This window comes from Emys orbicularis, chromosome 9 (genome assembly GCF_028017835.1).
Source record: "Emys orbicularis isolate rEmyOrb1 chromosome 9, rEmyOrb1.hap1, whole genome shotgun sequence".
Classification (NCBI taxonomy): domain Eukaryota; kingdom Metazoa; phylum Chordata; order Testudines; family Emydidae; genus Emys; species Emys orbicularis.
Genome location: NC_088691.1, coordinates 81,366,645 through 81,499,492, shown reverse-complemented (window position 1 = coordinate 81,499,492; position 132,848 = coordinate 81,366,645). Strand labels below are relative to the sequence as shown.

The following is a 132,848-nucleotide window of genomic DNA, read 5'->3' as shown; positions in this document are numbered from 1 at the left end:
CAGTGCTCACTTTATATTATTTTTGATAAACAAAAGAAATAGTATTTTTCAATTCACCTCATACAAGTACTGTAGTGCAATCTCTATCGTGAAAGTGTAACTGCCAAATGTAGATTTTTTTCTGTTACATAACTGCACTCAAAAACAACACAATGTAAAACTTTAGAGTCTGCAAGTCCACTCAGTCCTACTTCTTGTTCAACCAATCGCTAAGACAAACAAGTTTGTTTACATTTAAGGGAGCTACTGCTGTCTGCTTCTTATTTACAATGTCACCTGAAAGTGAGAACAGGTGTTTGCATGGCACTTTTGTAGCCGACGTTGCAAGGTATTTACATGCCAGATATGCTAAACAGTCGTATGCCCCTTCCTGCTTCAGCCACCATTCTGGAGGATATGCTTCCATGCTGATGATGCTCGTTAAAAAAATAATACATTAATTAAGTTTGTGACTGAACTCCTTGGGGGAGAATTTTATGTTGCCTGTTCTGTTTTACCCGCATTCTGCCATATGTTATAGCAGTCTCGGATGATGACCCAGCACATGATCATTTTAAGAACACTTTCACAGCAGATTTGACAAAACGCAAAGAGGGTATCAAGTGAGATTTCTAAAAATAGCTACAGCACTCGACTCAAGGTTTAAGCATCTGAAGTGCCTTCCAAAATCTGAGAGGGATGAGGTGCGGGAGCATGCTTTCAGAAATCTTAAAAGAGCAACACTCCGACGCGGAAACTACAGAACCCGAACCACCAAAAAAGAAAATCAACTTTCTGCTGATGGCATCTGATGAAAATGAACATGTGTCGGTCCGCTCTGCTTTGGATCGTTATCGAGCAGAACCCATCATCAGCACAGACATACAGCCTCTGGAATGGCAGTTGAACCATGAAGGGGCATATGAATCTTTAGCGCATCTGGCATGTAAATATCTTGCAATGCTGGTTACAACAGTGCCATGCAAACGCCTGTTCTCACTTTCAGGTGACATTGTAAACAAAAAGCGGGCAGCATTTTTGGAAATGTAACCAAACTTGTTTGTCTGAGCGATTGGCTGAACAAGAAGTAGGACTGAGTGGACCTGTAGACTCTAAAATTTTACATTGTTTTATTTTTGAATGCAGTTATTTTTTTGCACATAAGTCTACATTTGTAAGTTCAACTTTCATGATAAAGAGATTGCACTACAGTACTTGTATTAGGTGAATTAAAATATACTATTTCTTTTGTTTTTTTAAAGTGCAAATATTTGTAATAAAAATAAATATAAAGAGAATACTGTACACTTGGTATTCTGTGTTGTAATTGAAATCAATATATTTGAAAATGTAGAAAACATCAAAATATTTAAATAAATGGTATTCTATTATTGTTTAACAGTGAGATTAATCATGATTAATTTTTTTAATTGCACAATCGTGATTAATATGTTTATATTTGCATGGCCGCCCACAGCTCCCACTGAAATTATGAAAGATAACTTGTTTACCTACGTTTTACTCAAAAATGCCTTCTACCTCTTATTCTATAGAAAATGTGCCCAGTCTGCTTGGGGAACTAGCAGATGTTTACAGCCTTTAAATACTTGTAGATGGTTATTATGTCACCCAGAGTTGTCATTTAGCCACAATATACATATGCAGTTCGTTTAGTTTCTTCTTCCTCTTCTAACTCAAACTTTCCAAGGACTAGAACTGTCCAAGGACCTTAGAAGTAGATCTGGATGTGAGTATCTTAAAGTGCTGCAGATCTTGTTTAAAGGCACAGTATTAACTATATGGAAAATATTTGAAGGAGTACTGCTAAATAGCTGTAGGTGAGCAATAGGAATGGGCTTCAGCATCTTGCCATGTTTCCCAATGGATGTAGCACATGATCTCACTTTGACCAGTGTGTATCACTGTTTGACTAACTGCCATCTTCTGGCTAAAAGGCACAGGCTTCACCTAACTCTGTCTGTTGTGGGAGGCTGCAGTCTGCGCATTGAAAAATGAAAGGCTATCTCATTACAGAGGCCAGGGGTGAAATTGTGTGCTGTGCTGTGCTTCTTGGCCTATGTCTACACTTAAGCACATCAGTATAGCCACTCTCTGCAGCAATGGGAGGGATTCTCCTGTCACTGTAGTTAATCCAAAGAGGCAGCAGCTAGGTTGCTGGAAGAATGTAGCACTGTCTACACTGAAGGTTAGGTCAAATTAACTACATTGCTCAGGAGTGTGGATTTTTCATATCCCCTAAGCAACCTAGCTAGGTTGACTTGGCCTTAGAAGCAAAGCACAGAATTCACAAGTGTAGGGGGACAGGTGCCTAAGGTGACTTAAATCTATCTTTGTATCCTTCCAATGTTGAGCTGCTCCTGCTCCTAGCCCTGGAGGTCAGTCTAAGGCCTGGTCTACACTGAGTGGGGGATCGACATAAGGTACGCAACTTCAGCTATGAGAATAGCATAGCTGAAGTCGACGTATCTTAGTTCATAGATTCTAGGACTGGAAGGGACCTCGAGTCCAGTCCCCTGCCCTCATGGCAGGACCAAATACTGTCTAGACCATCCCTGATAGACATTTATCTAACCTACTCTTAAATATCAGTTCGATTTACCACGCATCCTCACGGCACGGGGTCGATTGCTGCGGCTTCCCCATCGACTTTGCTTCCACCTCTCGCCGAGCTGGAGTTCAGCAGTCGACAGGAGAGCGATCGGGGATCGATTTATCACGTCTACACTACATGTGATAAGTCCATACCCGATAGATTGATCGCTACCCGCCGATCCGGTGGGTAGTGTAGACGTGCCCTAAGTTACAGCAGCCAGTCAAATAGCCTCCACAGTGCCATAGCCCTGCTCATTGCACAGCCTTGTAGCCCTTGCAGGAGGGTCGTCAGAGGACAGCCTTCTGGCTGTTGTTTGCAGTGCCGGCATCAGTGAAATCTTTTCTCAACTGGCTCCAGGTTTCATGCTGCTCCAGCCCTTTTACGCAGCATATAGGAGCTGGAGCAGGGGTGAAAAATCTCATCCCTCCTGAAGATCAAAATATAATGTCTCAATTGTAAATTTTTAATAATATGTTCAAATAATATTGCTGTTTCTCATGAGTGGGCTGTAAACGCTCGTATATGTGGCTCATTTCCATGTAGGTCTCCGTTCTATTTTCACAAACATAAAGCCTATTCATTCTTCATTAATAATGTCTGTCTAATTTAGCTCAATAGAAGCAAAGCAGGAGATTCGAAAAGCTAGACTCCTGGATAGACATGGTCGAATTCCCATCTTTAAAAAAAAAAAAAGAGCAACAAAAATGATTAGTGATCTGGGTAAATTTATTATGAGGAGTGACTGGAACGGCTAGAACTGTTTAGCTTAGCTAGAAGACACATAAAAAGGGATATGATAGAAGCAAATAATAAATGGCACTGAGTGTAAGTCCGGCACTCCTATTTATTCTCTCGTAAAACAAGACCAAGGCAACATTTTAATAAAATTGAGAGGCATCCGCTTTGTAAAATGAACTACAGGAAAATCACCCCACCTCACTCTCGCTTTCGCCCTCTCTCCTTTCTTTTTTTTTTGGGTCACAGCACATTCTGTAAATACCGAACTCATTGCCACAAGCTATAATTGGATTTAGTGGGATTCTAAAATGATGAGGCATTTCAATCGATAATTATAGCTACAATTATATAATACTGTAATATCCCCTAGGGTGATAAACCTTCAGCATGTGAAACAAACACTAATGGTCTGGGAATCAAGGAAAAAACTTCCCCTATGGGCCGATTCATCCATAAAGGACAGTTACCTATTCTGTAACGTGTTCTTCGAGATGTATTGCTCATGTCTATTTCACAGTAGGTGTGCGTGCTCGCCACATGCACCGGTGCTGGAAGTTTTTCCCCTAGCAGTACCTGTAGGGGGAGTGCCACTGCGACCCCCTGGAGTGGCACCTCTATAGCACGCTATAAGGGTAGCCACGTGCTCCCCCACCGTCAATTTCTTCTTGCCGGACCAACTCCGACAGAGGGGAAGGAGGGCGTGATGTGGAATAGACATGAGCAACACATCTCGAAGAACGCCAGTTACGGAACAAGTAAGTGTCCTTTCTTCTTTGAGTGCTTGCTCATGTGTATTTCACAGTAGGTGATTGCAAGCTATGTCTGATGGAGGTGGGTAGGAGTTCACAGATTCCCTGGCTGAAGCACAGCTCTACCGAAACCAGAGTCAGCCCTGGCGTGTGAGACAATCACGTAGTGCGAGGTGAACGTGTGCACTGAGGACCAGGTAGCGGTTCTACAGATGTCCTGGTAGGGACATGGGCCACAAAGGCAGCCGACGAGGCCTGAGCCCTAGTCAAGTGCGCCCTCACGATAGGTGGTGCGGGAACCCTTGCCAGGTCGTAGCATGTGTGGACGCACAATGTAATCCACCAGGAAAGTCTCTGGGTGGATATAGCGCTCGGCTGAAGCAACAAATAGTTGCAAAGACCTGCGGAACGGCTTAGTCCGATCCAGATAAAAAGCCAGTGCCCTGCGCACATCGAGCATATGGCGGTGGTGTTCCTCGCTAGACGCATGAGGTTTGGGTCAGAGGACAGGTAGGAAGATGTCCTGGCCCATGTGAAAGGTGGAGACCACCGTAGGGAGGAATGCAGGGTGTGGGCGGAGCTGTACCTTGTCCTTGTGGAAGACTGTGGGGGGGGGTTGCAGGTCAGGGCCCTGAGCACCAAAACCCGCCGGGCGATAGCCATGAGGAAGGCTACCTTCCATGAAAGGTGAGACCATGAGCATGTGGCTAGGGGCTCAAATGGGGGCTGTCAAGTGGAGGGTGTGCAGGTTGGGGTGGAGGAGGCAGCCCCGGTCCTGGGATAGTAGGTCTGGGTGGAGCGGCAACGGCCGCGGAGGGGCCACCAGCAAGCCCAGGAGGGTCCTGTACCAATGTTGCCGGGACCAAGCTGGGGCGATCAGGAGGACACGTGCCTTGTCCATTTTTACTTTCTCTAGGACTTTGCCGATGAGAGGGAACGGGGGAAAGGCGTAGAGGAGCTGGCCCAACCATGACATGAGGAAGGCATCTGAGATCGCGTTCTTCCCTGCCCCCCCGGAACAGAACTGGTGGCAACGCCAGTTCTGTTGGGTCGCAAATAGGTCTACTTGGGGAGTGCCCCACGCTCGGAAGAGCTGGTCAGGGTCCCTCCATATCCTCAGCTTGGAGATGGAGGCTCGAAGCTACTCGCTTCAGTAGCTCTTGGTAAGCCCTGAAGTCCTCCTTGTCATCCGGCGCTGGGGAGGAGGCCGGTATGGAGCTCTGCGCATCGGTCGGCGCCGCGGGATCTACCCCTTGGTCGGACTCCGCATGCGGTGTCAAGGATCCGTGACCCGCTGACCTATCCCGTGGAGGCCTGGATAGTGAGGCAGAGGGAGCCTCCGAAGCCCCTGCTACCGAACGAGTCCCTGGCTGGGCATGGGTGGGGGGCCAAGGGGGTCCACTGGCGCCATTGGCCCTGCCATTGACTATGCTGCGGCACCGGCGGCACCAGCTGGTCAGGTTGGCCGGGCTGAGACGTAGCGGGCCTCGTGTGGGTCGAGGTCGGGGTTACCAACGACCTATCGGTACCATGCGAACGGTACCATTGATGGTGCCGAGAATGATGTCTACCACGGGACCGGGACTCCGACGTCGAGGAACGGTGCCGTCTCGAGCTACTACTTCTCGAGACGCTACAACGCTGAGATCCGCGCTGGCGCAGAGATGGCGCTCCCCGCCGGGAGTCATGGGCGCGGTGCCTCGAGGAGAAAGAGCTGGAGCCCCCCATTTGCACCCCAAGAGACCTGGGGCCCCAGCCTGCTCTGTTCCCCTGGCTCCCAAGCTTGGGGGGAGGAGGGAGAAGAGAGGGGGGAACCGCTCCCCCAGCACTTGCCGGCGGTGCGGCTGAGAGCCAGGGGAGTGGACCAGGCTGGGGCCAGGTCGCTCCACTTACCATGCGGTGAGTGCAGGGTCAGGCCTGGCTACAGTCTTCAGGGGAGTGGGGGCGGGCCCCCCCCCGCAGCAGCTCCCCGCCCCCCCCCCTCCGCCCGGGAGCTGCCCCGCAGCAGCTCCCAGCTCTGCGGCAGCTCCATGCCCCCCCCACGGCTGCTCCCAGCCCTGCGGCAGCTCCCCGCCCCCCCCCTCCACCCGGGGAGCCCCCCCTGCGGCAGCTCCCCACCCCAACTCACCTCCGCTCCGCCTTCTCCCCTGAGCACACCGGCGCCGCTCCACTTCTCCTGCCTCCCAGGCTTGCTGCGCCAATCAGCTGTTTGGCGCGGCAAGCCTGGGAGGGGAGGAGAATTAGAGCGGGGGCGGCGTCCTCGGGGGAGAAGGCAGAGCGGAGGTGAGCTGGGCCGGGGAGTGGTTCCCCTGCACGCCCCCCCCCCCCCCGTTACTTGCTGTGGGCAGCCCTCCCCACGCCCCCCTGCCCCAGCTCACCTCCACTCCCCCGCCTCCCCTAAGCGCGCTTTTTGGCATCCCCAACCACTTGGCGCCCTAGGCAGCCGCCTAGTTCGCCTAGTGGTTGCACCGGCCCTGCCGATGTGGGTCTAGCCTCTCCCCCTGCTTTCTCTCGGTGCCGCTGAGGATGGAGACTTTCTCTGTTTCTTAGACGGAGAGCGGTGCCAGGCACGGGAAGGTGCCGGGGGATCACTGCGCACCGAAGACGAGGTGCCCGGTGCCAAATCCGCTTGGTGCACCGGGGTTGGGGCCAGTGCTAACTCCATGAGAAGGGCCCAAAGTCTAATGTCTCTTTTTTAGTTCTAGGTTTAAAGGACCTGCAGATCTTACAGTGGTCACTAACATGGGATTCACCCAAGCAGCGGAGACAGTCAGCGTGCGGGTCACTTCTGGGCATCGAACGCCTGCAAGAGTTGCACGATTTAAACCTGGGGCCCGGGGCATGCCCCGGCCCAAATGCTAACTAACTGAACTGAAACTTGTTGAACTAACAGGTACCACTAACAACGAACAAGTTCTGGTACGAGCTGCAGCGAAGCTGGAGCAGTCGTTGCGACGCACCCTCACTGGCGGCAAGAAGGAACTGAGGGTGGGGGGAGCACGCGGCTCCCCTTATAGCGTGCTATAGAGGCGCCACTCCAGGGGTTGGAGCGGCGCTCCCCCTACGGGTACTGCTAGGGGAAAAATTTCCGGCACGGGTGCACGTGGCGAGCACGCACACCTACTGTGGCATACACATGAGCAAGCACTCAAAGAAGAACTGTCTAGTGTAGGGTTTCTTCCTATGAAGCAGCTGCTACTGGCCCCTGTCAGAGACCTGGTACTGGACTAGATGGGCCACTGATTTCTTCTGCTATGGCAACAGTTATGTTTCTAAATGAACCCTCAAATTAGCTTGCATTAAGAGAATGTTTTTTCAAAAATCTGTTAATAGTATGCTAATGGCAGTGGATAGGGAATAAAAAGCGGCGATACTCAGGGTGTCAAGAAAGGAGTGAATGGAGGAAGTGTGTGTGTGGGGGGGGGGTCAATGAGACTGCGTATCAGGGCAGTGGGGTCACAGATGAGTATTTTGGCAGCAGGGGGGTTAAGTGAATGTCTGAAGGTAGTGGAGTCATGCAGGGGGTCAATGACATTGAATATCAAGGCAGTGGGGATAACACTGGAAAGTAAGCCTGGAGAGTAGTAGGGGGTAACCACTGCTAATTTTGGAAGTAGTCAGGGTCTTGGAGGGGTTCAGAAAAGATTATCTGCAGGTAGTGGGTCAATGAGGCGGATTATCCAGTTAGTGGAGTCACATGTGGGAGCTACACTGGGGGAAGTCAGGGTCATGCAGAAGTCGCTGATGATCAGTTTGGATGCAGGTGGGGTCACCGAGAGGTCAATAAGGGTGTATTTCTAGGTAGTGGGGTCATGCAGCCGTCAATGAGACTGAAGGGAAATAAATATATGCCATGCTTTTTAGGCACCAAGAACTCAGCTGAAGCATTAGCGGGCTTTGGTCAGTGTGTAGATGGAGTCAAGTCATCCTGAAGAAAGAGTATTTCTCCCATTCTCCTATCATTGGTGGGTGAGGATTGTCTCATGGTCACTGTAATTATTAGCTTTCTTGCTGTCCTCTTAAAGGTATTTGGCTTGGCTATCCATAACAATTTTGGCTTAGTTCCTCTTGAATTGGAGATTGATCATCACTGATGGCAAAGAGGCCAACAACTGTAGGAGGTCAAGGGTTGTAGTTTTGCTCAGGAAAGGCTAAGAAACAGATTAATTGGTCCCAATTTTTACTACCCTTTACTTTTTCCCTCCTGTTGCACTACCTTATTGTTCGGGGATTTGCCCTCCTTCTCTTACAGAGAGGTGGTACTCTGCTGTGAAGATTTGTTTACTGAAGTTGTCTATGGGGGAAGAAAGGCTGTTTTTAGGTGGCTGTAGGAAGGCCTGTAGGACATGACATTTGTTATGTAATTCCCAATTGTTGGTATTTAATATTGTGCACATCACCGCAGCATCCACAACAATGCTGAGGTCTGGTACTTCTTGTATCATTATCTCTAGCTCCCCTTGTTCGGCTTGTTGGTCACCATCTTGAGTCTTCCCAGAACTGGCGCCTTATTTCTTTGCAGCAGCACATTTGGTTGCTTCTTCTTTCTGGAATTCAAGCAAGTATCTATGTTTATTCCTCAGAAGGGGTATCTGCTTTTACAATCTGTGAACCTTCAGGACAATGACCAAAATCTCCAAGGCAACATCTAACTGGCGTAATTTGAAATTATTCTCCCCTGCTGAGAATATCTATTATGAGACCTACTTGGCCCTAGGTCAAGGTATAGGCAACAAAGGTAGAAGGTTATCTGCACATTTCTTGTTTTCTGGCAGTTATTGGATAGAGTCTTCGTTATATTTTCACCTGTGGCAAACGAGTATTGTGCACGTTCAGAAGATTGTGAAAATGTGAGGCCCTCATCCTACGATAGGATCCACATGAATACCATTTGAGGCCTAAATCTGTATCATGTGACTGGATAACTGATGACATCCTATCCCAACAAACTGCTGCAGGAATGCTCTCACTGCATTTACAAATGACAGCTATGGCAAGTCCCAATCTCTTGAAATAATTTTACAAAAGTTGAATGTATGCAATTGTGCCAATGCATGCATTAATTTATTCCCCAGTTCTACTTATTAGGGATCTTAGACACTGGTCTCCTGAATTTCCCATATCTCTGCTTCCATAAATTTTCATTTCACAGGGAAGTTTTAAATATCTATTTTTGGAAAATATTTAATCAGTTCTTTTAAGAAAATTATCTGTAAAATTTTACACAGCAAAAATAGATAACTTTTCTATTTAAGTGATATAGACTGTACTTAAGGGCTTTATTCTGCTCTTGCTTGCACACCAAAAAAAGTGGGTAAGGGAGAGAAATCAGGCCTTTCATTTATCATACAGTTGTGCATCTGGCATATTAGCACTGGGAGTAGGGTGACCAGATGCTAACTGTAAAATATCGGGACCGCCGCAAGGGGGGCGCCTTTTTAATTGTTACACTCACCCATCCGGGTCTTCGGCGGAGGGTCCTTCAGTCGCTGACAGTCTTCGGCGGCATTTCGGCAGAGGGTAATAAGTCTTTCCGCCAAAGACAGAAGCACCCACCACCGAAATGCCGCCGAAGACTGTCAGCGACTGAGGGACCCGCCGGATGGGTGAGTGTAATAAACAAACAAACAAATAAATAAATAAAAAACTGCCCGAAACAAAATATCAGGACAAATGGCGTCCTGACGGTACTTTGGTCGGGACGCAGGACAAACTGCTCAAAATCGGAACATCTGGTCACCCTAACTGGGAGAGAGAAGTATCAGGACTTCCATCAACATTCCAAGAAACTTTCTACTTCTATAACTCTCACAACCATTAAAAAAAAATCCCATGAGACATTTAAAAGTAATTAGCTTAGTTATCATGCTTTATAGCTTCAAAGCATTAGAAAAAACATGGAGGAGGGTCACCACGCCACAATTAACCTTCTATAGGCAGGTATGTGCAAGACTCATCAAATCTATAGATGTCCCAAGAGCCACAGGGAAATTCGATGGTTCTTGGGACATCCAAGCAGGCAAAGGTACCTCTGAACAGTACCCAGCCTCTTCCAATGCTATCCAGTGCAATCACCTGCAGACACAATGCTGTGGGTTTGTACGAGCATGATCCTACAGAGAGTAGTTATCCCCTGGCCCTCCCACCATGACATGCCTCTCCCTCAAGTTCAGGGAGTCCAAATCCCATGGATCTGGGGTGGAGGGAGAAGTATGCCATGGAGCTATTGCTCTCCCCTATTTATGGCTCCTAGACTTAGCAGCAAGGTGCATAAGGTCCAATTAAATTATGGCTTTGTCTTAAACAAGAAAGACAAAGGTTAAAAAGATCAGAACTAATTTCAGCAAAAAGCTTTTTTTAGTAAAGTTTTTAAAAAGCACTTTATTGATTGTTGTCCTATAAAGTCACTGATGTCTAATTCCTGCAGAATTGTATCTGATAAAAGGAGAAACTGAAACATTTATAAAAACATTTGGAAAAACTAGATGTGAAAAATATATACAATGTATTTAAAAACCTGAATAAAATTAATTTCTGGATTTATACATTCAGTTACTGTGTTAAACATCTGGCTGTATACAGTAGGTTTTTTTTAAATTATTTGTTAAAAAATTAGCAGTACTTTTACCTATGTTAAATAACACTTTGTTCAATTTACAAAATTACAATATGCTCATTACTGTTTCATCGGTCCACTTATAAATTAATACACAAGGGTTTATAACCACGTGTCAAACTTCCAAGGTTGGGCATCTTCAAATTACTTTATACAAAACTATTGCTTTTCTAATATATTTTTAAGTGTAGTTGTTACAGGGATACCTTAAGAACATTACATTCATTTACAAATCTTCAACATATTACAGTATATATTACAGCATGCAGCCCCTCCAAAAAATGGAGTGAAAATATTACAAGCAGAAAGCCTTTCTACTATAAGTTTTTACCTCATTTTTTGTGCTAACGTTTATTCAACCCTGCTGAGTGATCAGCTGTGTCTTAAAAGGATTAACATATTTATAATACATACAGTGTGCAAACCTCAACACCTAGTTACAGAAAAGATGTTTTGAAAATTATTTCCTGTTTACAAGTGCATTTTGGTCAGACAACATTAAATGGTTGTTTCTCCTATGAAATTCCGAGGCTAGGCTGAAGATGCAAAATTTGGCCAGTGATGCTTGGAGTACAATCATGACAGGTACTCTCTAAGGCAAAGGAGAACATGTGTTCAGCAACACCAATGTGAGCTTCTACTAGTCCCTCTCCCACCATCATGTGCACAACAGGTCAGGTCACAATTGGGAATGGGAAGGCAAAGTTGACAAAACATCATATTACTCTATACTCCCTGCAAATCCTCCCTCATTGCCAGGCCTTCTCATCTTCTCCAGTATGAACTGTATGACCAAGAGTTTAAGTCAATACTAGTGCTGCTCTCTTATACATTTTTCCCTTCCTGTATCTGTAGTAATTAACATGTAAAAAGGACTGAAGGTGAAGGTATCCTGGAGTTCTGGTTCATATACCTCTTTCCCGCTCCTTCCTCAACAAAAAACAGGAAATTAATTTTACCACCTCTGCTACAGAAGTGGAAAAATGTTAAAAAGCACTCCACTCTCCCTGCAAAACCTTGAACTGAAGCAACAACACATCTTGAGATCCTAGTTAAAAGATATAGGCAAAACTGGAATTGAAATGAAATGATTAATAGAATATTTCCCAGAGATCAACATCCTCATGTATTTTCAAAATAAACCAAGAATTCAGCATTATAATCCTTACCCTGTGGGAGTGGAGGTTAAGACACAAACTGGTAAAATTCAGATCTTAAGATACCCCTGCAAAAGTGTTCAAATGCAACTGTGTAACTGAGCATTTTTTTGTAGCCACAACTTACAGCATGAGTTTTAAAAATGTGTCTGTAAATGTATAAAAGTGCAAACTGCTCAAAAAGATACTGTAATGATACCATAATGGACAATAGTGGGAGCCAAATCCTACATCTCAGCTTGTGTTTAGCCTCCACAGACACCAAATGAGCATGTGCATGTGTGTGCTCCAGAGCACAGAAGATTAGTTTATTCTGTGCATAATAGGGCTCAGGGAAGGCAAGAGAAACGACACAAGAGAAGGTGTCGGAATCAGCTGGCGTGGGGCTCCAGTGGAATTGGATAAGCTTGGAGAGAATTATAACACTGTCAGTCAGGCAATCTGATTTTCTATCAGGGACACAGAGGAGCAGAGCAGAGCAGAGCACAGAGCTGCTTATACTTATGGAGAATATTTTTTACAAAGAACAAGCTGAAACAAGCTAAGGTATCTGACGGGCACGTACTCAGGGTGGCTAGCCCGTCCTGTTGCTCATGCTACCGGGGCTATGTTCTGATTTTACTGTTCTAACTCAATGGGAATAGCCTGAGTAAGTCTCCTTGAGCTGGGAATTACATCCCCAGCTAAAAGGGTAGACATACCGTAAGGCTGGTCTGTTCTGGGAATGGAGGCTGGAGCCTTGGAGACCAAGCTTACTTTCCCACACTACAAAAGTTCACTGCATACTTCTTGATTTGAAAACCCTTCCCGGCACTCTGAACACTGAAGCAACACTGGAAGGAAACAAAATCTGAGCTGCTTGAATAGATGAATCATCATCATCATCATCGAAAAAGACCAACAGAAAACCATTCTGGATTTCCCCTCTCAGTCCCTGGAGAACACATTAGCTTTGCTAGCTGGGACAGAGTTACTTTAATCACTGCTTTTCAAATGACAGCATTTAAAAAAAAAAATCATGTGTGTGAAATAAGAAGCCATCATTGGGGAGGAGAAAGCCCAAGGAGCTAAGGTTTTAAAGGATGAACACAAAAGGTAATCTAACGTTATGAAAACCCTTCACTAAAACAGACATATAGATAGATGTAGACAGAGAGCCACAAGGAGAAAGATGAGAAGACCCAACAGAAGGATGCTCTTATATTACAAAAGTAGAGAGCTGTGCACTCTTAACTTAGTGGCATATCTTTTTACTTGTTATATGTCTTCTCTGGAGCCTTATTGGGGAGGGAGCACCTTATACAGTGCGTGCTCACGGGTTCCATTTTAGGCCATATGAGGGGCTAGAGAGCTGCTATTTATCCCCACACATAGCACCATCTTGTGCTAGCAATACAGCACTGAAACTTTCCCTTGAGGAGTGGGAAATCCCTAAATATTAGTTTGTTGTTGCTGCTGCTTGCTTGCAGGGCAACATGTTTGTGGGTGGCTGGTGGCGGCCTCGCCAGAGGAAGCTAAGGTGTTTTTAAATGACTGAAAAAACAAACAAGAAAAAAAGAGTGTTTGTGTGGTTGGACGGGTGTGGGTGAGGAAACAGAACATAAAGGTAAAGGGAGTGGCGCAGCTAAAGACAAAGGGAGGTGAAGTCAAAGATATGTGGAGCTGCTCTCCAGAGCCTACCACTCAGTCCCAGTTAGGATTCAGTGCAGATAAGACCTTGACTCAGTTAGCTCTCTTACACTGTAAAACAAAGAAGAGGGGACTATCTAAAGATGGCACCTGCATTTTGTTATGGGAACTTTAGAAGTTAATTTACTTTTTAGGGGCTTTTAACTTAAAGTAGCCTGGATACACAGTGAGCTGCTGACTCCCCCCCCCCCCCCCCCGCCTTTCCTCCTATCACTGATTTTACAAATCTCTGATTCACAGCTCCCATGCTACAGCTATAGTGGGACAACAAGCACAAAATCAAGCCACCACTGAGGGCCCTTAGTGCAAATCCTGAAGCAAAGAAAAAATAGATTTCAGGGACTCTATACATTTGTTTCAAGTCCAAGCAAACGTCCCATCCGTTCCATGTTCTTGTCAATTGTGGCTTGACATGTGATTTCCTTGGCACACTCCATTGGAAACCAACCTCTCTCACCGTCCCGCAATCGTTCACCTTCATACCAACCTGCAAGGGAGAATGGGGAGTCAACAATAAATACATGTGTAAGTTACTGTGTGTGGCATGTTTATAGAGAGACTTCTATACACACAGTCTGTCATTGCATCTGTAATATGGCTATGTTTACAATGAGTAAAATATAAGGTAGAGACAGACCATGTTATTTGGAAACATTGTGCATGCAGATTAGGAATAATAAAAATAAAGCAGTAAAGATACAGTATATTTGAAAACCACACACCGTCTTTGGATCTCAGGAATATAAACTAACAAGTCAGCAGGAGGTTTTTCCTTTGTTTTTTACTCTTTGTAAGTGAGAGTAAACAACTGGGTTAGAGCTAAGGGTTGCCTTCTGCAAGGTGCTGAGCACTCTCAAGTCCCATTGAAGCTACTGTGAGTTGACTGTACTCAGCATCTTTGCAGGACATGCTCAGCATTGTTATTAACATTTTTATTGTGGTAGCAATAACAGGTTGGACCCCAACGTGACTGACATTTACATAACAAATGACAGTCCCTGCCTCACATGCTGCAAGACTACCCCTTAGACAGTAACAATGTTCTGAAGCACAGCACAAGCTGTAAATACCTTGAATGTGTGGAGTATTCAGACAAATCAACAAGTACATTGCTCACAAAGCAATGATGACTCTTGAAAGCCAGATTTTTAAAGAGGCCTTAACCTAGTTTCTTATTGATGGGCACATGGCTCCTGGGAAAAAAAAAATCATACCCACATTGCTGCACCTGCAATTAATTATCTATGCAAATCCTCTGAGTTGGATGGAAATTTACTTGAATGTGGCCACAATGCCTGCATAAAGAGTGGCTGTCCTTCAAGAACCTGGGCCTAATCCTATGGCTTTCTGTAGCGTTTCTTCTAGGCTGACAACCCCATTTCATTGTGGAGCTGATACTAGATTGAAACTTGAATTCTCTAGGACTCAGTTTCCCAGCTTGACTAATCTATCTTGGTGGTAGCTAACCGCAAAACTGTTTACTCACCATCATTCACTTTTTGATAAACCAGAACCACATCAGCAACCTGAAGGGATAGTTCATCTGACTGCTTTGCAGTGTAAGTTCTGACAATCTCTACCTGTGTCAATGCTAAGGAAGAAATAGGATATATTGAACCACATGATCTGTATAAGCAACTGAATACCTTTATATTTTAGCAACATACACAAAAGTCATTTTAACATCCCATTTTAGAATGTGCCAAAACAAAACAACCCAAGTAAGCTCAGTAATGGAGCACATTAAACATGCTGGCTTCCCCATGGGGAGCTACACACAAACATGAATTTGGGTCAGACATAAAATCAGCTTGCATTCTCAACCTAGTCACTAATAGGCTGATACAACTGGCCAAACCAGTTTTAATGAATGCAAGTAAAATAACTCCTTGTACCACAAAAACCCTGAAAAAACTTCCTCAGAAAAGCTCTTGATAAACAGCATCCACAGAAGGTCAACAACATCGCAAAGGAAATCTGGACAATTTGTTTTTTGGAAGGAAACATATTTATTCTTACAGTCTACATTTATTCAAGCTATCCACTGAGGGGCAGTATATTTCTGTTTTCACGTTCAGTCTCTGAAAAGTCTTCTTGTCTCTCACTTACTTGTCCTGTCTGCATTCCGTCTGTCACTGTTCTGTCCAAGTGCAGTAATCCAGCGAGCTCTTTCACTCCTGCAAACAATAGAGACAAATTCAGTTTCCAAGACACCTGGCCCTTAGAGTGCTAGAGATCACACCTTTTTCAGGACCCTAGATTTAAATCTTTCCTCTTTCTCCTGGGAAGAAACCATATTACTTTTTTTTTTTTTTTTTTTTTTTTTTTTTTTTTTAAGTCAAGAGCTTTCTTAAACATAGCAAGATATATTTTCCTGTAAACACTTCATGATTCAAGTAAAGTGAAACATATTAAGTGACCAACAATAATGGATTGCTTAGCAGAGGCGGTATTCTAATAAAGGAGGAACAGAATAGTATTCTATACATTTGGGAATGGTCTTAAGAAGGTTGCCTAAAAAGTGTGGTCTCTTGTGCATATTTTCATTGTTTTAATTAAGCATCATTAAAATAAGCTTTGTCCTAGTATCTGCAATGAATGGCCTTAATATTAATTACTAGTCTAACACAGACCACTGAAACTTAAATAAAAATAACATTTTAAATGTGTATTTATTAGCAGCCTTCTCTACGAAAAATATGCAGATTATCTGGCAGATTTAAAGGGCACAGCACACCATTCATATGTAATGTAAGCAGACAAAAATCTTCTGTTTCCCTGTAACTAATAATTGGCTGGATGTATATTTGGAAAGGAAAGCAAGTCCCTTACAAAAATCAAACTGTGCTCTGAAAGGGCCAAGTTCTGTCACTGATGTGTTCACTTGGGAAGTCAGAGATGTGTCACAAACATCCATGAGCAGAATTGTGCCGTAAAAGAATCATTTGAACTTAACCTTGGATAACTAGATAATAAGGTAAATAATTGATTTCAGCTAGAATATCTCAATATTTCTGACGAGACGGGCAGAGGAATAATTAGATTCTAAGTATCACACAGTTCTCCCAAAGGAACAAATTGCTGACAGAACAATTTTTGAGGGGATTGACAGGGGGTGGGATGGGGGTAAAAGAGAGATAATGGACAGGAGATGAAGGAAAATGGTAAGAGATTATGTAAATGATATCCAAATCAACAGCTGAGCCATAATAATTAAATCCAAATGGATTTGGGTTTTGACAAATTAAGATCTGAATTTGACGCATCATGCCTTGGTACAATACAAAGTGTGAGCGTTTCAGTTAAACTAATTCTTTTGTCTTGTTAAAGGGATTCTCACACACTCAGATGGTTTAGGCAGCAGGACAAATGCCACCCACCTGCCTCAATGGGTGGGGGAACTTGATGGGGCCAGTAGTGAAAGGGGAGTCCCAGCAGCTAGCAAGGGAGACCCATGTTGAGGAACACCAGGTAGCTCCTCCCGCCATGAGTCTCTGGCAGTCATTGGCCAGCTGGGGGGGGAAGGAGTCTCTGGCAGTCACTGGGCCAGCATTCCCTAGCTCCCAGGATGGGGGCCATGTGGAGCCTCTTTTGGCTCTGTTCCAGCAGGCCACCCTACCCATCTGTCAGAATCCAGCCTGACAGAAGCTGCAGGTCTAGCGGATCACCTGTTTGGGGCTCAGTAAGGAATTTTTTCTCCCATAGGCCAATTGGCAGAGGACCAGGAAGGTTTTTTAGCCTTATTCACAGCACCTCCTAGCCAGGAACATGCATGGAACCTAAGGGTATGTCTACACTACAGGATTAATTCGAATTTATATAATTCGAATTTAGGAAACCGATTTTGTAAATTCGAATGTATTCGGCCACACTAGGCACCATTAATTCGGTGGTGTGCGTCCAAGCTACCATAGTAGCATCGATTTCCAGAGCGTTGCATTGTGGGTAGCTTTTACATAGCTATCCCATAGTTCCCGCAGTCTCCACCCCCCTTGGAATTCTGGGTTGAGACCCCAGTGCATGATGGGGCAAAAAACATTGTCGCAGGTAGTTCTGGGTACAGCCTCCCCCTCCCTCCCTGAAAGCAACGGCAGACAACCATTTCGCGCCTTTTTTCCTGAGTGAACTCTGCAGACTCCATTCTGCATCAAGCATGGATCCCGTTGTGCTCCAGAACGCAGTCTTGAACATTATAAACACCTCGCGCTTTCTCGTGGAGTTTATGCTTACACAGGACCAGAAAAAAGAGGCGAGGAGGAGGAGAAGGCGGCGATTGCAGCGCAGCGACCAGCGTGATGAGGACATGGACACGGACACAGAATTCTCTGAGACCGCGGGCCCCGGTGCTTTGGAGATTATGATGTTAATGGGCCAGGTTATAGGCTTTGAACGCCGATTCTGGGCCCGGGAAACAAGCACAGACTGGTGGGACCGCATAGTGTTGCAGGTGTGGGACGATTCCCAGTGGCTGAGAAACTTTCGCATGCGTAAGGGCACTTTCATGGAACTTTGTGACTTGCTTTCCCCTGCCCTGAAGCGCCAGAATACCAAGATGAGAGCAGCCCTCACAGTTGAGAAGCGAGTGGCGATAGCCCTGTGGAAGCTTGCAACGCCAGACAGCTACCGGTCAGTCGGGAATCAATTTGGAGTGGGCAAATCTACTGTGGGGGCTGCTGTGATGCAAGTAGCCAAAGCAATCACGGAGGTGCTGCTACGAAAGGTAGTGACTCTGGGAAATGTGCAGGTCATAGTGGATGGCTTTGCTGCAATGGGATTCCCTAACTGTGGTGGGGCAATAGATGGAACCCATATTCCTATCTTGGCACCGGAGCACCAGGGTACCCAGTACATAAACCGCAAGGGGTACTTCTCAATGGTGCTGCAAGCACTTGTGGATCACAAGGGACGTTTCACCAACATCCATGTGGGCTGGCCGGGAAGGGTTCATGACGCTCGCGTCTTCAGGAACACCAATCTGTTTAAACGGCTGCAGCAAGGGACTTACTTTCCGGACCAGAAAATAACCGTGGGGGATGTTGAAATGCCAATTGTTATTCTTGGGGACCCAGCCTACCCCTTAATGCCATGGCTCATGAAGCCATACACAGGCAGCCTGGACAGGAGTCAGGAGTTGTTCAACTACAGGCTGAGCAAGTGCAGAATGGTGGTAGAATGTGCATTTGGCCGTTTAAAAGGTCGCTGGCGATCCTTATTGACTCGCTCAGACCTCAGCCAAACCAATATCCCCATTGTTATTACTGCTTGCTGTGTGCTTCACAATCTCTGTGAGAGCAAGGGGGAGACCTTTATGGCAGGGTGGGAGGCTGAGGCAAATCGCCTGGCTGCTGATTACTCGCAGCCAGACACCAGGGCGATTAGAAGAGCACACGATGAAGCGCTGCGCATTAGGGAAGCTTTGAAAACCAGTTTCATGACTGGCCAGGCTACAGTGTGAAATTTATGTTTGTTTATCCTTCCTGAAAACCCGCCCCCTTTATTGACTCATTCTCTGTAAGGAACCCACCCTCCCCCTTCCCCCAGCTTGCTTTCAAAGGAAATAAAGTCACCATTGTTTAAAAATCATTTATTCTTTATGAATTGATTAGAAAAAGAGGGAGAGAACCTGAGTGGGGTTTGGGAGGAGGATCAGCGGGAAGGAAAAGCCCAGTAAAAAAAGGTTAAGAAAATGGCAGCCTTTTGCTTGGGCTGTCCACTGGGGTGGAATGGGAGGGTGTACGGAGCCTCCCCCCCCCGTGTTCTTACACATCTGGGTGTGGTGGCTATGGAAAATGGTGAGGAGGTAGGGGGGTTATACAGGGGCTGTAGCGGCACAGAACCTGAGTGGGGTTTGGGAGGAGGATCTGCGGGAAGGAAAAGCCCAGTAAAAAAAGGTTAAAAAAATGGCAGCCTTTTGCTTGGGCTGTCCACTGGGGTGGAATGGGAGGGTGTACGGAGCCTCCCCCCCCGTGTTCTTACACGTCTGGGTGTGGAGGCTATGGAACATGGTGAGGAGGTAGGGGGGTTATACAGGGGCTGTAGCGGCACTCGGTTCTCCAGCAGCCGTTCCTGAAGCTCCACCAGACGCCGGAGCATGTCTGTTTGCTCACGCAGCAGCCCCAGCGTTGCTTCCCGACTCCTCTGATCTTCCTGCCGCCACCTCTCATCTCGAGCGTCTCTCCTCTCCTCACGTTGGTCCCTTCTGTCCTCACGTTGGTCCCTCATGTCCTCACGTTGGTCCCTCATGTCCTCACGTTGGTCCCTCCTGTCCTCACGGTCACTGGCTTCTTTCCTATACTTGCAAACCGTCTCCTTCCACTCATTCAGATGAGCTCTTTCATTCCTGGTGGATTGCATGATTTCGGAAAACATCTCTTCTCTCGTTTTTTTTTTACGACGCCTTATCTGGGATAGCCTTCGGGAAGGAGGAGGGAGGCTTGAAACATTTGCACCTGCTGGAGGGAGTGAAAAAAGGAGAGAATTTTTTTAAAAGATACATTTTTCAGAACAATGCTTATACTCTTTCACGGTGTATACTATTCACATTACATAGCACATGTGATTTCTGTGCAAGGTCGCATTTTGCCTCTTAATATTGAGTGCCTGTGGCTTTGCTGCTAGAGATCACAGACGCAGGTCGGGGCAACAGAATTCACCTTGCATGCTGCCATGGTAAGCCACTGTCTTTAGGCTTCTGCGCCCTGCTTTCCCACATACCAAGCAAAGCCCGTTGTGCTGCAGTTTTCCTGTTAGCTTGTTTTCTGCTGCTGAAGGTTAACACCCCCCCCCCCCCATCCAATTCTCTGGGATGAGTGCTTTATCCCTCCCCCCACCGCGTGGCTGGTATCAGGGAAGATCCCTGCAGGAACCAAACTAACACCCCCCCCCCCACCCGCCATGAATTCTCTGGGATGAGTGCTTTATCCCTCCCCCCACCGCGTGGCTGGTATCAGGGAAGATCCCTGCAGGAACCAAACTAACACCCCCCCCCCCCCCACCCGCCATGAATTCTCTGGGATGAGTGCTTTATCCCTCCCCCCACCGCCTGGCTGGTATCAGGGAAGATCCCTGCTAGCAAAACGCGAAAAGCTCTGGGCCAATCCTCCCCCCCCCCTTGCACTTGGCTAAATGCAGGGAAGGATTTCTTTTCAGCCACAGGCAAACAGCCCAGTAGGAACGGCCACCTCAGTCCCCTTAATTAAATTCCCTTATTTCAACCAGGTTACCCTAAGCGATATCACTCTCCTGAGGATTACACAGCAAGATAAAGAACGGATGTTGCTTGAATGCCAGCAAACACCGGGACCATATGCTGCCAGGCTCTGTCAGGCAATGATACCAGATTACTTGCTACTAGCATGGCGTGGTCAAGTGTCCTACCATGGAGGACGGAATAAGGCTGCACTGCCCAGAAACCTTGTGGCAAGGCTTTTGGAGTACCTCCAGGAGAGCTTCATGGAGATGTCCCTGGAGGATTTCCGCTCCATCCCCAGACATGTTAACAGACTTTTCCAGTAGCTGTACTGGCTGCGAATGCATCCCAAGTGCTCAGGGCAAATTAATCATTAAAAATGCTTGCTTTTAAACCATGTTTTATATTTTAAAAGGTAAACTCACCTGAGGTCCCTTCCATGGGGTCATGGTCTTGGGTGCTGGCTTGGGAGGCTTGGGAGGGTACTTCAGTCAGGGTGAGAAACAGTTCCTGGCTGTTGGGGAGAATGGAGAGCTGGGTGCTCTCTGCCAGCTCGTCCTCCTCCTCCTCCTCTTCCCCTTCCGCGGAATCATCAGGTGTCCCTGATGAGATTATCCCCAGCTCGGAATCCACAGTCAGAGGTGGGGTAGTGGTGGCGGCCCCCCCTAGAAATGCATTTAGCTCAGCGTAGAAGCGGCATGTCCGCGGCTCTGACCCGGAGCGACCGTTTGCCTCCTTTGCTTTTTGATAGGCTTGTCTGAGCTCCTTGACTTTCACGCGGCACTGATCTGTGTCCCTATTGTGGCCTCTCTCCATCATGCCCTTGGAAATTTTTTCATAAGTTTTGGCATTTCGTCTTTTCGAACGCAGTTCAGCTAGCACTGAATCCTCTCCCCATATAGAGATCAAATCCAGTACCTCCTGTACGGTCCATGCTGGTGCTCTTTTTCGATTATCAGCCTGCATGGTTACCTGTGCTGATGAGCTCTCTGTGGTCACCTGTGCTCTCCACGCTGTGCAAACAGGAAATGAAATTCAAATGTTCCCGGGGCTTTTCCTGTCCACCTGGCCAGTGCATGCGAGTTCAGATTGCTGGCCAGAGCGGTCACAATGGTGCACTGTGGGATAGCTCCTGGAGGCCAATAACATCGAATTGCGGCCACACTAACGCTAATTCGAATTGACAAATTCGATTTTGGCGCTACTCCGCTCGTCGGGGTGGAGTACAGAAATCGAATTAAAGGGCCCTTTAATTCGAATTAAATGGCTTCGTTGTGTGGACGGTTCCAGAGTTAATTCGAATTAAAGCCACTAAATCCGAATTAAAGGTGTAGTGTAGACCAGGCCCAACTGAGGTACTTGGGGGTTGAGTTGTTAATGTGTTGCAACTTGAAGCCAGTTACCAGTGTGGTTAAGAGAATAAAATGAACGGTTCGTAAAAGACATGGGATTTTGGTGATGGACCTTGGGCTCACAGGATAGGGGGAGACCTTGTGGCCCTTGCAGGCCAAGGTCCTCACCCTACAGCACCCTCTGTTCTCCTCATGTGGGTTGGGGAGGAGGAGATGCTAGGACTCAGAGAGAGCCGAGTCCAAGGGTGTATTCTGAGGAGAGCCTACCCCAAGTTACGGGTTATATGGTAAGGAGCCATGTAACTTCCACACTGGAACCAATTAAATGTCTGGTATAGGAGAGTATGGGTGATGGCAGGTAGCGCCCCTCTCCTGTGCTAAAGTTTAATAAAAGTTGCAGCCGGTTATTTCATTCCATGTATGTGTCTGTCCTCATTTTGTCATTGTGCCTGCATCAATGAATTTCAGTAAAAGGTTAGAGTGCTTTTAAAATCTGAAATCAAAATTACTTTTAAAAAAACAGTTACTGTACATGTAAAAGATCAAAAGCCTTTATATCCCAGGTTTCAGATGAACAATATATGTGCATGAAACTGGCAACATGCTCAGAGGTTTATCAACTAATACAATATTTCAGTGTATCAAAAACTGTTTTCACTGGAATAAGAAATCAAGAGAACTGAAAAACAGAAGTGTTAGGGCAGTTTGAAAAGGTCACCAGAAAAGAGAATGTCATCTTGAAATCTCCCCTCGCTCCCCTCCAGTCTTTTGAAATGCTGCTGATAAAAACATCATCTGCCATTTTGACCATGTTATCTCCCTCTTTGAAACCCTTTCCCTGGCATCCCCTGAACCTCCCATGTCAAATTCAGAGTAGAGATGGCAGTGAAACATAATCCTGGATGTGAACTTTGAGGTGTTTGGAACCTAAGCCTTACAATTGGTTTTCCTTTCTATTGTGAGTAAAAATCCTTTAAGCAAACTAAACTGTGGGGTTTAAAAATCCCAAATATGAACCAGAGCCCCAAGATTCAGTTCTGATTTGGGCTCCCATCTCCTTCAAAGCTCTGTACAACTTTGTCACTGCCTCCATTTTGGCTATCATGTGCTCAAGATCCCCATCTTGCTGCCTGTACTCCTCCCAAACTTCTCATTTGAGCTGCCCAATCTATCATGCCATATTCTAGGCTTGGCTCTTCCCTCCACATGTGCAAATTCCTCCTTAGAATACACTTGTCCCACAAGTCCTTTCCATTATACCCTCCTAACAGGATGCTGGCTTGACTCAAGTGGCGGTTATACAATAAAAGTCTAATGATATTGTGCTCTCTCTCTTATAACGCATTGGTTATATTGCCTTTGGGGCATAGTGTTGTTTAGGTTACCTTACTTGAAGAAAACTATGATTAAATTAAGGACACAACAGGGTAAGGCAACAAAGAGGATAAATGGAATAAGGAGTTGTACTTAGATTGACAAAATTAGGATTATTTAGTTTTGAGAGAGGATGCTTCAAAGGTGACATGATTTAGCTGAGGGTTACCTCCTGATTATTAATTAATCCTGATTATTGGTGGTTGCTGGGCACACCAGAACTAGGGGATAAAGGTTTAAGTTGAGAGAGGGAACATATGTTGAAATAATTTGAGGTATTAATTTACAGAGTGATAAATAGTTGGAATGGACTTCTAACTTAATATACATGACCAAAAATTAGATATTATATGAATAATATTTTAATACTGTACATTAAATTCAGCAAGTTAATGGGATATTAGTAGGGCTGGTTGAACATTTTCTGATGAAATATTGGATTTTTGCCTAAATATTTAGTGAAAAATGTCAGCTGAAAACTAAACAATTTCAGTTAGGAAATGCTTCCATGGTGCCTTGTAGGAATTATAGTTTCTGTATCTCATTCTCCTCTATGGGCTAGGTTCCATGGCCAAACGCCACCTCTCATGATGCACCATGGAAATGGAACTCCCATGAGGCACAACAATGGCTCGGCAAGAGGGGAGGTGGTACCTCAAGGGAGATGGAGACTGTTCCATACAGAATAGGAGTTTGAGGCACCTGAACTACAACTCCCATGTGGCACGGTGGCAGCATTTCAGATCCAAGTTTTTAGTTTTCAGATGAAAGTTTGGGGGCTTGATTTCCTCCCCCCCCAAAAGTAGAAATTTTCCATGGCCCCCTGCTCCCTGCCACCCCAGTTTTCCAACCAACTCTAGATAGTTATTTTGTGTTTAGAAAAATGCACTTGTTGGCTGGAAGGAAATTTTCATGGATCTTTCTTTCCCCACATAGGCTTCGGGCCATTTTGCATGGGAATATTTTTATTGTCCTCTGGACTATAGAAAGTAAAAACACAATTTTAACATTTTAAAAAGTTAATGCATCACAAATACTCCTCCCTTTCCCACTGAACATTTCCATACATGAGTGGCCCACAGCCTGCTTACATCCTCCATAGACAAGGTAATCATCAAGTGCTGATCACATAGTGATGACTAAAGCAAAAATGAGAGAAAGATCCACTAGCTTCAAGAAGATTAGCACTCTGTCTGTATCTATGAATACTGTATCTTTGTTTCATCGTTTGTAATTCTGTACTCTAGGCCTGGTTCCCCACTAACTTGCATAGTCATTTACAGCTGTGTAGAGGAGTGTAAAACTCTATCATTCTGATTTGGTAGCATTTTACACCCACTTTGCACAGGTGTGAACAACAATACAAGGTATAGGACATTGGAAAAAAATAAGTCTTCTCTATCTCAGGCTCTGTGTACACACAAAAGGTATGATTTAAAATCAGTTTAGTTAAATTGATGCAAAAAGCTTTGTGGACACTCTTACATCAACATAATTCTAGAGTATGTTGATACAACTTAAATTAATTAGAAGTAAGTTTATGTTAAACTGAAATACACCACTTTAAATTAATAAAAGTGTATTCAGTGTATTTTGAACTGGTTTAATTTAAATCTGGTTTTAAAAAATGAAAAACACTGTTTACAGATTCATATTTTCCATTTTTATAACTGTGTTGTAGACATTTTTAATAGGAAAACAATTATCTTCATGGCACCATCTATCATTCCTCTCAGGCAGGTCAGAGAAATAACAGACGGTAATTGACTGTGCTCTAATTTAAAGGTTAGCTTCTTTCTAATCTCTCAGTTCATTGCATTGTACACAGAAAGAACAAAACATGCAATGGTTGGTGCATATACCATCTAGACAAGAAAATATTTCTAAACTTATTCCAACTATAAAAACAAAGAGTAAATATGATTTTGAACAATGTGCAAAAGCTGAAATGCATTCAATTCTGGAACTTTCAAATAAGGTGTCAAGAGTCAGATTAGTCTTGTGTGGAAGCCAGTGTGGTGACCAGGTGAGATGCCAGTGCCACTAATGTTTTTTCTAATTCTAAGTGACAATTTAATTTAAATAATTGTAGTCTGTGGCAGGAGCTTTACAGTTATCCCAAGAAGAATGTGTAAGAGATTAACTTTAATAATGCACATTAAAAAGCACATTAAGATTTTTTGACAAATGGCTCTTTATAGATATTGTTTCCCTTTTTTGACCCAAGTGGCTAGTCACAGTTTGGGGCCCTCTGGATGTTCCAGTTGGGAGGAGAAATTGGTGATAGTCAGCTATGCCTTTGATGCAGTTTTGTTTATTTACAAAGAATGTGCAAAGCTCTGTCTCTCTGAACACAGAAGGAATCAAATAGCAGGAAACAGCTTCTTTCTCTCACAGCACCAAGCACACTCTTTTCAGCTTTCTTACAGGGCCCTGTTTTCAGGCGCTCTCTCTATATATTTCTGTCTCTTTTGCTTTCCTACACTCAGACCCTCACCCAAAATAATACTCAGCAAAAGCTCCTGGTTAGTTCACACACTATTTTTGTTTTAGGTGAAGGCTTATGCTTAGAGCTGTCTTAATTGAAAGGTAAGTTCACACCTACCAATCTCAATGGGGTTTTAACTCAACCCATAACAAGGTTTCATCCAGCTCATAACAGCAGCTGCCCCACCACCTCAGCTTCACCCACAGTCCCAATGTGGCCTAAAATGATGATACCCAACAACCAATCCCAAACAGAATGAAAAGGAGTAATTTAACATATTAAAAATGATACAAGGTTAACTATTTGCATATGTACAGAGTTTTTCTGTCAAGATGTTTTTACATTACTAATCCCCAAAAATGTTATGTGCACCCAAATTTCTCTCCCTAGATTTCTTTTAATAAGCAGCTGAAAAATGCCTATTGTTTCCAGGAAATTTGCTGGCTATGGCAGGCCCAGATCATTTTGTTAGAATGGGGAATCCACCTCTAACAACTTTCCCAGCTACATTCTCAGATTCAGGGGGCAGCCAAGCTCAAATTCTGTCCCCCTGATATCTTCTCAAGTGGTCCTTATGGATAATTTTGGGTTTAGTCCTGGGACCTAACTGTGTCCTAAACCCTCACAAGACATGGAGTATGCTGGCCCCAGGCCATTTGGTGCAGTTCTTCCAATGTAGCCAGTTTAACTCCCATAGTCCTACTGAACCTTTCCACCATCACATCAGATATGGGTGCGCTGCGCAGGTGCAAGTTTTGTGGATGCCTAGACTCTCACAAGCCTGCTGAAACACTTGGATTCAAAATTTCTCCCTTGATCTGTGTATAACTCACCTGGGATCCCAAATCTGGTGATGAATTCATTCACTAGGACCCCTGCTATTGTCACAGCCTCTTGATTTCTTATTGGATAAGCCTCGGGCTATTTTGTGAAGCAGCCATAGCTACCAGCAAGTATTGATTGCCGGCCTCTCTCTCAGACAAGGGCCCAAGAACAACAGTGGCAATGTGTTCTACTGATGCCCCCACAAAATATTGCTGTAAAGGGGCTCTCCCAGTTTTAGGGGACCCCTTTTTTTGCAATGCAAGCATCACATTTCTTGCACCAATTTCTACATCCTGCCCACATTTTACCCAATACCAATTCTCCCTTCCCTTGACTAAGGTTTTTTGCACCCTCAAAATATCCAGCAGTTTTAAGATCATGACAATCTCAGAACCTCCTTTTTCAAAGTGTCTGGTACAACTAGCTGGTACCCGTATCCCTCACCTGGTGATTTCTCCCATCTCCTATACCAGGAGTAGCCAAACCGTGGTTCGTGAGCCACATGTGGCTCTTTTAAAGTGCAGCTTGCAGAACCCCCAGCCTCCCCCAATTCTCCACCTACCAGACTGGGGGGGAGGAGCTCGGAACCTCTGCCTTGCAGTGAGGTGGTGGGGGAGGGGCTTCTGCCCAGCAGGGAGGGGGGGGTCTTGGGGATTCAGCAGGAACCGGGCTGAAGCCCTGAGCCCTGGCAGACCCTCCTGCAGGGCTGAAGTCCCAAGCAAAATGGCCAGACATAATCAAACTGTGGCTAAGAAATTAAGTGCATCCTCGAATTAACAACAATGCATTCCATTTAGAAATGCAGCGCTCTCTACACCTATAAGCATCTCTAACCCATTCAGTTTGGCCTGCTTAGTGCAGATATTTTCCTTCTTTGCTTTCTCCACTTTTAGCATCCAGTCTTAAAAGAGAGTGTAGACTGCTATCAAATTCCTGTCTGGATTCTTCCTCTCACCAAACTTCGTGGGATTGGTATTTTTGTTTTTTACTAGTTCCATATAACAAAAAGTAATTCTGTAATTGTCAAGAACACAAATTAGTAAAATAGTAAAGTTTTATCCCCCCCCCCAACAACTAAAAAAAGCACACATTTTTTGCCACGAAGCATGTCATTCCAGAACAAGTTTGACTCATCCTCTGATTACAGTAATGAGGTCTTTAAAGAATCATTAATGATCTATAGCTTCTTTCAGGGTTATTCTAAACTTTGAAAGCAAATCTAAAAGAGTAAAACTTTCCGAGCACAAATATGCCCAGAGCATTGTGTGGTTAATGTTTTAATGTGTTCCCTCCCATCTTTACTGTCCACTGAGACAGATAAAATCTTTCACTTTTGTGGAGGGCAGCTTGGATGCTAATGGCATCTCAGAGATGGCCTCTCACAGGGATTTGTACCAGAGAGAACAAGACACTACTTGTTGCTGTTGTCTAAAGCAGAACACTCCCTGAAACAGCTCCAATAGAACAAGGACCACCTCTATCACTGCTTCCCCATGGCTATGCAAAGTTCTTCCAACACAGCAACTACTGTTTAACAGAATGCTGTATCCTACTTCCGTATCTTCCAAGCGTTGTGGTAAATAATACTCTACAAATCAGTCACAAGAGAACAAGAATTACATCCTATCATTTTTTTGTTATTCCTAATCTGTTACATCTTAAATTAGGACTGTGATTTGCCACAGCTCCGGATTGTACTATAGTCTGTATCTAGACCTAATTTTATAAAATGCTAAGATGCTAAAATATTAACCAACAGTCAAGACTGATATTCTACTACACCAATGAGGGAAAAGGTTCAGAAGGAATTAAGGATGCAGAGGAATTGTTTATGTCACTGTGGTCAGTGTTATTTACAATTTCGGGACTCATTTTGAAAGGGGGCCTTTAATTGCAACCTTTATAAAACCAGAAATGTTTCCTGCTTTTCTGCTCATTTTTGGTTGCTTGATTACCCAACATGCATAGGCAAATATGAAATTTCACAAACAGGTGTGCCTGCAGTATTTATGAATGCAGTTAGGGAGAGTATGAAAATGTGGCCCTTGACATTTAATTTGCCTTTGAAAAATTATTTCCTTAGAGATTTTAAAACATGAATTGGTTATCTCAGAGACTGGAGCTATTAGTGCTCCAACCTATTTGGATGAATAGACATTCATGCTTTCAAATAAATGCATATTATTTACCCTTCCAGTATACTATATGCTCTTATTCTCTGGACATATGCTAGGAATTATAGCCACCACCACTTTATGCTATCCTTCATCAGAGAACGTAAAAGCACTTTACAAATATTAAGCTGCACAAGGCAGGAAATATCATACCAGTTCTTCAGATGGGTAAACTTAAGCAAGAAGATGTTAAGTCAGCAAGCCAGGAATAGAATCCAGGTCTCTGGAGTCCCAGTCCTCAGTGCCAACACTTAAACCAGTGTTGTCAAGTGGATGGGACTCAGAGTAGTCCACATTACCTCTCAGTTTGAAAAACAAACAAAAAGCAATAAAACTTAGTGTCTGGTCATGTGCTTTGGTCACTTCAGAAAGAGACCAGGTAGGTGAGCTAATTACCTCACCACCTTGTCTCTCTAATATCCTGTGACCGACACAGCTACAATTACAGTCACTTTCTGTAATGCAATACCCCAGCTCTTTTATTAGTTTCCTTTAGAATATCTAAAACAATTAGACCATGGTACTGACATAATACTTAAAATTTTTGGTAGCATTTTCGTGCATTTAAACTCAAAATTGTATTTAATGTGCTATGAAAATGGCCAAAATGACTTACATTTTTTGGGGGGGGGGACACCCTCCCAAATGGAGATTTAAGTTGCAGCTCTGACTGAATTGTTAAGGCCATCTTTCAAGGAACAAGAGACTTCACAAAAGAAGTCACTTCTTCCCACTATCAATACGTGCACAGGCGGGTGAAAGTGCAGTGACAGGAGTAGAGGCCTGGCTTGGTGGGATACACAGTGAACCCTACACTTCCTCCTCATTCTCAGACACTTTTAGACCTAATTTTTCTGACCTAAATCCCCTCCCTACAGTGCTTACTTGTTTTCTTCTTCTTTCATGATTGAAAGAGCTTTGGTTATCCAAATTATTACTGCATGAGCTGTGAAAAGCCATGAACTGGCCTTGTGTAGAAGTATTAGCATACAACCCTTTTTCTTTTTTAAATCTGCACAAAATCAAATTGTTAAAAATACCCAGTGCCACTAGGCTAATTCTTCAATTTAAAGAGACAGTGAAACAAATCAAGGTTTTATATTTTTGATTAGAACACTCAATCTACATTTTTGGCACAACTGGACATTGGAAAATGCCTATGTTCCTAGCATGCAATAAGCCATAAGCCATAAGTGGTAGAACGGAGTATGGGGCTATAGCCCTTCCCCGCAACATAAGACTTGTATATGTATTTCTCTCTGTCCTGTACTTTGGAGAAGACATGCTTTGGGAACATCCCTAATAATTGTGTTCTGCTGCCAATGTAAACAGTCAACTGTTTTAGTGCTCCAGATGTCTCCTTGCTTTGTCTACATGGTAGAGCCAGCCCTGCGGGATATAAACCTAATGGCTTAAAGGCAAATATCCTTGTAATTTTGATGCCTTTATAAGGTCTAAATCAAATAAAAATTATAACAAAGAACATAAATGGGGAAATATAGCAGGGATGGGAAGATTCAACAGTGCACACCACTTAGAAACACAGTACATAGAAACAAGTAAATAATCAGCATAGCAAAAGTTGATAATCATTTGCTCTGCCTCTTCTTAAAACACATTAGTCCTATCAATCTAATTAATCCTTTAAACGTAACAGTCAGTAGCTGCAAATTATAACTCACAACTACTTCTTTTAGTATCTGCAATACAGTTCCCAAATGTGACGATGCTGCCCGTGGGAGCCAGCTGAGGTCACTCAATTAGGGTGAACTGCAAACAAAACGGGGCAGACAAAACCCCAAACGCTGGTGGATATTCCAATACTTAGGCCTGGTCCACACTAACCCCCCACTTCGAACTAAGATACGCAACTTCAGCTACGTTAATAACGTAGCTGAAGTCAAAGTACCTTAGTTCGAACTTACCGCAGGTCCAGATGCGGCAGGCAGGCTCCCCCGTCGACTCCGCGTACTCCTCTCGCGGAGCAGGAGTACCGGCGTCGACGGCGAGCACTTCCGGGATCGATCCGGGATCGATTTATCGCGTCTAGACAAGACGCGATAAATCGATCCTAGAAGATCGATTGCTTACCGCCGGACCCGGAGGTAAGTATAGACGTACCCTTAGTTTACCAAGCCAGCACACAACAGCTTCTATAGTACCTCACTGGTTACTCAGAAGTCCAAACAACACAGTTCCCTTAAAGTACCCAGCCTCAGGCCTTCGTCCAGACACACACGTCAGATATGATGATGATTACTGAAAATCTTATCTCATCATATAAAAGAAAAGGTTCTTCCAATCCCAAAGGATCAGCCACACACCCAGGTCCAATTATAACTTAGATCTTACCCCAAATACACGCTTATAGCCAATTCTTATTAACTAAGCTAAAATTTATTTAAAAAAGAAAAAAGAAAGTGAGTGTTGGTTAAAAGATCAACATACATACAGACTTGAATTCAATTCTTGAGGTTCAGATACATAGCAGAGATGAGCTTGTAGTTGCCAAAAGTCCTTTTAGATATAGTTCATAGGTTATAGTCCAATGTCCATATTCAGGGTGACTCCAGTCAGTGACTGGGGATCTCAATTCTTATGGCTTAAGGTTTCCCCCTCTTGAAACCCAAAGCAGATCTGAGATGAAGGAGGATTGTGTCCCAGGGTTTTTATACATTTCCAGCAGCCTTTTGGCCTGAGAAAACAATAGGCTTAACTCTCCTTCTCCCAAACATCCTGGCAATTAGCACAGGGTAATTTATCCATTAAACAGTTCAGATACAGGAGACGTATAGACAATAATACTATCTCACTCAAGTGTCTTCCTAAATGTAATATTCCTTTTTTGATCTTTGAATCAAAGCTATAGTAATAGACAAGCCTTGTTTGCTTACATCACAAGACCTGAGCAAACATCTACCCTTCTACCTCTAACAATGCAGACTTGCATTTCAAAGCTCTATTCATTTACATATCTTCCTAACCAGTGTCTAAAGTTTGGCCATGGGTCAGGTCAGTCTGTGAGTTAATTAACTCTTTCTGGCCCTGTCATCTTTCAATGAGATATTATATTACACTCATAACGTCACACCAAATTAGACTGATTATATGGCTTTTTCCTCAAATTGTGTGAAGATAAACCAGTATGGGTGAATGGCAATTAATATGATTGTGTCCTTCCCTGCAACCTTCCCCCACAGATTTTTGCTTTGAATTTTCTCATTGATATAAGAAAGTATCCTAATAAAAAGACTGTCAATTTACTTCCTGATGTTGATTAAATCATTAACAACAGGCAGGAAAGGAGGCAGAAAAGTTAAAGAAAAAATGTGTTCATCAAATTGTCTCAAGGATTGGTTACTTGGATGGCTTATTACTGATTGCATTCACCATGCCTCCCTTTGTTGTTAGAGGAAACGTTCTATAAGGATTTTCAATTACTACTGGGGGAGGGGGGAAATCACCTTTTCTTCCTAGACAAATCACAAAATTAAATCTAAATAATTTACTGCATGTTGATCAAGCATGCTGATAATCCTTGAGACACACAAGGTGGATGAGGTAATATTTTTTATTGGACCAACTTCTGCTGGTGAAAAAGACAAGCCTTCGAGCTCAACAGAGCTCTTCTTCAGTGCTGTGTGTGGAGCTTGAAGACTTGTGTCGTTCACCAACAGAAGTTGATTCAATAAAAGATATTCCCTCACCTACCTGGTCTCTGTCATATCCTGGCAGGGCCGTCTTTAGGCCGATTCTCCCGATTCCCCGGAATTGGGCCCCGCGGGATAGAGGGCTCCGCATCTTAGGCTCACCCGACGGCAGTCCGCTCCGGCGGCATTTCGGCGGCAGGGGGTGTGTGTGTGTCCACTCCAGGGTCTTCAGCGGCATTTCAGCGGCTGGGTGTCCTTCAGTGCCGCGGAAGACACAGAGCGGACCCCTGGCCGCCGAAGTGCCGCCGAAGACCCGGACCGCGGAATCGGGCCCCGTAGGTCCTAAAGCCGGCCCTGTATCCTGGGACCAACATGGCCACAACACTGCAAACAACTAATAATTCTTAGCATTCAGCAGACTTATCCCAGTTGAAAAATAGCTCAGATTCACTTGTCTACTTTGAAGAATATATTGTGTTGCAATTTCTGTTGTCAACGTCAGCTGCAAGCATTCGTGTTTCATCTTGATGAATACACACAAAAGGGTTGTTCAGGTGGGTTTTTGGCTTGCATATTCCTCTTGGAGAGAGTAGACCTAGACTGCCTTTGACTTCAATGGGCTTTGGATCAGGCCTCTAATCCAGGCACATTTGTGCCCTGTACTGCAACCTGCAATATGTACAGCTAATAACTGGGAGGAATTGTTTTAATTGTAACTTTCCAAAATGCATGTAAAACTACATGAAGTGCTTTTACATTTACAATTTTAATCAATTTTGTTGTGTCATAACAAAAAATAAATAAAACATTCACAAGATAACAAAGCTTGATAGTCATTTTATATTTAAGTATCAACTTTAAACTATGAGCACCCCAAACTGGGTTGAAAACTTTACTAGATACATATACAAATGACTTTGCCTACCACTGTATTACAGTGACACAGGTGAAACAAAGCATTTGTGAAAGAGAGCAATCACTTAACAGCAATCATCAATAGTAGATAATGCCAAGGACAGGAAGTGAGAATAGAATATATTCCAATGAAAGGTGATTTTAAGTAGAAAAATTACTCAAGGTGGAATTTGACCAGGGTTAATACACTTACTGCTGCAAAAAGTGCTAGGATATTTTTAACGACCACAAGTGGCCAGGGCAGATACTGCAGACAGATAGATGGATATGACAACTGAGTATATATGAACTTTGAAATTTCTCTCCCCTGTGAACACAATCTGAACAAAAACAGAAAATCTGGATTTTCCCTATTGTATTGTATGTTGAAAAGCATCTGTTTACATTTCTTACTGAAGAAGTCACAAGTAATTAGCCAATAAATTAAGACAAATAAATATTTGCAGTTTGCAATGGATTGCTGGATGGATTCTGTAAGTACTCAAACATTATGGTTCAAATCCTCAGTTGTGTAAATCGGCATGGCTCTATAGGTTTCAATGGAGTTACATTGACTTACATAAGCTAAGGATCTGGCCCTCTGACTGGAAATTCCCTTGTGTCTGGGAAATACCAGATGAGTTTTCCATTTATAAATGCCCTACTCCAGTGTTTCTCAAGAGCTGGTCCCTGAGATCTCCCTGACACAGTTTAGGAAAGCAGCAAGCCTGTCCCTAGTATCAAAAAGGTTGAGAAACACTTCTAGTCAATCCCTCAGAGTCTCCTGGCAGGAAAAGCACAATACAAAGACCTGCATAAGCCCCCCCTCCCCCCCAGTGATTCTTCTCCAAATTAGAAGCAAGCACAGCTGCTGCCAAACTGTTCGATCATCTCAGGCAATGGTTTTAGGCCTTGAGGCACGATAACCAGTGTATTCCTGGAGTTACTGCACACCTCGGCTTCCCATCGCACTCCTTAAACCACCCAAGACAAACAGGCTATGTCTACACTGGGATTGGGAGCAAGCTTCCCAGCTAGGGTAGACAGACTCATGCTAGCTCCAGCCCCAACTGCAACATCCACATGGCTATTATTAGTGTGCTAACTTGAGCCTGCTAGCACGAGTCTGTCTACCTGGACTGGCTCACTCCCAGCTGCCGGCAAGACATACCTATATCGTACCTCACCCTTCACTCCACCACAAGACGTACTGCCTGGCATATTTTTTTGCTGCTTATAGAATACAGACTGCAAAGTCATATTTAACTATTCAGTGGGGGCTCTTGACATGGGTATAAAATTACTGACATCAAATCAGAATGCTCCATTTGTGACCAGGGTCTATTTCAGAACATACTAGTTTGATATGCAAATAAGTTTTGATTATGGCATTTTTTCCTTCTCTTCTAACTCTATTCCTGCTCTCTTACTGCATCAGAGTCTGAAGTAACTTCTGCTAGTAACGGTATTGAGTACCTGTCTTCATCACTAGAGCTATGCCATTGTTTCAGTGACTGGGGAGTTGATAATCTTCATGGCACAGCCATTCCGATTTCTTGGCACCAAGATCTCATACAAACACTGTGGTACCTCACAACAGATGCTCCAGTTTTTTCAGTACCCAGGATTCTACCTCATTCACTCCCTTGTCCCCCTAGCACACAAGACCAATGAAGGAGGAGTTAAGAGCAAGTAACCACTGCATCACTGATGGTGGTACATCCCTGCAGTGGCGGGTTAGCCACTGGGCCAACGGGGCCCATGCCAACTGGGGCACCCCCCTCCTGCCGGGGATCGGGATCGGAGCACGGGGGCTTGCCCTGCTCCACCTGGCACTCCTGCCAGGGCATGTGGTCAGGGAGCGGGGCTTGCCACCCAGCATTCCTGCCCCACGTCCCAATCCCATTTCCCCGGCAGGAGTGGGGGTGGGGAGGGGCCTCCACTTGCTCTGGCCCAAAGCCCCACAAACCCCTAATCCACCTCTGCATCCCTGACTCTTAGGACTGAATGTGTTTTCCCAGCACTAGGTAAAGTTTTAGTCTGGGCTGGAAATCAGCTACAAAAAATTACTATTATTTGTCATATATTTATTCTCTTAAAAACTATATCCATGAACTACAGGCTGTTAAAAAAGCTCTATTTATTCTGAGTTTATGGCTCGTGAACTAACACAGCTCCTTCCTGAAACACCTCCTCATGTGAGACATCAGAACACCTACATGAACTATTGGGGGGCTCAGGCTTGGCTTCAAGGACTTAGCACACCTCTAACATATTTCAGAATCAACACAACAAATACGATCACATGCATTATTAAGGCTGTTCACGAAACTGAAGTATAACTAGTGAATAAACATCCACAAAGAGGAGTTTGTTTACACAGACTCAGTGAAATGAGTATGCTGTATGGCTTAGTCATAAAATGCAGGGATATATAATTACTCAATCCTTTCATGACAGGACTATATAAGACAAATGCTGCCTACTTTGGATGTACGATTTTTAAAAGAGTCTTTCTCTATAAAAATGAGTTAATGATAGTAGATTAACCTATAGCAAACAGGAGTGGAATGACAATGCAAAAAATTTTTTCATATACATAGGTATGTTTTACAGAACATATAAGAAAATTGTTTTAAGTGGTGTGATTCACCCACATCTCACTATGAAAACTGACTCCTATCAGCTGGGTTTAGCACCTTGGACTGTGCCCCTGAAGTCCATAACGTAACTCACTCATCCACTGCGATAATTAAACACCACCATTACCACCTCGCCATTATATGGCGGTTTTCACCCACCTAAAAGTAGACACATCTCAAAGTGTCTTACCAAGGTGGGAAAGGGTTATCTGCACTTCACAGATGGTAAACTCTGACACAAAGGGGCAACTGACCCAAGATCACATTACAAAGTCAGAAGCAGAGCAAAAAACAAAACTCAGGTCTCGTGACTGCCAGTCTTGGGTTCTATCCTGTGGACCATGGTGCCTCCATGAATCTATGGCCACACTAAGGATTTTGGAGAAGGCCAGCAAGATGGTTCTTTGGGTCTCCTCTAACTCAAACGTAACAGTCTCATTTCTTATAGTAGGGGAATGATTTATGAGCAACCACTGCCCTTCTTTGCTGCAGGATAAATGGAGCCCAGCTCCATCTATATAGCTGCCAACACATAACCATTTTTCAAGGGATAAATCTGAAAATAAAACAGGGATTTGATGGCTGGTAGGCCCTGCCCCCATTAGCCAGAAGGCTGTGCATAAATTCTAGTGAATTCTGCTTTCATCTCCAACCCAATTTTTAATCCAGAATGGGCAGTAATATCCATATTAACATAAGTGCACAAAATATCCATCACATATCTTTCCCCAAAGCATGGAGATTGATGTCTGCCAATGAAGTATAATTTTATTTATGCTCCTTTATTGAATACACTAAATTCCCCATTTGTGTGTCATTTGACACTTATCTTCTTCTCCCTTTCACCTCACTCACTCCATCCATCTCCATATTTTATTTTTTCCTCTTTTTAATATCCCCTTTTCTCTAATTTAATTCTATTTCATATTCATCCACCTTCTGTTTTTAAACTGTCCAGGAAAACCTGAAGACCTGTGACAAAACATCATTCATGAACAACATTCAGATTGTGCCTAGATTTTACCTAAAGGCTTGTATACATTTAGTTCACAGCAGGCTGGGGTGCAACTCTACCCCATACTAGCTTGCCTCATACTAACTTTCTACGTGGAGCTTACTTTAATTTTCTCCCACTGCAAAGTGGGGTTGATCAAAGCACACTAACAAATTGTTAGTGCACATTTGTAGGGTCCACGTGGACAGTTAGTGCATGGCAGGCTAGTGCAGAGTAGATTCACACCTCAGCTTGTGGCAAAAAATGTTCATGTAGACAAGCCCTTAGATCAGTGGTTCTCAAACTTTTGTATTGGTGACCCCTTTCACACAGTAAGCCTCTCAGTGTGACCCCCCTTATAAATTAAAAACATTTGTTTATATTTAACACTTTTATAAATGCTGGAGGCAAAGCGGGGGCTTGGAGGTGGAGGCTGAGAGCTCGTGACCCCCACGTAATAACCTCACAACCCTCTGAGGGGTCACAACCCCCAGTTTGAGAGCCCCTGCTTTAGATAAATATTTCATCTAACAGCCAACATTTGTATCCTCAGAATGACTTTACTGCTAAGATATGTACGTCTTTTTTTATTTGCTAAATTCACTGACTGACAGAGGCCAACTCACCACAGTCTACATCAGCAACAGTGTGGTGGGTTTGAGGTATGCTAGTTTAAAATTAATTTCACTGTTAGATCCTGTTTTGTGGCCAGAGAGGTTTGGCAAAAATCACTTATAACTTTTGAACAATGAGTTTGACATAAAGTAACCTCCTATACTTAACTGCTGGGCTGTCATCACTAGAAGAATGCATGACCCATGGTTTAAAACATAGTGGTATTTTTTGTTTCAATATTTATTTGACTCTTTCATGCTTCTGAAAGAAGAGACAGTGAGGTGTTGCATTTATCCAGAGGAAGACATAGCGCTATTACCCCTCATTAGCGTTTTCCCTTAATGTTCAAACCTTAGCCCTCCCCTAAGAGCAGGAGTAACAAACCACTCTGTCCTCAATCGCTCTTGAGCAAGTCTCATCGATGTGCTCAGCTGGAGAAATGGCAACTGTTCAAAGACTGATAAGATCAGGTAAATCGGGATTGTGATATTGAGGAAGAGGCAGTAAAAATTAGTTTTAAGAGGCCAAACGCCCTGCATAAAATTGTTTGCATGTACAATGGCCACCATCACCTAGCCAGATTTAGTTAATATACATTTTGGCACCATTTAAAAGGACATAAGGCTGCAGTCAGTGGGAAATTATCTGGGTAAGGTTGATGTTGAAAGTTGCAGGACTGAAAATAAGGAAAATACTTCTCCCTTTGAACTCTCATGAAAACTTTTTGTAAGTGATATTTCACCTGAGCCTTCGATGACCATTCTGAAAGATTCTGCTTTGGTAAAGCAGCCAGATGCAGTGACTTATATACACAGAGCCTTACACACTCTACAATTCCTTGTTCACTGAATTTAACACCTGCAGAATTCCATGTTCTGGCCATGAAATCTATCCTTTGGATGCAGCCAGGCACCTGACATTTTGTTCTTTCTGCCCTGCTGGGATCTGTCTGCAGCTTCCTCTTTCTGTGCTGCTCTCACCACAAGGGGAAGTGCATAAGTTGCACATTCTCCTGCCCTGTGGCCCACAGAAGGAGACAGAAAGCAGGACAATTCTCCTGGCTTGTCAGAACTGCCCTTGCCTATTTTTAAAAGAGTGCGCTCTGGTGCAGGTGACAGTCTTGGGCTGAGCTGTGGGTGCTGAGCAGAGCTCACTCCCACCAGAAATGCGAAACATGTGACTGGGAGATCTGAACAGGGCTGCAGGGAGAGTGGAGACAGGGACCAGCTGTGAAGCATGCAAGGCTGATTAAGGCAATCTAGGGCCCTTGGCACACTATGATAAAGGGCCCCCCTGTGGCTTCACTCCCAAGACCCTGCTCCCTCATTTGAAGTGAAAATGGCAAGAAGCCTGCTCTCAGAGAGCTTTAACCAGCTTACACATGTGGATACTGTCTCCACAGGGACCCTAGGCATCTAGCCTTATTGGGAATAACTCTCCCTCTTTTACAGGGGTTCCATAGATGTTATTGCACTTCCAAAGAGGACTCAACAACGTATGATGGGGGGGGGGGGGGAAATCAACACATTAAGCTCAATTAACTTTCCTGTGGAACTGAAGAGTGCTTGCCATAGAATTTGGATCCAGTGCACCACAGAGTACATTGAGGCCCAGGGGATATACCCACAGCCAGATTTTCATATATAGTCTCCTGAGCTGCAAGTACAGAACAGCAGTTGCCTTCCTTCAGTGCAGTACCCAATAGTTGGCCAATTGAACCGAGTGTGTATAACAGCACACTGGGGTGTTGAGAGCTGGGACACTCTTCTGGATTAGAAAGATTTGGTGCAATTTAGAGGGAATTTGGCTATCAGAATGATCCACTGATATTGAGCAGAGAGTCAGCTGGGCTTAGAGTATATTGAAGGCTGCAGCTGGTTTGTGTGTAGACGCTGGGGAAAAAGTCTGTGGCGAAGAAGAAGGAAAGAGGGCAATGGAAAGGAGTGCGCATTGTCCAAAGAAAGGTCCTGCCATAAGTCAGTTCCCTCTTCCCAGTTACCAAACCCTTCAAACATATGCATACCAGAGGCATACAGCCCTAATGACACACCTTTCCAGCTGGTAAACCATACCACCGAAAGTAGTCATCCTATACTCTAGGTTTCAGAGTAGCAGCCACGTTAGTCTGTATCCGCAAAAAGAACAGGAGTACTTGTGGCACCTTAGAGACTAACAAATGTATTAGAGCATAAGCTTTCGTGGGCTACAGCCCACTTCTTCGGATGCATATAGAGTGAAACATATATTGAGGAGATATATATACACACATATAGAGAGCATGAACAGGTGGGAGTTGTCTTACCAACTCTGAGAGGCCAATTAAGTAAGAGAAAAAAACTTTTGAAGTGATAATCAAGATAGCTCAGTACAGACAGTTTGATAAGAAGTGTGAGAATACTTACAAGGGGAGATAGATTCAATGTTTGTAATGGCTCAGCCATTCCCAGTCCTTATTCAATCCTGAGTTGATTGTGTCTAGTTTGCATATCAAACTTTAACCTGTCTGGTCATTCAATGACAGACCTGCGGGTGGCTATCTTACAACAGAAAAACTTCAAAAACAGACTCCAACGAGAGACTGCTGAGCTGGAATTGATATGCAAACTAGACACAATCAACTCAGGATTGAATAAGGACTGGGAATGGCTGAGCCATTACAAACATTGAATCTATCTCCCCTTGTAAGTATTCTCACACTTCTTATCAAACTGTCTGTACTGAGCTACCTTGATTATCACTTCAAAAGTTTTTTTTCTCTTACTTAATTGGCCTCTCAGAGTTGGTAAGACAACTCCCACCTGTTCATGCTCTCTGTATGTGTGTATATATATCTCCTCAATATATGTTTCACTCTATATGCATCCGAAGAAGTGGGCTGTAGCCCACGAAAGCTTATGCTCTAATAAATTTGTTAGTCTCTAAGGTGCCACAAGTACTCCTATCCTATACTCTAGTCATAGATCTCCACAGAACCTAACAGCCTGCAATTAATTATGCTAGTGCAAAACTGCAGATAGCTACATATTACCATTATCTCAAGTATGGAGAAATTTGCAACAAAGTTCTCTTATGCTGGTGCAGAAATTGTCTCTAATGCACTCCACAGATTTTTGTAATGTACAGATGTCACGTAATATCCCAGGCTAACATTCGTATTGCTCTTTAAATATGGGCTCTATCTTGAGATGGGTTGACATTATATAATTAGTAAATTTGCACACACATTCAGAGCACAGGAGCATCTATATAATTTCTTTGTCTTGTTCTAGTTTTTAGTTTACCATGGCTCCAGTCAAGTTACTGATCTGACTAGTGAGACGTAATTATGTGAGCTTAATCAGTTCAAAGAACAGATATTCTGATTGGAAAAAGATAAAAAAAAAACTACCTGTACAGAACCTGGAGTGGAATTCATTTGATACATATGAGAGAAATATACAAATTTCCCCAGGAGGCAAATTCAAGTGTCACTATAACAGCTCCCTTAACTGTTATGGGTAGAATTTTGCGTATTCTTTGTTTCTATGCCATTTTACTCCAACCCATTATAAAATTATAATAAATAGTGAATCCAACACTTAAAAACCATAAGCAAATCACATACTGTACATACTTTTAAAATCTTATGAGTCAATAATATGCAGCTTACTTCTACTGTAAGATGAACAAGTTAAGTTATTATATTTGACCAGTACATTGTCTAGTAGAGTGGGTCTGGAATTGAAAATGCTGTTTCACTGAAACCAAAATTTTTGGTGGGAAAGGGTCAGTTTCATCAGAGTCAGAAAGCAACAGCTGCATCCTATAATAGTTGATAGCCCAGTGGTTAGGGCACTCAGCTAGGATGTGGGAAAAGCAGGTTCAAGTTCCTGCTCTGCCTGATTCAGAGTATTGGCTATTCTGGTGTGGGTCTCTTTCAGTCTCTGTTTTTTTTTTCCCCCACAAAAAAACCTCAATGTAGAATGGGAAATTTTTTGAAATCACAAAATTTGTCACAGGGTGGGAAAACAGCTTCTGGCCCAGCCCTATTGTCCAGTGCAGGAGGTGTAATGGCTTACAATGTCCTGAGATATCTGGGTTTGGCAGCAGTTCCATTTTGTTTTGTTACTTTGACCACTACAGTTGAGGCCTGTTATCAAGATGCTGTATGGGGACTCTGCTATGTTTTTTAGACTTGCTGAACAAACAACAGAGTAGAATGAAAGGACTCTATGCTTCAGCACCCTAGCTAAAAGAAAAATGCCTCAAATGGGAGGAGAGGGAAGGAGAGTTGGAGAAGTTTTTAGTTATCTACTTACTGAGTCTCAGTCCCCAGTAGCATCTCCACCTTCTCTCCTGCGTGGTTGCTAAGGACAGTTAATCTGAAGAGGTGACTTGTAGAGCTCTGCCGAGAGTACAGCATAGTGGAACTGTTCTTTACGGGTGAGGAATTCAACTCCTCACTGTCACATTGTTCAACCAACAGCTGGTCCCTCAAGGAATAATCTGTGACATTGTAGCTCTCCTCGCTGCAAAACAAGGGAAAAAATCCTAACACTTTTGCTCAGAGTAAACATGTCCAGAAGCAAATTCAGGAGTAGCACCCATTTCCCAGGCTTTTCCACGGCACATAATTATTCTGACACTTTCAGCCCTTCAGCAACATTTCCCCCCCAAAAAATTTACAAAGCATCTGCTTGTCAAAGCTGCAAAAGAAATTAAACTTTGCGCTTTAAGGCATTTCATTCAGTGAGCAGCACAGTTTACATGGCTTTGACACTCCGTGGGTGATGTAAGCTTAACTTACTCCATAGCAAATGGAGAATAATATCTTCTGGTTTATTTTCTGTAACTCCTAAGCAATACCTGACATCCAAAAGCAACTCTTTGTTTTAGAATATGCTTGACTAGAAGTTGCACACTTTGTTGCTTCTGTAGGCTGAGCACACTACACACACCAGGGGCTCTTTGCATACCCCCCTCCCCAAGCTCTCTGTATGCCACCCTACCATCTACTTCTATTTCAGGGACTCCTTGCAACCTCCACCCTCATGCCAAGGACCCTGTGCACCTCCCCTTCCCCCTCACCGGGGCTCTCTGTCCCCCCCCATCGCCCATACAATTGTCCCTGACGCTTCCCCCCATTGCAGATCTCTGGGTGCCCCTTCATAGCCCTCTTTCCCGCCACACCAGGGTCCCCCATTGTTCCACCACCAGGGGTTCTGTATGCCACCCCCAGTCCCCACTCAGTATGCACCCCAGGCAGCAGGGCTCTCCATTCTCTCCCACTGCCAGAGCTTTTGTTTCTGTGTTCACCCCCCATTTCTCCCATGGCTGCATCCTCCATTCTCCCCCAACCATGCCGGGGCTCTCTGAGATCCCCATTCCCTTCTTCCCCCATCGTTTTCTCTCTCCCCCCCTTTCTGGCTTAGAGAGAAGTCATTCAGTGTGTCAATTTTTTTTTAAGTGTATTAGGAGGCTGAGTAAAACTAAGCTGAGCTGGAGGGTGTTATGCTGGAAGATGTTAATTGTTGCCATCTTTGATCTACAGACAATTACAAAGGTGGCTGAAGCTCTGTGTGTGCTAACCAGATGCCCAGGGCACTATGTGCCCCTCATTATTCTCATTTGGGTTGTTTTTCTCTTCTTCTTCATATTTTCACTAAAATAGGGTTCTGCTCAATGATTCCTAGGACATTCCCTGAAATTTTGGACTTGATCAGATGCAGCATTCAAAAGTTATCACATTACAAAAACAAATAGAGAAATGCCACTGAACCCATTAAACAGAATATACTTTCCCCACTTCCAGTTTCCAGTTTCCAAAAGTACGAACTCCTACATTTATAATAGATTGTGCAATATAAATAAACCTGTATTTAAAAAGGAGATGGCGGAAATAATGCTGTCTTGTTAAGCTTCTTGTTAATCTGCATTGTGATACAGGAGGGCCTGGGAGCACTGTTAGAGGGGAAATATATAAGCCCAAGGCTAATTAAGGTGGGGTTCCCTGGAGACTAGGGAGAGTGGCTACAGGTTAATTGGAGCACCTGCAATCAATTAAGGCCCTGTCAGGAACCTAATAAAACCCCCTGCTTCAGGCAGAAGGAGAGAGGACTGGAGCTTGGAGATGTGTTGTGAGACCTGAAAGATCAGAGAACTGAAGGGATACCCTGCCCCAGCAGGGAAGGGAGACTCCCGCCCCCAGTGTTAAGGATCGAAAGTACCCACCCAAGGGGGAAGAGGGTAAGAACCACAGGGGTTGAGAGGGGCTGGGGCTCAGAGTGAGGAGCAAACCCAGACCCCTCCCCTACCACCTCCCTGGGCCACTAGCGGGGCCCTTGGTGCCCCAAGAGCAGGGGCAAGGGGTAGCATCCTAGCCCTGCCAAGAAAAGCGCAGGACCCACCATACTAACATTGGCCATCTTGTCACAGCATGTACAGGAGCTGGACCACAATCTATTTTTACAATGTTTCAAAACTTGCTATATGGCTATAACGCCATTATGGCTTCAAGCAAATGGTTTATGACTGCTGTCACCTATTCTTCTCACCTTGTACTGGCCTTGCTGAAATATAGTATAGTAACGTATATCTTTTAGACACATGATCTCTTTTTCCAATATGAGATAAATAAAAACATACTATTTATTCTAGTGAATACAAAAAACAAGACCAGTGTGTGTGCTCGATAACTGCACTAAAAGTATTCAAAGACACACTGACAAGAGGTAGAGCTCAAAAGCTCCACTTTACCTTACAATGCTTATTATGAGGTGGCTTTGGGGAAGAAGGTGGGCAAGGATGTGTCATCTGAATTCTATAAATATATGTATTTTAAGATACCACTTTTCTTGTTTGTTTGTTTTGGTTTTTTTTAAGTGATACTTAAACAATATAATGTGTGTACCTCCCTGCAGGCTCTGAAAAAAGCTGTTAACTGACAAACACTCTTTACACCGCTAAGCACATTCCTGACAAAAATAATCAGAGGATTCTGGGCAAAAGAACTAATAAGCTATGGCTGCCTACAAATAAATACACCACAGCTGTCTGCTAACCACACACATTGGGCAATAGACATTTGGAAATAGAAGAACTCAGGACCTCTTTTCAGTCAGGTAAGGATAGGTTGCACTAGTTCAGACAGTGGTGGTGGGGGGAGGTGTAGAGGGGAAAACACACATGAGAAGATGCGGTATTCCATATAGTAGTGGGTGGTGGAGCATGTGCGTGCGCGCACACACACGCAAGCTGTTCATTACAAACCAAGGAAGAAAATAAAATGAAGCACCGTTAGCATCTGAAGTACACTCTGAATGATATTCCAGGATTATATGGACATGCAATAGGACTTTATATAATTTCTGAATTACTTTTGTTTAGGGTTACTAAAATGGGAAAAAATGGATGCCATGAAGAAATACAATTTTAAAAAATCTGTTACCCAAGCACCAAGACTTTTAAAAACTTACACTCCTTCTCCCTAAACAACTTAGTCATTCATCTTCCTAAATCTGAACTACTCTAGCTAATCAAGAATCTCTCTTTGCCGTGTCTTCAGCTCTTGTGTAAGAGAATGCCAGGTCAGGTCATATTGTTACTTGATGTTTCTGTGCGCTGTCAGTAAACAGTTACTTCAACCCTTCCCGGGCTCCCATCCATTAACATTTATCTGACAACAGGTGCCTGAACTGTGGAGTCTCCAGCCATCTTCAGAAACATGCCTAAGCACTCCACACTGTGAATCCAAGTGGGTTTGTTTTAGCCAACTTACTCATTCATGTCCAATTAGTGTAAAGAAATGCTAGAAAAGCCTTTCAAGGAGAAGTTCATCTTAATTACACTTCCAGTTCTTTAAATTGTTTACCTGCGTTCAGCTACCAAAACATGATCCAAGGAGCATTTGAAAGAATTTGCACCACTTACTTTGGAAACGGAATTGCTCAGCTAGAAAAAACACAAATTGAAAGCCTTTTTGCCTTGCATTGGATAGCGTGTGGGTATTTCCCACAATTGTCTTACAAATGATTGTAAATTCACCAGCTGTTCATCAAGATGAGTTACTTTTAAAAGGCAGCTGATAATTACCTAGCGCTATCAGTTTCAGTAAGCCTACTCTGGATTGTAAACTGTGACAAGGCCCCCACTACTAAAACCAGGCCGGGTCATTTTTCAGATTTATTGTCCCCCAAGGGCTTGATGAAACAAAGAAATCTGGTAATCTTCTGTACAGCAGCACAGAAAAAAAATGATCCCATGGTCAATATATTTCTCAATTGTTTCTGATTGTGCAGTAAGAAATTCTCCTTTTAGTTCAAACCAGTAGTATTGATAGTTATACTCAGGGCTGACGGGGGGGGAAAAGCCGGTACAAATTACCGGGGCCCGGCTTCCCCCCCCCTCATCGCCTTACCGGGGCCCAGCTTCCCCGCACCTCTCGTCGGCCTTGTTTAGCCGGTCCGCCCGTGCTGGGGGGCCCGAAAAAAATTTTTCACCGGGGCCCGAACCCGATCTCGGCGGCCCTGGTTATACTAACTATGCTGGTATGGATTACTAATCCACGAATTAACCAGTCACCAATATGTGAACCAATTAGATACTAACCATCTAGCAATGAGATATGAATAGAAGACAATAATAATTCTAGGTTTCACAGTAACTGTTCTGTTTAATTTCAGAATGTTTGCTTTATTCAACTCTCCTTAAACAGATAATCCAACTGAACCATCACTCTTTCAGAGACTGTGTGTGTGTCTCTCTCTCTCTCTCTCTCTCCAGTAAATCAAAATCCACACTACAGCTTAGTCAAGTCATGACTTCACTTATGGCCTATAGGGTACAATATGAGTTGCACGGCTCCACTGAGGTACAGTCTATTTTGTAGATCTTTCCTTATTGTCTGCAGTAGAGAGATACCACTATCCACTTCTGTTAATAGCTGAAGTCTGTAAAACAAACTGACTCAGGATAATAGGTGGAAATATACACCACTCTCTGAACTCCAAACACTGATTTTATAACTTTGTGAGAGCAAATTTCTAAGAGATTTAGGGATTGAACAAAGGTCTGTTTGCATTATGTCCTGGTACCGCCGAATAGTGTGTTTTGCCCCTACTCATGTTGGCAGATATACATCAATTCACAAGCATGTGCACTGTCCAATAGAAGATGGCAGACCGAAGTCATTCATTGCCTGAAAATACTGAATACAAGCCCTGACAAAAGTCACATAACTATTTAGCACTAAAAAGATTAAGCAGCAACTCAATCAACATCCCATTTCGGATTATCTAATATCTATGTTCATCTTTTTGAGAAGACAGTAATGTTGATCTGCTTATTTCCAAGTAGTTCTGTCAAGCTTTCTTCTCTAAGCAGTAAATCACACAAAACAGACAAAGTACAGCCCCAAGCTATAAGATTTTACATTGCACACTATCAATCATTATTGTATAACCATGCAAGATAAAATCAGCACCCAGTCAAACCAGAACATATGGCATATGCTTCTTCACTACACAACTAGAGATTTCCCCCCCCCCTTTCTGATTATTAATTATTATTATTATTATTAAGTAACTTCTCTGCTCAGCAGCATAAAAATTGCAGAGAGGTAGTTTAAGATTCATTTCAACTTCTGGAAAGCCACTTGTAATATGTCATTGACTAACAGCTCTGCTTTCCTTCTTTCTGCTTTTTGAATTCAACCAAAACATCCAATTTAGACACTGGAAAGGTTCAGAAGGTGTCAAACTGCACAAAATCTCACTGCAAACTCAAAATGTTTAAAAATACTTATTCCCTGTCCAAACAAAGTCTCAGTGAATTAAGTGAGTGTTTTGTTGTAGGACTATGCCAATTATTTTAATATAATTAAATAAAAAAACTGATATCTTCTAGATAAGGTTCCTCTAAGCAGTGGCAGGACACCGTGCCCTAAATCATACATTACCACTGTACAAATCAAAGTAAGCAGTACTATATAATAGAGGTAGGCAAGCCAACAAAGGCATCAACCTGGTTCTGGCTTATCTCTGTGTCCATGGAATACTATAAGCCAAAGAAATGCCAACCCAGGGAGTATGTTCTTGCAAGGATAAGGGCCTTATATAGCACTCCATGTGTTTTCTTATGAATAATTGTTTTGGACAGATTCCATCACTTGGCATGGGCTTTAACTTGTAGAAATATGTGAGACTCGGAGCTGCAGCACCTTCATTTGTTGTAACTAGCCAGATCTATAATCTGAACCAGCAGTTCTCAAACTGTGGGTCGGGACCCCAAAGTAGGTCTCAACCCCATTTTAATGGGGTTGCCATGGCTGGTGTTAGACTTGCTGGGGCTTGGGGCTGAAGCCGTAGCCTGAGTCCCACTGCTCGGGGCCGAAGCCCAAGGGCTTCAAGCCCTGGGTGGAGGAAGGGCTCAGGCTTCGGCTTCAGCCCTGGGCAGTGGGGCTCAAGTTACAGGCCCCGCCGCCTGGGGTTGAAGCCCTTGGGCTTCAGCTTTGGACCCCCGTCCTGGGTCGTGTAGTAATTTTTGTTGTCAAAAGTGGTTCATGGTGCAATGAAGTTTGAGAATCCCTGATCTGAACCATCATTCTAATGTGCTACTCTCTTCCTTCTACTTTATTTTGAAAATATGAATATGGTAAGCATTTATGAATTAGAAATATAACAGTAATGGTGCAAGCAGATTTTGTTTGGTCTGTCTACTGTACAGGTAAAAATGTCACTAACGTATGTTATTTTACAGGACTGTAGGAAATCAAAGAGTTTTAATTTTTAATATTAAGTCTCATGGTATTAAGAACAGAGTATACAATCAATGAAGCATATGCCCTCATCTCAAAAGATTTATTTCCTCTCTTGCAAAAATATAGTTTCTTTTTGTGGGGAGGGAAGTTAAATTACTTTGAGATATTTACACTCTACTGGAGGGCTGGACCTCCCTATTTTAATAGTATTCTATATTTGTACACTATTATATAAAGTATAGCTGCTTAAACCAACATTTCCATTATATCTTACTGCTGGCTGTCTCTATAAGGAAATACAGAATTTAATATTTTCAATTCAAGCCAGATTCTTGATCTCGATAGTTTTACACTAGCATAAAGGAATTCCTTCTCACTTACACCAGTGTAAACCAGATCAGTCAGACCCCACATCTGTTTTGTCCGCAAGGAGTGAGAAACAGCTGCAATTGCTAGACAGAATGAAATTTCAGTTTTTGCACTAAAATTAACACGAGTCTTCAGTCCCCACACACCCACAAAGTTAATTTCCTGATGAAGCAGTGTGTATTGAAAAGAAAGACAGAGATAAGCACACCTGCATTCTATTGGGATTGTCATATTGGGCACTAAATAATTAATATGATTCCACCTCTTAACCCCCCCCCCCCCCTCATATTCATCACAAATCTCAAAATGCTGACACAGATTGACAAAATATGCAGATATGTAAAACTTCAAAAACTACACTATAGCAAGCAATTTTTATGATTTTTTTAAAAAACAAAGACCAATTTTCAGTTAGATTGTAATTTGCAAGTTAGTTTCCTAGGCACCAACTCAGCAACAATATAGGATTTCCCACAGCAAGCAAGCTCATATAAGATTGCAGAAGCATACTTTCATGGATATATGAGACAAAGAAGCCAGAACTATTGTGTTGCTAAACTGGACCTCCTTAAGATTTGAAGAACTCATTTTAATCCCCTAGATGGAATAATATTTTCCCCAATATTGGAAGATTTCAGTAAATGTAATTTTTTTTTAGTGACATGCAGTTGAAGAGTTACGAGCAGCTTCCACTTTTCAACAGGCAGGCAGTTAAATTATTAGTTTTTGCAAGACCCCATTATAATCCACCAAGAAGCCCCAAGCCCCCACCCCACCCCACCTCAGGCCCACCCCTTCTCTCAACCCACTTCTTCCCACCCATTTCTGCCCCCTCCCCAAAGTGTGCCCGCTCCTCCCCCTCTCCCAGCAGCGCCTCCAGCACACCATGGAACAGCTGATCACTGAGGATGGGAAGCACTGGGAGGGAAAGGGAGGAGTTGATTGGTGGAGCCGCCGGTGGACAGGAGGCGTTGGGGGTGGGGGGAAGGGAGCTGGCTGCTGGTGGGTGCTAAGCACCCACTAATTTTTTTTCTGTGGTGCCTAGGCAATAAATATGTCCCGAGACCTCCCAGAAGTCTCCAGTAAAATCATGGTGGGGGGGGAAAGACTTGACAATCCTGATAGTTCTAAGGTAAAAGTAGTTGTTGTTGTGGCATTGAGTGCACTGGATAAGGTACACTACATGTTGGGATAGGCATGTGTGGGATCCACGGATCTTGAAAGGTGTGTTGTGTGGGCTGTTGATCCTTGTTGCAGTGGAGATGTATCTGCAGGTTTTGCATCTGCTGTTCTGGCAGGGTCTGATGCTGCTTTGAGAGTTGGTGTGTCCTGGTCTGCAGGGAGCTTGCTTCTGATGATGAGCTTGGAGAGATTGTGGGGGGGAAGGGGTTATTTGAAGGTCAGAAGTGGGGGTTCAGGAAAGAACTTTCCTGAACTAAATGCCCCAACAACTATGGTGCTGACCAGAGCCGCCGCGACTCAGTGCTTTACATTCCGTGACCCAGTACTGGGTACCCACAGTTTGAAAACCACTGGAATAAAAGACATTACTTCATTCTCCTGGCCTCTCCGGTATCCTGAGACCAACACGGCTACAAATACACAAGTAAAAAAAGCTAGAAAATGTATAGTAAATAAACCCAAATTATTCCTTCAATCTTTCAAATGGGTCTTTTTAAACCAATAAAATGTAAGTACAAATGAATCCGTTATTTTAGCTTATTACCATTAAGAATACCTGCAAGTTCCACACTGAAATCTTTAGTATTTCATTACAAAAGTTGCTTCCTTTTGTTTATGTTGAGGTATCTACTTGCCTCTTTAATTAGGAAACTGAGATTTTTCCTTTTTTTGGCATCTGGTGCACAAACCCAGTTTTGCAAGCAGCTGTGAACAGGTAACATTCCAAAGTATTATTTAACCTTTGGGTGGTTTCCAATTTATGAAGTCCAGCTGCATTCCATTGCTAAGATCATCTCAGGAGTTGACAAGCCATGCAGCCATTAAACAGACATGATTTTAGTGGTATCTTTAGGGGATTACAGAAAGTGAGCTGAAAACATTTAATAACTCTATATCCTCACTAAAATAGAGGTCTCCTTGCAGTTTGAGAGAAACCTTTTTAATAATCTTCAATATTGCCGTTTGAGGGGTCTTTTTTGAATGGGTGAATAAAGAACGTCTGCTTCAACTATAGTTAAACATGGCATGAACTCACTACTTCCCGAGTAGAAAGGGAGGACTATAGCATGCCAGCTCAAATGCAGCCACTCCATATTGAAAGCTGGAATCCCTAACCAGACCTTCTTGACCCCTGGACTGTGTTCATAGGAGCTACCTGATCCAGGTAGATTCAAGAGGGAGCTCTGTTCTATCCTTAGCAGAATGCTGCTAGAGCGTACACTTCCAGGCTTCAGTGAGAAGTTATAGGGATGCTCCTGCAGACAGTTCATTTTCTGAGCTCTCTGACTGGTTGGGAAAATGTAGGTTATAGAAACACTGTGATAAATGGCAACATATGAATAGTTATCTAAACCTAGCAATTCCGTAACAGTGCCTCGGGTCAAGTTCAGAATGGATATGTTTTATACACACAATTGTAGCAAGGGGAGAGGGGATGGCCCTGAAGTTCAACCTGGGAGGAACACATAAAAGAAAGATTAATGTTACCTAGCAAAAATATATAGATTTCTATTGAGGTACCTTTATTTTAAAGCAGCACTGTCTATATCTCAGGTGTCACATGTAAACCTTTTTATAGGTAGATTTAGCCTGCTTGAGGTATTTATGTGAAACCACATAAAATATTTGGTTTCTGTAGAATTGAATCTTTAATTTAAAAAAAAAAAAAAAAACTGCTTGCTCTCACAGTTGTGAAGAAAACCTTCAAGATGTGACCCAAGTACAGCCAATAAAGTGCTGTCTACCTGATACAAAAAGCCTGAAATAATGACTCAAGAGACAAAGGGTGTGAATTCCTCTGCCCCCTAGGATGTTTAAATTTGAAGGGTCATTACTGGACTTTAATGTCAATGTGAACCATTTCATTAGCAATCATGTTAGTAGATGGAATGGGGATGAGTGTGAAGCACAGGGGACTAGAATTTGGTGTTGCTGCAGGAAGGAAAACGCAGAGGAAGAACAAGAAAAAAAACAGGAAAGAAGGATGGGAAAGGTAGAAAAAGTAAAAAATAGCGGTGGTAATTTTTCTCATTGAGTAATGATGAATACAACATATACTGAATACATACATAACAATAATAGCTGAATATTTAGCTGTTACCTAAGGGCCATGGTCTACCATTAAATCTTTGACAGCAATGGGAGAGCCACCATGCATGGTGGTTAGTGACCAGCACTAAAGTCCATCGACCATAAAAGTGGGATTTGAGTCTCTCCAAGAGTTGGACACCCTGGATACATAGTCTTCCATCACATGTTCAACAGACAGAAATCATAAATGTTGTATTAAGAAGGCCAGAAAAGTTTACGTAAAAAAATCCATGTGCAATTTTTACATTAAAAATGCAGATCTTGTCTACGTCCTGGAAGACTCCACAGAAGCTGGAGAATAAACTGAATCAGGAAATCACAAGAAGCTGAATACTAAACAACGGAGAAGGGATTTTTAGCCACTATTTAAAGCTCTGGGCCAGAAGGTAAAAAAAGATGCTGGATTCAGGATATACCGTATATACTCGATCATAAGCCGGTTAGTTTATAAGATGGATAAGTAAAAATGGAAATTTTTTATAACCCTATAATTCAGGGGTCAGCAAACTTTGGCTCCTGAGCCATCAGGATAAGCCGCTGGTGGGCCGAGATGGTTTGTTTACCTCGAGTGTCCGCAGGCACGGAGGTAAACCTATGTAAACAAAGTGTCCTGGCGTGCCAGCTGGGCGGGGACAGCAACTGATGGGGAGAAACTGGGAGTTAGGGGAGTAACCTCTGTGACCACCCCCATGACCCCACCCCTAGCCTGGGACCCCCACACTCTCCCCATCCCACCCCTTCCCACCTTATCTGGGGAGGGCCAGGGGAGGATGTCTCTGGCCTGGCTGGAGCTGCTCCGACAGGCTGGGCAGCATGGCTGCAGCCTGCTCCGGCAGGCCAGACCGGGCGGCGCGGCCGCAGCATGTTCCGGCGGGCCAGGTGGCATGGCCACAGCCTGCTCTGGAGGGCGGGGCTGAGCGGCACAGCTGCAGCCTGCCAGCCCCAGAGCTGCAGCTGCTTCGGAGGCTGGGGGGAGAGCAGCGTGGCCAGAAGCGGAGAGACTCTGGCCCTGCCTCTTCCCTTCTGGGTCTGCTGCCTCTCCTTGCTCCCTCTGTTGGGGGGAGGGGCTGTGTCCCACCTCTTCCCTCTCTCTAGCTGTTCATAAGCCGACCCCCTTCTCTGGTGCTTCCCTTTTTTACTAAAAAAATTTGGCTTATGAACGAGTCTATACAGTAAGTTGCCAACTGTCAATTCGCCCCAGGCAGGAGAGATGCGGAAGAGAAGGACTCAGTTGAGGTACAAACAGTGGAGCCCAGGCCTCACACACTTTTGGTTGAAGGAACAGTGAAGAGCGAAGCAGTGGAAGAGCCACTCAAGCAGGTTCCCTCACCGACCTTGTGGATTTATCATTAGAAATCCATTTGGTGTTAATGCTCTGTGGCCCAACGGAACCATGCTGCCAGCAGGCCAGCTGCACAAAAGCACAGCATCTCACTGGGTGTCTCCTGTGATCTGCTAGCTTCAAGGGCCAGAGCCCCAGGCTGTTCTGCAGCAGACACTGCAGTGCCCTAACCCCTCACAGAACAAGCATGCTGAAGCAACTCTGAGTTTCCTGCTTCTTTGTGATACACAGAAGAGTAAATGGGGCCCTAAGCGATCCCCAAAAGTGCATTTAATATACTTATGCATGATTGGGGTGCACAGCAGCATGATGTTTAAAGCATAAGCCTCTAAAATATTTCAGAGTTGCATGGGATTTGGCCATATGATGCCCATTAAAGCAAGGGGAATTGGGTTGCTAAATCCCATTCAGCTATTTGAGAACATAAAGGTAGGCTGCTAAGTCTTACCATTACAAATGCAGGATGAACTCAAACTAGGGGCTGTGGAGGGATCTGACTAGGGCCTGGTCCACACTAACCCCCCACTTCGAACTAAGGTACGCAAATTCAGCTACATTAATAACGTAGCTGAATTCGAAGTACCTTAGTCCGAACTTACCGCGGGTCCAGATGCGGCAGGCAGGCTCCCCCGTCGATGCCGCGTACTCCTCTCGCCGAGCTAGAGTACCGGCGTAGACGGCGAGCACTTCTGGGATCGATTTATCGCGTCTAGACAAGACGCGATAAATCGTTCCCAGAAGATCGATTGCCTGCCGCCGAACCAGGAAGTAAGTGTAGACCTACCCTAGGAAAGCACTGTAGGAATGAAAGCATAAAACCCTATGTGGAGCATGCCTAAGTGTTCAGTATCATGAGGTTTCTTGACTTTTATCTTATAGCTAAATCTCACTGAACAAATGCTTTTCTGGAGTGCTTGCTCACTGTAATACACAAAGGCAGTTCTTTTAATGATGCGTCTGGTATGTAAAACATTTGTAACTTGAAGTCTTTGTATCAAGATTTGAGGACTTCAGTAACTCAGCCAGAGGTTAGGAGTCTATTACAGGAGAGGGTGGGTAAGAGTCTGGGGCCTGCGATGTGCAGGTCAGACTAGATGATCACGATGGCCCCTTTTGGCCTTAAAGTTGGAGTCTAAATGTAAGTACTGCTCTACATGCAGAACATTGTTGGACCAACACTGCTTGTCAGTTATCTGTGGGACCACTTTGACATATACCATCAATCGTGGCCTTTAAAGAATTTGGACTTAATCACTCCTCATTGTGCTAACTGAGCTCTACAAATAGGGTTAACGACTTGGCCAGGGCAAGTGAAAATAAGCTTCAGGATACAGAGTGAAAACTCATTTTGCACAATTTCAAGCAGCTGAATGATTAGGACTTATAATACAGGGGTGCAGCAGAGTGATTTTAATGGCAGCCGTGAAAAATGCATGTGAAACCCAGATGTGCAAATATAAATACATAGTGTTTTAAACTTGAATATCACCTTCAAAATATCCATGGTTACATCTTAAACTAGAGGAACTGTACCAATGGTGTTAGTACAGTCATTAAATTATTTAATGTTCTAACATGTGTAGAAGCCAGTTCAAGTTTAACTTTGAAAAACTGCATGGAATGGATTTTTTTTGCACAGCTAAGGGACAATGGATCATATAAAATAAGGTAATTAGTAAGTTTGTCTGCATTTGTGCAGCACATATTTTGTGATCAGAATGACTGTGGTAGGATCACAGGAATCAATACTTTTCAACTTCATATGTTTACTTAGAAAGATCTTGGTACAGTGAATATATAAACTCCATCATTAAGATCAAGTTTTATTTACTGTAACTCATAGGGTCCACTGGGATATCATAGACTCCAACAGCTGGAAGATGTTATAAATCAAAAGCACCAGTGTTTGGAGAGAATACATTATTACAAAAAATTATCTGGGAAGCTGGGCAACCAAGCTATCGCACAGGAAACCAATAAACAATGTAACAACAGAGATAATACACTTTTTCATTGTTTTCTAACTCCGAAGTTTACTTAGCTACCAGCACAATAAAATATTAACGCTAGTCCCCTGAGAACAGAAAGAAACATGATGTTTAAAGATACGTGGTACAAATCTGTGATGTGCTGCCAATGTTTCAAAAAGGGCTTCCATAAAAATGTTCCCTGTAGCCCAGGAGTGGGCAAACTTTTTGGCCCGAGGGCCATATCTGGGTGGGGAAATTGCATGCAGGGCCATGAATGTAGGGCTGGGGTAGGGGGTTGGGGTGCGGGAGGGAGTGTAGGGGGGCTTGAGGGGATGTAGTGTGCAGGAAGGGGCTCAAGGCAAGGGGTTGGAGCGGAGGAGGGGTGTGGGGTGCGGCAGGGAGCTCACGACAGGGGGTTGGGGTGCAGCAGAGGGTTGGGGGGCAGGGTGCAGGAGGGGGCCAGGCTCTGGCGCCGCTTACCTGGAGCGGCTCTGGGGTGGCAGCGGCGCATACCGGAGCCAGGAAGCAGCCGGCACCATGACCCTGAGGCCCCTGGAGGGGCGGGGGGTGCGGCCCTCGCTTGTGGGTACCTCCCCCGAAGCTCCCATTGGCCACGGTTCCCTGCCCTCTGCCCCTGCCCCCCCCCCCAGGGGCCGCAGGGACATGGTGCCAACTCCTTCCAGGAGCGGCACGTGGCACCACAGGGGTGGCAATTCCGCAGGCCGGATCTGGCCCACGGGACGTAGTTTGCCCACCCCTGCTGCAGCCTGTGATAAACCTTGTGTCCCAGCGGCGTGTGTACTACAGTGAACAGGCTAGGGAGAAATCTATTCACTTGAACATAACCAAGAACTAAGGCAGCAAACAAATCATGCTGCACTTTGCTGGAAGTGTTCATATTTTGTTTCTGAAAAATGCATAAACTACAACAGAATTATAGTATAGTGCTCAATTGTACTGTTTGAAGCACAGGCTCAAGCTTTTAGAAATCTTTTTTAAAATACCTGATATTTGGTGTAACTGGTCAACCCAAAAGCAAAACATTTGCTCTTCAAAACTATTTTTTAGTAACCACAGAGCAAATAATCTCTGTCAGGAATGATACAGCAGCATCTGCAGAGGGCATGAACTCCATCAAAGGCAGAGGAATGACCGTAACGTTCCCTTCAATTTGGTGGTGGAATTTTAACAGGGTGCTCCCAGCAGCCTCCTCTATCACATCACTGATACAGATTCTCCATGAAAGAATAGTATGGAGAGACATTCCTGCTCTACATATTTATTTATCTTGCTAAAATGTATACCTTTGCTGAGTCACTATGATTGGATTTTCATTTCTGTTTGACCCCCAACCAATGCAATGCTGAGTATGGTCTGATGGAGAAATAGAAGAGACTCAAAAATTCCTCCTTAATTCATTCATTCTTTGTACAGGCACAGCATACCAAAATGTATGACTAAAAAATTGTTGATGTTTTGGCAGCACTTAACGCATTTTTAGTCAACATTTCCACTTACACGAGGTTTTGTTTTTGTGCTGCAAGCATATTATGCATAACCACTTCTTCTCATATCTTCCTCAAACATGAAAACGGTTGCGAAAGGAATAATCTAAAAATGCCTTGGGAACAATAAATTATACTTGAGGTAAATATTGAATAAACTTAGCCGTTGTGAAGCCAGGAAGTTTACATTCTCATTTCCCAAGGGTGACTCATGCAACATTCAAGACAATTGTGGCTTGTGTGTGATTCAAGGAATTAGACACACATGCAGTTTTATTGTGTTGAAGCTCTTACCTCTTCTTCTTTGTGATAATGAGGACATCATTGAAGAGGAAGAAGTACACTTGCTGCTTACTGGTCCTTTTAGAGAAGAGTCCAGTGTCTTCCACATATGCTGTTAATTCACCCCTTTTCACTAACCACCGGGAAGAGGAGACCAGTGGAAATGGCTACAAAATAAGAAAACATTTTAATCATAAGTCACAAGCCTTCTGTGAGACAAAGGAGTATCAGGATCACTTGAAAAAATGCATGACTAAACTCAAAACATAGAAATAGGAGTATAGGTGTCAAATAGAGACTTCAAGATTCAAAGTAATGTACAATACAGGAGATACTTGCTAATAGTGGATGCTTTAGAAGTACTGGCTACCTTCACACTATATCTGCTCAAATCAATTGAAGAATAAACAGAATGTGGAATTGAGCATGCTGTGAAATGGGAGCTAACAACATATTTCCACCTAATGCAGAACTAAGTGAATCTCTTAAGAAGGGCAGAAATAAAATGGTGTTTAAATATTCCCAGACCACAGTCTCTCAAAGCAGAATTAAAGTTAAAAACAGAAAATTTACCAGATTAGCAGTTACTAAAATACAAGAGGTCTGAAAGTCAGTAAAGTCACAGCAAAGGTTAAAACAAAAGCAAATGTTGTATCTGAAAGTCAGGAAACAGCAAAACCCGTAGCTATCAACACCTAAACATCAGAAAAAGAACAGTTACTTTCCCTACTACAGGTTTCAGAGTGGCAGCCGTGTTAGTCTGTATCTGCAAAAAGAACAAGAGTACTTGTGGCACCTTAGAGACTAACAAATTTGAGCATAAGCTTTCGTGGGCTACAGCCCACTTCATCAGATGCATAGAATGGAACATATAGTAAGAAGATATATATACATACAGAGAACATGAAAAAGTGGAAGTAGTCATACCAACTGTAAGAGGCTAATTAATTAAGATGAGCTATTATCAGCAGGAGAAAAAAAACTTTTCTAGTGATAATCAAGATGGCCCATTTTAGACAAGTATTGGGGGTAGCCGTGTTAGTCTGTATCTACAAAAACAACAAGGAGTCTGGTGGCACCTTAAAGACTAACAGATTTATTTGGGCATAAGCTTTCGTGGGTAAAAACCTCACTTCTTCGGATGCATAGAAGTATGAATAGTATGCATTCGAAGAAGTGAGGTTTTTACCCACGAAAGCTTATGCCCAAATAAATCTGTTAGTCTTTAAGGTGCCACCAGACTCCTTGTTGTCATTTTAGACAGTTTACAAGAAGGTTACTACAGTAATTGTGGCTCTTGGAGATGATGTTGTCAGGTACAGATCTTACAGTAGTGCACATGTACCCCATGGTGCATGAGATCTTTTGAACAGCAGTCCACTGGAGCCGCACATGCATCCTGTGCCTCCTCATGCTCCTCCATGAGAGCAAAAAGGGCGGAGCAGCTGTGACTTTCCCTTAGTTCCCCCACGGTTGCTGAGGACTCTGAAAAGCAGGGATGGAGGGTGGGCCGTGGGATCCAAACTGACTGTATCTTATAGCTATTGTAGAGTAAGTAACCCTTCTTTCTTCTCAAATGTGTCCCCCTATGGATCCCTTTGTAGTTGACAGGCAAACAGCATCCTCTAAATGGTGGGAATGAGGTGTTTCAGCAACATTAGTGAAATCACTATTGCAGCACCACTCCCATGAACTTGGCATCTGACCTGGCTGCCATTTCAAGGATGTAATCTTTAATGAAGGTAAGTGAGTTGCTCCATGTTGCTGCCTTGCAGATCTCAAATATCAGCATATTTCTGAAGCTGGATCAAGACACTGCCTGTGCCCTGGTGGAGTGCACCTTGATATTTGGAGACACAGGACCATCGGCTATCTGATAGCAGGCAGAAATACACTGGGAGGATGACACTGAGGTGCCACGTGGGGTTGGGTCTCTAACGGGAGGGTAGTATGCAGAAGGGCTTTGAAGAAAATGGATACTGTTTGATATGAGAAGACTGAGCACAACTGTACCAGAATGTGACATGCCAATGTTAATACAAGGTGGACCTTGAGAGTTAAACGCTAGGCCAGACTGAAACTCAGCATGTAGTCGAGGACTCTCTATCTCAGGGTCTATACTCACTCTAGATTGCATCAGGTTGCCCATATGGAAAATCTTTTCCATTTAGAGGAGTAGGATTTCCTAGTAATGACTTCCTGCTCTGTATGAGAATTTCCTGAATTTGTATAGAGTAGTGTCTGTCTGTAGCCAACACCCAAACCATCAAGTGCAATGATTGTGGGTTGGGGTGCAATACCTAATCATGATTCTGAGATATGACTGAACAGGCTGGGAAATATATGGGAGGCCCACTGCAAATATCCAGCTGGTCTGACAGACAGAACTGCTTTGGCCAGGGAGAAAGCTGTCTAGACAAACATAGGAGTTTGATAAATTTCAGCCTTGGACACTGGAAAGCATGTTTTATTATTTTGTTTGTTACCATACCTGTCTCTTTTTCTCTTGCTTAGTATCACTTAAATCTATTTTCTTTACTATAAACCATCTCAGTGGTGTTATACTGAAGTATAGCTGAGGACTCGCACTTAACTAATAGGCTAGTGTGTGCACTGTCTCTTTGGAGGCAGCAACTTAAAAATTTCTGGGAGTGTCCAGTGACAGGGACTGGACACTGCAGAGACACATCTCTGGAGAACTCTGGAACTGAGGTCCACTGACTGCTACCTGCAAGGCAACGTTAAGTCTGGCAGAGTCTCAAGAAGTTAGCTGATGAGGCAGGGAGCTGACAGATTAAAGCTCCAACAAAGCTCTTTCTTGTGAGGCAAGGAGGTAACACAGTGGCTTACAGTTCTGGGGAGAACAGACAGAAATCCTACACAGGCTAATCTTATGGCCCTGAGCTCCAGGACGTTTACAGAGTTTCAAGTCATCCTGGGACCAGGTTCCCTGCATCTGCAGATGGTTCAACCTGTCCCTGAGGTGTCTGTGAGGAATGTCATGTCAAGGCAGGGTCACAGCATTCTTGGGCTGCAGCCATGAATTTAGCTACCACAGGACCTGAGGTGGACCTGTGGCTCTTGTTCAAGTGGTGCCTAGATAGTGAGTGCTCTGCCATAGAATTAGGGACTGCAGATGAAGCCTGGCAATTGGAATCACATATGTGCATGCTGACAAGTGGCCTACTAGTCCTAAGCAAGCATGCACCATTATCATCAGATCAGATTTTATGGAATCTGTCACTGACTGAAGAGACCAGAACCTGTCCTCTGGTTGGTAGGCTCTTGCCAACTGAAAGTCTTTGATAGCCCCTAGGAACTCTATCATCTGAGATGAGTTGAGAGAATTTCTCACAGTTCACTAGGAGGCCTAGCTGAGGAAACATGAAGAGGACATACCCTAGGGCTGTTGCAGTCTCCTGCTGAGACCTGCCTCTGATCAGCCAGTCTTCTAGGTAATGATACATGTGAATGCCCTGTCTTCTTAAAACATGCTGCTACCACTGCCAGGCATTTTGTGAACACTCTTGATGGCATGGAGAGTCCAAAGGGCAATACCCTGTACTGGTAATGGTTGGACCCTCTTATGAATCTTAGGTATGTCCTGTGGGCTGCCTGGATAGCTATATGGAAGTACACAACCTGCAAGTCAAGAAACATAAAACCATTCTTGAGCCTGAAGAGATGGGAAGATGGAAGCAAGTGTAACCATCCTGAACCTGAGGCTGCACATGTATATGTTGAGTCTGTGTGGGTCTAAGATAGGACGAAGATCCCCTTTCTTTTTGGGGCCAGGAAATGCCATGAGTAGAAAGAAGCCTCTTCCCCCCCTTGCCCCAAATTCTGCTGGCACTTTCGCTATGGCTCTTAGATGAAGCAATGAGGCCACTTCTGTTTATAACAGGCTCTTGTGAGAAGGGTTCCTGAAGAGGGTGGGGGAAGTGGGGATGGTAGGAGGTAAGGAATGAAATCTGATAAGGATTTCTAGCACCTATCTGTCCAACTTTATGGCAGACCATGCCCGGTGAAATGGGGAAAAGTGGATTCCAAAGGTTGCATGTTCTTAATTGGCTCTGTTGTAGTTCCTGAAAGCCCTATTAAATTTGCTAACAAGCCACAGGAGCAGGGTACATCACTGAGGAGGAGGAAGATGGTGTTTCCTGCTTCATCTGGGCTTCTCTTTGGGAGACTAATCGGGCTGTTTAGCACAGCATAGTGGCTTCCTCTGTCTCATCGGGGTCTGGTAACTGTATGGTTTGCAATAAGGGGCTGGGGTATAGATCCCTATGGGGTGCAAGGTGGCCTCTGTGTCCTTTAAGGAACGTAGTGTGTTATTTGTGTGCTCACTGAATAACTCCATCTCTTCAAAGGGCAGGTGGTTTATTGTAACTTGCACTTCCCTGGGAATGCCAATACTTGAAACCATGAATCTCACCACATTGTCACTACTGTGGCGATGGAGCTAGCCAGTGTTTGAAACATCCATTGCAACTTGGAGGGCGTTTTAGCCACTTACTGGCCCTCGTTGACGATATCCTTGAATACACTTCCCTGCTCTCAGGTGGGAGCTTAGATAGAAAGGCTGTTACTTCATCCCAATTCAGGAAATTATTATTTGGCCAGGAGGATCTGACAATTTGCACCTGTAGCTGAAAGGAGGCAGAGGAGTAGGATTTCTTCCCAAACAGGTTGAACTTTGTTGAGTCCTTGTCCTTTGGGATGCTTTTGCCAGATGTGGATTTCTCCTGCACTACTGAGATGACAAAGGGGTGGGTGTACAAGAACTCAAACTTTTTTTTTTTTTTTTTTTTTTTTAAAAGGGACTTAATACCATTTTCCCACCCTTTCTGCAGCAGATGGTATAATGGCAGCTGTTTGCCACAGGGCCTCTTCAGGGTCAAGAAGTGCCCCATTTGTTGGAAGAGTGATCCTGGGTGGGCCTGACGTTGCTAGTACATCAGGTATCAGGTTTATCAGACCCATAAGGAATGATTAAGAGGGCGGACAGCGGAGTGAGAAAATATTTTTCAAGCATGTGAAAGGTTTTCCAGAAAGCACAAGGAGGCACAGGATGCATACATGGCCCCAATGGCCACAGCTGTTCAAAAGACTCCAACCTTGCTCGCATGAGGCGCACATGCACCTACACTGGGATCTGTACTGACGACATCTCAAAGACTAACATGGAAATACTTGGGCTAAGTCCCAACATCTATATTAAAGATGTTTCTGGCTAGGATTTTTTTCCCTTTGATAATGAAAATGTCTGATGTATATTTCTATTTCTCCTGTACATGAGATAAAAGTATTCATTTTCTTGGCCCTCCCCCCCCAAGAATAGTTATGAAAATTGTTATAATTCTAGTTACTTGCGTATATCCTTGTAAACTGTGCATAAAAACAAAATATATGCATAAAGTTTAATGACCCTTACATGAACCAACAGGGGTTCTAGGACTATAATGTACTCGATAGATGGTTGCAGCAGGAAATCAGCCCCCACCAATTCAACACCCAGCCAGGAGAATATGAGACCACCTTCTGGGACAAGGGGAATATGGAGAGCATCACTGCTGCAGAGTTTATAGACTGTACTAGGGAGAAACTCTGACTGCATTCTTGGTGTGAAAGCCAGGCCCTATTGAAGTGAATATCTAAACCAGGGGCGGGCAAACTTTTTGGCCTGAGGGCCACACTGGGTTTCCGAAATTGTATGGAGGGCCGGTTAGGAGAGGCTGTACCTCCCCAAACAGCCAGGCATGGCCTGCCCCCTGCCCCACCCACCCCTGCTTCTCGCCCCCTGACAGCCCCCCCGGGACTCCTGCCCCATCCAACCCCCCCGTTCCGTCCCCTAACAGTCCCTGCCCCATCCACCCCTCCCTGTTCCCTGACCGCCCCCAGACCCCCTGCCACTGACAGTCCCCCGCCACCCCATCCAACCCCCCCCTCCTTCCTGACTGCTCCCCCGGGACCCCTGCCCCCATTAAACCCCTTTTCCCAGCCCTCTGACCGCCCTGACCCCATCTACACCCCCGCTCCCTGACCACCACCCCAAACTCCCCTGCCCTCTACCCAACTCCCCCCCCACCCCCCGCTCCCTGTCCCCTTACCGCGCTGCCTGGAGCACCAGTGGCTAGCGGCGCTACAGCCGCGCTGCCCAGAGCACCAGAACAGGCAGCTGTGCTGCCCGGCTGGAGCCAGCCACGCCACCGCGCAGCACAGAGCACTGGGTCAGGCTGCGGCTCTGCAGCTGCGCTGCCCGGCAAGAGCTCGCGGCCCCACCACCCAGAGCATTGCACCGGCGGTGCAGTGAGCTGAGACTGCGGGGGAGGCAGGACAGCGGGGGAGGGGCCGGGGGCTAGCCTCCTGGGCCAGGAGCTCAGGGGCCAGGCAGGAGGGTCCCACAGGCCGGATGTGGCCCGCGGGCCGTAGTCTGCCCACCTCTGGTCTAAACTCTCATTGACTTCAACAGGGCCAGGATTTCACTCCGTGTCTTCTGGAGCTTATAAAAATCAGTGAGCGCACCAGCCTCAGCTGCTCTTTATGAGACACAGATAATCTCTGAAGACCTAGCGAGAGATACTGGGGCTGGGACCAGGGAAACCCACTGGTTCAGGGCAGACGGTGGCATTTATCAATCCTGCCTGTTCATGGTGTCTCTCTCTCTCTCTAGTCCTAGATGCCAAAGGGTGCCTGAGCATGGTGAATGTGTCTGCTCCTGCATAACTTTAAAGCCCCATGTGAGTCACAGCTAAGTATCCTGAGGTGAGTGCTCATGCAGTCGACCAGAGACCCTGGGAGACTGGTTAAATTCTGGTAAAGTTACAGGTGGGTGGAGGGGGTGTCAAATCTGAGTTTATAATGGAAAGCCAATCAAACTTTAACCACGAGGGAATACACTCTTTCAGGAATATCCTTGTGTTTGATGATCACATGAACCAGAACCAGTACAGGAGGAAAGGAAATCTGAGATATCTTTAATCCTCCATTACTGTGGCAGAATCCTAATACTGCTAACCATTTCCCATAGTCAGTTATGAAATTTTGACTCTCACTGTCACTGTTCCATCACCACCAGTGACTGATTTTTCAGCGACTGAATTTCTCTGCACCTGAATTTAAATTTTCTTTGCTGCTGCTGAAACCCATTACCTGTCTTGTCATGTTTGACTAATGAAGACAACTGCTTTTCTTTCGTCTCTAGAACATCCTTTTACATGCTCGTAAAATATTTCACCATGCAGCTGTCAGCCCTCGTAATCATTCCTTATATGTCTTATTTTTCTGGCTTTTAAGTATTTTAGCTGCCCTTTCCTGAACTGTCTCCAGTTTGTCAGTATTTGTACTGTAATATTACGTCCAAAAGGGAACACGGTATTTCAGCTGTGATCTCACTGGTGCAAGAATTAAAGGGTGAGAATAAATACATCCATAGTTTTAGAGGCAACAGCTTTCTTCTTGCATACAAAATATATTACTTCATATGCCTTTTTAATGACAGTAAAATAATAAAATTGTTTACAAAGTGCCCTTCCTGCCTATGCGATACAACACATAAAAGCTAATATAAAATACAGTAGATGTTGGGCCAGGATCTTGCTCCCCTCCCATGCCAGCTGCTTTTCACTTAACAAAACTTGCAAGTTCTTGTTCATGTGAACTTACCTTTTAAGTGTCCACAATTTTCTATTATCCATTAATTTAATCTCTTTTCTACTATTTTTTCCAAGTCATAAATATACTAAATATTGTTATGCCCTCCATTGTCACCTTGTTCAAACTCACATCCTATGCAAGGTCTAATTCAGCGGTTCTCAAACTTTTGTACCGGTGACCCCTTTCAGACAGCAAGCTTCTGAGTGTGACACCCCCCCCCCCCCATAAATTAAAAACACTTTTTTATATTTAACACTATTATAAATGCTGGCGGCAAAGCAGGGTTTGGGGTGGAGGCTGACAGCTCGCGACCCCCCCATGTAATAACCTCAACTCTCTGAGGGGTCATGACCCCCAGTTTGAGAACCCCTGGTCTAATTAGTTATCCTAAGAAATGCCTCAGCACTGCAGGAAGTATTGAGTTTCATTATTATGAAATCAAAGTAATAAGTTTCCACAGTTTCATAGCAATATTTGGCTTGAAATTTTGGTTCCGTTTGAACCAGAAACTCAACCCACTCAGCCAAAACTCAGGGATCACGAAATCATGTGAATCAAACCTAACATTGCTAAGACCAATACCTCTTCCCATCTTTCTCCACCAAGTTACCAAGACTCCAATTTCTGTTGGAAGTTGGTCCAATTAAATATATTAACTCACCCATTTTCTCTCTTTAATATCCTGGGACTGACACAGATACAACTAGATTAATATGCCTATATCATGTTTTCATAACCATGCAAACACAGCGCTTGAGTTTCAACAACTGTCTTTGACAGCAGCAGTCACAAAATGCGTGCTGGTCCAAATAATTAAATTCTTATTTCTGTTTGCAGGAAAAAAGCCTCTCACTTCCCCAATACGGTACACAAAATCTCAAACTGAACGACATTGAATAAATATCTTCTAATCTCAACTAAAAATTAAATCTTCAGGACGGGCAAACAGCTGAATAAGTACATAAAAAGGGAACTAAACCATTTTTGGAGTGGCTTTGGTTATTCAAGCTTCACGAACCAAGTTAGATTGAATGAAACATTGTAACAATTCTAAGAATGTTACATGGGGGCTGTGACAAAGCTCCTTCTCTATCTTGTTGGGTCCTGCGCTTATTGGTGAATTTTCTTGCCTCAGAGATTCACCATGTGGGTTGGGGAACAGCCCAGAGACCTTCCCCTCTGGAAGAACCCACAGTCCAGGTCAGTTGGGAGGTTTGGGGGGAACCTGGTCCCGCCCTCTACTCCAGGTTCCAGCCCAGGGCCCTGTGGACTGCAGCCTTCTGGAGTGCCTCCTGGAACAGCTGCACGACAGCTACAACTCCCTGGGCTACTTCCCCATGGCCTCCTCCCAACACCTTCTTTAGCCTTACCACAGGACCTTCCTCCTGATCTCTGTTAACGCTTATACTCCTCAGTCCTCCAGCAGCACGTCCTCTCACTCCCAGCTCCTTACACACACACACACACCTCACTAACTGGAGCCTTTTTATACCAGGTGTCCTGATTAGCCAGTCTGTCCTAACTGATTCTAGCAGCTTCTTCTTAATTGGCTCCAGGTGTTCTAATTAGCCTGCCTGCCTTAACTGATTCCAGCAAGTTCCTGCTTGTTCTGGAACTACCCCTGTTACCTTACCCAGGGAAAAGAGATCTACTTAATCTGGGACTAATATATCTGCCTTCTATCACTCTTCTGTAGCCATCTGGCCTGACCCTGTCACAGGGCCTAGAGATTATTTTATAGTTTAAACTATGTGTATTTCTAAGAATGACAGTCCCAAGATATTCAATTCTTTTATACCTAAAAAGGGCTTAACTTTTATTTGCTATTAACTCAACATACCTCAAATTTTTTTTCTATGATAAATAAATTCAGCATATGGTTTCCTAACTGGTTATATTCCAGAGAACACTTGCTTTGACTTTTTAAAATATTTTTTTCTAACTGTCAAAAATATGCAATGCTGAATGCAGAATGTCTTCTTCCTATATACAACAAACAGGCTCAACATAATAAAGTGTATTGAAACCATGCCAAGAAAAATCAGCCTTTTACAATCCAACTGGCAAACTCTCAAACCACAGATAAATTCTAAACCACCAAGGAGTCATGTTTAAGATATACAGAGTGGTACTCTAGCAAAAAAGCTAAAGAATAAAAGTAGCTTTTATTCCCATGAGACTGATGAGAGGGGGAAGTTGCAGTATACATTCTAGAAGAGGGTACACTGTAAGAGATTGATCCTTCTGCCTAAATCAAGAACAACAGATTATGGACATCTTTTGTGGTGAAAATAAAGAATATAAGCCATTTTCAAGGGAATTTTGAGAGCCTTTTGGCTATAAAAACTCCTAGAATTTATTTAGATTTGAAGGCTCTGGAATGACAAATCTGAAAAGCTGCTTTCCCAAATCTCTTGAGAATATTATCCTTAGGTCATTAGTGAACTTTATGATCACCTTATAAATAATCTCTCTTTTTTTTTGTTTTGTTTTGTTATTATAAGTGAATATTTACACCCTATTTTTCCTATTTTTATTGAAAGTATGTCAGTAAAAATGCTGTGGACCCTTTGAAAAGTCTCGCTCCAGAGTCAGGAACTTTCCCCAGACAAGATGGGGGTACAGAAATCCTTTAAAATATACATACTTTAAAAAAAAACATACACAAAATGGTACATTTTTCCACTGCATTAGTAAGAAGTATTCTTGGGAAATAATGTCATCCCATGGGTATGATATTCCACTTACAAAATTTTGTTTGAAATGAACATTTTTTGAGATACAAAGAAGATTTTTTTCCTATATTGTTGATACTTTGAAAATGCCACCAAAAACTTTTTAAAATCACATTTGACTCTTGTTGGACAGGCCACTGATAAAGGAAACAAACAACACAACCTGTAACTTTGGTTATACTCAAAAGAAAAGATTTGGAAAATATCAGTATCATATGGCAGCCCTTTTAATAAGTACTAAATTCTAATCATTTTAATGAGTTTAACACAATACGTCAACAGACAAAATGGCTGTGAATTTAATAAAGTCTGATTTTTTTTCCTGCTAAACAATATGTATTTTACCACTTGTAAAAAATGTTTTAGTTAAATTATTAAGGCAGGGGTAGGCAATCTATGGCACGTGTGCTGAAGGCGGCACCCGAGCTGATTTTCAGTGGCACTCACACTGCCCGGGTCCTGGCCACCGGTCCAGGGGGCTCTGCATTTTAATTTAATTTTAAATAAAGCTTCTTAAACATTTTAAAAACCTTATTTACTTTACATACAACAATAGTTTAGTTATATATTATAGAAAGGGTATGTCTTCACTACCCGCCGTATCGGCGGGTAGCAATCGATTTATCCGGGATCAATATATCGCGTCTCGTTAAGATGCGATATATCGATCCCCGAACACGCTCACCGTCGACTCCGGAACTCCACCAGAGCGAGCAGCGGTAGCGCAGTCGACGGGGGAGCCGCGGCCGTCGATCCTGTGCCGTGTGGACCCCAGGTAATTCGATCCAAGATACTTCGACTTCAGCTACGCTATTCGCGTAGCTGAAGTTGCGTATCTTGGATCGATCCCCCCCCTACTGTAGACCAGCCCAAAGAGACCTTCTACAAACATTAAAAGGTATTACTGGCACACACAACCTTAAATTAGAGTGAATAAATGAAGACTCGGCACACCACTTTTGAAAGGTTGCCGACCCCTGTATTAAAAATGCACTGTACTTCTCATATAGTATCTTAGTTTATTGAAAATATCCAAGAGCTGACAAACCCAGAAGAGGTGGGGAGAGAAAGAAAGAGACAGAGAAACAGACCAATGAACAGTTCTATGTATCATCTGTGTTTAAACACTTCTACAGAACTTCATGAGTTAAGGAGATGAGGTGAAATCCTAGCTCTCCTGAAGTCAATGGGAATTTTGTCATTAACTTCAACAGGGGGGCAAGATTTCACTGACAATGAGAAGCGGTCTCTCTGAATATCCTGGTTTTTATGTGCAATTCAGGTGAGTAGTGTTAACTTGTGTAATTACTTTTTGTTTAAAGCTCTAGCTGCTTGATGTTAGTAACTGAGATATGGTTAGCAGTGGCATCTGTCGCTCTTTGAGCATTCACAGCCTCAGCTGCTCTCAGGAGACAAACTTTTAGTCCTTTGTTGAAAGGTCAGTTCAACATCATGGCTTCTGCAATCCCCAGGTAATTTGCTTCATTTTCTCTGGCTGTGAATCTGTTAGTCTTAAAACTTAAGGAAAGGCAAAAGTTCTGCACATGCTAAATGAGTTCATGAATGGAAATATCATACCTTGATTCTAAATTCCAGCTGGTTGTTAATTGTGTACATCATTTCTGTCCTTTCCATTTTTCGAGCCCCTTCGTTGCATAAACGGACCAACTAGAAAGAAAAAGGAAAAAAGTGTTCCTGCTTTAATGTATTTAGATATTGCATTACTAGCTTTTCCTTTATATGGCAACTTTTCTGTGGAAATGCATACCACTGAAGAAGCAAGAAAATCAAAGAAACAGATATTTTTATAATAAACCACAAAGAGGATTGATTATTCCACACAGAATAGTACATGTGGCACAAAGTATCTAACTCAAAAGGATTGCAGATCGTCAGTCCAAAAACTTAATGGGCACCCTGAGAGAACATAAACTCTAACTTTGGCAAGTAAGTGAGTTGTGTAGTTGTGACCCAACGTTATATGCTGCTCTTACAACTGCAGACATGCAAATTGTTTATTGAAGGAAGATACCAAGGCAAATGTTATGATGCTCTTTTGGCAAGCTAAGGAAGGCCGTATTTCACAAAACTATTCACTCGTGCTTTAGAATGTGATTTGAAAATGTGTTATTCCTCTAGAGACCAAAAAAAAAAAAAAGGAAGATCTGGCATCTAGATATGTTAAATGGAAAAAATGAAACACACTCCTTAACCCCTTCCATGGGCTCCCCAAAAGTCAATGGGCCCCTTCTTGTTTTTCACTTCCTGGAAGGGGAGAGAGAGATGTCTGAGCAACAGCATACTCCATTGATTCACTTAGTTCCCCAGATCCTTCCAGTACCACAGCAATTCAATGAAAAGCATAGCTAATGTACTGAATGCTAACACCATGACCCCTGCTAATCCCTGCCAGTGTTAAGTGGTGGAGAGTAGGATGAAAGTAGGAACACAAATCAATTGAGTCTGTCTGGATGGCCTTCTCTAGGCTAACTTGCAGCAATCCAAAGTCTAGAAAGAACAAAGGCGCCTTCCAGCTTTTCTAATAGGAAAAAAAGCTCACCTTTTATTTTGCTATCATTGTTGTTGGGGAGATAGGAAGCAGCATGTTAGCAAGTTAGGCTGTTCGATTTTTAGTGGATTTTATATAGGAGACAAATTAAACTAGGCAATGAATTCAGTGCAACAGCTGAGTAATTTGAAGAAGATGGGGACAAAGCCCTTATACACTAAGCTCTAGGATATTCTTCCCTGAGAAAAAAAAAAACACAAAAATAAACAAACTGTAAAACATTTGTTCTACAGGAGGATTTTTTATGAGTCAGGGATAAAAGTCATGCTTATCGGGTATAGTTAAGCAGCATCCGGAGAAAGGGGTATGAACAATATCAGTCAGGCAAATTCTCCTCCCCCTTCTCCTTTTCAGTCTGAATACTCTGTACACCACAAGAAGTTCCCACAATAAAATTCAAGTGTGTTGGCAGCAGTATTGTGTTACTGCAGCAGTTCAGAATTCTTTCTGAGAAACAGAATGATTTAAATGTGAAGCTGATCTGTCAGTGACTGTTCCTGAATAAAGCAATTTGGCATTTTCATCCTTCATTACTCTTCCGCTTTAAGAGAAAAATTGTCAATTTCCATGCATAAATAATTTAAATGAGCCAGGAATGCTCAGAGCCTAAGGCAGTGTCTAGCCCTAAATATAAGGAACCTTATTTCCAATAGGGGGATGCCCAATCCATCAAATTTAATGACATTCAATTGCGTACCGCAGGATCTCAAATTCTAAGATCTCAGAGGCTAGTCCCTAGATTTCCATTTCAAACCGTCTTTCGTTTAATTTCAAAAAAGCTTTCGAGGCCAACAGTGATTTTACAGAGTTTTCATTGTGACGTTGGAAGTTGTCACGAATGCCAAATTCTGAAACCTCGTTATCAGCTTTAAAAGAAACCTATTGGAGGTTATTGTAGAATTAATTATGGGCAATATTTATGCTTTATGTATTAGTGGGTTGTTCCTCTATTGTTGTGTGTATTCAATACTTGTTCCATGCTGAAGAGAGATTTTCAACACAGCTCTTATGGACTGGAATGGTTTAATTTCACTAAAAATAAATAAATCCTTAAATGTTCTTAGGAGCTCCAGTTTTCTAACGCTAAAAAAATCCATGGCAGTTTCCAGGCTTTGGGTGTTGTACCTCGATCCCTTTTTTTGGACAATGACGGGGGAATAGAACCAAGTTGTCCAATTTCATTATGAAATGCATGATCAAGACAAATAATGAAGGAGGCAAATAATATCAAATAAGTGGTTATAATATATAATAGCCACTTATTTGAGATATCTATCTATATATATAAAAAAATAAGGAGCCAAAGCCATTTGGAAAAACAAAAGCGAGCATGTCTCAGATTGGCATATTGAATTGGCCAAAGCACACTGCACAACTGAGGAAGAAAAGAGGCTAAATAGAAGCAGGTCGGCTGTGTAGGATTTGCTTTTTAAAAACATACCTTGCTCACTTCTTTTAAGGCTCGTTTGCAGATCTCATATTTTGGTGACTCTTTAGGGGTTTTCTGACAGATGGTCTGAAATAAAAGTCAATCAATTCAGAGAACTGAAAACTGTATATGGTTACATCTAAATCAGATGAATACAGAATTACAATACAATTAATGAAATTAAACATGGATGGGCAACATGGAAGCATATTTTCCTACCAACTAGAGCTCCTCGGTGCACATGGAGTGTGTATCTACTGATGTGCTCTTTAGGGAGTGCAGCATGCCGATATCAATCTATGGTCTGATGCAGGGGGAGGGGGTAAGCCACGGACCTGCCTGCTCAGAGCATCATGTCCTCCCAAAGGCTCTGGAGAGAGCAGTCCCTGTGCTCCCTTTCAATTGTCTCTGGTCCTTATGAAGACCATGGAAAGTGGGGAGGGAGGGAGGGAAGCTCTTTGCACTCTTTACTCCTACTGTATAAGGGTTAAACATAATCCAGTCACTAATGTTCAAAGCACTGTGGAACTTTTGCTGAAAGTTGGTTAACCATGTGAGTTGGTCATGAAAATAAAAGTTCGGCCAAAATAAACTTCTTGTATCAATATGTTCCTAATAATGAAGGGGCTAAATTATGTTCTTCAAGTGAAATTATGTTTTCACAGTCTGAATGTAAGAGAATCATACTTTTCATATTTCAGTTTAAGTGAAACAATGAAAACTCACTATAAAGAAAACATTTCAACAAAGTTTAGAAAATTATCTCTGAGAAAAAACTGTTTTGTAATTTTCCATTCTGTTCAGCTGTTAGATGCTTTCATTTCTGAAGCGGTATCCTGAATTTAAAGAGTTAGTTTGGATGTTTTGGGTTTTTTTTAAACAAACACAGGGATTTATTGAACAATAGAGTATGGCCCATGGGGCCAGGATGTATAAACTAGTAACTGTAGATATATAAAGGACTATTACTTAATCAACCACTGTGAAGTATTGAACACATCCCCACAGTTATCGCAGTATTCATAATTATAGATGTGACTGACCTGCATAGGTCCTGAGCTGGGTCCTACTAAAGCCAGAATTCGGGTGTGGATTTTAATCCATACCATTGGCAGCAGTGCAGATCACATTTCAGTCCTGGCATCCAAACCAAAATGCCACAGACCTCATGAGTATGTGTGTTTCCATCAGATTTCGACCTCCGCTTCTTAGCACTCTCCCTCGCTGTAGGCTCTCCCAATCCCTGCAGCTGTCTGTTGGAAGGGCGAACCCCACACATCCCACCATAACAGGCTGGTTACTAGCTATGGATGTAAATGATGTTTCCCTGTAGTGGCTGCCCCATTGAGGGCACAGGAGCGATTACTAAAATCGTTAGCTAAGGATCAGATTGTGACCCCCTTAATTTTCATAGTGCCAAAAGGACTATTCCTGTGAGAAAAGGTGCACAGTCTGGCCCTAAAGGGGGAGTCCTTTAGTCAGCATGGCAGAAAGCCTATGTTTTGAACTGAAGGACCAGGTTCTAGGCCCAATTCTGTATGTGTGCAACTTCTATGGTAGTTGTGCCTTGACTTTGACTTCGTCATACAGTTTCATTAGAGACTGGTGCCCAATTGTTTGACTTGAACTTCTACACAGTTCCTTGGTCACTGCAAGAGCAAATAAATGCCACCACCCACTTCACAATTTCCTCTTTGTTGTTGACAGACCAGTTTATACAGCCATGGCCCCAGTCTGAACAAGGTGAGATGGGAATGGTCCAATAACTAAAAAAAAAGAAAGGTTGCTTAATTTCCAAGGACACAGAATACACAGAAAAAAATAATCTGTTCTCACATCCATCAGCAATGGAAGGCGTGTAACCCTCTGCATTGGAAGAATGAGGAAAGAGATCATAGGTAAATTCCTGCAGTCTTCATGGGACTCAATCCGTGACAGCACTTCCTTGAAGGTTGGATTTGTAGCTCTGAAGAAAAAAAAAGAAACCACGGTTTTTTAAAAGGTTGCTTTAATTTAGAAATGTGAATTTCTCTTTTCAAATAGCATTGATGTCAGTAAATCAGAGGAAGGGCAGTCTGAGGCTTGGTCTACACTAACCCCCCAAGTCGAACTAAGGTACGCAAATTCAGCTACGTGAATAACGTAGCTGAATTCGACATACCTTAGTTCGAACTTACCGCGGTTCAGACGCGGTCCACACGCGGCAGGCAGGCTCCCCGTCGACTCCGCGGTACTCCTCTCGCTGAGCTGGAGTACCGCAGTCGACGGCGAGCACTTCCTGGTTCGACTTATCGCGTCCAGACCAGACGCGATAAGTCGAACCCAGAACTTCGATCCCCAGACGCCGAACTAGCGGCTGGGTGTAGACTAGCCCTGAGGGAATCTCATCCTTTTAGTGTTCAACAGTTATATTTAGAAATATTATGCAAATATAACTGATATTTAGAGGCATCAGTACAGTGCTCGCGTGCACACAAACTATGCAATGAACGATACAAAGGGAAAAGTATAAAAGCATCGCTATAAAGAAACTAGTAAAACTATGCTGGTCCATGAAGACAATTTAGCACGACTGCAAATAGGACTGGACTCTACAGCCAAGTATATTTTCACCCTCAATTACATCAATGGAATTAAACATGTGCTTTAAAATAAGCATGTTCTTAATGGATATGCTGAATTGGAGCCTAGATATTATGCTTCAAGAAATCCTGATGGCTACCGTTAAGGGGATGATTTAAAAACATGCATTTTAAGCATCATTTCTTACAATAGTTTCTGGAGTGTTCGCTGTTGGTAGACTTCATTAGTACAATATTTCACATATGGGTCAAATGTTGATGCAGTATGCTTTTCAACAATATCACTAATATCCTCTATGAAGATGTTGTTCTGATGCCTTGCTTCAAGTTCTTTAAAGAACCTGCAAAGGAAGAGAAGTAATTACCAATTTCACTAAACATAATTCATAATGGTTTGTCTCTTGTAGCATTTCAAACTTCACTTGACAGGATATCGGATCATTTCACCAAACTTTTAACCACATAAACAAACAAGGGGCAATATAGGGACAATCTGAGAAATTTGGGGACTCTGTAGGGGAGGAAAAGATTAACTGATGTAAGACCCTCATCCCATCGGCTCAACTGTCCATGTATTTCTTACACAATATATGTAAAGGAAAAGTGGCGTAACCTGTCAGACTTCAGCAGAAGCAATGCTGACCAAGTTATTTTTTCACAAACAGTCAAAACAGAAAGAGTACTACTAATAGGATGCAACGGTACTTTTCAGCATATGGCTGAAAAGGAAGTGAAACTACTTGAAACACAACATATACGATTCTACGAGTACTGAATCTTTTTTCCTTGTAGTAATGGACGTGCAATAGCATAGCTGCAACAATAACTGGAAAACTTCACACCAACTTAAATGTCAACTACAAAACTAAAATGAAAATTAAACTAAATTGCCGGTTGATGTGCTGAATGATCTGGTAAACAAGCAGAGTTCCTACCCTGCTCCAAATAGAGCACATATTACCTGCTCTATACCATTCAGCATACCATTAAAGCCAAACCCAGAAAGGAGATACTGAAGTCTAAAACTTAGGTTGACCTAAGCTACGTCGCTCAGGAGTATGAAAAATTCACACCAGAGACACAGTTAAACCAACCCAAGCCCTGGTATAGATACTGCAGGGTTGACAGAAGAATTCTTCCATCAACCTAGCCACCACCTCTTGAGGGAGGGGATTTACTAGAGTGATGGTAAAACCCCATCTGTCACTGTAGCAAGTGTCTACACTACAGTACTGTAGTTACTGACAAAGCTGCTGTGACAAATGAAGGGGGGTGGAGGTAGCTCCCTTTTATAGACAGTAGCTCCCAGCCAGCCAGTAGCTATAAAATCCCTCTTACTAGCTGTTCTCTAATTGCTCTACCTGTAAAGAGTTAAAAAGTCTCACTGCTATGCACAGGGCAGCAGCTATGCTGTAAGACACTTGGACCAGGTATGAAAAATCATCAGTATCATACTTAGAAACTGCTCATTTAAAACCCCAGATATGTAAGTAGATCGGAAAATGTCTAGGAAGACCAAATTGGGTTAATTCCTTTTAGAATCATAGAATCATAGAATATCAGGGTTGGAAGGGACCTCAGGAGGTCATCTAGTCCAACCCCCTGCTCAAAGCAGGACCAATTCCCAACTAAATCATCCCAGCCAGAGCTTTGTCAAGCCAGGCCTTAAAAACCTCCAAGGAAGGAGACTCCACCACCTCCCTAGGTAACCCATTCCAGTGCTTCACCACCCTCCTAGTGAAATAGTGTTTCCTAATATCCAACCTGGACCTCCCCCACTGCAACTTGAGACCATTGCTCCTTGTTCTGTCATCTGCCACCACTGAGAACAGCCGAGCTTCATCCTCTTTGGAACCCCCCTTCAGGTAGTTGAAGGCTGCTATCAAATCCCCCCTCATTCTTCTCTTCTGGAGACTAAACAATCCCAGTTCTCTCAGCCTCTCCTCATAAGTCATGTGCTCCAGACCCCTAATCATTTTTGTTGCCCTCCGCTGGACTCTTTCCAATTTTTCCACATCCTTCTTGTAAAGTGGGGCCCAAAACTGGACACAGTACTCCAGCTGAGGCCTCACCAATGTCGAATAAAGGGGAACGATCACGTTCCTCGATCTGCTGGCAATGCCCCTACTTATACAGCCCAAAATGCCGTTAGCCTTCTTGGCAACAAGAGCACACTGTTGACTCATATCCAGCTTCTCGTCCACTGTGAGGTCCTTTTCTGCAGAACTGCTACCTAGCCATTCGGTCCCTAGTCTGTAGCAGTGCATGGGATTCTTCCATCCTAAGTGCAGGACTCTGCACTTGTCCTTGTTGAACCTCATCAGGTTTTTTTTGGCCCAATCCTTTTATTTCGTTATGGCTTGTGGATTCCTCTGTGCTAACCCCAGGTGCTTTTGTTTTGCTTGTAACCTTTAAGCTGGACCTCAACAAAACTATTCCTGGTGTTTAATTCTTTTAGTGGCTCTTTTAAAATCTAGCAATAGCCTGAGTTCCTATATATATATAATATTTTTTTAAATAAAATTTACCTTTTTTTTTTTTTAAGAACAGAACTGGATTTGTGTGTCTTAAGAGGTTTGTGCACATGTTGTTTAATTAGCTAGTGGCAACAGCTGATTTCCTTTCCCCCCCTCCTTTCTCAGCTCTTCCCCAAAGGGGGTATGTGTGAAAGGGCTTGAGGGTACCCCACAGGAAGGAATTCCCAAGTGCACCTTCCTGGGTTCTCAAAGGGGTTCTGCACTTCGATGGTGGCAGCATCTACCAATCCAAGGTCAGAGAAAAGCTGTAACCATGGGAGTTTAATACAAGCCTGGAGTGGCACGTATTAATTTTTAGAATCCTTGTGGGCCCCCACCTTATGCACTCGAAGTGCCACAGTGGGGAATTAGCCTTGACAGCTCCTGAAGGATATGGTTATACAAATATATTCAGTGTTGAATCCCTTGCAGTTTTTCTCTATTGATAGAGCAGTCTTTCCTGGCTGTAATGACCCGTCTCCAATTCGAAGAGGCATAATCTCACTGGAAAGCCTCTAACCCCTGCCCCTCTAATTTCAAAGGATGAGATAATGCACATTGTCATTGATTTATATTATATTAAGTACTGACCATGTGATTTGGAGAAGAGTAGTGGCTCACAAAGAACACCAGTCTGCAGTTCTCTCTCGTACTATATATGGTGTGACTTATTGAACTGGTGGTTTGCCAAAAGTCTCTCTGGAGGCCTTCAGAATTCTATGAATCAAGCAGGGCAAGTTTTCAAGTTGTGTCATCTACTATGTTATGAACTACAACATTCAGATTTAAAGTACAGACCAACCTAGGTGCTGTCATGATCCACGAATATCGAACCCAGGTCCACAGGGTTTACAGGAGTGGCTAAGCTCCAACCCTGCGCCTGCCAGCTTGCTGACAACTGCTTATTTGGGACCCATGAAACCCAGCCCCAGTTCCAGGCTCCACCCCTGAGGTCCTACTGGTGGAGTCCCAGAGCAGCCAGCTGGTCCAGCAGGAACAGGAAACTGTCTAAACAACTGGGCTCCACCCTGCTCCTGCTCCACACATTGACTTCCTGGCATCTTGAGCTGGGTCGACTCTTGGCAGCTGACTCGTGGTTCTGATCTCAAGTTTGTCTCCTGCTTCTGATCTCCCAGTATCCTGACCCAGCTGACTCTTGACTCCTGTCTTGTGACTGTGACTCTACAACCCGACTGTGACAGCTGCAGGCAGTGACTAGAAACCATTTCCACCATTTTTTTAGTTGGCAGAAACTCTTAGCATATTGCTGATTAATTTTATATAGGAAATGATGAACTATGGCATTTCTTCCCATTTCATATTTTGGCATGCTGAAAAGATCATAGAATCATAGAAGATCAGGGTTGGAAGAGACCTCAGGAGATCATCTAGTCCAACCCCCTGCTCAAAGCTGGAGCAAACCCAACTAAATCATCCCAGCCAGGGCTTTGTCAAGCTGGGCCTTAAAAACCTCTAAGGATGGAGATTCCACCACCTCCCTAGGTAACCCATTCCAGTGCTTCACCACCCTCCTAGTGAAATAGTGTTTCCTAATATCCAACCTAGACCTCCCCCACTGCAACTTGAGACCATTGCTCCTTGTTCTGTCATCTGCCACCGCTGAGAACAGCCGAGCTCCATCCTCTTTGGAAACCCCCTTCAGGTAGTTGAAGGCTGCTAGATGTTTGACTATATGAACTAGAACATTATCCTTACGTTTTAAAAATTAAATCATATTTTTTTGCATCAGGTGCTCAGTCCATAATTCTTTCAGGGAACAGTAAAAATCTAGGTAGGAATGTTTTAGAAGAGAAGGGAAATAACTTATTTAAAAACAAAAAACCAACCCACAACCTACCTAGAGCAGCAGGCTATTCTTATATAGAGTGCTATGAATCAAGATTTGGATCAACAGGTTCCCTTTGTGCATCCAGCTTACTATAACTTATCAGTAAACCAGCTACTTCAATAAATCCTTTTACTTTATAGGTTAGAGGAGATTTGGAGATTAAAAATTAGTTCTGATCAATCATAAGAGCTGCTCAACACAAATTGTGTCTGGCCTTTTAATACCAGAAGACTTAAAGTGTTGCTGTTTCCTTTAAATCTAAGAAATTTTTCTGATTATTTTAAATGGGTTCAAAGTTTAAAGTCAGACAAGACCTTGAAAGAGGGTCTAATTCTTTCGCCATATCTTTGGTAGTTAAAATAAATATCCGATCTGTAATTCTCTAATGTAAGTCAGGCTGCCTCTTTCTTAAGGGCTATATAAACTAATTTAGAAAATGCATCTTTATTGATTTCTTAGATCAAGGAATAATAGACTAAGCTTTAGTCAATCCTACCTCCCCATTGAGAAAGGAAGAATCTCTCCAAATGCTTGTTGCTTTAATTTGGCAGCTCTTGTTAAGAGTCTTTCTATGTTTTAAGCTGATCACTAACCTTCAGTTAAGCATTACACAGGAACAGCGCCTTGATATTTGTGCTGGCAGTTTGCTCATGCTATGTTTTCCTGCTAATATGAACAGTTTTAACCCTTGATTTACCATCACAAATGCCTTAAAAGCCATACAGTTAATTGATATAATTCATAGGAGCTAGCTACTGTAGGGGCCAAATCATGCCCTATTTATACAAACAAAATTTTCCACAGACTTCAGTGGGAGTTTTGTACAAAGCAAACAGGAATTAGCTCAAGGTTAATTAGCTCAAGCTCTGAGCTCCCTAGAAGGAATCAACACCTTAAATCAACCCTTTCATTTTGGCAAACATTTCCTCTCAAATTCACCACAAAAGAGTTACTGAACAAGATTGACAAATTTGAAGACACTTGGCAGTTGGGTATGCATTTACGTGGACACTTGAGCCCTTTAACCATGATAATTTAGGACTGGATTTGTCTCCCATTAGAACTCACTAAAGTAAATCGCATTGCTTCACAAGTGGTCAGTTTGTACTTCTGTTTCTCCATGTGCTATTGATTAAAGGAGTCTCTAAGTAGGGGGGTAGACAATCAGTACTTAATTTCCTTATCCTATGTGCACTACTTAGTATGAAAACTAAAACTACAGCAACAGAATATGACTAGGAAGTCTCTAGGTATATCTGGGTTCTAGACTGCTTGTTCCATTTCCTTTGCTGTTGTAAGTTAGGGCTCCATTCTTAGAAACGTTGAGCATTGTTGCCAGGTGCTAGGCCTTCAATTCCCAACCAAAATCACTGCAAAGTGGGGTTTCTCTGCACTTCACATGAGTGCTCTTCACCTTGTAGAATCGAGCACTTTAAAGATCCTTTTCCATCCTCATGTTACTTAATGTCCTCTAATTCTTAAATTCATAAAAAGCCATGAGAAACAGGTTTATTCTGCCTGGATTCAGGGAGGTGTGTGGATCTTCTGCTGTCTCAGCCTTTTCTTCACTGGTTGTCTAGCTAAGTACAAACATTATTTGCTCTCCTCTGCTCCCTGCCACCAAAGAAAAATTTCAAACTGCCCATTAAAATTATTTCCCTTATGTCTTTCTCCACCCCAGGTTCTTATTATTTAAATTACAGCATATTTATTGTTTCACACCGGGGACTTCGATGTGCATCATGTTCTAACATGCTAATTTCTTCTACAATGTAATAATAGTTTGGTGGGCTTTTTAAAAATCCTTCCACCAATTTCTGCGATCAATGGGTCAGATCCTCAGCTGGTGTAAGTGAGCATACCTTACTGACTTTGATGGAGCCATACGGATTCATACTAGCTGAGATCTGGCCTTAAAAAAAAAAAAAAAAAAAAAAATCACAAGTCAATCTTATCACTAGGAAGGTTTTAAATCAGGGCTGTCAAGCTGTCTCTTGATGTTTCAACCTCTGTTCCAAAGGACATGTGTCCATGCTGATGACAGGTCTGCTCAATAACAATCCAAAGCAGTGCGGACTGACTCATTTTCATGATCTGAGTCAGATGCGACCAGCACAAGGTTGGTTTTCTTTTTTGGGTGGTTTGGGTTCTGTAGTTTCCACATCAGAGTGTTGCTCTTTTAAGACTTCTGAAAGCATGCTCCACACCTCGTCCCTCTCAGATTTTGGAAGGCACTTCAGATTCTTAAATCGTGGGTCGAATGCTGTAGCTAGCTTTAGAAATTTCCCATTGGTATCTTCTTTTCATTTTGTCAAATTTGCAGTGAAAGTGTTCTTAAAACGAACAACATGTGCTGGGTCATCATCCAAGACTGCTATAAAATGAACTATATGGCAGAATGTGGGTAAAACAGAGCAGGAGACATACAATTCTTCCCCAAGGAGTTCAGTTACAAATTTAATTAACGCTTTATTTTTCTAACGAACATCATCAGTATGGAAGCATGTCCTCTAGAACGATGTCCAAAGCACAGAGAGGTGTATGAGTCTTTAGCGCATCTGGCATGTAAATATCTTGCAACGCCGGCTACAACTAGGGTGACCAGACGTCCCGATTTTATCGGGACTGTCCCAATATTTACTTGTTTGTCCCGCGTCCCGACCGATGTTCGGTCGGGACGCGAGTTGTCTCGATATTTTGCGCTCCGGCGCACAGGCAGAGGGGGCTCGCGCCCCCCCCGCCCCAACTCCGCCTCCTCCCTCCCCCATTGGATCCCTCCCCAAATTCCCATCCTTGCCCCGCCTCTTCCCCAAGCAGGCCGCATTCCTCCTCCTCACCCCTCCCTCCCAGGCTTGCGCTAATCAGCTGTATGGCGGCACAAGCGCTGAAGGAGGGGAAAGAAGCAGGATGCGGCAGCCAGCTCAGGGGAGGTGGAGGCGGAGCAGAGGTGAGCTGGTGTGGGAGGGGGGGGTGTGGAGCTGCCGGTGCTCAGCCCCCACCAATTTTTCCTATGCTCCGTCTTTTCTTTTTCTTTTTTTCCCCTCTGCCGCCGGCTCTTGGGTTATTTATTTATTTATTTTTGCTCTTCCGGCAAACCCCCCCCCCCCCCACGCGTCCCGATATTTCACATCTCTCATCTGGTCACCCTAGCTACAACAGTGCCATGTGAACTCCTGTTCTCACTTTCAGGTGACGTTGTAAACAAGAAGCAGGCAGCATTATCTTCTGCAAATGAAAATAAACTTGTTTGTCTGAGCGATTGGCTGAACAAGAAGTAGGACTGATTGGACTTGTTGGCGCTAAAGTTTTACATTGTTTTGTTTTTGAGTGCAGCGATGTAACAAAAAATACATTTGTAAATTGCACTTTCATGATAAACTACAGTACTTGTATGAGTTGAATTGAAAATTACTATTTCTTTTATCATTTTTACAGTGCAAATATTTGTAATAAATATAAAGTGAGCTCTGTACACTTTGTATTCTGTGTAACAAAGATATATTTGAAAATGTAGAAAAACATTCAAAAATATTTAATACATTTCTATTGGTATTCTATTGTTTAACCGTGCGATTATTCACGATTAATTTTTTTGAGTTAATCGCGTGAGTTAACTGCCATTAATCGACAGCCCTATTTTAAATATTTATTTTTAAGCTAGAGAATACAGATATTAGAGGCTTGATGTCAGTTTCTCATCTCAGTTATGCTGGTGTAACTGCAGCATAAGTATTGCAGTCAATAGGGTTACTCCAGATTTGCACAAGCATAACTGAGATCATTATCTGCCCCTTTGTCTTCTCAAGAGGCATTTAACATATTCCAACTATTATCTAAGCATGGTGCAATGAAAGCTAGAGTTATATCATGCATTATTATTATTGTTATTATTTACTGCCATACCTATTCAGCACTTCACATGTTTCAAAAGACTTTACAAATAAATTCTCTAAATTCCTGTAAAGTATTAGCCCCACTTTACAGATCTGGAAAATGAGACAAGTGATTTGCCAACGGGAACATAGCAAATCTTTTGCAGAGACAGGATAAGAATGTGTGTCTTCATAATTCTTGGTCTCGTACTCACTCCACTAGTCCATTCTGCCTCATGCAATCAAAGCATTTACTCTTTACTCACAAAAAGTCTCTCATTCTAAATGCAAAAAGTGTTAAATAAATAATATATATAGCACTGAAATGCTTTAGAAGCTACTCTATTGCTGCTATAAGGACACTAAGTTCCTTTTCTCCAGCTCAATGGTAATATAAGAAGAAGGAATGCAATCAGAAACCCAACAACAACAGTAACTTGGCCATTAATAGTGTACAGTGAAGTTGCTTTAACTAACACAAAAGATTTGCCAAAGTGCAGGATTAAAAAAAGAAAAACAAGACTTTAAAGGAAGTAACTGTTTTGCATTAGTTAGCTAACCAAAATATAAATAAAGTGATTGTATAAACCATATTTTGCTTTGCCTGATGTCAATATAGGGACTCAACATTTTATTTGACACTGGAGTCCTCAAAGAGCATTTTAGCAAGTTCATCCAGATTAGTTAATGATCTAAACTTAAAAAATATTGAGGAAAAATGATTTTGAAGAACAAAGCAGTAGACGACTGACCAGTGCAGACTGTTAAACCTGAAAGCTATCTAAGTATACAGCTAAGAGCAGTGCACATAAAATGGATGTGTATGAAGCCTACTGAAACACAGCTGTAAATTCCACTGCATGTGGAAGAGCAATGGGTTTAAAAAGCCAACATCACAATCTGAAAGGACCCACAAAATCTTGCTTCCTAACATCCCTGATTCCTATTTCCAATGTGCCACTGCCGAAGACCAAAGTTATTTGAATGCCTATGACGAGTGCTTTATTATAGCTTGGCTACTTTAATTCTTTCTTCTTGAATAACTTCTGTGGACTGAAAGCCTGATCCTGCAAGGTGCTGACCAGTCCCAGCTCAAGTCAGCAGGTGTTTGATTCTGCTCAGCTCCTTGGATTTTCAGGCCCCAGACCAGAAAATACACAGCATCCAAAACTGTCCAACAGCCACAGGAATCAAACACATAGGTCACCTAAGTTGTGCTAGCGGTTAGTGTGATAATTACTTTAAAAGTCACTGAATAATTTCTTTTACATTTCGGAATACTTTGACATACAGCCTTGGAGACAGCCAGTCTCTAGCCCATTCCAACCATGAAACAGAAGTTTCTGGTGATGACTGTGCCCCCAGAAATCCACACATGGATCTCATCCCTCCAATGGCATCACCTCCCCTCCCATTCCCTGTTTGCTCAGGTTGTGCAGGGCAGGGGAAGGTACTGGGCATGCTGGGGGCAAGCAGTGGGCAAGTATGCATTAGAAGAGAGTAGGCCAAAAGGGAATACATAGTCCCCCCCACAAATAGGCCAAACAGATTTCTGTGAAGGCAGGCTACATTACTTTTTGTGCAGGGCCAATCCATGCTGCACAACTTCCCTCTTAAAGGGGGGATGGGGGGATCCTAGGGTCAAGTACAGCCAAAGGAAACCCTGATGGCTCCTTCGAAGCTCCAGTGCCTGTGCTTCTGAACTGCCACCAGAGAGATAGAGTCACCATGTATATGGAGATCAGTGTGGTCTGGTGACCAGATCCATGGCCTGTTCCATGGCACAGGGAACCCTGTCCCTCACTGAATGTTTGGGGGAAACTGGAGGAAGAGGGGGAGGAATAGGAAGGGAAAGATGGGGCTACTTCTGTATCTAAGCACTCAGCTTGTATTCATTTTATCATCAGACTTTGTAAAGTCATTTACACTGATGAGAACAAAGTGTTTCTGAAAATGCCTAACAAGTTGACCAACCAAACCTGGAACTTCATTATTTCCCTAATGAATAAGTAAGAGCATCTCTCTGAGAAATGTTCAGTTAGACAAAATAGTGACTGTTAACTGTAGTTTTGCAGGCAATCTATGTTTAGAGCAGGGGTTCTCAACCTTTTTCTTTCTGAGGTCCCCCCAACATGCTATAAAAACTCCACTGCCCACCTGTGCCACAATAACTAGTTTTCTGCATATAAAAGCCAGGGCCAGTGTTAGGGGGTAGCAAGCAGGGCAATTGACTGGGTCCCATGACACAGGGCCCCCCCATGAAGCTACATTGTTCAGGCTTCAGCTTCAGCCCCGGGTGGAAGGGCTCAGGGACCTGGGCTTCAGCCCCATGCGGTGGGGCCCTGGGCCTCAGTCAGTCTAATGCTGGCCCTGCTTGGAAGCCCCCCTGAAACCTGCTCGAGGCCCCCTAGGGGGCCCCGGACCCCTGGTTGAGAACCACTGGTTTAGAGAACTCTGCTACTCCACCAGGAACAGAAAAGCTCTGAATCAATGTAGAGTTATTGCTTCAAACCCTCACACTAGATTCCAGCATCTTTAAAAACTACATCCAGAGAAGTACAGATAACATTTATTTCTGAAAGATTTATTTTCCTCATGCTGTAACCAAAAGGTCAGAGTAAGAACACTGCACATTTTAGAGTGTTTTGTAGATTTTTATAACTTCATTTTAGTATACATACAAGAAATGGAGTAGAGCACAGCACACGTCTATTTTACATGACTTCATCTGGTTTATTATTTACCTTGGGCACATTTTAATACTACTACTTCTTTCCCCTCCTTGCTACATTATGGTTGCCAACCTTTCAGACTGTCCTGGAGTCTCCAGGAATTAAAGATTAATCTTTAATTAAAGATGTCATGTGATGAAAGCTCCAGGAATATGTCCATCCAAAACTGGCAACCCTATGCTACCTAAATGCAGTTGTCAGAGGCTGCACCCACAAGTGACAAATTAGTTTGGTCTTCATGGTCTGTTGCTAACATTGTCTTAAACTTCTGAGTTTAAAGGCACACTTCCCTGCTACACACTTTGCTGTAACAATTCGTGAAATTTGGCATTTAACCTCTGTACCTTAAAAACAGCTCACTCACTGGATTGACCTTGTGCCTGTTTACCTATATTTACCACAGTATTTACAGTGATAGAAAATAGAAGCACAAAAGCTGGAAAGAACAAAAATAAAGAAAATATAAGCAGAAAGGCCATTGTTATCCCAGAGGAATGAACAGGATAAACTACAGACTATTTCAGGATTCCTGGACATGAGAGGTCACTAACCAGCTATTTCAACTTGCTGCTTTGCCAAACCACTTATATTCATCAGCAGGTGACTCTCCCAGGATGGACCAAAAAAAAAAAAAAAAAAAATCAATGATTTAAAAAAAAAAAAAGATCTGTTTTTTTAAAAATTTAATTTAAATAAGTTTATTTTTTTAAAAAACTAAACCTATTTAAAATTAAATTTGAAAGTGACAACCCACATGAAGGCCTAAACTTTTTATAATTTATTAAAATCACAAATAAAAATAATAATATTCAAGCAACATACATCTGCTGCCAAGTTTTAAACAGTCAGACTACTGAACTGTTGGAAATCACTGGAGAAAACACATGGAACCAGAGTTGGTTGAACCAGCTTTTGACAGCAGTAGCCTTTTCTGAAGGTGCAAAGAGATTATTTTCTTCATTTCAATTTATTCAACTAGTTCAGTTCAATGACTAGTTCATTCAGAATTAAAAAAATAGAAAAGCCTGTTTTCCTTTGCTAGTCTATGAATAAAAACTACTACCAATATCTACTAGTTCTAAAATCTTGAAGGACACTGTGACCAGAAATAGTCAGTTGAATTCACTACAGATCATACTTCCTTTGTTTCATAAATTAGTTTTAAATGCAAAACGTGTTTTGGTAAATTTTTCTTATGTATCCAGCACACTTAAAATAGTTTTAATTTAAAATAAAATAAAATGCTATTTTGTGCATTTTAACTGAATTTCAATTTCCATCCAAATAGGGCTTGGCACAAATAGCAAGTAAAACTTCGTCATCATCATCAGGAAAAACAGTAAGCTACATATCTGGTTGTATAAATGTGCATAAACACAGTGTATCTTCCTGGTTAGCAAAGAGCAGCACCAAATTTAGGGTAAAGCCATATTTAGTTGCAAATCAAATGTTATAATTGTTACCAACCAATTTTTTTTTTTTAAAAAGGGAAAAATAACTAAAAAAGTACAAAGGCAAAACATGATTAGGACTGATTATTTAAATCAATCCACCCTGGACTCTCCTGATCTTAATTATAGCCTCAGTAAGTCGAAACCACAGTCTAACCACCTCAACTGAAATAGTCTTGCTTCACGAGTCACATTTGCAATGTATTTGTTTAAAAAAAAAAAAAAATCCATAACATTCCCACCCTTTATACAGTGACTTTTGGTAGACAGAATCTTTAAAATACATAAAAATTATCCCCACTGGGTTCAAATGTATTCCTGTTAATTGAATGCCTGGTATCAGAGCAGTGAAAAAAACATTTAAAGTATGCACAGCTTTGAGGCTACAGGGATTTTGCCAGCCAGCCTCTGAGAGCCTTTCCTGGAATGTCAACATCCCAAATTCTTTTAGAGCATGCTAACTTAACTGCAGTTGATGTCATAAATTTGGGCCACTTTCCATACATGTACATGAGAGCTTGATGCGCTGTGCACTAGTCAGGTATGCGTTGGTTCATCTAGGAGCGTACATTATGAGGCAGCACAGAATCAGGTTAGTTTCTATAGAAGCTCCCATAAGGTAGCGCTCTCAGGGCCCCATCGTACAAATACTTGGGGATGAATTTAGTGGAACTAGATAGGAATAAGCACTAACCTCATTATTAAATGTGTAAAAAAGTGTACGATTGTGTAATTAAAACATTATCACAATGCATATACAACATGCTCGGCCAACCTTAATTCTCACATTTCCTAATTTTTGAGTATTTGACTTTGCAACTGTAATCTTCTTTTACAGTAGTTTTTGTGGATGAATTATACATAGGATCAAATCTTATCTCACCTACACTGAAACTCCTACATAAATACATTCAAGGGCTGTTTTAATTTCACCATTTCAAGCTATTTTAGATTTTTACAGTAACAAAACCAAAAACTAGTACATGGCATAATATCATAATTAGCAACTTTTAAAATGTTCTCTTACCAAAAAATATCTGATTATTGCTTATAAACAATGTGAGTGGTATATTTATTTCTAAATGAAAAGTGGCAATGAATGGAAGGAAAGAATAGTACTTTTAATCTAGAGCTACAATGGTATTGGGCAGGAGGGGAAGAAATGCTAACAATAATGTTTTGTATCAAATTTAATTTTGGTACAAAACCACAGCATGAACTGGTCTTAACTGCATAATGTTAACAAAGCAATAAAAGACTTCTTGTTTATTTTGTCAGTGTATGCTCGTACAAGTCAGTCACAGAATTCTGTTTGTCATCCACATTGCCAGAAATGTAGCTCAACAGCCTTGCTTTGAAAATTGTTTTGAGCACCATTTAGGGATAATATAGTAGGTCTCCCTGAAAACTGCATGTGTGCACACACACACACACCCCTTTTTACAAGAATATAAACTATGTTTTCTAAGCTCTAATACTCAAGGACTGATTCTGGCAAAATCCCATTTCTTGCAAAACATAGGATCACCATAGGATCACAGCTTCAGATTTTTGAACAACTTACTTGGAAAGATGTAAAATACATGTTATATAAATTTATTATGTAACATACAATACTTTTATAAAGTTTTTCCCCACAAATGTAGAACTGGAGACAATAATTCCTCTTATATGAACACTGTGAAAGCTTCCTAAAGAAAGATTAAACCAGCTGTGCTGCAATAGGTACTTTTCATACTCAGATTTGGTTTCCATGAGGAGAAATAGGATGCTTCATCTGTGCAAGTCTTTTCAGAGAAAGTATGGCAATAGATAGAACACATAATGATGTTTCGCAGTACTGGCACTTACCTGAGATGACCTCATGGTTTCTGCCACTTGCAAGTTACCTCAAATTCAAGCTGAACACCACCTTTATATCACCTCACCCCATCATACATGAGTGATGTATGCAAAGACAGAATAAGTAGCAGATGGTTTTATCAATTACACAACTGAACTGTACTGTTTATCCAATTTAACATGTAAGCTGCTTGGGAAAAGGATGTCTTCCCCTATGCTTTGAGCATACCTTTGGCATTCAATAATAATAAACAAACTTTAATAAATTAAATATGGGGGATACTAATGACAACAATGTTCCTTTGAAGAATGTATGTGGCATTTATTAAGGTTGCAATATTTAATTGATAAACCAATTCCTTCTCCCCTCTTACTGAATGAACTTGTATGCTCTCTATGCATTCCTGGGTATCACTGGTAAAATGTCAGCTTCTTAGGAAGCAGCAACGTTATGAGACTAAATCACTGTTATTGTGACGAAGGAAACATGAAGTTTGTTTCAACTATACTGAACTTCAAAAGGGGCCTGAATGGTTGTAGAAGAGAAACTGATTGGGAGTAGACTTCAGCAGTGTCAGAAATATTTGGGTTCAGAAAATTATACACACAGGTGTCTGATGCATTGGCTTCTCCAGGGTTTTTCCTGTACTGATTATCTGGCTTCATGCTGTCTTATATGCAACACAATTACACGTTATCCTTCCTACATAGGAGGATGGATACAGAGGGTAAGAACCGCCCCAATAAACAAATCTTATTTGACCACTAATTGATTTCTTTCTGGGTTCTTCATAGCATCCCTAACTGGCATGTAATAACCGATTTTTCCTTCCCAATCAAAAGTCAACAGTTTTCCCCCAGGAATTCTTTAGAGCTTAGATGCATATCTATAATCAAGCTGGGCTATTTCTCCTCGTGAAGCCATTTTTTAAATAAAGTAACTCATTTCACATATCCCATGCTCTATGATGCTTCCATGAAAACACAATTAATACTTTTGTGGAGAGAATTTAAAAAGCCAGCATGAACCTTTACTTGAGCCACAGGTAGAAGCTGTCAATCGCAAATCTCACATTTGGATTTAATATAAAGCAGAAGAGCTTGTAGCTTTAATTTTGACCACATTAGCTCCGTTGGCACTTAGAAGCATGAATTCCCAAATACCAAGAACTAATGAAAAATATATTGGCTGCAAAATTTTCATTGCCAGTGCCAATTTTCTGATAGAGCACTACCAACTCATTGAAAAAAAAATATTATCTGCCTTTGAAGCTGGAAAAAAGCATAAGATTATTTTTTTAGAAAGCACTACATAACTTCACATGTTAATGTGGACGTGACATTCACATTGTATTTGGGATTCATCAAGGCTTGTGCCAGAAAAACACAAGTGGTACTTATGATGTTTAAGATCTTAATGCATTTCGTCATTGTAGAAGAACTGCTATTTCCTCAATGCAACAAAAATATGATAACAGCTGCCTAAAATAGCTCAATCTTGTGTAACATGTAAGATTAAGCATTCTCATCCAGTGCAGCCATAGGTATTTATTATAAAAAAATACTTGAAAGAAGCCCCCACCCTAAGTTATGCTTCACATTTTATAGCTCTGTAACAAAGCACACTGTATTACTGCACTTAGAATACTGATTAGAACAAAGTCTGCCCATCATTCTAATGCTAGATACTCAGTTTCATACCATCACAGATGCTACGGCACCTACTATTTAAATCTCAGCATCTTCATGCAAGCAAACCATTCCCTATTCTGTGTACAAAACACACATGATTTTTTCCCTTTTGGCATTAAAATGTAGTGGACCCATATTTCAGGTATCAGATAGCAAAACACATTTTTCTGATCAAATCATTAAGAAACCATTTCCTTTTCCACCCCTGCTAAAAATTATAGGAAACATACAATAGCTGGCTTTTCCTAGATGAAAAAGGGAGAAAAATACACTATAGAAGTACCAAAACCATGCATAAGGTTACTTAGGCAGTATGCATAGTACCAAACTTTTTCCGTCTATCTGGAATGGTCTATTATTGCTTGCAATGCTTATATTTAATTTCCTTTAGGTTTTATGTAATTCAGCCTATATCAGGCTTCTCAGTCACTCCAAATATCAGCTTATCACCAAAATCATACTTGAGTTCTAGCTTGAAAAGTGCAGAATGCCAATTACAACTTTAAATTATTTTAGATTATGAATATTTTTTAAAAGTTGTAATTACTTATCTGCTTTTCCAAAGCAGATCACAATCTAGATTTCACTGTATAGCTGCCCTGATACTGACACATCACCATCAGAGTAGCTAAAAAAAAATCCAGTGGAGTGGGAACACAGTAAAGCCCAGCTCCTTCTTGGATATAAAGCAGTATAAAATAAAAGAATCCAAAAATAACTGCAGGCTCCAAATAGCACCAATGAAGATAGCACCGGAAAAACACTCTAGAACAGGGGTCGGCAACCTTTCAGAAGTGGTGTGCCGAGTCTTCATTTATTCACTTTAATTTAAGGTTTCGCGTGCCAGGAATACATTTTAATGGTTTTAAAAGATCTCTTTCTATAAGTCTATAATATATAATTAAACTATTGTTGTATGTAAAATAAATAAGGTTTTTAAAATGTTTAAGAAGCTTCATTTAAAATTAAATTAAAATGCAGAGCTCCTCGGACCGGTGGTCAGGACCCAGGCAGTGTGAGTGCCACAGAAAATCAGCTCGCGTGCCGCCTTTGGCACGCGTGCCACAGGTTGCCTACCCCTGCTCTAGAAACTAAAACTTTTAATCAAAAGTTCACATTCTCTTTAATGCCTACAACATACCCCAATATTCTCTTTACAACATCATTTAACAATTTTTAAAACTAATAAAAGTATCAAGAAAAATACAATAGAAATCGGGCAGAAACAGGGCTGGAATTTTAACATTTACAATTCTGTAAAAACATTCACTTTCAAAAAGTATTTACAATTATTGTGTTATGCCAGAATCACAGCTCTTAGCAGGACAGTGGGCAGAAAAGGCTGACTTAAAAGAGAAGTGCATCTACCTTTGTTTGGAAAGGGCCTAGCACATTACAGGCACTACCACAATCAAAATAGTGGATAGTAATACACTTTTTTTTTTTTTTTTTTAAACCCTGCCAGCTCCAAGGACTACAAAGCTGATAGGCAATTCCAACCATGCAACTATGAAGAGAAATAAATAGAAGAAAATTTATGCACAATCCACCTTTTCATTCTGTAGTCAAACAAATTAACGAAAGTCTTTCACCTTAATTTTCACCAGTACTGTCTTAACAGTTAAGTCCATGGTCTTTAATTATTTATAGTGTGCTGGCAAAAATCCAAAACAATCAAAACATCCATGGCAACCCTGTTAATATATACTGTTCCAGTGACATTCTTAAGATAGTGATGAAGTGTTCATAGCATCCAGTTCAATGCAGTGTATTCTAGAGAGACAAACCATGATTCATTTAATAGCCACTGATCCCCATAGACCACTTTGTGCCATTGGAAATGTAAATTTTCAGGGTAAGTTATATAGACATCACACAACAGGCATCTTTATTTCAAAGACTTTCCCATACTCAACAATGTTAAGCTTTTTTATTTTTAGGTATAGCAGTAGCATGTTTCTAGGTGTCTGAAAAATCATCTGAATACTCATATATGGCAGAATGTCACATCTAAGCAGCATTTCTAACACAAAGTTGTGCTGGATTTTGTGAAACATGCCGACAATACGCAGATGCAACGAGGCTATGTTCACATTATACCACGACACGAGAGTTACAGAAATGAACATACCAAAAGGACAAGTATAGAGGGAAGGAGAGGAACAATCACAGGATGTGTTTTCCTCTCTCTGACACCAAAATACGATGGATATCTTCTGTAACTCCTGGAGTTCCAAAAACCTATTAAGAAGTATCAGTGATTTTCACATCAAAGCTCAGCATTGAGAAATTCTGACTCCCTTGCCATGTGCATGAGAAGTAACCAAACGTGTTGCTATTTACGAAAAGGGTTATGACAGCAAAAAAATCTGATCCATGCACAAGCATAAACTAACCATCTGCTTAGTCCCTGGGAGACCAACCAGACCACTCCTCAGCACAACCTATCAATATTGATGATTAACAAAGAGCCCAGTGATGCCGGCCACAGAAAAAAAAAATCAGGAATTTGTCACTTAAATCTCCTCCCCGCTCCTCTAATCCACTTTTAGAACCTAAAAGTGGCTTTTTACAGCCTAAATAACCATGTATATGTTTCACTATGATCCTGAGCAATCAAGGACAATGCAACATTCTGAAGTGGTCTCTTCTCCCCCAGCTTGTGTGCTACTACTATAACAGGTCCATCTTCCCGGGTAAGGGAAAGGCAAGTTCGAAGTGCAAGAGCGCAAATCATGTCATTATGGTGTTTTACAGAGTCCATGTAGGGGTTGCACAGAAGACAGGGCAGCAGTACTAGCATAGCATTTGAAAGAAAGATCGGGGGAAGGACAAAGTGCCCGGATCCAGCCAGCTCTCAGACAAATTTTAGAAGAAGACATTAAGTAGCATCGGACTCGCCTCAAGGTCCTCTTTATTTACTGTCCTACCTACATGATTGCGGAAAAGGTTTCTCAGAGCCGACAGTTGTTGCGCACTTTCAGTGGCAGGTACACAGTCACATTTTTGAATAAGGCATTGTCTGCGCACGAGGTTGCATTCCCCATAAAGTTAGGAGAATAAGCTATAGTGATTTCAGTACCAAGGTGCCTTACTTATATGACATAACTGATACGACATGAGCCCCCCACACTAGGGGCTCTACTAGGATAACCGTTTCTGTAAAATATCACACACCTAACCATATTAAAAAAAAAAAAAAAAACCACAACACTATGCACAGACCAGTATTGAAACTGTCCCAGAACAATACAACATGCCGTAGCCACCTGGGAAGGGTATTTTCAACTCAGTATGAATTCCTGAGCCAGCAGAAAAAATATGTCAATTGTGGAAGTTCACAGAATGCTGTATGAATGGAGCCAACAGTACACACACAGCTACCCTATTTTCCCAATAGCCTCATATCTATTCCTAGACTTACCTACAACCTGATAACTCTACAAGCTATGCACGCACGTGTGTGTGTGTGTGTGTGTGTGTGTGTGTGTGTGTGTGTGTGTGTGTGTGTAAGTAAAAACTTGCCTTTTTATGCAAAAAAAGGTCATTTGTACTTTTCCAAAATCAGACTGTGATCCCTCAGCAGAGATCAAGGCCACCTGGTTCAACCATTTCTCCTGATTCGTTAATCAACAAATGCATCCTCTTCATTCTTGTAGCAAGACCCTCGAATTTTTGATCAAGAGATTCAGCTATAAAAAAAGTCAAATTTCCCTACTAATTATTTCAAAATTTACCATAAAATATATGCAGAGAAATAAATTCCCCATTCTACATACTGCCCACAGCAAGAGTAAGTTTGAACAACTGCGTCAGATTCAATACGTTGCTATAGGGTTGCCAAACCTCCCAGTTTCGCTGGGAGTCTCCCGGAATCGGGCTCTATCTCACGGAGGCTACTGCAGTCAAACCGGGAGATTTTAGGTGCTAACAGTCCGGCGGGGCTAAGGCAGGCTCCCTGCCTGCCCTGGCCCCACCGCACTCCCGGAAGCGTCCAGCACATCTCTGCAGCCCCAAGAGGGGAAGGGGGTACGGGGGTCTCTGCACACTGCCCCCACCCCAAGCACCCACTCTGCAGCTCCCATTGGCCGGGAACTGCGGCCAATGGGAGCTGCGGGGGCGGTGCCTGCGGGAACAATGGCAGTGCACAGAGCCTCCCTGCCCCCCCAGGGGCTGCAGAGACATGCCAGCCGCTTCCGGGAGTGGTGCGGAGCCAAGGAAGGCAGGGATCCTGCCTTAGCCCCGCTGCACCTGCCAACTGGGAGCAGCCCGAGGTAAGCACCGCTTGGCTAGAGCCCGAATCCCTCACCCCCTCCTGCACCCCAACTCCCTACCCTAGCCCAGAGCCCCCTCCTGCACCCAAACTCCCTGCCTGAGCCCAGTGAAAGGGAGTGAGGGTGGGGGAGAGTGAGCGACGGAAGGAGGGGGATGGAGTGAGCAGGGCGGCACCTCTGAGAAAGGGCAGGGGGCGGGGCAAGGGTGTTTGGGTTTGTGTGATTAGACAGTTGGCAACCCTATGCTACCAGAATGAAGCACGTAAGAGCCAGCAAAAAAACATATCCTTTCAACTGAGAGTGCATGTGTAACAGGCTTCCAGAGAAGATAGGATGAAAACAGTTGTCTGACCTCCTTTAGGAAATGCTGCAAAAACTTGCTGCTTGATAAAGCTTTTCCAACCATAACTAGAACAATATTCATATATTCGAATACATCTCTATCCTATCCAACCACTCCCCACCCCAAAAAAGCTTAACTTATTCAGAGCTTGCTATAGGCCAGAAAAGATGACAAATCAGAGACTCCATGAAGCCCACTGGGAAATTGGCTACTGGCATTCTATTTTACATAGAAAAAGCTTACATCCTATGGGCAATTTGAAAACACTATGATAGACAGAAGTCTCATCAGTTTGCATAGAATAAAATGTAATGTGGTAACCTACCACTCTGGTGCTGAAAAGTTCAGTACACACAGAGAATGTGGGAGCTAGAGAAAGCAATGTTACATGCGGTCCATTTTCAGTTGAATTTAAGCAGCAGCTGTTATATTTAATCCCTATTATTGCTACAGTTCAGACAACCAAATTAAAACATCCTTAATAATCATTCAGAACTGAACGGATACTATGCTACAGACAACTGTATTCATTTAATCTTTTTGTCATATAAGTATACTGTGCATACTCTAACAAAGATCCTTATTTTCTTTCCTTACATCCACTGTGCATTAAGGGAGAATTATGGGTTTCTCATACAGCTTGGTATCTCTCTGTTTTACTTCCAATATAGCAAGCTGCCACTTGCAACTTATTGAGGGAGAAACAAAGACTGATAAAATCAATACTTCTTTTCTTTGGCCAGTTCTCATGTTCCTTCTCTGACCACTAACATTTACTTTATTGAAGATGGTATTGCAAAAGCAGAAAAAAAATAATCTTATTTTTAAATGCAGCAGAATTTGTAACAAAATGTGCTGCTGAGATAGTTTTAAAACTGCATCTGTAACCATAAATTATTCCATTCTAATATTTTAGCATCCATGAACATCTCAGTTACCGTTATACTATTCAATTCACATTAGACAGTGTGATGTAAAAGTTTCAAGGTCAAGCAAATCTGAGCTAGTCAAATCTAATGTGGAGGTATACCACAAACAGCGTTTTTTTCTGGTTACTGGGTGGCAAGTCCAACAATGCGTTCAGTAATGTTAAGGAATAAAAACAAATATTCATTTTAAGATGGTTGGGAATGAATCTGTTAAATTATTATTGCTCAGAAAAAGAGTGAACTACTGACTAATGGGGAGATTTTCAAAGATATTAACTGCAGTTAGGCAACTAATTCTCATTGAAAGTCAATGGAAATTAGACACCCAACTGCATTTGGTGCCTTTGAAAATCTCTCCCTATATCAGCACATAAGGAAGCACAATGCATATTGCCCCACCCATCTCTAGCAGTGCACCTTTTAAGTCATTTTCCAACTTTGTCTTATGGGTGGGGGACTGAACTATACTTGCTCATCAAGTGCCATGGTGTTCCAAGTAAAAAGTTATCAGAAATAATTCCTAATACTACTATGAGACATAACTTTTTTGCTGGGATATTTTCAGTTTTATGGCTTGGATGACTCAGATTTCTGAGATTACTGCTGGTGCTAAATTTATTTGTTGATACATAAGTACAAAGAAATAGGAGACTAATACAACCGATCTTTTTAGAGGGCTGACATACAGAGGTGTGCACGTGTGTTTTCTCATTATGGGAGCTGTTGCAAAAAAAAAAAAAAAAAAAAGGCAGATTGGTAATTTACTGACATTATCAAAGATAAAAAGTTAGGTAATAAAGAATCAGGCAAGATAAGAACTATTAATTCACTTGGGAAAAACAGAAGACTACCTGAACTGAGTGTGAGCCCTTCTAAACATACTTGATCCTAGAGGCAAAAGAAAACTGGGACATATAGAAGTCCTAGGCAACAGATCTGACAGAAGAGTGTAGAATAAATCCACAATTATAAAAGGGAAGACTCCAAAGGGAGCTCCTATAGTGAAACTCTTCTCATAAATATGTGGCGCAATGAGGTACGTGCCAGCTGTGTTGTATTTCTATAGGGAAGACATACTGATGGAATACAATTCTCCAGAGTCATAAATCTTTCAGAAAGGAGCACAAATGGAGGGAATTCATTTGTCAGAATACTCTTAATAGAAGAATAACAGCACACAAAGAATACTGACAACCAAAGCAGGAGTGAAGAAGCTTCTATAGATGGGTTGCTAGGTAATCAGATAAATTTCACTAATGCTCTGTTTTAGGTTTATCACATAATTGAGGCCAATTTATCTGAATGGGGAAAGAGCCAGAGGTAAAATACACAGAGATATTAACAGGGGCTAGATTAATCTAAGAAAAGCTGCAAAGATTATTTTTGCAGTTAAAAAAAAAAAGGGGAGGGGGGGGCATTGAACAACCCTTACCTTGGCAAGCACATCAGACATACTGTTAGGCCTCAGTGATCACATACTTCAAAACTCATAAATGCATTAGGATGGAGCAGTTAAGATTATATGTGCATTAACGTTGCTATTTCTTGACTTTGGGGCACTTACAGGCTCTGGTGAAAACAGTTTTCTATGAAATATACATGTTACTTCTTTTACACTGTATTAGATTTGCTACTGATCCAGTTTAAGAGAGACGAGATGTATGGACTAACTACTGAAAAAGCAGAATATAGAAAAGTTATTACAGGAGAGACTAAATAAAGGGCTTTTATTGGAAACACCTATCAAAACAGTAACAAGAAATGTTTTCTCTAGCCACTTGTGTGTCTCCTAAATGTCTCTAAAGAGCACCAGTTGCCTCGAGTTTACATTAACCGTCTATCATTGCCCTAAATGCCACGTAGAAAATCATTCTTAGGAAGTGAAAGTGTATTTTGTGCTGAATGGTTGATATAGTTATTGATACTGCAAATGCTAAAATTCATGTGCTGGCATCTACAGAAATCCATGGACCATAGCTAGGAAATGGACACTGATACTCTGGAACTTGCTGCTCTCGAGCAGTAGTTTTCAAACTGGGGTATGCAAACTCTCATCAGGGAGTACGCAAGAAAAAAAAATCTTGCAATGGCGGACAAGGCATTTTATTTAGTAGGCTTGGCAATTTAATCATAGCTATATTATGGCCTTATCTCAGCTTGGGGTACGCAGTAGACTGGAAAGGAGTACGCAGCCTAAAAAAAGTTGAAAACCACTGCTCTAGAGTAAAGTCCCTAGGCTCCTTGGAATCTGGTGACAGCCACAGAAGGTGCAAAATGCAGGATACAAGGGGACTCTGGGAAAGGCAAGGACTGCAAAGGGGAGATGCACCTGTCCCCCGCAATGCTGAGCCAAACTCTGCTGCAGATCTCTGCACAGTTTTACTCTGTGTTTGGCCCAAATCTCCTACTCGGGAGTAATAGGGTACGGTCAACAAATCAACACACGGCTTGGGTCCACTGGCCACCAGCACTGCTGGTGCAATAGACTACAAGTAGTAAAACAACTCATGAGTTGTAATAGTAACAGCCACGAATCAGCTGAGTAGGTGCTTCTCACACCTTGTTTCCAGATTACATGGGAGGGTTTTGTCCCTCCCATCCCTGTTTGTCTACCCTCTTTCTCAAAGCCCATTCACTCAGACCTAGTGCTGAGGAATTAGATTTTCCCTTACAGATTAACCCACTGTGTCCAATGTGAAAAATCCAAGTTCAAATCTTTAAACATAAATTGGTAACGCTAATACTTTGGTTTTTACCTATCAGCGTACTTCCAACTTGATTTAGAAGGAACACCTTGAGGGGTGAGAGAGTAGCTCATTCTCCATGTGCATTCAGTTCAACACTTGGCCTGTTTCTGCAGAAATGGCTAAAAAAAGATGACAACTGGGATACAGACACCCGTCCACTATAAATTGGACTGAGACAACCAACTCATTTCAGGCCACTGTAGAGTTAGCAGATGGTAATGACTGTTAGTCACTGTTTTCTTAGATTGCACTCAAACTGGTGATCTAGAATTTGTGAAAAATTCTTTCATTACCATTCACCTGAGCCATCCAATGCCTAATAACGATTTTTAAAATGTTCTACTACTATACATTAATATATTACACAGAACCAGTGGGTGTTTTGGTCTCACAAAGAAAACTAAACTCCGAACAATTCAAAATTGAAGCACCACTTCTAAAGATAAAAAAGGATTAAATCCAGCGTGTCAGCATGTACATCTCAACAGTATGAGAATAAGAGAACATAACAGGAATGAATATTCACCAGCAGGAAGAGTGTTATATGGCAAAAGCAAAAAGTGCACAATATCAAGATATGGGCAAGTAGAGATACATTAGTCTGATTTATAAAGCAGTACTATGGAAAAGCCACCTGTTCCCAACACAGGTATGTCTTACATGCAATATATGTATATATATATATATATATATATAAACATAAGAATGGCCGTACTCTGAGTCAGACCAACTGTTAGTCTTTCGACAGAAGCCAGTTCCAGATGCTTCAGGAAACATAAGCTCCCAATATGGGCTAGGTTCCTCACAAGCCACACACCTATGAAATCATTAGGCATTGCATAGTCTAAGCAACTTTGTGAATCAATGTGTTTTCTATTTCCTTGTCTTTCTTCCCTATTAACGCTAACCTTTTGATATTCTATATGTTTCTCAGCATTTGTTGGATTAATGGGAGAAAAGGGAACCCCACAGTAAAACTCCCAACAGTCTTGTAAATGTGTTGTTTAGGGATGTCGGATAAACTGTTTTCAAAGATGCTTAAATAACTTCCTTTTGACTTTTCCTTTCCAAGACAGATTCTTGGGAAACTGACCCTTTTTGCTCAATGCATCGAGATTCAAGCTCTTTATTTGACTGGCAAAACTGATTTACTCTCAGGCTACACAAACTTTTACTTCAGATTTCAGAGTAGCAGCCGTGTTAGTCTGTATCCGCAAAAATAACAGGAGTACTTGTGGCACCTTAGAGACTAACAAATTTATTAGAGCATAAGCTTTCGTGGGCTACAACGAAGAAGTGGGTTGTAGCCCACGAAAGCTTATGCTCTAATAAATTTGTTAGTCTCTAAGGTGCCACAAGTACTCCTGTTATTTTTACTTCAGAGTAAATCAGCCTATTACATCCCCATTAGCTTCTCTCCCAAGATAGTCCACCTCTCACTGAATTTTGATAAAATTCATGTGATTTTATACATACTGTATATGCTTTGTGAATAGACATATGAGACTTTCGCTTTTTGAAGTAATCTTGCAAAATACTTTATAGCTAAACATATGACTGTACATATTGTACCCTACACAAGTTATTCAAATCAACCCTTCTTTTTTGAGGAGAGAAATGTCAATAAGCTTCCAAATGCAGAGACAGACTTTGCTGTCTGTTTTCTACCTGTTACAAAGAGAGCTTTGTTCAATTAGGAATGGTCTTGTCATTTATTAGAAGCTTATCTTGACATTTCTGGGGAGCTTTTCCACTGAACATGCTCAACGTCAAGATACCAGATATAAACTCCATGCGATCTTCATTAAAGGTAGTATTTTTGCCAGTGCGTTTGTTTTTCAGAAGCTACCTTCCTGTCTCAGAAGCCAACAAATTGCAGATATTATCCTAATATGCAATTTGAGACTTTTTTTTTTAAAAGGAAGTTTGGTTAGAATACACCAAGTAAAATAGGACAGCTGTATGAAATTACTACATTTTCATAACTGGAGAATGTTTTTACACCACCTTTGAAGCTTTTGAAAAGGAGGTCAAACAGTTTTGATGTACTAAGAGAAAGGTTTTAGTTGCAAAATTCTTTTCCATGGGCTTGTTTGCATAGACGAAGCTGCAGAACGCCAGTATTTCAAAGCACCTTGCTCACTATGGTTTTACAGAATCCCATAATTTGGGAAATAAAATATGCTTTAAGTTCTAAGAAAGGAATAATTAATTCATTTTTCACTCCAAACTAAAAAAAAATTCTTGAGCCACTAACTAGATTTTCCAGACAAATAGAAATAAAATAATTTTAGGCCAGTTTGTTATTTTCCATTGTCTCCCCCCCCCCCCCCCGCCCCGCCCCGTTACTGTGAAGACAATTATTTAAAAGAATTAGAAAGATTCCGCTAAAAACTTTAGTTTTCCTTCTACTACTTTAAAATTCTCATTTAAAATGGTTTAAGTGAATTTAGTTATAAGAAAAGCTGATGATTAACACTGGATCCCAGTGTATACTTGATCACTGATATGCCAGTATGCTGTGCCCTACAGGAATGGTCCATAGGGAAAGGAAAGTTTCTAGACTAACTAAATCGTTGCTATGTATTAAGCTAACAAAAACAGCTACCTATTGCAAGTGTGTTTTTGTAACATGAACACCCGTCCACCATTAAGAACTAGACAGAGATAACCAACGCATATTATTCTACCAAACAACCATCAGACAATATTGGTTTTCAGAATTGTCAACCTGGGGTCTTGCAGATCAGTTACCTAGAGATGAAAGATTCCATGCCATTTTTTCATTTGAAAGGCCTTTACTAATAAAACTACTAATTCACTAGAATCCAGTATTATTTAACGAGGATAAAACAATCAGTCACAAATGTGAGCGCACTCTAAGCCGTTAGACTAAAAGACTTACCTAGACAGGCTCTGGGTTCTAATTCAGACCAAAACATTCAATCTTTGTGGGCCAGATTTTCACATCCTTAGTCAAGATGCTCCTTACTCCTGTTGGCTCCATTGGGACTACTTGTGAAGTAAGGATATCAGAATCTAACCCTACCCAGCTTGGGACAAGAAACTTTTAAATGTACTTGTGCCATTTACCACAAATTGAGTAAAACTAAGACATCACTAGAAAAGAGATGCTATATCTGTGTTGTGCTTTATGGAGAAATTAATCCAAATATTGAAGTGTACAGACACATTCCAATCAAATAGTTATTAAGCTTATGGCAGCAGCATGCTTTCTCAAATCATTTTGTCCACTCACATCTTATATTTAAGCCAAAATCCAGATTGTGCTTGATGTATACATTAGCCACTTCCAGTTTCAAACTTTGAGAAATAAAAATCATACTACAGCACAACCTTGGGGGATATGAAACTATACTACCACACATAAAATTCACTGGGATACTTGAAATAAATGGGAAGCAGGAGGTGAGGTCAATGGGGCTAGGAGCCTGCATAAGTTATAAGATCCACTAGGGTGAGTGGGGAGAGTCTCTCCCCCATATGACCTACAAACTCTGCAGCTTTAAATGCTGAAGAAATTCAAGCCATAGCAATTTCTACATACAAAATGAAGGACAGAAGAAGAGGGGAAAGGTAGCAAATGCAAACGTGGGAGGATGGTCTATGGTTGAGTGCTAGCCTGAGATTCGGGAAACCTGGGTTCAGTTCCCAGCTCTGCCATAGCCTTCCTGTATGACCTTGGGCAAGGCACGTAGTGCCTCTGTGTCTCAGTTTCCCATCTGTAAAATAGGAGTACTAATCCCTATCTCAGATGGGTGTTGTGAGGATTAATACATTAAAGACTGCAAGGTGAGAGGGGCCTTTTTGTGTGAATCCTTCATCCAGTTTGCTGACTTTCACATTAGAAACCAGGGAGAGAAAAGAGAAAAATCAGCAAAAGCTTTAATTTCATTTACTTATTTGGGACATCGCAATTCAGGGCTGTCAGCCAGTGTAGTACCCACTCACCAGACTGTGGACAATGCACAAACTATAGTAATACAACCCCACAGAAATTAATTGGATTGAGAATTACATATATACCTACAAGTGTAGCATATGCATACACACTCCATGAAAAAATTACATGCTGACATTTTTAGAGTACAAGAAAATGAGTGGAAAAAAAAGTCTTAATATAAATACAAATAAAAGTTAGAACAGCTGGCCAAAAAAGAAACAAAATTAGACTTCACAATGTTAGCAACCATTTAAAGATCTGCAAACACGTCGTTTTTATATGAGCTCTGCTTATCTAGCACTTCTCTCTCTCTCTGGTGACTGTCTATCCAAGAAAGTTCCTTTCCAAAGACAATGCAGCTTTCTGTAGACAGGTGCTATGGCATACACAGACACTGTTCAAGAACAGTAGGGTGACTATGCACTTTACCAAAAAGATAACCACATGAAATGGAATGTTGTACAATGAGCATTCAACAAAAGGTAAACAGTGACTCACTGATTAAAGAATGCATTTGCAAGAGCCAGTATTTGAGGACAATTATTAAACTGTTGCTGAATTTAGGACAGTTCAATAGACTCTCATTAAAATTAGTTTAAAAATCCTCAAAGCCTAGATTCGGCTGTTTTATTTTCCAATTTTTGGTTATAAACTTTTAATAATAAAAACAAATGTGTTTTAAATCCAACAAGTAATTTTAAGAGTACATTAACTTATATTTTCAATTTCCCCCCATTTCTGGGCATCTATCACCACCTGCCTAATTAGAATGTGTTAAAACAGTGTTTCATGTTCTCCTGAATTTGAAGTGAACTGCTAAGCAAGATGTTTTTGCATACTTCCTTGGAAGTAGCAGACAATTCTTCACCTGTCCAGAACTGGAAGTTGTAATGGATGTAGACAAGGCACCTGTAGTTGTACTGGATAGTGCAGACCACTGTACCCTAGAGATGCAGTGTTCTAACATATTTAGACGTATTTATATACTCCTCCCCTCTAGCTACTGTATGTCAGTTTCCCAAATTGATTAACAACAACTGGCATTTAATTAAGAATACGTTCTATTAAATCTAAATAATTGTCAAGACGCACTTCTGACCAGTTCCATTCAAGCATTTTCTCATCTAGTCACTACAGCCACAAAAGCAAACAATTCTCTGCTGTTTATTTTACGAGTACTATGGTGAGGAAAGCATTAGAAAAAGCTAACAAGAACAAAGGTATCTCTCAGAATAAAAGCCTGTTCAAGATACAGCCTAAGTCCTGCAAATATTATGGTAGGATCCTGACGATGCAAGATCAACAATCTCAAGAAGCTGCACATCAAGAATATACAGAAAATACAATCCATATCATGGGACTGCTTCACTAAAGGAGTCGCTCTCTAATATAGATTTTTTTTAAAAGTTAGATTTTCAGACTGGTAAAATCCAAGCTATGGAAGTTAGGGTGACAGTCACGAAACATGGTTCCTCTGGCTTGAAAGCAGAGGGCTCAATCTTCAAGAGCTACACTTTGCGCATATTGAGAGAGGTGCCAGAGCTGACATTATGCCACTTGCCCATCTCCACCAAAGGCCCATTGCACTGGCTTTCACCAGCCCCCAAGGGGCCATTATTCCAGGAAAAGATTGCTATAGTAGCACAAAGGAGGCAGGATCTGTTTCAGTTTCTCTTTCAATTAAAGCAAGTAGCAACCAGATTTGCTGGTTTAAATAACAAAGTCCATTTAACCCAACGGAAAAGTTGTCTGAATCCTGAAAAAAATATTGGAAATAGGCTTCTGGATGTTAGTAAAAAAAAAAAATGGTTTTTGACATCAGTTTTTTTAGTTACCCATCTGATGCTTGTTTCCATTGATAGCTTCACTCTGGACAGCATCCCAAATGTTTAACGTATTAAAGAAAAAAATGGCACTAACAAGATGCAATTACAAATAAGGTTATCCCATGACTTCTTACTACTGTAATTCACAACTTCTCTTTCCCTCTTCTTCACTCTCCATTACTGTCATCCCTTCTATCCTAGTTCAGATTAAAAACCTCCATGAGGCTTGGAAATATTTTAGTTGTCTGTAACACACCATGCACATCTATGATATTCTCTGTAACAACTAAACTCTACTTTAAAAAAGGAAGGAATATGGTCAGATTATTTCTGCAAAAAGGTTTCCTGTTAGAAGAGACTTCAAGAATTGAAAATGACATTTGATATCCCACAAATGAAGAATCTAAGTCCCTGATTCTGCAAACTTTATGTGCTTAACTTTATACACTGCAAATAGTTCAGTGAAGTCAGTGGGGAAGCCATATGAAACAAATCTCAAAGGACAGCAGGTAGGAATAGTATTCAAAAATCTTCTTCTATTCCCTTCAAATGCTATGACCTTCCAGGGATAGAAAGAGGTCTTTTTTCTCTTATCACTTCATACCAGTATAATATCAGGCAGTGATTAGTTGTAAAGGAATACTAGAGCCCAAGTTATAATTCTGAGCTTCTACAATGGAAGATTAAGGGCCTAATCCTGAGAGGTGCTAAGAATCTTCAACTCCCACTGAAGTTAACAGGAGCTGAAGGCACTCAGCATCTTATAGGTTTGGGCCCTAAATGGGAGTTTAATTGTTATTTAAAGCAGTATCTTTCTTGCAGAATGTTTTTCCCTCTTCTTATACTGTTCATTCTATCACAGTACTTTGCTCTTTAGTATCATGTTATTTCCTTCAAATTTATTGAAAAAATAAATACAAAATAAAGTTTTAAAACTGATCTCCAGTATTTGCATTTAATGTTAATTTCCAGAAAGCTGTAGCTGGATAGAAAAATATTTATAATATAGCTGGACATCGATTTGGTAAAAAGAATTAGACAGAAAGAGTCAAAACTCCAAAAACTTGTCTGGATGAAAACCAGATTTGAGGATATGGTGCATGTACAGAAATAAAAAAAGTGAAAAGAGAGTGATAGAAATTCTACACTTTATTCAGAAGAGCCTACTTGATTTCAGAGCTTTAGGTACAAAAGGAAAGAGTAATTATATTGAATTTCAAGTTGTATAATGAGGCTAATTTACCTGTAGCATACTGATTTTCAAATTCTGACCCACAATACATGCCCCAAACCCATGTAAACAATGCAAAAAAGAAAATGTATTGTTTAATAGAAAAAAGAAAGAGATAGCTATGCATTCATTTCCAACTCCATAGTACACTGTTTTGTCAATCTTCTTGGCAACCTCAAAACACAAAGGGACTAATTTGGTACTGATTTCATTTCACTCCATGCAGGACTGGGATTAATAAGGACGAAATTTGGACCAAGAACTAAAGAATGAACAAACAAACAAAAAATCTCCCTCCTCCTCAACCCAAACACACATATTTGTATGTGTTCTATATAAGCAAGATAAACATGGAAGTCATTTCTGCAGCACCTCTTCAATTCACGGAAAAAGAATCATTGAAATATTTTTCTGCTGTTTTGGTTTGACTTAATTACACTCATGATATTTCTTATTTCACATTTCTAAGTACTTCAAAAGTTTTATCTCCTTTTTAAAAAACAAGAATGTTTATTTAATGCCTTAAAATATTCAAGAAGATTAACCCCCGTTTTGACATCTTCCCAAAATGATTTCCATTAAGTTTTAATGTATTATTTAGTAGCTCATTTTTCCTCTTGGCACAGAGTTATAGTAAGGCAACAATAAATCTGTTGCTAATAACTGGTGACATACCATAACTCGACAACACCTATTATGGAATCCATCTTCTCAAACGTATTTTGTTGTTTTTAAACAATGAACAACTTCATTTCCTTGTCAATCATTAAAAAGGTAACTGAAGTACCACAATTTTAGGCTTTAGTTATTGTATTTTACTTATTCTGAACTGCTGCAAAATGTATTTTACTATTTTAAAATATAACGGGACCATCTATCATCTGAATGCATTAGTCTTTTTTTCTTTTTAAAGCATAAAATGTCAACCTTTTGTATTTGTCATTGGAGACCATTTGGTTTTAATGAAAAATAGATTTGTTTTTTTCTTTCTATTATTACAAAAATCAAGTAAAGATGCTTCCTACTAAAGTAATGAAATATAGTGCACATAGTAATTTATTTCTGCTGGTAACAACCACTCTCAGAATTTCATGAAAATAAAAAAGGGTTTTGTCCTTTACAATACACTTACTTTTTGCTCGCTTCACAGACATCAGCAATATTGGAGAAAAGATGGTGGTTTTCTGTTTTGGTCATTGTTAAACTCAGTTCTTTGGAATTTTTAAACATCCGGATCAGAATCTCCAAGCTCAGCAAGTATGAATGTTCAGATGATATTACTTCAAATATAGCCTGCACGGTAGGAAAAACAGACTTACAATCAACTGTTTTGTTTTGGATGAGTTATGGTATAAATTACAACAGAAGAATTTATCATCCAGACTAAGTTTGCCAATACAAGTTTAAAATTTTGTGACTGCTGTTACTTTTAGATGTAAAATGCCAAAAAAAGAAAGATAAGATGCAGCCTTTTCAAATCTGACTAATAGACAAAGGGTATGTCTATACTGCAAGGCTGGCCTTACCATGAGGGCGCCTCAGGTGCCAGACTGTGGGGGGATGTCCCCTCCCCACAGCTAGCCATTCTCAGTTCTCTCCACAAGATACCTGTATAGCCAGCAGACTCAGAACAAAAAGGAATGTGACCAGGAACGTATCAGGAGCCATATAACAGCTGCATTAAACAGCATGATCCTTGTAAAAGTGCATGTCTTAGTACAGGGAGATGTATAAAGTTAATGACACTTAAAACAACATTATATCCCAGACTGATGTATCCCTCCACCCCAGAGGTCTACAGAACATAGCCAGATGCTAGCCGGCCTATGGCAGTTGGTCAGCTATACTTATATGGCTGATGTAGGGGGCAAAGGGTGTCTGAACACAGCATTCTGGCCATTTTCCTTTGCTCACCACATGTATTTCTAACTTCACCCTGGCTACATTGCGTTTTCTCCAGCTGCACTCACCAGGACAAGATTCGCCTAAAGAGAGCTGCAGAGTTCCATGACTAATTTGTTCTGATCTGTGCATTTTTGTACATAGGGGAACACACGAGCCTAGCCTTCACTGTATTATTGAGGAGCTTCTTTGTTTCTGATCTTTATGAGAGCCCTCATTGACTTCGTCCAGTTTGAGCATTGCAAGGCCATACTAGTGTGTTTGAAAGTCAGAACTAAAGCCAATTTGCTATTAATATCTGCTATGTGATGACTGCAAGTGCAAACAAGTTTTGGTATAATACCACTTTATACCCAAAACACTTAGCATGACAGACAGAACAAATCAAGATAATCTTAGGCTCACATATGCAGTAATAACAGTAAACAGAAATGGAGAGAGAAAGATTGAGATCATATTTACCAATTACTACTTTATAGTCAACTTAGGAGATTTTCTATGAAAAAAAGTCTGAAAGACTTGATTTGCATTGCATCAGCATGAGCAGATGTCTGTATCACAATAGATAATGAGTGCTTCATGAAAATATTAACAAACAGGCGTGAACTGCAGTTTTATGTAGTTTGCAGAAGTACATGAATTCAAGATTAAAACGATGATAGTTTGAAGGGAAGTGAATGTATTAAAAAGTATTACTATTTAGAGCATCATAATTATAGAAGTATTTCCTTTGGACACAATATACACAAAGACTTAGCATATTAACTTTAATCACAGTTATAAGTGGTGCCTCAGTTTAAAATCTTGTTCCTGTTAAACCCCACCCAACAGCAGCAAACAAATAAATTTTTCCAAAGTTTCCATATTGATAGTGTGTTACAGAAATTTACCTAACAAATAGGCTTTTAAGTTTTAACTATACACACAATGAGAATGGTGTACAAAACACCAACTGCTGGCATAGCTGCATCCTATGATCACTTCTTTTCCATTCCTGTAAAAGCTGCCTCTACTGAAACACTAGCACTAAACCACAAAAACCTGAGGCTTGCAAGACATCTTTTGGCTAAATCTAAAGGCTTTAAACCTGAAAGGCACAAAGGACTTGCTCTCTCTGAGGAAGTATATGTAGATCTGACTTCAGGGAAGCTGGAGTGATGGCTCCTGAGGAATTCAAAGGGATGAAAAGGAGGCCCCTCTCCCAGGCCCAAAAGTGAAAAAAAAAACAGAGGGTGTAGCACAAGTGTCCACTAAGATGACAACAGGCAGAAGGAGAATCTCTGGCTTGTTCAGTGACGTGTCATGTCTCTTGGGATTCTCCTCATCCATAAATAATGAAATACATTAAAATCCTCCAAAGAGCAGACAAGAAATCTAAGGGGACGGAGGAGTTGCAGAGAAGGAGACTGTTATAAATCTTGTGTACACAATCTAGAGATAATGGCCTATATTCTCTGCTAGAGGGTGGAAGGGATAACACACAAGGCGCTAGCTGCAGCTCTGATTCTGGAGCTGGTTCCATGCTTGCCCCAGCATAGTGCAGAGGAGCTGACTGGCTATGACCTCTAGGGAATCATCCATCAGCTAGAGTTCACTGGAGTACAGCCTGCCTCAACCACACCACCAAGAGCGCACAGGGGTCATCCCAGCTACCAAGCTGGAGATTCACATGCTAGAGAGATCCAGTTGGTTTCACTGTCTCTTGGTGATGACAAAGGAGTCACAGTGAGGGAGAAAATCCAGCTCAGTTTATAGGGCAGCAGAGAATGGAACTAGGATGCAACTAAAGTTGTCCCCCTTATGGACAGGTACATAAAGGAAGTGCACAAAATATCAAATCAGGCATGCTGTATATTACTAAATAATCAACAATTAAAAATTTATTACTTAAAGAATACCTCTTGCCTCTTTCTTTCCTCCTGACTGATTGTCTGAGACAGTCCATTCTTTTTCACCTAAAAGACAATTTTTAATATTTAATATCCTTATGGAAAACAGTTTCTTTTACATTATACAATATCCAAGTAAACAAGGATTCAAGTTTTGTGCTAAAAATTAAGTTGCAGATTTTGCACACACAAGTATTTGAGCATGCAGATGTTTATTTTTAAAATTAAATTACTTAACTTGCATACACACAAAACATACCTGAATGCAACTTCTGAGGCCTACTTGAAAATTTGTCCCTAAATATTTTCTCTCTCACTCCATGACTTTTTTTAGAGAGATTGTTCATTGACTAAAATTTGATGCTGGAGGAGCCCTATACATATCATATGGTAAAGAACCCAACATCACAAATTCACTTGAAGTGGATATTAAATTTATAATTTCGCCTGGTCTCACCTTTCCCACTCCTCCCCATCCTGCTCCCCAGTCACTCAGTCTCAACTCCTGCCTATCCCCTCTAATTCTGTCTCCCAGCCCCAGCATCCCCCACTACATTCTACCCTTCACAGCCCCATCACAACCCTTTTAAGCTCTGCACCATCCATTCTCCCTCCTCCCTTCAGTCTCTTTCATAGCCCACCAGTCTAATCTAAAGTTAAATCATCATCATCATCAACTTTTTCTTTCTCTACCTCCCCCTCTGAAATTATATGTAGAAAAGACGTAGGGGTGAAATGACATACAAGGTGCTGAAAGTCAGAGAGGAAGGTGGAATATCATTGGAATGGGGATGATATAACAAACAGTGATGTGCTTTTGTGCTGCATATATGCAATTTGGGTTCGTTATTTTAATAAGATAATGCATATTTGAATATGCAAACTGGGATATTTCATATCTGCAGTTTGCGTGCAAATTTCCAGGCTTTAGCATGAACCCACCTCTGAAAAATCAAGCCACATCTAATTAGATGTCTAAATACAGACTAAGAAACGTGACTTTAGTCAGCAAAGTTTGAAAACGTGGGCCTATATGAATATCTAATTTTTTTCACAAGTAAAACATTTCAATAACCCCTTTTAAAAAACAAACAAAACAAATCCGATTTAAACCTGGTGTTTATCAATAAAAACGTCAACCTTCCATATTAAGGCATCATAGACAGTCTCACCAATCGTGCTACTATGAGCTAAACTTTGGGAATCATTAGAACAGGGGTTCTCAAACTTCATTGCACCGTGACCCCCTTCTGACAACAAATATTACTACATGACCCCACAGTTTGAAAACCGCTGCATTAGAAGAAACTGAAAATGCAGGACACTATGTGAGAGTGCAGAATATTGAATGTTTATTTTTATGATCTAATAGTAAACAATTCCTTGCTATTAGTAATCTGATTTCAGCTTGGGTTAACTAAGGCCTGGTCTACACTAGGCGTTTATGTCGAATTTAGCGCCGTTACATCGAATTAACCCTGCACCCGTCCACACCACGAGGCTATTTAGTTCGACATAGAGGCCTCTTGAAGTCGACTTCTGTACTCCTCCCCAACGAGGGGAGTAGCGCTAAATTCGACATGGCCATATCGAATTAGGCTTGGTGTGGATGGAAATCGACGCTAATAGCTCCGGGAGCTATCCCGCAGTGCACCACTCTGTTGACGCTCTGGACAGCAGTCCGAGCTCGGATGCTCTGACCAGCCACACAGGAAAAGCCCCGGGAAAATTTGAATTCCTTTTCCTGCCTGGGCAGTTTGAATCTCATTTCCTGTTTGGACATCGTGGCGAGCTCAGCAGCACTGGCAACGATGCAGAGCTCTCCAGCAGAGATGGCCGTGCAATCCCAGAATAGAAAGAGGGCCCCAGCATGGACTGATCGGGAAGTCTTGGATCTCATCGCTGTGTGGGGCGATGAGTCCGTGCTTTCCGAGCTGCGCTCCAAAAGACGGAACGCAAAGATCTATGAGAAGATCTCTAAAGCCATGGCAGAGAGAGGATACAGCCGGGATGCAACGCAGTGCCGCGTGAAAATCAAGGAGCTGAGACAAGGCTACCAGAAGACCAAAGAGGCAAACAGACGATCCGGATCCCAGCCCCACACATCCCGTTTCTACGAGGCACTGCATTCCATCCTAGGTGCGGCCGCCACCACTACCCCACCACTGACCGTGGACTCTGAGGATGGGATATTGTCCACGGCCGCTTCCTCGGACATGTTAGTGGACGGGGAAGATGAGGAAGGAGATGAGGAGGACGAGGCAGTCGACAGCGCTTACCAAGCTGATTTCCCCGACAGCCAGGATCTCTTCATCACCCTTACAGAGATCCCCTACCAACCCTCCCCAGCATTTAACCCGGACACAGATTCAGGGGAAGGATCAAGTGGTAAGTGCTTTAAACATCTAAACATTTATTTTTAACAAAACTGGAATATTAAGAATAAGAACAATGTGTGCTTCATGATTTCTTTACCCTGGGCGCTTAAGTATTCAGTTCCAACTATTTTAAAAAAATCTAACAGTGTCCGGTTGTGCATGATTCTGCTGCCCAAGCTGCTCCACTCTTTAGTCCCTGCCACTGCAGCTATATGAAAATCCGGTCTATATGTCCGGGGATAGAGCAATAATCCTCCACGGACATCTCGACGAAGCTCTCCTGCAGGTAATGGGAAAGCCTGTTCATCAGGTTCCTGGGGAGAGCGGCCTTACTGGGTCCTCCGAAGTAGGAGACGTTCCCGCGCCAGGAGACAAGCAAGTACTCCGGGATCATTGCCTTGCACAGCATGGCGGCATAGGGCCCTGGTCTTTGCAGGCTTTCCCAAAGCATCCTTTCCTTCTCGCTGTCCGAGATCCTCAGGATAGTTATGTCACTCATGATGACCTGCTTTGAATTAGGTAGGGGACTGTTAGTATTGGGACTGCTTGCAAGTTCCTTTACAGAACTGTAACCGCTGGTTTACAGCCACACGGTGGAGGCGGGAGAGGGGCAGCATACAGGGATCTTTCCCTGGGACATCCGCGAGGGGGTGGGACAGGGCCAGAGTTCATGCTTGGCCGATTGCTGGCAGCAGAGACTGGCATTGCTTTCAATGTGAAAGGAGGCCAGTGGTACTACTAAAGTTTTAAGCAGCCACAAGTCTACGGCTTACCATGTTTGCCTGCTACAGAGATTACAGTGTCCTGCCACGCTTCCCAGATCGGCAGTGCAAAACCCCAGGCACTGAAGGCGAGGTCCGAAAATTTGACCTTGTCCTGAGTGCGCATGTGATAGGTGTGGTGCATGGTCTTGTTCACAGAGAAAAACTATGTTCTTTGTTCACAACTACATTTATGTTTCGGAGGAATTCACTACCTTTGTAAGCTTCTCCATCTCCCCTTGAGACGGCCAAAGGCACACTCCACCACCATTCTGCACTTGCTCAAATGGTAGTTGAAAAGTTCTTTTTCTGAGTCCAGGGCGCCAGTATAGGGCTTCATGAGCCAGGGCATTAGCGGGTATGCAGGGTCCCCGAGGATCACTGTGGGCATCTCCACATCCCCAAGACTTATTTTGTGCTCCGGGAAGTAAAGACCTTCCTGCAGCCGTCTAAAGAGACCAGAGTTCCTGAAGACGCGAGCGTCATGAACCTTGCCCGGCCATCCGACGTTGATGTTTGTAAAACGTCCCCTATGGTCCACCAGTGCTTGCAGCACCATTGAAAAGTAGCCCTTTCGGTTGATGTACTGGCTGGACTAGTGGTCCGGTCCCAGGATAGGGATGTGAGTTCCATCTATAGCCCCACCGCAGTTTGGGAATCCCATCGCGGCGAAGCCATCTATGATGACCTCCACGTTTCCCAGGGTCACTACCTTTGAGAGCAGTACCTTAACGATTGCGTTGGCTACTTGCATCACAACAACCCCCACGGTAGATTTGCCCACGCCAAACATCCCCAAGAGTTATTTTGTGGTCCGGGAAGTAAAGACCTTCCTGCAGCCGTCTAAACAGACCAGAGTTCCTGAAGACGCGAGCGTCATGAACCTTGCCCGGCCATCCGACGTTGATGTTTGTAAAACGTCCCCTATGGTCCACCAGTGCTTGCAGCACCATTGAAAAGTAGCCCTTTCTGTTAATGTACTGGCTGGCCTGGTGCTCCGGTCCCAGGATAGGGATGTGAGTTCCATCTATAGCCCCACCGCAGTTTGGGAATCCCATCGCGGCGAAGCCATCTATGATGACCTCCACGTTTCCCAGGGTCACTACCTTTGAGAGCAGTACCTTAACGATTGCGTTGGCTACTTGCATCACAACAACCCCCACGGTAGATTTGCCCACGCCAAACTGGTTCGCGACAGACCGGTAGCTGTCCGGCGTTGCAAGCTTCCAGAGGGCTATGGCCACTCACTTCTGGACAGTCAGGGCTGCTCGCATCCGGGTGTCATTCCGCTTCAGGGCAGGGGACAGCAACTCACAAAGTTCAAGGAAAGTCCCCTTCCGCATGCGAAAGTTTCGCAGCCACTGGGATTCATCCCAGACCTGCAGCACTATGCGGTCCCACCAGTCCGTGCTTGTTTCCCGTGCCCAGAATCGCCGTTCCACAACATCCACATGACCCATTGTCGCCGTGATGTCCTCGGCGCTGGGTCCCGTGCTTTCTGACAGGCCTGTGCTACTCTCAGACTTCAGGCCCTCACCGCGGTGCCGTAGCCTCCTCGCCTGGTTTATCTGCATCTGCCTCTGGGAAAGGTGGATGATAACCTGCGAGGCGTTGACAAGGGCCACAACTGCAGCGATGGTCGCAGCGGGATCCATGCTCGCAGTGCTGTGGCGTCCGCGCTGTCAGTGACCGGAAAAGTGCGCGAACTGATTTCCCGCCGGCGCTTTCAGGGAGGGAGGGCGGGCGGTAGTGACGGACGGATGACGACAAGTACCCAAAAGCACCCTCGACCCTTTTTTTTTACCCAGAAGGCATTGGCGGCTCGACCCAGAATTCCAATGGGCAGCGGGGACTGCGGGATCTGTGGGATAGCTGCCCACAGTGCACCGCTTCCAATGTCGACGCTTTCCCCGTTAGTGTGGACTCACAAAGTCGAATTACTGTCCTTAATGTGGACACACACGTTCGACTTTGCAATATCGATTCTACATTTTCGATTTAAGAGAAATCGAACTACCCTCGTAGTGTAGACATACCCTTAGTTAATAGATCATTTCCCCCCGGTTCTCGCGATGCAGGAAATATCTAAACAGAGACAGAAATATACACACTCATGGTATTGCCTGCTATAAACCTGGGTAAATATGCACCTAAATGGCTCTCTTTGTTTCTTCTATTACTTCCTTGATAATGGGTCATAGTATTTACTTCACCATAGAGGCAGCCTATGGAATTTCGAAAGTATTCTAGACTTACTGCCAATAGCTACATTCAGCCAGTGACTCAACTTGTTTTCATATGTACGCATGCTGGCCATAAATTTCAGAGAGTAAACTTGGTCCTAAGAGATCTTTGGTACAAATTATCTAAAAAATGAAGGACTGGAAAAAAAAAATCAGATTTTATTCAAAATCCTGAGAAATAATAATGAATCAATTTCAGATATAGGTAAGATAATGAACTCAATTTAGAAAACAAAATGGAAAATTAATCTTTTCAGTTCCTCTGCAATGAAAGCATAAATTTAAAATGGGGGGAAAACCCTTGAGATTGGATTAGGTGAGACTGGACTGGAAGTCACAGTGAGTTTCAGTCCCAGTTCTGGCACTGACTCCTTGCCTGTGCATGCAAATTACTTCACCTTTCTCTGTGTCTCAGTTCCTCTGTCTGCAACGTGGGCATAATGATACTCTTCCTTCCAAAGGAAGAGAGCTGGTTAATGAATTTGGAACTAAATGCTTCTCTGGGCCAGGATCCATATACAGAGACGAGGAATCTCAGGAGAGAACGGACAGGGTTGGGTTTTTTTGCATGCTGCTATCTCAGGGAGTGGAAGAAGTAAGCAGAGAGTCTGAAAGTATTACTATGTGTGGACAACACTCTGCCACTGTCTTCTGGAGAAAGACACGGAGGAAGGCTGGAACATGGAAGAAAGGAAACCAAATTTCTGTAGGAGGACTACTGTGACGATAATGGGGGGGGGGGGCAGATGCAATTCTGAGGGACAAAGGGAAAACCAGGTCTGATCATGTGTCCAGATTTTGTGGGGCTCATAATGACTGTGGTTTGGAGCAAGGGATCAGATATTGGGAGGGAAACACTACTGGGACCAGACAAGAATTAGGTGTATAAACAGTGTGGGATGAGGTTGGAGAGGAGGATGTTATTCCAATGCTCTGAAGTGTAAATTCCTCCAGCCTCAAGACTTGAACTTATAACCTTCTTCCATAAACTGTACTGACCCCCAATGCCAGCATGTAGCTAGTGGCTGGGTCCAACTGGGACCTCCTCTTTTCCTGCTAGGCATGCTCCCTGTCAGCCATCTGCACCTGGGGACTCATGGCTGGGTCCTGGGGCTGGCAAGGAAGGTCAACAGAGTGCACTCCAAACACTACCCACAGTTTCCTGTACCTCCACAGAAACAATCTGCTCTTAGTATTTGTAAAAGTCTGTGAAGATGAAAAGTGTTTTATACGTGTTCGTTATTATAAAGGGCTGTAGCTGAATGTTTCCCTCAACGAGCAGCTGGGGATCTGCTGTGAACAGGAGAGCGCGCTATGCCTTACTAGTGACATGGAATGTGTAGGCTTTTTATTTTAATTAGCAACCATAAAGTGAATAAAACAAATCACTAGGAAAGGTTGGGCCACTTTTCTTTTCTTTTCTTTTTTTTTTGATGCTGTTGAATATTTGCTAAAAATGTGCAGAGGCAGGAAGTACCTATGAACGTTTACAAGAGATCGCTATAATTCAGGGGTTCTCAAACTGGGGGTTGGGACCCCTCAGGGGGTCGCACGGTTATTACATGGGGGGTCGCGAGCTGTCACCCTCCACCTCAAACCCCGCTTTCCCTCCAGCATTTATAATGGTGTTAAATATATAAAAAAATATTTTTAATTTATAAGGAGGGGGTCGCACTCAGAGGCTCGCTATGTGAAAGGGGTCACCAGTACAAAAGTTTTAGAGCCACTACTATAATTCCTGTTAATACAAGTGACTAAGTTTCCAGTGATGGTGCTACAGCATTTTCTGCATTAATTTTTCAAAATTTGCAGTTTTGTGTTATAATTATTTTGCTAAATATGGGTATATGAACACAAAGATAATTCCTCTTGTTGGCAAGTGGTTCAGTCCTGTGCACACAGAAGTCAATGGCAGAACTTCTCTGAATTCAGTGGGAGCAGGGCAGGGACCAAAATGAGTGCAGAACTACTTTCTGTGCTCTCAGAAGGACAATACAATTTCCACTTTGCAATGAGGCAGGGATGCTTTGGCAACAATAGGCTGAAAGCGATGGGACCACTGAGACACTAACTAGTGATCCAATTGGCTGGCAGTCTCGTGGGTTGGCATACCCATACAATTGTCCAGCTCACATTCTAGCACCATTCCAGTTTCTGCTTCACTGCATCTGCTGGAGAAGGTGTTTTAGGCTGTGCAGTAGTCTGGGAGCAGGACTTCCCCAGGTCATAGTCAGTTAAGAAACACAGGAATAGCCCAACTGGATCAGATCTGAGATCCATCTAGTCTACTGTCTTATCTCTAACAGGGGCCAGTATCAAATGCATCATAGGAAGGTATAAGAACCCTGCAGTAAGTAAATGTGGGATGTCTACCCCAGACATTAGGCCTCATCCTGTTCTCCTAGTAGTTAAAGGTTGGCTCAAACCCTGAAGCATGAGGTTTAATATCTCTTCCAACATTTTTATCTTGAAAACAAATCTGGATATTCTTTATATCCATATAAATTAATCTTATGATGTTTTTGGCCTCAATGATTTCCTGTAGCAAGCCAAAATATGTATTTCCTTTTATCAATTTTGAATTAGCTACCTTTTAATTTCATTGAATGTCTCCTTGTTCTGATATAATGAAACAGGGAAATCGGAAGTTCCTGATCTACCTTCTTTATATCATTCATTATTTTATATACTTGTATCATGTCTCCTCTCATTAGTCTGCTTTCTAGAGTAAGCAATCACAGTCTTTTCAATCTCTTTTTTCCATGTCCCTGATCATTTCTTGTTGCCCTTCTCTGAACCTCTCTAATTCTGCAATATCTTTTTCTGCAAAAATCTAGCTTATGGGTAGAAGAGCGAGCAGAGTGATTAACAGTAAAAGGGCTGTAGCCTTAGGCAAAATAGTTAAGTGATCAAATAACTGAATGAGGAAAATATTGGAAAGTAAAGCACAGAGAAGTGAGAAACAAACCTTTTTAATACACTGCATTAGCTGTAATTTTCTTTTTTATTATCTATATAGCAACAGCACCTACAATGGGCTGAAATGGCACTATCCAAAAGAATAGCGAAAGACAAACCTACCTACAAAGAACTCAGAATCTAAAATGACAAACGACAAATGAAGATTTGGGGCAGGGGAAGAGAGATAACATCAAGCGCTTTCTCAAACTGACCTCCTACTTCACTGTTAGTTAGATGATGTCTTATAGCCATCATCATGATAGAAGTGGGTCTTGAAAAGGAATCTGAACAAGACAGATTTAAATGCCATGACATTTCAGAGCTTTAAAATAATCTTCAAAGCTCAATGTTACTTTCACATGCATATGTGCAGCAAGAAGATGGGAACACTAAAATCACTAATTATACTGTCCAGGAAGATTTTGCTTATAACTCCTAAGTAACTGACTCATTACCTTCAGTTTCATATTTGTTCTAATGAAAAGGCTGACCTCAGCCCAAGCCTGCATAGCTGGTTTAGCCAAGTTCTGCACGTCTAAAGTTACCTTTGACATGATTTACTGGACAACCTCGCATTTAGTTCTTTAATACATCACTGCACCATCTAGCTTTGCCACAGAACTGAAAACATAGGCTCTTTGAGACCTAGTGTGTGTCATCTCACAGGAGCTATGCTTGGTTTTCAAATACCCAGTACTCCCCTCCCCTCCCTCGCCCCCCCACTTACGAAATCAAGTCAAGAAGGGTAAGCAAACAACCTGGTACAAGGTCTGCTGTGCTGGGGGTGAAGGATGAAACAGGTTATGTAAGGTGACCATTCACTACAAACATGGCATTTCAGCTCTAATTTAAATCAAACTTTTTTTATGCTATGTCTGGTGCCACTACAAATTACCAATAAATGTTCAAAAGCAGTTATTTTGTAATAGGCAATACTCAATAATAGGTATCCAATAATGAAAAGTAATACTTTAAAGAAGCTGGCTCACAGAACTAGAGAGAGAGACGAGGCTTGGTTATCACACTAGCATCATGAATGTAACAAAGAAATAGGTGAACTCTTGCCTCCAGCCTCCTAATTATTTACACAAATGAAAAGATAAAACCCTAAAACATATAGACATGTGTCTTTTGTTGCACAATATTCATTTGTTGGAAGAGATACTACTGTAACTAAAATTACTTTAAATTCTCAATTTGCTAAAGAAAAATATGAACCTGAGTTGCTGGAGTTTTCTTTAAAGTACTAACAAAACTTTTATTGCATTGACTGCATTTTAAATTGATTCATACAGAAAAATTGTTACATTGCCAGTTAATGAAATCTGTGTAATAAGTCAGTCGAACTTCTAAGTACTTAAACAAGGTACTCTTATAATCACAAAGGCATCTATATAGCCGTCCATAGTACAAAACTAATGAAGACTTTAACCCATTATAACTAATGCACATAAGGGTAGAACTACTCCTATTACAGTACCTGGAACTGCAAAGGAGCCAACATCAGTAAGACAGCTGTTACAAAATTTACAGCCTAAGTAGGATTTTATTGAATCTTAACAGCTAGTGCTTCAGGGTGTGAACAGCCAGCAGTTCAAGTTGTCAAGGCACACAACTTGACCTGTTAACATGTGGCCTCTTTATTTTACATCCAAACTCATCCTTTTTGACTTCATATATAGAAAAGATGTTGTTATTGCTTAAGAATGCAATGAACAAAAAACTTTCCCACTCCATAGACATCATCCAAAAACCACAAAAAGCAGCATTCAGAGGATTAAATTTGGTACAAAATCGTGGAACTTCTAACTTTTTCTTATTATCACCAGACAAAAAATCCTGAAGTTACCAATTCAGCATTAATTGTTCCTTTTTCCCCCCATATAAACACCTCCACGGGGTTGCTGGTAATATCGTGGTGCTGACTTAAAGAGCTGGATCTTAGTTGGTTTCCTGTCACTTCTGAGGAAGAACTACTGTGCATGCTGAATGAAAGACTGCAATAAGGATGGGTCTCCACTACCCTTCCTTGTCTACACAGAATTTGCACTGGTTTCACTTACAACAGTTTAAACATCATTTAAATCAGTGCCCAAACACTTATTTATAATGGCTTATTTCAGTTTAACTTAAACCTTTGCTTAAAATATGCTAAAATTTGTTTCAAGCCAAGTTTGTATCAGTTTAAGAGTGGCCACACATCTTTCTGCACTGATTTAACTAAACTGATTTTAAAATAACACCTGTAGTTAAACTGATGCAACTTTGCTTGTCTGTAACTCTCTAGCTATGCCCAGAAACCAACCATGTGAGAGTGGCCAGGGGAAGATCAGAGAAACTGTCCCTTTTCTGTATACATTTTGGAGTTACTCCTGGGAAATGAAGGGGAGTCAAAGAAATAAACCACCTGCCAAACAAAGTGAAAACGATACTGATTACTACTGTTAACTAATCCACTTTAGAGTAGCAAAAAACAGGCTCTTACATAAGCAACAAACCTCTACCAAGTGAAGTCAAGAGTTTTTCCTGCAGCCAATTCACCATATTCCTACAAAAAAACAAACAGAAGGCTCCTCCTATAGAATGAGCCTTTCCTTTTTTACCAGTATAAGAAAATTTAGAATGCTCTCATTGCTTTGACAGACACAGCATACGTTGCTGGCACTGCAAACTCAGCCTCATCCTTTTGATAGGATCATAAAAAGGAAACTCTTCAATACTCCTCCATGGAGTTTCTTCCGACGCATACAAAAGCATGTGGAAAATTCATAGAAATGCCTATAAACGTACTTAGATTGCAAGCTCTTTGGGGCAGAGACCACCTTTTTGTGCTGTGTTTATACAGCACCTAGCACAATGGGGTCCTGGTCCATAACTAGAGCTCTTAAGTACTATCAACAGTACAAACAGCAAATAATAATTTTTTGCTCTCCATCTTCCATGCCTCCAAAAATCGAGGAGAATTAATCATCAATATGTTTAAAAAAAAGTAAAGAATCTCTGCATACGAGGTGCAAAACTATTATGTGCATTAGAAAGACTGGTCTGGTAATCTCACAAAACATAAGAATGTGAAACTATACCTGTGGCTAGTGGTTAGAATTCCCAGGTTTACCATCTACATTTGTTCCTTTCATATTTCATTATTAATCATGAACTCTTTGGTCACTGTTTTTAATGCAGAAGCAAAGAAATGCAGCAAAATAAATAATATTTAGCAAAAAGTCACCACATTACATACAACACACTGAAATGCAGCCCCTTGGGGAAGGGAGGGGGTTGTAAAGTGTGATGCACATGTGGGGGAAGGGTAACGTTGACTAGGGTTACCATATTTGAACATTCAAAAAGAGAGGACACTCCATGGGGAGGGGGTATTTGCACCAGTATCTACCAACTCGCGTTGTATTAATGTGTTATTATACTGTTATATATGCTGTGCGCTACATGTTGTCTATATTGAGTATATATATAAGAAAAACTGATATGGCCTCAAAAGTGAAGTTTAATTATTTAAAGTTTACTGTACTTCTTTATATGTAGTGAGTCCTTTCCTTTCACCAGTTCTTCAGTTTTCTTTCTCCTCATGTGCCCACACTTACTTCTCTGTAGATCGCATTTTTCTCAGCAGTGATTGATTGCTCTTTAAGAAGGCATGAAAGTCTTTACAAGAAGTTGTACTGTATAAGTAGAATTCCTTTCAGCGACTCAACATTCAAGTTGTTCCTTTCCTTTGTCCACTGGCTTTGCATCAGTGAAAAAATTCGCTCTACATTTGCATTGTGAGAAGGAATAGCAAAGAAGAACTGTGCAATCTTTAACAGTTCTGAATGACACTCAATGTTTTTGGATTTCTCAAAATATTTGGTCCACTTCTGGTGTGCTAGCAAATAATTACTGAACTCTTCATCACTGTTGCAACTTTCTGTAGACTTCTTCAGGCTGCTGACCTGATCAAAACACTTCACATCATCAATTTGCACCCCCTTATCGATCAGGTACTCGATACAAGGTTCCACATCACTCCAATTCGGGGTCTCACTCAGGGTAATCCACCTGAAACAAGAGAAGTCTTCCAGGGGTCTAAACCACTTCTTCAAATATTCTAAGCATCTGCTGTACACATTACCTACTTCAGCACAGAATTTGTCACACACTTCTTCAATTCCTTCCATGCGCTTTTGTGCCAGTAGTCCCTTAACTTTCAGGGACATAAAGTTGTGAGTCTTGCGTTCAAGAAGAATAGCGTGAACCGAGTTCAAACTTTTCAGCACTTCCACGATAGAATTGCTTTCCCTTTCGATTTCTTGGATGCAAGTTTGAAATACACTCATGAGTGAATGCATGTGCCAGAGGTAAATCTCACTTAATTCTTAAGCACTGTGGGTGGTTTGTCCTGAGACAGAAAGAATGACTTCAATGCCAAAAACATCTGTATCAGCCTTGTAATGCCTGGAAATAATGACAGCCATAGCTGCTTTCTCATAGCAAGACACGTTCTGTATTCAGGATCAACAAACTCACAGTACTCCTTCAGCCGCTCAGTTTGGGCAGTGTACATATGAAAGTACTGGTAAATTTTAAAAATAATGTTCTCAATGTCAAAGTTCATTCTTTCTGCTGCATGGTGAACACAGTTGTTCAAAATGTGTGCTGGGCAACCCACACCAATTAATGTTCTCTTCTGCAACAACTTCTTTAAGTTTGCAAACACATTCTTTCCATCTTCATCACGCCGGAGTCCTCCAAACATTGTATTGCATTTGTCACCTGTAAATGCAATACACTTCTCGAACAAACCATTTTTTTCAAGCGTTCCTTTTATGTAATGAGCAATCGTGTCGGCAGTCTCATTAGGTATGTTCTGGACCTCAATCTGCCATTCTTCCAGTCGAAATACTGAATAATTACTGGAAATATTTTCACTTAACCGTGATTGCTTCCATCTGTAGCAACTCCACAGTAAACTATGTAATTTTCTTCAAATGTTTTCAGAACAACATCAACAGAATGCAGTGCGGGCACAGAGATAACAATTGCTTCTGTCTTGGTTCTAGCAGTAACAGCATCCTCTGATTTGCTGCCTGATTTTACAAAATAATCTGTCAATTTTGTTGATGAGCTCTCTTCTCGGACTGCTTTTTTGTGCTTGTCTGAGTCCACGTGAGTTTGTAAATCATTAGTGCCTTTATTTTTCACAGAGAACGTAAGTATCAGGTCTACATACCAAGCACTCAGCTTCCCATTCTTCTCTAACACTTCGAAAACACGATAATTTTGTCTTTAGTTCTCCAGTGAATTTACACTTTCGTTTTGGCATTGTGTTTGGGGGTAGTAAAATAAAATATCAAATAAGGAGCTCTTGAGGAAACACTACTGTGCATGGTACGAACTCAGAAAAGACACTGAAATTGTCGACACTGCACTATCGCCACTATGGAAAAATGATCATACCAGTCTGGAACCATAGGGCTAGGTGCCAACTTTCCCCGGCCTCGGTGGGTGCTCGCGTGCCCCTGGCCCTGCCCCATCTCCTCCCCTTCCCCGCCCCCATTCCAACCCCTTCCCCAAAGTCCCCGCCCCAACTCCGCCCTCTCCCTGCCCCATTGGACCCTTCCCCAAATCCTGGCCCTGGCCCCACCTCTTCCCCTGATTGCACCACGTTCCCCCTCCTCCCCCCTCCCTCCCAGCCACGCGAAACAGCTGTTTTGCAGCACAAGCGCTGGGAGCTAGGGGGAAAAAAGCGGGCATTCTCTCGAGTTATCAACATTCACTCTCTTTCTTGAATGATCAACTCTTCTTTGGGGAAAAATATAATGGCAAAATTCCAGACGTTTTTAGTTATTTAAAAATTCCTCCCGGATGGCGATTTAAGAACCAAAAAGCTGGACATGTCCGGGAAAATACGGATGTATGATAACCCTAATGTTGACTAAAGGCATCCAGGCAAACCTCTAGACTTATGAAAAGTCTCACAGGAACTAAAGAGCTTTATTGCGGTCACCAGAAAAGCCTAGGGTCACATGCAAAAAACCATGTGTAACTGAGCACCCAATTTGCATGTGCAGTTACCACAATGGTATGCACCTAGATTGTATATACAAGTATTTGCATGTGAGGACATCTGGTTAAATTCCTAACGGTCCAGTTGTATCTGGAACTGTGTGCATTTGTGAACTATTAAACACATGGCCTTTTCAAATTTGAAAGTCAGGAGCTATCTGTCCATGCAAAGGACAAGAGCTCTCAGGTTAAAGTGAGCTTCTCAACCCACTTTCTAGGACAGTCAGTGTCAAGGGGAGTAAACCTCCAGTCCTCCATGGTCTTCTTGTAAAAAGCAAGGATTGTGTGAAAGAAAGGAAAAGGAAAAAAAGAGTTCAGTCACAGTGTATGGTCCTGATCTAAAGATTGTCCATAGCCCTCCCATGCACAGAATAAAAATGCAAACACACAGAACTCAGTTTAATCTAAAGATAGGGCCATGTCCACCCCACCCCATGTCCACCCCACTAGAATCGGAACCAGTTTTTCCAGCAAGTCTGGGTATTTTGAACGTGATGCTTCAAACTAGGGTAAACTGCACCAATGTAAATTCTATCTATTCTAGTGGACTACCATGGTGTGGCTACACCAGTGCTAAAATCCTGGTATAGACAAGGCTTGAGGAGTAATCATTGTGTCCTATAGGAAGTGTTTGCAAGATCAGGCCCTTAAGATGGCAAATGTGCAATTCTTATCTGGATTGTGAGCATTCAGCATATCCTTTAATTTGCATTTTTTAAAATTATGTAAGTTTGCAAGTCATTTGTAAGAATGTAAAGCTGAATTGCAATACACTATCCTTTGTTTTACACACATACATTTTTAAAAATCCTTGATTTTGATTGTAGTGTTGGTGTAGCCAGGTTGGTCCAAGAATATCGGAGAGGTGAGGGAATATCTTTTATCCAACCAACTTCTGTTGATGAAAAAAACCAAGCTTTCGAGCCTACACTGCGCTATTCTTTTTCACCAACAGAAGTTGGTCCAATAAAAGATATTACCCCACCCACCTTGCCTTTATTTTGATTGACAATAAATACCAAACAATGTTCAGTCAAGGTTAATCCAGAGCAATCATTTCCACTGGTACCGAATGATTATCTTCCACAAGCGAAGGCCAGCATTTCTAGTCAAATGAAGTTGAAATTACTAAATCCTCAGCTCACACTCACTTTTTCATGTCATCCACTTTATTTAATTTTTCCTTATGTTTTTGTTGTATAGTTACTTAATTTATCTTAACACTTCACAGATACTGGTTTTTGTCTTTTTCAGCAAACAGACATTTCCAATAGGCCTTACTAAATCATTTTGAAGAGAAGAGGGATTTGCGCAGGTAAGATCTGAGTAAAGCAGAGTTAGGACTTCAGGATTTGGCCCCATATCTGTAACACTTGGGGCAATTACAACTCCGAGTATTAATAAAATGTCCACAAACACTTTACATTTGAGAAGGGGCTGGAAGTCAAACTTCAAGCAGAAAATGCCACTGGCAGATAAAATCCTTGCTTATATACATTCTTGCATAATATATTTTTGGCTATGTAACCACTGAATACTCACCACTGATAGCTGACTCCATGTTGATCTCAGAGGCTTATATTGAATAACTATCCTTTCCTCTGATTTTTGTTCTTTGGACTCAGAATCTTCATCAGAATCTATGTCCAGAGCTTTTTCTTTGTAGTTCTGATACAATACTGCAGTTTCTACAATACATAAGAAAGGGGCATTAATTGCCAGAAAGTTATGCCATTTGTTTTCAAGAGAGTTATAAGTAGCATTTAAACAATGAAATAAAGCAAATTGTAGATGTGCTCACAAATTGCATGAACAAAGACAAAGATAGTGTCTTATTTAAGATGGACAGTATCACAGTAACAATGGATCACTGTGCCACTATTAAAAAGATGCCTTCTGACTAAATTAAAGAACAGATGTGTCCTTTGTTGAGGAAAACAGCTTTATTTCCCCCCAATTTGTTGTGCAATGTGTCATAACTAGCTAAAGATTTAAAAAAACAAAAAACAAATCAGAACAGTAAGGTCAATAATCCAGGTGTCTGATTATCTCATGCACATTTTAAAAGGTATTAAGAACCTATTACCAATGGCAATTTTTACACTGTTAGCCTTAAAAAATTATCTTCATATTTCACTGTGGAAGGAGGAAAAATCATCCCAAATTTTGACTTCAGAACTTTAAAATCAGGACTGACCAAGACAGAGGCTGTGGGGCACACCCAAACATCATCTTCCGAGACGTGCTAAATGTGGGGCATGCACACTTCCATGTGCATTCCGATTCCTCTTCTATGTGCTTCAATGCTACCAGTATTAATGCAACAAAACCACATGGGAAGGAGGACAAACATGGAAACCACCTTCTTCTAGTGCTCACACTCTTTTGCCATATATATATTAAGCACAAGCACATGGGGAAAGAGGGAACTCAAAATACAGGAACTAAGCTACAAAGAGAAGAAATGTTTTATAGGAGAAAGGCTAACAATACTTTAAAAATGGGGCAGGTGTTTTGGACAACCTATTATTTGTAGGGAGGAAAGTGAAAAAGATTGAGTGAGTCTTTAAGAATCCGCTAAATTCTTTTGTCAAACTGTTTGGTCAGATTTGCTTTAGCTGCTGTGTCCATTAGCGCTTCTGCTGAAGGGTTGTACATAAGGGTTAGAGTTTATAAGGTGTGTACATACATCATATAATCATAAACACATAGTATAACTGCATATGGTGCTGTGTAACAGGGGAACTCTGCCAAAAAAAACAAACAAGACCTTGCCCAAAGAGTTTACAATCCAAAGAATTATAGTAAGAATATAGCGTGGGCCAAGATCATTATAGCCAGCATGCTCCAAAGAATATGTGAGATTTTTATAAACTTTTCGAGGATGGAAGCTTGGCTTACAATAACTGAACCCTGAATGCCATTATAGGGAGTAAGGAGTGATCAACAGAGACAAAGGGAGCAGTCAGAAGAAAACCCTTGACATAGAATCAGGAGAGAGTAAGGAGGTATCATAGAAAATGAAGGCAGGGCATATTTGTGGACTGCTTCAAAAGCAAAGAGTTGCTTAAACAGTGCATGAGACCTGAGAAACTAAGGGAATGTCTACACTTACCTCCGGAGCGATCGATCCAGTGGGGGTTGATTTATCGCGTCTAGTGAAGACACGATAAATCGACGGCCGAGCGCTCTCTCGTCGACTCCAGTACTCCACTGGAGCGAGAAGCACAGGTGGAGTTGACAGGGGAGCGTCAGCAGTCGACCTACCGCAGTGAAGACACTGCGGTAAGTAGATCTAAGTATGTCGACTTTAGCTACGTTATTCACGTAGCTGAAGTTGCATAACTTAGATCGATCCTCCCCCCAAGTGTAACCAGGGGTAAGAAAAGAATAGGAGACAAAGCAGTGGGAAAGGAAGATGATCATGGCAACTAGGTTTTGAATGGACTTGGGGAGAGATCAAAGATGAGCAAGCAGAGAGAGTGCCAATTACCATAGTCAGGAGAGATTACAAGAGTATGGACTAATGTTTGGTTGTAAAATAGAGAGGAGGGAACACAGCCAATTCATCAAAAATCAGGGTCAAAGGAGCAGAGAAGAGTGGAAACAAAAATGACCGAGACTACAAGCTTACGGGTCAAAGCGAGAAAGAAAGGATTATGTTAGACTGCAGGGATAATTTTCCTAAGCATTGGTGAGTGCTGGCTTATTCCTAAACCCCAGAAAATGGCACCTTGCCCCCCGATTCTGCAACCTGATCCACATAGGTTAATCCTGACACTTGCATAGCCCTTTGATTTAAATCAATTAAATTGATTTAAATCACTAGTCAGGAAGACTCGATTTAATCATGGTTTTCTACATAAAAGTGCATTCTTGTTGGTTGTTATAACCTTAATACATATTCTTCACAACTCAGAGATAGATGTAGGTTTCATTTTTAGAAGGTACACACTATATATTTTTAAACAGTGATTTGTTTTAAAAACTTTTCAGATTAGTTTTACAGCTATATGAGAAAATGAATGATTGTTTGGTTATTCCAAAGGTAAATGAAGCAGATATTTATGACATCACTGGGAGGTGAACTATCTCCAGTTCAACAGGTTAATCATTAATATTTGGAGGATTTTCTTGCCATGGTGTATTAGGAGGAGAACATCACCAGACCAACGTTTAAATTGTTTTATATAACTAAAACAACAATGTTAAGTATTCTGGATTTTTTTCTTCAACAGAAAACATATAATATTTTAACAAAACAAGCATATGTCCCTCGCTTCTCACATTTATCTCCAGACTTCTTCTCCTTGTCCAGATCTATTCTGCCACCAACAATCTTCTATTCATTGAACTTTTTGAAACTTTGCACTTTTAGAGAGAGATAAGGAATTGACTGTGTACACAAATTTGCAGAGGGACAATCGAGTTGAGGTCTGTTATTTCTCACCTCTATATATTATTTATTTATTTAAAAACATTTTTGCGGTTAACAAGCAAATCTGGAGACACAAATCCACCCTTTGAGAACTGCAAAACTAAGCATCTCTGATGGGATCTTCTAGAAAGAGCACTGAGTCCCACTGGGTAGATAGAAAGATTAACCTAAATAATCTATACAGAAGCCTGTGGAACCCCATAAGATTGGGTCGCTAATTCATGAACTATTGGAACTCATTTACAAAACTTTTCTTAAACATTACATGAATATATTGTCTCATACTATAGAATTAGAATTTATAATCCCTATTCCATGACGAGATATCTTCGAGCTATAATGTATCCTTAGATAGTTTTTTCCTCAAAAAGCATTTTATCAAAAAAATCTGATTTAAATAAAAAAAATCCATTTTAAAATTTTTTTTTAAATAAAATCATTGATTTTTATCCACCCTGTTGGAGTCCATGTAAGAGGTCTGACCACTGAAATCAGCTTGCAGGAATTGGCTTTATTTTGTGCAAATCCCACAGTGTTTTTATAAGAGCTGAAGCTTAAACAATATACACAAATACATATAAATAGTTCCTTTTTATATTCAAGTGTAAGGTATTTGTTTACCTGCCTCTCTCTATTCTTTAAGCAATTCTACAAACAGAATTTAATGGAAGTTGTATTATTATTAAAAGTATTTCCAGTTAATAATTCAAGATTTTAGATTTCAGTTAACTAACATGCTTTTCTTTGATAAAAATCTACAGTATTTTGACATATTGTTCTCTTGAAGTCAGCTTCTCTTGAGATTTATTTGGTCATTTGAAAGCTTAGATTTTTATCAGAACATGCATTCAAATAATAAAAACCAGTTTCAACAAAATCCAGTGCTTACCTTCCCCATCAAATGTCCCTTGTACTTTCAGTGCTTTCTTCTAGGATGTTTTTTTAAAGAAAAGAAACATGAAAATAAGAACACAAAGCCACTGACTTTAACAAATGTTACGCTATTCTATTTAATATTATCTAAGGCACTGAGTTTATAAACTCAAGGCCTAGTTTATAAACTTTTGACAATTAGCAAATTATTCACACAACTATTGTTTCACTACAGATGTGTCATTAAAGTTGCTATGGACTTTCTTCTAATGGCTTAGTCATTCATCACGTTGCATTTTCCCTACAAACTGAATAAAAAGACCTTAAAAGTTATTTCATTCTGTAGCACTACAAGAGTTCAATAAACTCGCATTTCATTGGTTCAGATATCCTATCAAGTATACATTGTTCTTGTTAGAGTGACTAGCTTTCCTTCTCTTCACGCTACAAAAAACTGACATAAAGCACCATGGTAAGCTAGTTTCTGAGACCATAACAAGCCCTCTGAAATAAGACAAACTTATTGGTGAACTACATTTTAGATCTTTATGTGCTTCAATACTACTAGTTTAACTGGTCCAAAAAAAAAAAAAAAAATTACCCCAAAATGAAACAAAACACTAGCAACAACAACAACAAAGTCATCTCTGTATAAAGACAGGGCAATATAATGTCATCCTATTTTAAGCAGAACTCCTCAGTGCTTTCATTGGGGGAGGTCTGCAGGAAAAAACCTAATGGAATGATATGGCCTACAATCTGATCTACTGAAACTACTTGTTTGTGTAATTTCTGTGAAAGCTCCCAGCCCCTACATTTTTAGTTTGCCTGAGAACTGTCATGCACTTAATAATTATTCTACTAGTTACAGCTATTATGCCTTGCCTGGAGTGCTTTACCGCACAATTCCAAGTCACCCTGCAGAGCTTTTTAATCTACCAATTTATTAAAAGCACTCAATGTTTGAAGGGTAGAATGCAAATGAAATACAACAAAAAAGACAATGATATAACACTTTTTCAAGCCATAAAAGGTTTTTACAATTTTTTTAGCAAGGCTTTGTGGCATAATTATAATATAATTAATTTAGCTGGAGAAAATGTAATAAAACTATTACTCAAAAAGGATTAAATCTGGAAGACTGAAATAAGACATTCTGCTTTTAGGATACACCTGAGGTTGTTTCAAGATACTTTAAAAGGACTCTGTCAATTTAAAAAGTTCACTTCTACCTGAATTTTTTTTTTTAAAAACATACTCTTACAAGTAACAGGTGAGCGTACTATAATTGAAAGAGATGGGGGGCGGGGGGTTAGTTGGACTACTTTTTTGCCACTGTATTTACTTTCTGCATTAGGCAGCACTTTGTGAAGTTAGTTTCATTGTCTCCCCTATTCAAACATATACAGGGGTGTGATAAACATTTTTAAATACAAGTAAATATGAATACAAAAAAGAAAAAAAACTAAATCAGTAGGGGGATTCAGTGACAAATGTAGAATAGGAAATTACCTTTAACTCATGTTTTAAAATGGCTAGGTTTCAAATTAATGGTGTTCTTTAAAAGTACTGTTTTCATTACAGTAAAATTAAGGAAATGTTAAGTGACCATTGATACCTGTCAAAGACCACAGAGACATTTGTAATAGTAAATAATGAACTAAAAACAAACACATTAATGGAAAATACTTAGACTGCTAATCACTACCTTTAAAGTGGCCAGCATCATTCAAAAGAAAGCATAAGTTTCATCTACCTGTTTACTCACCTTTATTCTTCCTAAACTAGAAAATTTCTCCTTGTCCTCCACTACAGCTTTGAGTATTGGCTGGGACATTCTATTTTTTTTCTTAAAAGTTGTAGAACTGTCAGAGTCAATGCCACTCACTACTGCTCTTCGATAGGAAGTAGACCTCAATCCTCTTCTCAATGCCCCTGGGCTATCCAGGTCACCTTCTGTCTCTTCATCACCATCAGCTACCAAAGGCATATTAAGCATCTCCAACATGCTACGGACCTTGAGGACCCTTTTGTTTGTCTCCACATTTTGGTTGCTGGTTTTGTTTGTCACTTTTATCTCAGAAGCTAAACTCCTAGGAATGATCTGTTGTTTCCCCACTTTGAGCGCAGCAGGACTATTTGTACTCAGAACTATTGACTGTTTTTCTGGGAGCTGGTTCTGATTAGATGTCAGTCTGTGGAGAGTTAAGTTTTGCTGTGAGGGAGCCGTCTGGGAAACCAGTGAGGGCCCCACAAGTGCCTTTTCTGGGTTTTTAGAAAGCTGGTCGGATTGTAACTGCAAAACAGCCATTGTGTTGTTATTCAGTGAAGGCGTATTTCCAGGTAAGGACCCAGGAGTTGGCATAAAAGAAGTCTGTTCATGTTCTGGGATAAATGCTGATTGACTGGAAATCATCACTGGATGAAGCAGTGTGTCATCTGGTGATGTTACTGTACCACTAGCTGTAAAACTTATCAAGTTATCTGAAACCAATTTCAGGACCTGAGATGCCTGGTCAGAAGAAAGTTGCGGGGATACAGCTTTATACTCTGGAGACCCTATTTTTCCATTTGGCACGGATCCCATGTTGGATTTAAAAGAGGAGAGGCTCCTTTGGACTAATCTGTTGACTGGAGAAGTAACTATTGTTTCAGCAGGCTGAGTCACAGTGAATGTAGCCCTGTCTTCCACAGGGAAATCTGTGAAGAGGACCCCATTGGGGCTCTGGTAAGATTGGGGTCTAGGTTTGCTCTTGGTGTGTAGCTGAGGGGTTGATCTCCTCCTCCACCGTGGCGTTATGTTGTTATTAGAAAAATCCACTTCACTTTCCCCATCCATAGCAAATTCCTTAGGGTCACCACTAGTGCAAGAAGGAAGCAACAAATCCTGCAAAGGCTCAGTCCCCGCACTACGAAGAAACAGCAGTAAGCACAACTTTGTCATTTCACACACAGCCCCAATAGTACTTACAAAAGGGGGTTTCTGGTAATGCCACTTACACCCCGACCCCGCCGCTGCGGTGACAGCACGGCGTTAGAAGTTGGAGAGAGTTTTCAGAGTAGTGGGGGAAAGACCTGAGAGTGCCCCCCCCCCCCAGCAGCTAGAGCTACAGCTACAGCTACTTCCCCCCGCCAGGGAGCCGAACTTTACAGCCGAACTCGGCTGGTGCAACCCCAACCCCGCCGCCAACGCGCCCCACCTGCTGGGAGCCCCACGGCCGGAGGAAGGCAGCACCGAACGAGCCCACCCCCAGGGCTGCGAGGAGCGACGCGGGCCCCTGCGCCTGCCCCACAGCTGCCCCCGCCGAGCCCGGACCCAGGCGGAACAATTCTCCCCAGAGCGGCTGCTAGGGACTCACCGCATCGCCGCGAGCGGCCGCAGGAGGGAAAGCGCCTCTCGCCCGGGGGGGCGGCCAGCCGCTCCCGTCCCCACCTGCCGCTCGCTGCCCGCCTCTGCCAGGGACTGGGGTGCACGGGCAGCGCCAGCCCCCGCCGCGTTCTGCTTCAGGGGGATCCCCACCCACCCACGCAGCCTTCAACCTGAGCCGCCCCCGCCCCGCCCGCCGAGAGCCAAGCGCCTCCCCTGCAGCCCCACGGAGCAGGCAGGAGAGAGGCCGCCTCCCTGCGGGCGCCCAGCGGCCGGCCGCGCTCGCACCGCACCGCCCTCCCCGCGCCTGGGGAGTCAAGGCTCCAGCGCCACCCCCTCCTCCGCTTGGGGCAGCGAGTCCCCGGCCCCGCTGTTTCGGGGGATAGGGTAGCTGCGAAGCCCAGGCCCCCAGAGATCGTGGGAAGGTTCAAGACTCCTCGACTGGCCAAGGGCTGTGCCCAGTCCCCCAACCCCGGGCCTTTTGGAAAAGTCTGGAGCCAGGCGGTCTTTGTCTCCAGC

At 42.1% G+C, this 132,848-nt stretch overlaps 1 protein-coding gene across 1 annotated transcript; it reads right to left on the bottom strand.

The window, feature by feature from the left end:
* Nucleotides 1-13,886: 13,886 nt before the first annotated feature.
* Nucleotides 13,887-131,864, bottom strand: ARHGEF26 (Rho guanine nucleotide exchange factor 26). The gene is made up of 14 exons (XM_065410870.1): nt 130,731-131,864; nt 128,979-129,018; nt 125,194-125,339; nt 109,255-109,311; nt 106,587-106,747; nt 74,375-74,527; nt 73,441-73,570; nt 71,617-71,691; nt 69,185-69,274; nt 57,228-57,382; nt 42,038-42,247; nt 15,652-15,719; nt 15,029-15,133; nt 13,887-14,029 (listed from the first exon to the last, which is right to left on the bottom strand). Exons 1-14 carry the CDS (start codon nt 131,799-131,801, stop codon nt 13,887-13,889), a joined length of 2,604 nt encoding a protein of 867 aa, XP_065266942.1. The 5' UTR covers nt 131,802-131,864.
* Nucleotides 131,865-132,848: the final 984 nt, after the last annotated feature.

What these genes read in the sequence shown, in the direction of transcription:
- ARHGEF26 (XM_065410870.1), bottom strand. Translation starts at nt 131,801, where the DNA reads ATGGATGGGGAAAGTGAAGTGGATTTTTCTAATAACAACATAACGCCA. An exon ending in AGCTGGAATTTAGAATCAAG is followed by an intron (nt 57,383 to 69,184) that starts GTATGATATTTC and finishes CTTATTTTGTAG; the next exon opens with CCATTTCCACTGGTCTCCTC. An exon ending in TTATCAAAAAGTGAATGATG is followed by an intron (nt 14,030 to 15,028) that starts GTGAGTAAACAG and finishes TCTCCCTTGCAG; the next exon opens with GTTGGTATGAAGGTGAACGA.